General features: G+C 33.3%; 3 protein-coding genes across 6 annotated transcripts; all 3 read right to left on the bottom strand.

Annotated features, from left to right (window-relative positions):
* Positions 1-34,376: 34,376 nt before the first annotated feature.
* LOC124949278 (zwei Ig domain protein zig-8-like) lies at positions 34,377-78,648 on the bottom strand. Of its 4 annotated transcripts, XR_007101016.1 has the most exons (8): positions 67,699-67,880; positions 56,057-56,334; positions 41,019-41,203; positions 40,453-40,666; positions 37,044-37,230; positions 36,451-36,572; positions 35,957-36,218; positions 35,438-35,541 (listed from the first exon to the last, which is right to left on the bottom strand). XR_007101016.1 is itself a non-coding variant. In XM_047494086.1 (7 exons), exons 2-7 carry the CDS (start codon positions 56,211-56,213, stop codon positions 35,408-35,410), a joined length of 999 nt encoding a protein of 332 aa, XP_047350042.1. In that variant the 5' UTR covers positions 56,214-56,334; positions 78,528-78,648; the 3' UTR covers positions 34,377-35,407. The 4 variants fall into 4 exon arrangements, 3 of the variants coding, with proteins under 3 accessions (XP_047350042.1, XP_047350043.1, XP_047350041.1); XM_047494086.1 differs by lacking the exons at positions 35,957-36,218; positions 67,699-67,880 and adding an exon at positions 78,528-78,648 and having other exon boundaries at positions 34,377-35,541; XM_047494087.1 differs by lacking the exons at positions 35,957-36,218; positions 67,699-67,880 and adding an exon at positions 78,528-78,636 and having other exon boundaries at positions 34,377-35,541; positions 56,057-56,330.
* Positions 78,649-107,303: 28,655 nt separating this feature from the next.
* LOC124949476 lies at positions 107,304-112,710 on the bottom strand. The gene is made up of 8 exons (XM_047494553.1): positions 112,582-112,710; positions 111,994-112,299; positions 111,715-111,925; positions 110,981-111,218; positions 110,347-110,765; positions 108,908-109,522; positions 108,268-108,525; positions 107,304-107,953 (listed from the first exon to the last, which is right to left on the bottom strand). The coding sequence occupies exons 4-8, from the start codon at positions 111,192-111,194 to the stop codon at positions 107,549-107,551; spliced, it is 1,911 nt and encodes a 636-aa protein (XP_047350509.1). The 5' UTR covers positions 111,195-111,218; positions 111,715-111,925; positions 111,994-112,299; positions 112,582-112,710; the 3' UTR covers positions 107,304-107,548.
* LOC124949424 lies at positions 111,962-115,727 on the bottom strand. Its single transcript, XM_047494426.1, has 5 exons — positions 115,247-115,727; positions 114,336-115,105; positions 112,582-114,241; positions 112,375-112,383; positions 111,962-112,299 (listed from the first exon to the last, which is right to left on the bottom strand). Exons 1-5 carry the CDS (start codon positions 115,725-115,727, stop codon positions 111,962-111,964), a joined length of 3,258 nt encoding a protein of 1,085 aa, XP_047350382.1.
* Positions 115,728-132,500: the final 16,773 nt, after the last annotated feature.

Genomic DNA, 132,500 nt, shown 5'->3' with positions numbered 1-132,500 from the left:
GGTAAACCGTATTATTAAAAGCAATTAATCGAAAGTTTAGAAGTACAATATACACGGATATGTTAGGTATGTATAATATGATCGTGTAATATGCTAATAGAAACACGTTGCATTTTTATGCACCAAACAAGATTCCCTTCTTCACAAATCGATGCAAACGAAAATAAAAACGTCTTTATATTGATCGAAAAAGAATTTCCATTCCTTTTTTACGAATTTCTTTATACCGTGAAAGCATAAACTTGTTACTCCGATAGAAACATGTTCGGGTTGATCTATATTGTATAGAACGGAAATCTGAAAAAGAAAAAAGTTTGATAAGAGAAATTTTTTTTTCTTGAAATTCACTTCGAAACATATCTAAATAGTCGAAATAAAATTCCTTAAAGTAGAGCAGCAAATGGCAAATTAAAAAAAAAAAATATTCTCCTTACTAACGAATCAGAAATATCTTAAGGAGAGAAAAAAAGAAAAGAAGGACGCTAATTATCATCCATTAAAGCTAGCAACTTGGGCCAAACCTCGAGTCCACGTTTCATCCACTTTCGAGAGAAAACTTTACCGAGGACTTCGGACTAAATTGATGTATGGAATGTTCATGAAAACCTTCGTCATCTGTGTTCGAAGTGGGAATTAATTGGTTCATTGGATTATTCGCTTTTACTTGATGATAGACGACGAATATATGTATATTGGTACCTTGTCAATGACGGCGATAAACTGATCTTTTTCTCGAATGAATTTCTCCAACGAACAACGATGGAGGATTGGAGGATGCACTAAGATTCATGAAAGAAACTCGGTACTCGTGATTTTCCGCTTACGCGAGCGACGTTACGTTGGGATTTCTACATCGTTTCTTCAAATGAATTTCCTTTCCCGTGCGCGGATTTCAGAAAAGACGAGAGGGCAAAGTAGGAAGAGACAGAAAGAGAGAAAAAGAGAGGAAGCGAGAGAGAGAGAGAGAGAGAGAGAGAGAGAATGACTGCTTGGAGAATCTCGTTCTCGTTACAGTATACGACATGTCCCACGGCGGCTCAACTCAGAGATACCGGACAAGAAGACGGAAACATGGCGGATACTTAAGTTACGATAATACACTTCGTGCCTCGAGAAAAACGATAATGAGATACACACACATAGAACAAGTTTCGAGCCTGTAAGGAGTTCGAAGTATCATGGTTATTGGATCATTTTATTATCTTTTAAAAATTGAATTTTATGCATTCGATTAGTTCGTCTTTTTGAATTTAATAAAATCACATCAGTAAACCTACTGATTCAGAATCTTGACGACGTTGATCAAGAGTTCAATTCGAATTCGAGTAAGATGCAATGTCAGTGAAATGTCTTAAGAGTATACGATGCTACGTAGAAATTTCAAAAGATGATAAACTTTACGTTTTGCGAAAGATCTTTCTGTCTGTCTCCCTCTCTCTCTCTTTCTTTCTCTTTCTCTCTGTCTCTGTCTTCTTCTCTCTTTTCTCTTCATCCATCTCGTCTCTCGGAAGGAAGGAAGTTTTACAGGAATACAAATGAAGGCTTAAACTTGAAGATATCCGGAAATACATCTTCTCGAAAAATTCTCCCTAGGAGAAGCGCTCTCGTGCTTCGATTTTTACAGGGGATTCTTGCGAAAGTTCGCGAACACGTCTAACGCTCTATAGGAACGGGGCTATGGTTTTTCGAACTAATGCTTCTCAAACTCTTAGACACTAGTTCTTCAGTAGTTTCGTAGTATCAAGAAGCTGTAAAAACCTCATAGCTTTATCAGAAAAGGAGTAATATGTAAAGTAGACGTCAGTTTTTGAGAGTCACCAGTTTATCAGGCACAAGGAATAACAAATTTTTCTTCTGGCATATTTAACGATTTAAAATTTTTCACTGAAAGTAAAAAAGAAATACAAAATTTTTGATAAGACGCTTGATTAAAATATTTCAAAAAACGAAATATAAGATCAACGAGTTTTCTCACAGATCCTTCAGCGATCTCATCGTTGTAGTAGAAGAGGACGTTAATCGTTCGTTCGCTACAAAAGTGCCGATCGTACGGAAGAGCACGAAGACGACGATAATCTTGCTCAAAATTCGCCAACGTCGTTCGCCATTAAGTGCCGTTCGAGTTTGCGCGAGCGTCTCTTAATCCGGAATACCCAAGATAGTGTTGGTAAGGGTGAAGGCAAGGGGTTTGGTCCGTAGGGTGACAGAAGCCAAGGGGTGATTCTGGCCGTTCGCCAAACAACCCTCTCGAGAGCCGCGAAACCGAAAAACTTCTCAGAGTCGCGATCTTCGGCCTTATATTTTCCTTCTCTCTCTCTCTCTCTCTCTCTCTCTCTTTCTTCTCCCCTCTCTCCTTTCACTCCCTCTCTATTTCTTTTTCTTTCGCTCTTTCACTGCGTTCGATTTAACATGAATAAATAGTCATGTGAGAGCCTAAGTAATCCCATTACCGTTGATGGCCTTGGCACGTATGCCGAAGCGAAATGAACGAAGTCTCGAGATTCAACCTTCTTCGTCTAACTCTCCCCAAATCGTGAAACTTCATTTTCCTTTTCATTTCTCATTCATTCTTCCTCTCTTTTCCATTTTATAGCATTGACGTATGAAATTGTTCTATACATATATTAAAAATGTATAATAAAATTAATGAAACATATGTTCGACAAACTAATTTAATTTTTATTAATGACAAACGTGATAATTATTTTAGGAACGTCAGAATTATAGAACAAAGACTTTATCGCTGATTCGTTTGATGTTATAGGGAAAGAGAAAAGAAATTTGCCATTAAGTAAAATCATTTTTCAAAACTGCCAATTCGTGTGGTTCTTTTTTAAGTTTCGTTATAGCCCCACTATTTCTATCTGCACCATGCTTTTCATTCCTTTCGCTTATCGTTCAAACTAACAGGAACTTAAGTAATTATAACGACGTCAAAGCTGGTCATTAACGGCAATCTGTCTTTTTCAATCGATTTTCTTCTCTTTTTTCTCTCTCACTCTCTCTCTCTCTCTCTCTCTCTCTCTCTCTCTCTCTCTCTCTCCCTCTTTTTCTTTTCCCCTTCTGCAAAATCGTACGTTACACTCGAGTAAACTCGTCCTCACGAAAGAAATCATTTTCCAAAACGAAACATACTGCCTCCAATATAAAACGCAAGTTTTAAAAGTTTCTCTTGTCTCCAGTTTTTTTCGAGCAACGTTCGTCCTCACGTTCGAATTTCTTTCTTTCCTTCTTTCGTCCTTCTTTCTCTTTCTTTTTCTTTCTTTATCCTTTGTTCGTGCACAGTTTAATACGAATTTAAAAAAGTTACGGCATGCTTGAGAAACGCTATTATCGTTTCGTCGACCGGTACGGTACTCTATCGACTCAACGACGAAATCAACGTTTCGTAGCTTCGACTTTTTTTTCTTCTTTTATTCGAAACCTACCACTCTCCTTTTTCTATTCCTCACATTTTTTCCGTACTGTTTAATGCGAACTTAAAGGATTACAAGCCATTTAAATAACGCCGTTAACGAGACTGTTCAGCTTAAAAAATAATTTTCGTATTCTACTATTACGCTTTGTATAATATTTCTTTTTATTTTCATGTTGAATTAAATTCTCTCTCTCTCTCTCTCTCTCTCTCTTTTTTATAAATAACGTAGTATTATTTTATGAAAAATATTCATATAAACATACGTTGGATGAAATATTTCTTCAAATTTACTTGTTACGTCGAAAAGAAAAATGTTTCTCTCTGAAAATAAAAAAAAAAAAAAAAAAGAAAAAAAAACAGATTTAAGAAATCTGGGTCTTTCGCCTACTCACCTACTGGTTATATTATTTTAAAAATAAAAACATCATATGAATTATTTTCCATTTAAGATCGTCAGTACTTGGTAAAACGTTACGTGAAAATATCATGGTTGTTTACCCTGGGATGTTGACTACCCCTTGACCTCGAGCTTTTTTACGCACCATCACCATCATCATCACCTTTCTCTTCTATATTCATCTCCCTCGCAAAAGCTTCTACTTCGCACGCTAAATATTCATGATACGGGACCGCATATCTCGGCCATTGTTTTAGGTTGCAGTGTGGAAATATCCATAGGGGTAGATGATGCTTCGAGAATTCCCTTAGTACCTTCGTGTTTTCCTATCTATCTGTCAGGACCTTCTCTATCCCGTATTCAACTACTCAGTATTATACTATATATTTCTTTCCATGTGCGAATATATCTTTTGAACGCCTTCAACCTTCGTATTAGGTCTTGTGACGTATCTCATCGCATTTCGTATGTATGTATATATTCTTTGCTATTACTTGCTGTTGCTTCTTCGCAAAAGGTATACATATATCATTTGATACTTGAAATATTTAACAATTTAAACGAAAGTTTAATAATAATGACTTTTCAATAAACATTCTATTATATAATAATGGTTACAAAACAATATTTTTATTTTCATTGTTTTTCGTTCTTTTTTTTTTCTTTTTTTTTTTTTTTTTTTTTTTTTTTAATAATCGATACACAACGATACATTAATTTTCTAAAAGATAAATCCGAAAATAGTTAGTCGAATATCCTGCCATCGTGATGTAGACATAAATTTTTTAATTGAAAGTCAGCATCGATCAGATAAATTTTTCATCGATATAATACGAAATATGCCTACATATATTTAAAAACTAAATAAATGCTTGAACGTTACTTATACGTTTTTTTTTTCAAAATTCATTCTTCAACACGATACAGAATGAATTTGATCGTGATACGTTACAACGTTATTTAAAAAAAAAAAGAAAAAAAAAGAAAGAATTTATGGACAAAAAGGATAGAAAAAAAAATGTAAACATAATCTTCCTAGGCTATCGAAACGAATCGATGTTATAGTTCGAATAGGAGTGATTTACGTTGAGCGTATACCACCTCCATTCTATCGATTTTTTCATTTCGAAATCCGAATATATATATATATATATATATATATATATATATACATATATACATGTGTATATGTATAAACATATATATGTACGAATGCAACTACTGACAAAATATCCTGTCTATTTCTGCTCACGGATAAGCAGTAAAGCATTCATACGTGACCTACGAAACGAAATGTATTTGTAGAATGAAAACGAGGAATGTAATATTGTACTAATAACCATGGACAACGAATGTTTCGCGACAAATATAAACTATCTCGGTTAGTACATGAAAATCTGTTATATGTTAATATATAATTTATGATACATATATGTACATAAGTATACCTAAAAAAGAAAAAGAAACTGGATAAAATGAAGGTCATATAATATCTTAATTTTATGTTCATCGAAGTCACAGAAAACATCGAACGAAAAACGATTAACCCAATTACACATAACCCATCGCATTTGCATAGTCGATCCTCGTGAACGTATGAATCACACGTAGAAGCAGCTTACTTTGACAAATTTTCTCTTTTACCAAGGAAACGAGAGTCTCGGGAACAGTTCGAAGATAGAGAAATGATGTCGTCTATTTGTTGCAAAAAAAAAAAAAAAAAAAAAAAAAAGAAGAAAGAAAGAAAAAATAAAAAAAGAAACGTTAACGACTACGCGATTTATACTCTAAATATATAGATTCGTATGTACGTAAAAAGAAATAAAACTACGAAGAAGAACTCCTGAATGTTATAGAAGATCTTCGTTCCATTATTCTCTACCAATGTGTGTTGTGCTTACACACATCAAACCGTCACCACATTGATTTACGCCAAGTGTGCGTAGAGATGTAATGCTCACTGTTATTCCCGGTAAACATGTTTCCGTTGTTTCTCCTGAATAACATGAACACACGCCTATCCGATACCTTCGCGTTGATTATCCCACGAATATCAGTCTTTACGATCGACTGCGTAACTTCTTTTTCTCTTTAAACGAATTTTACGACGTCGAGAAACGAGCCATATATTTAAACTCGTTGTTTACTCGATCTTTTAATTCACTTATCGTATAAATAAAAAAAAAAAAAAAACTACATATTTTACATTTTATTACATATTTGTACCAAACATAAAAGTTATAACAAACGATAAGAGAACTTTCAAAGTATTAAAAAAAATATACTATATTGTGTATATGTGTGTGCGTGTGCGCGCGTGTATATGTGTTTGCGCGTGTATATATGTGTGTGTGTGTGTATGTGTATGTGTATGTATGTATGTATGTGTGTCTGTGTGTGTGTGTGCGTGCGTGCGCGCTTGAAACATTTTATTTGCATCGAAATCATATCGTTTTAAAAAAAAATACCGCAAATAGGAAAAATACAAAAAAATATTTTACCATCAGCAAACGCAAGTATATCGTTACTTATATAGATTTATAAAACATGTTCTTAAGTTTGATATAGGTATACTTATGTATTTACGCATCGATACAATCTTTCTTACTTCTACCTATTTCTCCTTCTTACAAGGATGGGAACGTAGCTCGAGCGTATTAAGCTGATCCGAGCTTTACGATCGATTACATAACCTGTTTACGTTTCGGCTCGCACGCGAACTGCTACGTTTACGAGATACTGCGAAGGTCTCGAGTTACCACTCGTTTGAAATTCTCTCTCTATATATATATACAGATAGGTACAGACCTATAGAATGCTTTTACAGTAAATGTGTGAGTATGTATGGCCCTGTGTGTGTGTAATGTAAGCTCTTGCTGAACTGACTCGTTTAAGACACCCCATCCAACGAACGTAACATGTAAAACGAATAAGTTCAACTTACTCCGGCTCTTTTTTCCTGTCCTTTCGAAAAACCTCTCCTTTTCTCTTCATATTTTTTTTCTTCAATTTTCAGTCGTAAAATGTAGTTTCTTTTTGAAACTAAGGAAAGAGAAATTAGAAAGTAATTTTAACCGTAGACTCGTTGAACGTATATACATTATGTAGGTATCACTTACGACCAAGTTTTCATTTATTTCCTCCTTCGTTTACTTTCGTACAAGTATAGATTTTTCCCTTATGAAAAAAAAAAAAAAAAAAAAATATATATATATATATATATATATATATATACATATCAAAGAAACAATGGATTATTTTATTCAATGCGTCTGATCTCTATTTACGCACTTTGGACACGTTTCTGAGGTAGGACAAAGAGAAAAAAATAAGAGAAAAAAAGTAAGAAGAAATTTCCCAAACAAATTACGCCGAGTAGAAAAAGAGAATTTCAAAAACGTCAGGTTAAAATAAATAAGAATACTATTATGAGATTATACGAGTTTGAAATATGCCACGGAACATTACATGATACGTGCTTTATACCGAGCCAGAGTCCTTCCTTTATTATCCTCTTCTCATTTATTACCACGCATTTTATATGCTTATACGAACAAAAAAAAATCCGGACACTCACTCTTTCTCATTCTCTCTTTTCTTTCTTGCTCCCTTTCTCGATCTCTCTTTCTCTCTCTCTCTCTCTCTCTCTCTCTCTCTCTCTCTCTCTCTTTCTTTCTCCCTTTCTCTCTTTCTGTGTTGGAGATTTTCGAAAAGAGATTCGCGTAACAATAATTTCATTATAAATTTGTACTTTATTTGATAAATACAAATGTTCATTCTTTTTCCTCTCTCTTTATATACGCATAACTTCGTTAATTAATAATTATAATCACATTCATGATGAAGTAAAATCAGTTGTTTTTCTCGACTCCATTGCCAGTAGATACAATATTTTAATGAAAATACGAAACATAGACGAAGTTCATCCTTCTCGTCAACACTGTAGCCGTTTGGTATGAGAATTTATTTACCTATGTATCTACGTACACGTAAAAATATATATATATATGTGTGTGTGTGTGTGTGTGTGTGTGTGTATCGCCCCGAGAAAAGAGCACGGACACGAGGATTACGGGAAAGGGCATGAATAAGGCAAGAAAATAGAGTCACGGAAAGTAGAAAACATCGAAAGAAAGTGTTACGTGTAAACTTATATATCATATATATGCATTCATGTAACCATGTATGCATACTTAGTAACATACAATCCTTGGAAAAGACAAAATATCGTGTATATATATATATATATATATATATATATATATATATATGTATATATATATATATATACACAAAGCCGACAAATCTTTTCTAAAGAAGGTAAGCTAGCGTTTTGGAAAAATCATACGATCTGTCCGTCCTGAGGCATGAGTATTATAAACGATCATTCCTTTAGTTGTTATTTATTTTTATATCTTTTTTCCTTTTTTTTTGTTTTCGTTTTTTCAATTCTTGAATCCTTTGAAACGGTTTTGAAAGGTAACTCGATATATGAAGGTCGAGTTCCGCTTTAAAATACGTTTCTACGTTGCATCCCACTTGCTTGCACTGTACCTATCTCTCTCTTTTCTTTCTTCTCTTTATTTTTTTTTTTTTTTTTATTTCACTACTTGTACTTGTTTAAGATAATATCGCGAAATTAAGTTCGATTCAAGCATATGTACTTAACGCCCTTCTGCCAGCGATAAGATCCTTTCAAGGGTCGATTCTTTCCACCCTTCTTTTTCGACAAGTAACGAGGGCTAATATCCCTTACAGAATCGAGAAAGATGTTTCTTTTTGGATTCTATCGTTCCAGTGGCTAAAGTACATCGTTAAGTGAAACCTTACACAGCCAATCCACGTTCTTTGTTCTTGGATATATTAAACACCTAGACTATCGTGGTTAACAGTGTGCTAGGGTAGATACGCAATCCTCTGCATCCACGAAATATTCTTAAGACGGGCTAAAGGTGCAAATTATTTCTTGGTGTGCACCTTACTTTTCCAAAGAGCTACTTCAAATTCGAATTAGCCAATTTCCCGGGGCGAGAATTGGCTCAATTGGCTGAACTTCCTACAGTTGAAATTGAAGTTATTCAGGAATAGAAACAGGCTCTGGTATATCATGAATTTAAGTTCGTTCGAATAGCTGGAGTTGATATTCATTGTATTCAGTTTAAACATTTTTAACCTATTCATGTTTTATAATTATATATAATAAAAGACAAAAAATGTACCCTCTCTCTCTCTCTCTCTCTCTCTCTCTCTCTCTCTCTCTCTCTCTCTCTCTCTCTTTCTCTTTGATTCTCATAAATATGTAATAAAATTTATCACAAAAAAGTTCGAAAAAACGATTCGTTTCAAATATTTTCTGTGTACAAGTTTATAGATGTTACAATATATATGTAATTGATGAATGCGAGAATCGATGTTTCATTGTCTTGCACGTTGACCAGCATTTTGTTGTAAATAAATCAAATTTTATTACATTCGAGAAAAGATCAATTTTCGTTATCAACGCTTAAAGATTCATAGTTTTTCATCTTACTGATAAATTTTGCTATAATATCCTACAGTTTTATATTCTGGGATTTGCGTTTTTTTCTGGTTTGTTTTTTTTTACTTTTTATAGAAGAATCACGCATCGATCTTGCACCTACTAACAAATTGTTTATCTTCGTTCAAATCGTTTCTGACGCGATGAAAATTTTTATTGGCAAAGACAACGTCAAGAACGAAAAGGACTCTATTACCGGCGAAATATTAAATCTTTCATCGTCCCGTTGTAATATCCGGCCGACATAAAATCGTGCGCTTTTATCCTTAACGTTCAATGTAACAAAGCAAATTTATTTCTCGGCATATCCAAGAAAAAGTAAATAAATAAATAAAAAGATAAACAAAAATAGGATAGAAAGAAATAAAACAGAAGAAAGAAGGAATTAACTGATAATACTAATTAAATCTTATCAAAGATATAATAGCTATGCATTATTACAAATAAAAACAGAAATAAAAAAAGAAAAAAAGAAAGAACGTAGAATTTTACGTTTATTTCGACATTGTAAGTTTGAACTTTTAAATATGACGTAAGAGGATTCGAGAAGGCGAAGAAGAAGGCAACATAGGTAAGTAAAAGCTGTAAGAAGAGTTTTCAAGGATCGAAAATTCACGAGGAATCCTTTCGAAGACGTAGAAAATGTTGAAACTCTTGTGGAAGAGAAGAAGATTGGGTTGCACGGTTAGAAGGTACGAGTAAATAAACCGAAGTTCACCAGGAACACATACGTAATTCCGATGTTGCTACCGCACGATATATCTCGTAATTAAGATCCGAAGGTAAGTGTGTACGATATCAAGATTTACGAGGATATAGCGAAGGAAAGGTCGTTAACGAGTTAAGGATGGACCAAAGGTAACGAAGTAAATTGGAAAACTCATTACTCGGAGTCTGCAAGGCGAAAGCCATTGTATACATCTATGCATGTGTGCGTGTATGTATAACGCGCGCGCGCGTGCTTTATGCCATGGATTTCTATGTATGTATATACGGTCAAGTCGTCCAACGTTACATGCTTCACGATGAATTAATTAACATTGCCGTGGGTTTCTATGCGGCACCAAATACGCTAATGCGCGTAGTTGGTTTACGCGTCTCTACTTAAAAGCAGCTAAATGTGGATGTTAAATGCGGACGTTAAGATTTAGTATCCGAACAATCAGCATCCTTACCATTTTACTGCGACGTTAACGTGTTCGTCGTAACGTTTATACGTAACTAAAAGGGCCTGAGTCATTCTAAAGAATGATTGTATAAGCTAACTTAAGAGTCACTTGTAGGTCATTTATGTTATGAATGTTAGTCAGGATCGAGAGTTTTTTCTTGAAAAAGAAAAAACAAATGTGTACGTATATTACAATGTTTCTCCGAATTTTTACCTCGAAAGTTAAGCACATTTATTTATTTCACTAACTACCAGAATAAATGTTGAAATAAACCAACGGAAAAGAGTAAAGTAAAAGAAAATCGATACTAATAAGTTTCTCAATTAATTTCAATTCAAATACTTCAATTAGTAAAAGTAGTTTCAGTATGATAGAAACGTGACATCTCTCTGCATTTCTTCGTGTATTTTAATCGGACTTTATCTTGTCACCAATAGGTTTCTCATTTATAATAGGCACGTTAGTTATTCGTTTTGTGAAAACATCATCACAGATTAATTTCAAATTGAACAGATTAGTTTTAATTATATGAATATTTTTACGTTCACTGTAAAAAAAAAAAAAATAAATATTTTTACAGTTTAACTCTCCATTAATCTATTTCACCGTCCGTCGTTCTACTTTTAACTTTCTTCGACGGACCATAAATTCGTAGTTCGAAAAATGTGGACACAGGACAAAGCCGTCGTAGAAATTTCACGGTAAAATAGAGAATACGGAGGCGACGGATCGTTTACCGGAGGATATCCGCGAGTAACCACGGATTGGCGTGGCCGAATTACCGGCTTGCGAGTCATGTCGAGTCCAGACGAACGGACATCGGAACGATCGATAGATTTCTCTCTCTTTCTCTTTCTCTCTTTCTCTCTCTCTCTCTCTCTCTCTCTTTCTTTCTCTTTTTCTCTCTCGAACATTTCTTCTTCGCTTAGGTTGGATAAGCTAAAACGAAACTATGGCGATTTTTCGATAGTTATGAAACTAGAAAGAACAAGCGTTACGTGTCCATACTATAACATAAAGCGTATCGTTACTGCGAATTTTCGACAAAATATTATACTTTGTCGGTAGGTATATCGACTTAAAAGTAGCACGCTCGGTCTATTCGCTTTTTAATAAAGTTCCAAAATACGACAAACTTTTCCGGTAGAAATTCTCTCGGGATAAGGTTGAAGACGGGATGAAGGAGGGAGAGGGAGTAGGATCCCGCAAACTTTAGACATTGAAGACCTTTTGTAGATCTTCGAGTCGCCGGTGACTTCAGAGAATGCGCCAAGTTCGCGTTCGATAAGTTTTACAAGCAAGTAAACACATGAAAGGGAATTTTTTAAGTGCCATTACCTTGTGCTCTTGGATTTGTGCTTTCTGCATGAATACTGAACGCCCGATTCTTTCTTTTATAAGAAAGAAAAAAAGAAAAATGAGAAAACAAGTCGACGGATAATTTAAACAACATAATTCGTTTAACTTTAATCAAATATAAATAGAATATATGCAAAAATAAATGGAAGTATTTTAATTATATCGAAAATTTCTTAAGTGCATTAATACCGTTCATATAATTAATATGAGCGAACAAGAGGCAATTGTATCGTATTTACATAATTTTCTATACGGTCGATATCAAAACCAATTATATCCCAAAGAATCCTCGTTTCCCAATGGTTCGAGTTAATGAGTACCTATCTCTATTTATTCCTTACAAAAGCGAATGTAATATACATTATGTATAATAATCGATAAGTCTATTTTCGTAATAAACTAAGCTTGGAATAATAGGAGGCGAGGTGGAAAATGATATCATAACAATACATCATTCGATTCAAATAAGGAATTATTTAAGATAACAAAGAATTAATACAATAATTAAAGAATAAAACTCTTCGGCAATATAATATTTTTTAAAGAGAAAAATAAAAGATCATTGTCAATTATTTCATTGACAATTTGTCGCAATTGACACGTCAATGGAGAATATAACGTAAAATAATTTCAAAATGTCCATTGAAATCATATGATGTTTATCGATGAAAAAGTAAACAATACTATGAACGTACACAAAACGAAGGTTATCTACGCGTATCTCTTATGATAGTTCATGTATACGTATATATATATATATAAAGATTGATCGTAACAGATCAGTCGTCATAGCTCAGCTGTATGAGAAGGACTCCATCACAGATCAATCGATCGCTAAGTTGCCTACCTTCGTATTTGATTTATATTCGAACGGTGATTCACACGATGTCTACATATAGAACTGAGTAAGTGAGAAAGATATATATATATATATATATATATATATATATATATATAGAGAGAGAGAGAGAGAGAGAAAGAGAGAATGGCTCGTTATCCGTGGTTTCAATGGCGCGAAGTGGTTTACATCGTCATGTATGGAGGATGATCAACGTTTGCGGTCGAACATCGATATCCGTTCTCAAGGGCACGAAGTGGTTGACAGGACTCGAACAATCAACGATTTCGAGGGAACGCTCTCGTATATACACTATGCCTATCGTGGAAACTATCGTAGAGAGATAGAGATTCTATTTTAGTAAAGGTAACTACATACATAACTACATACGCACGTATGTATACATATGTAAGTGTTTACGAGTAAAGCTGTAAGCTGGCGAGCAAGTGCGAGAGCGTAAAATTACACACGTGTGTAAGTACACGCATGTGTATATGTATATATAGTATTTCGCCACCTCGAGGAAACAGGTCGTACCGTAAACAGTACAACCTATAGTGCTTTAATTAAAACCTTCGAGATATAAGTCATCAAATTCATTCGAAACATCCAATTCTAAAGTATGTCTTTGTCGAATTTACATTTCTATAATTATCCGTACCAACACATTATTATTTTAATGGTATTAATTAGATCGTTTCCTGATATACATTTTATAAATTTATCTTTCGTATATCTTTCATATGTATACATATATTTTTGTTTTATTTGATTTTTCACTGAATATTCGACAATTTCTTTTTCTTCCTTTTCTTTTTTTTCGTAATTCTCTAGATTGAAAAGTGATTAAAATTTCGATCGTTACTTCGTACGTAGAACATCGGTAGCAGAAATCACATGGCTGAGAGAATCGGGCAGCGAAGGCATTTACACGCGAGGGATGATTGATCGAGGTCCCCTTCCTCGTTCTCACTTTCTCTCTCTCTCGCTTTCTCTCTCTCTCTCTCTCTCTTCCTCTCTTTCTCTTTCCCTCCTCTCTTTCATTCTCATTTTATTTCTCCGCCTGTCCAACCCACGAGACTATCCTGTCGATCGAGTCTTCTCGACATGTCTTTTTAATCTGGTTCATTCTTCATCGTAATTCAAACCTGGTTTTACAACGTGACAGATATGTTTCCCAAAAATTTTTCAAACCTACGGATCAAAAAAAAAATATATGTACATATATAAGCTCCTTTATAAAATATTTGCAAAATTGACCCAGAATTAATTTTATTGTTGAATTAAGTCTAAAAATTTTTTACAACGAAAAATGCTTCAAACATATTCAATGAAATTCGAATTGGAAAAAAAATCTTATGGTTTTCATCGATGTAATTAATATAAGCTTATTTACAGTTCATTTATATTATAGTAATCTTTGTTTCAAAGGAAATATCCCATAATGAAAATCATTGTACTTTTTCATACCCTTTGAAAATTCAATAAAAAATAGCAGATACTAAATAATTTATTATTCTTTAACCACGCTTATAATGGCGCTTTCGCTGAAAATAACTTTATTTTGATTAAGTGTAATCATTGTTGTAAAACGACGACAATACATTTTCTCTTGTCTATTAATTGAGAATACTAGGAACGAAATGATAGAAAGATAGAAAGATAGAAAGATAAGGAGAAAGGGAGAGAGAAAGAGAGAGAGAGAGAGAGAGAGAGAGAGAGAGAAAGAGAAAGAGAAAGAGAGAGACAGAGAGGAATACAAGTTTACCTATGAACGAAGCCTTTCACCCAAATTCAATTAACAATGCTACTCCTTCTATATCGCATTACGTCTAGAGTCTCTTCCTTCGTTATCTAAGAGTTTCGCGAAGACGTTATTGATCAATGCTTCCTTGATAAAGAGATTCTCTTGATGAGAATTTAATTCTTGGATAATCTATCTTAATCGTTTACCATAATTTACTTACATCATTGAACACATTAGTAAAGACGGTCGACTGGAAATTAAATCAATTAAAATTACGGACGTTTCTCTTCTCGATGATTGATTAAACAAATGTTTATTTGTAATCGAATTTCCATTCGAATATTGTCAAATATAAACATGATTACAATTATCGTAGAGCTTTATCGATTATATTTTACATTAATGTTTGACTAGCAAATCCATTGACGTTAACCCTCGTAGATAATTACCTTTATGAAAGTTTTATCGATGAACGAAGCTTTCCATAAATGTCACGTTAAAAATGTCCCTCGTGGGACGTGATCGTACAATCCATCGATTCGGCTCTTTGTTATAATCTACAGAGCATACAGGTTATCGATCGTATTCGTATAATGTTATTAAAGGGCGATTCTCCACAATAGAATAGGTACACGAGGCAATTTAATTAATCAATCATTATACATACGCAACAACGAAGTTCTCTCGTAATCGCTCGAAGAAAGCATTAGATATTATTGGATAAAGGTTAGAAATATATTCCATCGATTAAATTATTTATCGATTAAAATTTATAATTTTTTTACATTCTTAAATGAAATATTCTCTTTTATAAAACGATTGTTAATATTTTACAAGTGATTATAAATCTTCATTATACGATAAAATACATAAATAATATAGATTTATAATTAAAATGATTATTTTATATATTTGTTTAAACAAATTTCAATGAACGAACTCATAAATTCGTTGAAACGCAATTCGACAACGAGCATATTCAGAAACGTGCTTCGATTTCGATCTCATTAAAAAGCATTGAAAGTGAAATGAACATCGATAAATCGTTAAAAGTCGTAGCTCAACGTAGCGGCACGTTGTAGACGTTATCGCGGCGTCGTTTGTACGATAGATCCTATTATCGTCTGCTATAATCAATGCCGTTTATCGATTTGCCGAAGCTGTGTCAACGTCTGGGTTAAATTTCCATCGCATCAATTGCTAACGCGGATTGCATCGTATATAGATCTATAATAATAAACATTACGTGAATCAATATGACATATAATTTCAAAAACGATAATTTTCACTGTACCTTTTTAAATTTTAACAAATAATTGAAAGCTATAAACATTATTCCTAAATTCTGATAAAGTGAAATAATTCTTCTGTTGCATTTTTTAATACGATTTTATATATTGCAATATCATATTGCAAAAATGTTAAATACGCTAATCTAAAAAAGAGAAGAAAATCATTTGATTATTAGTTAAAAAAGAAAAGAAAAAGAACTATTATCGTAATATATCTCTAATTCGTTTAGCATCTCTAATTTTCTAATAATAGAGAATACAACTAGGAGAGATGCAGAATGAAATTCTGCAAAGAGAAACGTCATCTCCCTTTCCTCTACGAAATTACCATAATCGAAATGATCGTTCAACGAGAAGGGTCACATGCAAGCTTTCAGCATCAAGAGATATGGAATGTAGTGCGTATGATTAACATCGACGAAGACGAAGATAGAATACCAGAAAGAGAAAGACAGAAAGAGATAGGAGACTGAGAAATGTTGGATCCTACGAACGGACCGAAATTATCAAATTTGCATTCGGTTTACAGCATAGCGTCTGGCTTTGATCAACGAACAAGAGGATCTCTTTCTCTCTCTCTCTCTCTCTCTTCTCTCTCTCTCTCTCTTTTCTCTCTCTCTCTCTCTCTTTCTCTCTCTACTTGTATGCGTATCAAATACAATACAACGAAGAACCGACCGATTACTTGCAGTAACATAAATGGCTCCTCATCTCTCTCTCTCTCTCTCTCTCTCTCTCTCTCTCTGTCTCTATCTCTATCTCTCTTTATTTCTCATTTACTCCTTTCCAAGTACAAAACGCGTTTCACACCTCCGCTCGAAAGGGTTCATCCTCCACCTATCATCCATTTCCCGAAGCTTAGATTCGTTCTAATCCGCGAAATTCCTTTGTGGTAACCAACATATTCCAGGGTAGGCTAGCGGAAGCAACCTTTTCGCTACCCTTTTCGACATGGAACATGGCCAAACCCGCGAGAAAGCCGCAAAGCTATTCGAGGAAGTACGCGACCGCGTAATAAAGAACATCGGCCGACCGTAAAATCGTGTTCGCTAACTTTACTCTCGAACTGGCTAGTAGGTACCAGGACAAGTCGTTCTCTCTTAAAAATATCATTCGTTCAACGCTACTGCTAACACACACACACATACACACAGTTCTACAAACATACATGCACACACGTGCGCGTCTACTTAACAACTTTGGAAAATGAACTCTCGTCGTTCAGTTGATTCTCTCGTTATCGTTGTTGTTGTTGTTGTTGTTGTTGTTAGAACTACTCTCAATGGTAAACATTGTCGTTTCGTGCTCGTTTCATTGCCGATCTCTTTCAAGAGTTCTGAAACGGAAAGACAAAGGAAAGGAAGAAGGAGAGGAAGAGAAAGAGGGAGAAAGAGGGAGAAAGAGAGAGAGAGAGAAAGAGAGAGAGAGAGAATTATACCGATCTTCTCGTTATACTCGTCGATCTAGCCTGTAGTCGTTTCTAAACTATGACCGAGCCAAGCAAATTCCTCCTTGGATAGTGAGGAATGTATCGTGTCTTCATGGCCTTCCCTCAACGTGGTAACAGCTGTCGTTTACCAGGATACTGTCTGTTACCGGTAACTAAATCAAATCGTCGTGAAATCCGGTAACTAGAAACTTCTCTACTCGGCGTACAATGTTTGTCGGCGAAGATAATGGTCTCACTGGTTAAACTCGACCATTACCGAATTTGGATTAAGCCGATAGTCTCGATCAATATAATTCCTAATTTATCGGTAGGATCGAGGTTAACCGTTTAAACTAGAGAATATTTAACTAGTAATGTTATTCGTTTTCTATCTTTTCAACACTGATCACCTGTTAATAAAGAGAGCTATTGATAGAAAGAGAGAGAGAGAGAGAGAGAGAGAGAGAGAGAGAGAGGGAGAGAAAGAGGGAGAGGGAGGGAGATAGGAAATTTGTTGTAAGGGAAGTGAGTAGGGAGATGAGATAGGGTTTATGAAAGACTTATTAAGATCAACTCTCTGATATCCGCGATAAATTGTGAACGATAAGCTGAAGAGAACAAAGAAAAGTTACTGAATCCACCTTGGAGTATGATCTTACTATCGAAATACAGAGCTCTAGAGAGAAGGGTATGGTACTTAAATTAAAGGGCATATGGCACTCGTGAAGCTAAATGGAAAGTATTTAACTTAAGTGAGTGGAAAAGTTAACTAGGTTCAAGTTAAAAGTGATTTTTTATTTTATAATTAGATGAAACAATTTGATAATTTAATATATTGATAAATCATGTTAAACGTCTCAAAGAACGTAATATAATTGCAACGGATCGTAAATAAGGAAATTGTTTTGGGCAGATTAAAATTTATTCGTTTTAACGACTCTATCCATTCTTTAAACTTTTGATTCACATTTATCTTATTTTTATTACAGTACTTTATTCGGTTTTTTTTTTTTCGGTTCTTTTCTTGTTTTCTTCTTTCCTCCGTTAAGCTTTTACGTTTACGACAATCGAAGGGTAAAACATAACAACTTTAAAATAACCAATGGTACTACGTGTCCAACACTATTCCTGGCGCTATTTGTGTTTTCACGGAACATTAAAACGAAGTTACGATACCTCGAAGCTGCGGTCAACCGATGGATCGTGTTGCGTTACCGCGTTAAACGCGTAATCGTTCCGCACAGGAGAATGGAGCAACTTCGAACAAGTAATGCCTGTGATGCCGACCGCTGTACACGTACTTTGTAATTTCTCAGGGAACGTAAGATGCCATAAAAGAGTGAGATGGAGAGATAGAAAGAGAGAGAGGAAAACAGACAGACGGACAGATAAATAGATAGATAGAGAGAGAGGGAGAGAGAGAGAGAGGGAGAAAGAGAGAGAAGTAGTTGTTTAAGCTGGGAAAGGAAGGACGAAAGTAAAGGGTCGTCCCATTGCTTCACTCGTTTCAGGTCGCTCGTTAAATTCGCACCTTTCCAGTAACGTTTTTGCCACATCGTGAAACTTTTTACCAGAAAATTTTCACATTTTCTTTCATGAGAATACGATAATATATTTTTCAAGGAAAAACGTGAGTGGAGTATGTAACGATAATAATTCAAGCAAGCTTCGTTGTGACTTACCTGTTCTTATCGAAATTCCTATTAGGAAAGAACCTTTTAGGGAAGGTATGTTGTAAACTTAAGTATATTACTCTAGTTCTCTTCTGATCATATTCTTTATATTCTAAAATGAAAATTTATGGAACGTATTGATGATGGACATTTCATTGCAAACAAACGTTCACAAAGGAAACACGTTTTTCTATTTGTTCTTTTTTCTTTTTTTTTATTTTTTATTATTTTCTTTTTTTTCTTTTTTTCTTTTTTTTGCATAAACCGTATCGACGAAAAATCCATAACGTTTAATTTTTAAGCATTACGAACAGAATAAAATTTCGTAGCGTAACGTACGTACGTACATACGTATGCAGATTCACGAGATTCATGTATAACGCTCGTTACGCGATATTCTCGTTATATCTAAAACGTCATTGAAAATAACAAAGCGAAAAAACAAAAACTTAGTTGATCGTTCGTCGACGTACCAAACAATAGCAAATTCTTCGTTTTCTTTGCCCGATTATTCAGTTGTCAAATGAAAGCTTTTTATTCTAGGCAATAAAAGAAATAAGCCAAAGAGAGATAAACAGAAAGAAAGAGAGAGAGAGAGAGCGAGAGAGAGAGAGAGAAACAAGGAAAAAAATAGTAAAAGAAAAAAGTCCATCATGATTTAAAACGAGTTAAACATAAAACTCATCGCTTTATTATTTACTTTTACTAGAGCTTTAAATAGTATATTCTGAGCGTACTTTGTGAATACGCAAATAGTTTAACTCGTGTAATAGTGTAAGAACACGTTTCCGTTTATTAAAAAGCAGTACTCGAAGAATATTTCAATATTTCGTAAGGATCGTTAACGAATTAACATGCGAATTAATTTATTCGTTCCTTCCTTCGTCATTCACAATTTTATTTGTCGATGATATATATCATGCAAATTAATGTTACGCTTCATCCATAAATTTAAATGCATCTCGATAGGAAATAATTAATGAGTTACCGAAACAAAAGAATGGAAAATCGTTCGGTTTATTTTCTTTCTTTTTTATTTTTTTTTATTTTTTTTTTTTTTTTTAGCAATTTTTCCGACGATGAGCTAGATTAATTACTTTCATCTCTCATACCGGCTATTTATACGTACGTTAATATAATTATAGCATAGAAGAACGGCAATAAAAATAAATGTTGACACATAAAAAAACATTGTCTATCGTTGCAGTTATTGTAGAAAGTAAAGATGTCAATGACAAGGATAGCAGAGAGCCGTGGTATCCTTTCCTTTTTCATAGTTCACAATTCGTAGCGAGCATCGAGCGGAGAAGGGCGTAAATTAAAACGAAAGCACACATTGTAAAGCTTGGTGTTACTCTCTGAGAAACATCGAGCTAACGACGAAACGCGCGTGCACGCGCATTACACACGGTCGTTCCGTGTATAAACTAAACAAGGATCGGAGTGCTTGGAATATGAAGAGTAGACCGTAGTAGTATCGAGGTGAGTGAAAGAGAAGGAAAAAGAGAAATAGAGAGAAAAAGAGAGAGAGAGAAAATCATGGAATAAGGTCATACGCGTTTTCTGCCTTGTTGTAAGGTAACTTTTATATTCCACGATACTACGGTGTTCTGTCGACAGCCGTTGTTTTACCTTTCCGTTCATCCACCACTCCCCTCGACGAGCATCATCTATAGCTTACCTTCTTTTCCTCCTTCTCCTCCTTCAAATGTCCCATCCTTTTTCCTCGTTCCCTACTTCCGTCCGCCTCATCTTTTCGAGCCACCCCTGTTCTCCCTATTCTGCTTTCAAACACTCTCTCTCTCTCTCTCTCTCTCTCTCTCTCTCTCTCTCTCTCTTTCTCTTCTCTTTTCTCTTCCTTTTTCTATTCATCCCCAGAAACGAGAAAGGAGGAAGACGCAATCGCCAGCGGCGTCTTTTGTCTTGACTTTTATGAAGCGTCATTTTTCAGGCTTCCACTTTAATAATGCGGCTCGCATGGATCCAAAAACATCTACCCGGTAAATGTCTTTGCTGTGCCCATCCGGTTCTCCTAACTTCTCCCTCTCTCTCTCTCTCTCTCTCTCTCTCTCCATTTTTCTCTTCTTCGTCTTCTTCTTCGTCTCTATTTTCTGACTTTGACATGGATCGTCAAAGAGACACTCATTGTTATTTCGATGTAAAGAGACTCAAGCTAGCTCTTATTTTCACTTCGTAAAAAAGAATAGAAGAGAATACTGGCCCTTTCAACAAACGGAGTCTCGTTAAATAGACACATAGTTTTCAGTCGCAGTTTATAAGTTTGTACAAGATCAAATGCGAACGGTAAGGAAAGATAGAGGAAACTTGACTTTGTTTGACGTAAGAAGAATGAAGAAATGATAAATTGTATGATCTTTTCCTATTTTTTTTTCTTTTTTTTTTTTCTTTTTTTATCCTTTCATTCATTTTATTTCACTGACATTATTAATAAAAATTTGTCAATGTAAAGTATGTCTATGAAAATTAGATAGCAAGTTAACATAGTTAGTAAAATGGATGTCGACTTTTCGACAGTGACTATTCGAAAAGACTTGATAATAATTCGAAAAACTTTTTGGAATCTATATCACACTATGTTCGTTCTGTCCAGCATCTTTTTCCTCCTCATTTGCACTGATTCCACTCTTGAAATTCAAATCGCACTCTTCCATTTCTCAGTAGCGAATTCTTCGAAGATGGGAGAGAGAGAGAAAGAAAAAGAGAGAGAGAGAGAGAGAGAGAGAGAGAGAGAGAGAGAGAGAGAGAGAGAGAGAGAGAGAGAAAGAAAAAGAGAGAGAGAGACAGAGAAAAGGAAGATTATTCGAGACGGGTCGCTCACAAGTTTTAAGCCAAGAACGCTGCACCTCAGTCACGGGTCTATTGCCATCATAGGAAAGATCTTTCAAAAACTGGCTGAATTAAACTCTTAAGCTAAATTAAACTTTAGAAAATTTCGACTTGTCGGTCGACTTCGATCGAGATATTCTACTTTAAGAATAGAAGAACGTCTAAAATTCAACAATCAGAATCTTTAAATAAATGCAAATCTGTAAGATTTTATTATAAATTTTTCAATCGCCCAATCTATATCTACTTTTTAATTTTATCGACGATTATTCGCGTTTGTGTTTGATTATTTTAAAATATCTTCAAAGTCGTTGAATAATCTTTTACTTGAATCAGATTTTCTTGAAACGCTTTACGAAATATTTACCATTGAAAATTCTACGGCAATATTCGTTGAATAACATTTAGTCTTGGTTTAATTGTTTCATCGTGGATACTTTTCTTTGAGAAATAGAATAACTTTAATTAAAAATTCTTAGAACATTTGTGTTCGTTCAAAGTGTTCCATTTCGAGTCAGTAAAATAAATTTACTAGTCCGAATTGGAAATGTAGAAACAATTTTACGCGTAAAACACGCGTATTACAACAATTAAGTCAAGATATTAAATACTTAAGCTGTTGTGGTTTAAGCTGTAACGAAGAGAAATTGTAAAAGTTGATAAACTCGATATTACCTTAATTTAGGTATTACCTAAAAATATGAATAAAATTACAACTAATCATATTTATTGCTCCCTTTTGAAATCAATCCATTAAAAATTGAAGATATTTAATGCAGTTCACTTTTCGAAGGACTCGTATACAAAAAATTGACACCAGTGAGATTATTGGCGGCCAATGTAAACACACAGATATGTACATACGTTCGTATATAGAACGAGCGGACCTGTTGAATCCGATCACGGCGAGTGAACACTAAATTTAGCCGACGTCAATGGAAGGTTTCATTCACAAAGAAAAAGATATGAAGTTAGGTGCGAATCAAGTGAAGAATAAAAACTAGCTATTTGATAAGAGAAGACGCGTATTCGACAAATATTTATGAAATTCAATGAATAATGATTGGATCGGAATAGAACAATTTTGAAAAGAAAAAATAATAACTAATTGTATTTTATGATAATAATTGATTTTTCTTTTTATAGAAAACCAAAAGATATTGAAAAAAATGAAATAAAATAGAAACAATTCTAACAGATATCGTGTTTGATTAAACAAAGAGAAAATAATCTAGAAAATAATTTGATCTTGATTGAGATAAACGTATCAGTTTAATTAATAGGAAGAGTGAGGAGGGATATGGAACGATCGAAATCGCTGCTTCAGATGAGCAGATATGCGTTCACGGAAGGTCCCAAACTATGGCTCCTGTAGGGAACTAACGATAATAGATAGATTTTACGCGAGGGCATCACCGATCGCGATAATATCTCGGCTAATTGCTGGTTACCCGCACGCCACCGACGGCCTCGTCTCTCGTCGAACTCTGAACCAGATACCACTACCTACCCTCAACCCTCTCTAACCCTAGCCCTTTAAACTCCCGACTGGACTTTAAACGTGTCCTCTCGGTTTACCGGATATCTGCCATTAATCTTATCTCCATGTCGATTTCCCCAAATTTACGGGAAATTTATCTCATTCATCTGTTTAATCACATCTATTTCTTTTTCCTCCTCCAATTGTTCAATATTCTTCAATTTTTCTTAACGATCTTCTAATCTTCATTTCTTAGTTTTTTTTTTTTTTTTGACAATCTATCTAATCAAATTCATTTGTCCAATTCTTTATTTAAGGATTTAAGAAATTCACTAGTATCTCCATTATGTAACGCTTGAATAGTTCGCACGTTCGCGCGTAAGTAGCCTCACGTAACTATGCAGATTGGAAAATTTGAATATTGTAATCACCAGTACGAACCGGCCAACGTTATGACTATACATTATCTAGTATATATATATATATATATATATATATATATATATATCCACATAAAATTTAGTATATAGAATATAGACTATCTCACGTTTCCTGAAAGCTGCAATATCATAGTGTTGGTAGACATGATTATAAAATATTAACGATAAAAATCCGTTTTATTTGTTAGCCCAAGGCCATCGAACTTTTGCGTTTTACATGAGCTATTCAGAGAGAAAAAAAAAGAAATACTGCGGAATTGTATAAATATATAATTTGCAAATTATTTATTACAAATTATAAATTTTAATTGGAACTTTATGTTTTATTCACGTTCTTTCCTGTGGAAAAGAATACTTTTGAAAATAGACCGATTTCATTAAATGTAAAAGTTATTTTTCAGTTAATTCTTATAGTTATTTTCGTTGATTAAATAAATTGTTTTTTTTTTTTCCACCGAGCAGATATAATGATACGACTGAGCAGTACGTTCTAGCTAATGCGAGTTCTTAAGTAAAGATATGTGTATGCTAAAGATAACTAAAAATAAGAAGAAAATTTGAGGATTGCTCGCAAGGGAAACCGAATTAAAATATTTCAAAGATAAATTTTTCTAAGAATGTCATTAACGTTTAATCATCATCCAACAATTTACAATTTCTCTCTCTCTCTCTCTCTCTCTCTCTCTCTTTCTCTCTCTCTTTTCCACGATTTTCCGTATAAATTACGTAAACGATTTTGAATTTAAAAGCTTACTCCTGATAATTCTCTGATCGTAAATCGTAACACTACAAATTCGATGTCACAAAGCAAATCAATCTCATCGTTCACGTGCACCGTACGCGTGTAGTTTAAATCAGACTACATTAACTGCAGCTCCATTCCATGATTCCCAATTTAATGATTTCCATGTGTAATGGAGTAATACGTTATGTCTACAGAAAAGAACGAAACAAGTGTGTGATTTCCTTTTAAATTAAAAGTCATGTAAATGAATATCAAATAAACCGATTAACAGTGACAGTCTTTTTATGACGTAAATTTGCATTGTGATTTATTTTATTATCAACTTCTTTTCCTTCCGATAGAATAAACGTCCTGGAAATTTTCAGCTTATCTATTCGGTACAACCGCAGAGCTTTGTTTCCTATTTTAGTTTTACGCGTACGCCAAACTTCAACTAGTAGAAGAATCGTTCTTATTCGTTTAGAGCTCCACGTAAACGCTTCTATTTTAACAAGAATTTCAATTACAATGCCCGAACGACCACGAAATTAGCGTCGAAGAAGTTCCTGGGATGAGAACATTTCCAGAGCTTCATGGATACAAAATATAATACAGGGTGAACTAAAAGTTTCTACGTGGGCTAAAATTTCATAGGTCATTTTAAAAATCGATGTCTCTTTCTCGAGACTTTTAAGGTTCATTTTTAAGGTAAAACTACAAGCTTAATTCTTTGACAAATTAGAATAAGCCTAACTAAAAGCCTAAAAAGTCTTAAAAAATAAAGTAATTCTCTTTTACAATACGATCTAGATACTTTTAAATACGATCTGAATTAAAATTGATTTGATATTTCAGTCTTCAAAATGGATTATCCAATTGGCCGATCTAGGAACTTTTGGTCCACCTTGTAGAGTACTTTAACGTATTGAAGTTAAACGAAAATTCCGATAGTCCAACGAAAGAGAGAAAGAGAAGGAGAGAGCTTAATAGTTAGCCAATTTCTACAACAATAAGTTCTTATGAAAAAGTAAAATTCTTAGTTATTTGACACGAATTTTAGTAGAAACTACTTTAAGAACGAAAAAGAATATTTTTGATGAAGATTTCGATGGTAAAAAATAACTTTATTATAGTTTTAAATTCAACGTAAAAGAAACTTTAACAAATGGTAACCACGCCATAATCGTAATAGAAAATGGCGATGATTCGAACCTCGCTAACCCTTTTTTTAGATATAAAAGAAAATTATTTGTCCGATAAAAGGAAAGGTTACGAGAGTCCAATTCGTACTCTCTACCGATGAAATTAGCAACGAAACCAGGTTCAATTGACCGATCATGGAATATTATTTGAAAATGAGCTCATGAAGATAAGAATATATTTGTAATTACACTTCAAGTTACATTGATTTAATGTTTTAATTAATAAGTTAGAAAATGTGTATATCTATGTAATCATATGTAATTAATATCGTGTAAGTAAAAAGAATTTTTCATCGGAAAAATTGCGTCAATTATATCGACAGAAAAAAATCACGGAAGGAAGATCGAAAAGATAAAGAAAAGAAAACAATGTAATGGAATACGGTCAATGGATGAACCGGATACAAGTGTAGCAGAGATCCGTACGCGGAAAGCGCAAGCGTTCGTCTTCTTTTCCGGTTCATCGGAGAAACCACAGTTACGATTCGCAATGTCAAGGTTTAATTAATGAGAAAAATCTCGAGATATAAAATAATTCTCTTGTGGTACAAGAAAAAGGAGTTCTCTCTCGGACAATTTGTTTTCCTAAAGATACCCCGGTAAGAATTAATTTTGAGATTAGGAAAAATAATGACGGTACACCGTATTACGGTTGCTTTTTTTACAAACGATTAAGATCGTAAAAAGTTATAAAAAGCAATAGTTGATATTTGAAAGAAAGAATAGAAACTATAAAAAATAATTGAACGATAATCCATGACTGATTTAGAAAGTATATATATATATATATATATATATATATATATATATATATATATATATGCAGGTAATGGAATTTTTAATAAATTAATATCGTTCTAATTGAATTCTAAATATGTAGAATTTCTTTTATCACGTTTTCTCTCTCTCTCTCTCTCTCTCAAAGGATGCATGTACACCAATCGAGATTCTCAATGACTTGTTATTTTGTCGTTACCGATGTCGACGCTCGATCCAGCAGGATCGTTAAATGTTCCAGTACAGAAATTCCGACGAAATGCGAGGCAAACGTTCTCGTTACGAGCGGAACGTTTCCCCAGAAAGTGCTTCTTAAGTACTCGCTCTGATGAGATTCCTCAGAGCGAGAGGCCGAGCCGGACGACTGCTACGAGCAACGACAATTACGAGTGTCTCTCGTCATTGAAATTAATCCGATGTGAACTCAGTTGAGAAACAGAGATAGATAGATAGATAGATAGATACATAGATAGATAGATAGATAGATAGAAAGATAGATAGATATATAGATAGATAAAGTAAGAGAGAGAGAGAGAGAGAGAGAGAGAGAGAGAGAGAAAGAGAGAAAGAAAGATATGCTCTATCGATCTCACGAATCTCTTTACATAATTCTCATTGAAATTCGAAGATGGATTTGACACTTTTCTCAAATAATAATTTTACACTTACTTATCACGTTTTACTTCGTGACAATTTCAAATGGATGAATTTTGAAGTAACTCGATCATTTCAAAAAAGAAATTTTTCAAATCATTTTTAAATTAAGTCTAGCGAAACGATCAAACTCAGCAATCTTTTCAACGAACCTCATCCTCCTCCATTGAAAGTTCTAACAGCTCTTAAATAATTAAAAGGCGAAGGCGCTTAAACGGTGTAACATAGCGTGACTCGCAAACGATTCTAAACGAGTATCTCCGAGATATTTATACAGCAACGAGAAAGTTATAATAAGTGAGACCTTCCGAAATATGGCGTTACTTGGAAAACTCCGATATATAGATATCAACACACACATTCGAAAACTATAGATATATCTATATATTTCTTCAAAGCATCTGTTAATGAAATTTACGCTATTAATTTCAATAATTATCGTTACACATGCGCCATACCATTGTTTTCGTTTATTTCGTATATTTGTATATGTAAGGATCTTTAAATATATATATATATATATATATATATATATATACTTATACATACATACTTTCGAAGAATTAAAGCGTGAAGTTTTTTCGTTTTAAGAGAAAATCCAAGAAACGGGATTAACCATTGCCCAGGCGTAATCTTTCGAAGCTCTTTACGCGCAAGACACGAACATTGTTAAGTGTGCTAGCTTTCTAGAACCAGAAAGTACCTTTTCCTTCTCTTCCAACATCCTTACCTAAAGATAAGACGAAGATAAGGTTTCGTTCATGGATGCACTACAACAATACACGAAGTAATAATGTTTCGGCATATATATATATATATATATATATATATATATATATATATATCAACGTGTTACTCGGCTATTCGGTTATCCTAGTATAAATAATTCCTTAGGTATATATATATATATATATATATATATATATATATATATATATATATATATATATATTGTCAATTGTTATTTTATATTACGATAAATCCTAAATTTATTAGGATCAGTATTTGAAACTTCGAATTATGTTTGATCAATTTGAAGTAATTATTTATCTCCTCAAGACAATATTTAACGAAACTCTTATTATTTTCCATGAAAATAATATATTGAATTAATCAATTTATTTTGTGATTTTAACTGCTGATCTAAATTTGAAGTTATCATACAAGATATTTTCCGAAGATTAAAAATAATACGATCGACGTATAAGTCCTGAATAAATTGCACGGATTTTTCTGCAAATTCTTTTCTTCCTTCCCAATCCACGCGCGAAAAGGGAAAATTTTTTAGGTTTTTTCGTTTTCTTTCATTTCGATTCGATACCCTCTTGGAAATCCTCTGATCGACGAGTAAAACTTAATTATCGTAGATCCGAGGCGAATACAACGAAAAAGGGTAGATCGAGCGAGAGGAGTTTTATGTCAACGTATTTGTCCTAATCCTCCTAATTGCCTCTCTCTCTCACCCTTTTTCTTCTTCTTCAGCTTCGTAAAACTCGTAGCTCCTTTCGTTTCTAGCCAGCCAGCGAATCAGCCAGCCAACGAACCAGCCAGCCAGAGAACCAGCCAGCCAGTCAGCCAGCCAGCGCGATTACAGGCACGCTAACTGGGATGGCCGTCGATTCGACGAATCGATACCTTGCATCGGCGCCGACCGATTCGATGCTAATTGCGGAGAACTATCCACTCGGAGAGCACTGCTAATTTTCCGTACGCCTCCTCGTTGTTCCGAGGCTTTATGCCTCCCATACACGTTCTCAACATGGTTACGTATGCATCTATGTACGAGAGAAAGCACGCATTACGCTTAATTATATCGTCCGATAATCGATTCTCTCTCTCTCTCTCGAATTTTAATGATCGATGATAATAATCTTGATTGGAATCGTTAATTGGGTTTAGAAGTTTTATAAATTCTTTTATTGTTATATGTATACATATATATACATATGTAAGAATGTATGAAAGCGGTTTTAACTGAGTGAGGGAGAAGAATAAGGAAGAGAGAGAAAGAGAAAGAGAAAGAGAGATAGATAGATAGAGAGAGAGAGAGAGAGAGATGTGTTTTGAGACGAAACAAATAAAAGATAAGTTAGAAAACGACAGTGAACAATAAATAACGATAGAGGATAATGAACGTCAATAGAGATAACAAAAGGATAATAATCGAAAGTGAGCAAGCGGGTATGATGGTTGTACGGCTCTTAAATCTTATCTTACACATTTTAATATTAATTAAAACTTCAACAATTCTTTTTTTGATACGTAGTATTAAGTTATAGATGAAGTAATTTACTTCTTTTTCTTTTTTTTAATAAAAACATTCGACCATTTTGGTTGGCCCATCCATCGATCATGTCTTTCACCAGCATCCTCCGTAATCTATAATCCGTAAGTTCTTTAAGCCGAGCCATATTTGTAGATTCGCTGATGTTCCTTTTCGTCGAACGCTTTACATAAATTTGATATAACTTTTCAATATCATCCCCAAGGAAGAGGGATAAGCCAGGAAAAAGATGCGTCGTAGTTTTCGTAAAAATTTTCTCACGAAGTGGTGAATATATTTGGAAGTCGTCATAAAAAAGAAGGTCGAAGGTTACCACACGAAGATTCTATTTCTGCTATCTGGATATACGTTAGAAGATGTGTCTGTTCTCGTATTTGGATGATATCTGTGCCTTGACGACGTGAAATATATATGTATATATGTACGTACGTAAGTACGCAAGATAAAATAGAATGGAAGTGCGTGTAACGTGGTTTCCGATGTCTAAACGCACGACTATGTTTCAAGCGGTTAGGTACTATAGCTTTCGTAAAAGCTACTTTATACAACGCATACCACGAAATACGAACGGGATCGGAGCGAAGCATAATATCCTGTCTCCTATATCAGAAGATATTTGTGCTCTCGTGAATTTCAGAGCTGGTGTATCGGTTTATTTTGAAAAAATGCAGTAAAGAAAAGGGAAATGAAATCCACAGTTTAAATTGTACTATATATACATATATATATATATATATATATATATATATATATATATATATATATATATATAGTGAAATTCTCGATAAATTTGCTATTATGCAAGTTACCACATTATATATATATATATATACATACTATGTATATAGTGAAATTCTCGATAAATTTGCTATCACGCAAATTACCACATTATTATACGAAGTAAGTAATAATATATATATATATATAATAGTACGTATTAAAAATATAGAAAATATATCTTATAAATTCGTTTAACTATTCGAACATTGTCAACATATGTACATATAAACATTTATTATATATATGATATTTATATATTTATATTTGATAAATATTTCTATATAATATTTGATACCATAATTAGTATTTCGATTACGTAAGTTCATTGTTTCAAAATGTATTCCATGACATTGAACATTTATCGTACATAAATATGAGGGATGGATCGAACTAACTTTAAAATTCTCACCAAGCGAATAACTTTTCAAGGATTTTCGGTGAATGGTAAGAACGAAAGAACGAGACCAAGAAAGAACGTCAAGCCCGTGCTCGTGTATATCCCGAGAGGAAGAGAGAGGGAGTGAGAGAGAGAGAGAGAGAGAGAGAGAGAGAGAGAGAGAGAGATAGAGAGAAAGAGAGAAGGAAAGAGAGCTTAGATAGATAGCTCTCGTTGATACGAGTTTAAACGTTCTTCAATGGAAAAAGTATCGAATCCTTGGAAGAACGACGATAACGATAGGTAGATAAGACCTCATGGGATGTGATCGTAACGCAAAAGTAAAGAAATTTATTCGTTATATTCGTATTTTTTCTTATTTGTCAAAGAAAATTTGACAGTGATAACTTTCAATATACTTCGAGGTACATTAGAGATTTAAACAAAGAAAAAAAATGAAAAAGAAAAAGTTCAAAATAAATATTGCTATGACGATAACAGTGAAAATAATTGGAAATTAAGATCAATTCTTTATAATATATAAATGAAAAGAAATAATTGTGCCCTCAAAAAAAAAAAAAGAAAACACATATCAGCAATAATCGTTAATCAGTTTAACATCTGCAATCTTCAACGTGTTCTATGATAAAAATGAAATTGTACGATAGCGGTTGAACATCATTGCAAGAGAAAAATTGGATTATCGTTCTCATCGAGAATCTCGAGTAGTCACGTACGTCGTTTTCGCGTTCGCGGCATATAACGATCCTCGTTATAACGTTTGTGATGCAAAAGGGAGAACTTGTACTTTGTCTTCTTTTCTCTCTTTCTCTCTCTCTCTCTGTCTCTCTCTGTCTCTCTCTCTCTTTCCTTCTTGTGCGTTCGCAAGCTCTAAAGTTTGTTGAGAATAAGAAATATTTATCGAAGAAAAGTCGGCACTTGTGGAAGTGATCGATAGATCGATACTTCCTTCTTCGAATAGCAATTTGTACGTCTTCCGTGCGTAGAAGGTCTCGTCGTTGTCATAAATCTTAAAAGAAAGAACTTAGGAGGCATTCTTCGTATTCCCCAAAGATATTCCTCATCGAGCCGTCATATTTTATAAACATTCCTTTAAGTGGATCTAAAAGCACCATTAAGTGCTAAAAAGTTAAAATTATGTCCACACAGCGAATGTGGGTCAGTGTTGTTTCTTTTTCAGTCAAACGTGTTTTACGTATATATGTATGTATCTATGTGTGATACATATTTAACTTAGACAAATTTTTCTATTGCATTAAATAAAAAAAAAAAAAAAAATTGGACAAGTATAAAATTGTTATAACTTGAATAAGTCGTTCTAACATTACTTTTATAATATTCACTGTTCTATATAAACACGTAGAGTTTCTCTCTTTAATTCTTTCCAATTTTGTTTCCAAAAGATTTATTATCCAAACAATTATGAGGAATAATGATGTTATATTTCGTAATAAAACAAAATGTATGTCGTACGAAAAATATTTACTTGTACACACACGCTTATATACGTATAACATATACATAACAATCGTTATTATGGACAAGTTATCAGGATGTTAATTGGTCCAAAACGTAATTACGTTGATTGAAAATATATATCAATGAATGGGCCTGTTGAATGTTGTTTCGTTTATTACTCACTTCGTATAATAATGTGGTAACTTGCGTGATAGCAAATTTATCGAGAATTTCGCTTCGATTATACGTATGTATATATATATATATATATATATATATATATATATGTATATATATATATGTATGTATATGTATATATATATAGACACGTATAGTTGATTTTCCAGTCTGTCAGTTAATAGTGTTCTAGGAGAGGGCTAGTAATACTCTCTTCTGTTCGTTCGACGTGTGTTCTCGCTAACACGACGGTGATAACGATGAAACGCTAAAGAACTACGATGATTACGCCTCAAGATCGTTGCTTCGTTATGCATTTTCACATTTGCTATTAGTCTCTCTTTCTCTCTCTCTCTCTCTCTTTCTCTCTCACTCTCTTTGTCAATATGTAAATGAATTATCAACAATAACAAATAATGGTCTTTATATAAATAATAATGTAATAACGAACAGTGTATTCTAATTTGAAAATTATCATAATTGATTTGTCAAGCTTACAGAGCTTCATTAGCAATTTATGTTATTCTTTATTTTAAAGAATTTTTTCTTTTAATTATGAATTTACTTTAAACATGTTTATTTTTCTTTTTCCTTGAAAATATAAATATTCAAATTGGTAATAAACTAAACGTGTCGTTTTCATTAGATATTTTTTATTATATGTATATTTTGATCGTAAACATAGCTCAATAAGTAATTTTCTCAAAAACAATCACTAAAACTTGATCCTTCTATAAATTATATCAAAATTAAACGGAGATTACGAAAATCAAATGTTTTAGTCTATGCAAAGTTCTAATACATGTAGGATACCCACGTGTCTGCTCTAATAATACCTCATTACATAGCAACATCATAGGAAACTCTATTTACGTAAGTAATTATTAATCTCGGTTTAATTAAACTTTAGATTGATATTAGATTATTTAAAATACTAACGGTAGAACTACTATTGTTCCGTTCGAAAGTTTTCTACTTTTCGTTTAATCCGCAAATAACTCTAATAATCGTACTAATTAGATGGAAGCTTGAACTTTTTAGAAACATTACTGATTATTGGATAGCTTTTTGCTGATGTAAAATAGATTATATATAGTAATCTTTTAAATTAAAACTATCTAGATAGGATGATTTTATTGTATCATTTATCTGTTAAGATCGCATATGTAAGTAGAAAAGAGAGGCAACTATATTGACCAAGTATTCGCATTGTTAAGAGTGATGCACCATAAATTCTTGATAAGTTTGACATAATACCGCACGAAAACCTTGTGCAAGCTTTCACGCAAGACGGCTATACACGCGATGTCGAACTTCCGTGGAACTTCTCTAACTTAGTTTCATGAAAAGGATTTAACCTATGTTGAGGTACTATCTGAATTTACGGTCATTAGTATTTAGCAAAATGAAAGTTAGAGAATGTCTACTATACATGCCGGACGTTCGAATAATGTGAAATTTCTTTCGTAAAGATATCTTCAATTGTAATACGATTTAGAATTTGATAATTTTAGTATAAGATAAGATAATTTTTGTTAAATATCCAAGCGTGACTACAAAATGACTTATATTTTAAATGTAAAATTTAATGCTATTCGATGTCATCGAAAGTGATTTCAAAATATAAAAGATCATTCATGTTATGTTAAGTATAATTGATTTTCATATGAATCAATTTCTTCTTTGAATTCATTCGAATTCATTTCTCAATCGACAAAGAATCTTATTCCTGTAGATAAAATACTTTTATAGATGATAGTTAAATTACATTGTTACCTATGTATCGTATCTCTTTCTTTATTTTTCCCTATCTGTAGATATTATCCGAAACGTAAGATAAGTAATAATTAAAATATTTTTAAGTTCGCGATATTTTAAAAACATTATCTTCTGTTGGTAAAAAGGTATAAAGTTCTACGATTTATCATGAGATACATGGGATACATGTTACCGACACAAATCCAGTAGATTTCAACATAGAAATATCTAATTTTACCAACGTTATCGACAATAGGTACATTATTAACAATCGATAACTTATTAACAATCGATAATATTATTAACAATCGCTAACATCATTTACTGTTTTCAATATTTTAGAAACATCTTTTCATTTTAACAATACCTAAACAATTTAGATTAAAATTATTACTATTTTACTATACGTATAATTTTGTTAGCTTTGTTTTTTCTGATTTTAACAAGCTTTGGGATTATAAAAACAAAATATAAAAATGAAACTAGATGATGTCATTATTATTCGTAGCTCTTTATTTTATGAGATCGCGAGTGGATTTAAAAACAGTTTATTCATCCATTTAATATTTTCAAGATATCGGTAACTCCTTAAGAACGAAACTTATTGCGAAATATTTTTTTTATAACTTTCATATTTTTACATTTACATTTCATATCGTTTCGTACATACATACATATAACTTGAAAACGTTCGTTCGATCGCAATTATGAACGTTTTCTTACGGTACAATGAACATTTTATCTTATATACAAGTTCCTTACATATACATTTATACATACATATATATATATATATATATATATATACATATGTATATATTTATAATATCAATTAAACCATCTTCACGGAAATTTCAAATAATACTGTCATTTTTCACTCGAAGTACGTATCGATTTGTTAAGATCGTTTTTCCTTTTCAACGAATCTAACAATATAGTGAAAGTAGTTGTGTCCAAGTATTTATTCAACATTCATGTACACTCATTTATATTTAATTTTTCATATATCGAAATAATAATCTTAAAGTATGGTTATCATCGTCGTAAGAGAAAAATAATTTCATCGATTCAAATTATTCAAGATAGTCGAGATTTTCAATCAAGCCAGTGGAAGTGAAAGATGATGCAAATAAGTTTACTTTCTTTGAATGAATAATTATTGTTGATAGGAATATTTGATATGAGATTGTAGATACATTCAAATGATTTTCTTATATATTATATGAACAATTTTTTTTCAATGATCACTGATTTACTCTCTATATAAAGAAAAAAAAAAAAAAAGAAAAAAAAATATATATATATAATAAAGATTAACTTTTTCAATTTTCACACTTATAATAACGTTCTTTTATTCACTTGCTTGATCGAGAAAAATCTTCGTAGCTCGCATGTATGACCACAGTACGGTACTTCGTTTTCTAATATCATGAAGTACTTAGAAATGTTAAAGGAAAGAAAATTGCGCGAAAATGAACTGTAGAGTTTTAAGCCGTAGCTCTTTTATGTGAATGAATGCAAGTACATGCTTTCATATATGTAACGTCGTATAAACGAAGAAACACGATTTACAAGGAATTCATTGTCAAAGTACATAGTATTAGAAGGACAGTTATTAAGACGAAAAGTTCGCCATTTCCTTCGGAATAATCGGTGCATGCTGCGTTCCATTGATCGTGATGAACGGCCGCTTGTTTCTCACCTGAAATTAGATTAGATTGTATCAATATATTTTTTATTAAAATATATTTTTTTTATAAGACTAACACAATTGTAAGGATTAATCTTAAAGAGTCTATCAAGAAAGATATGGACCTGAGATTTCGCAGAATGATGTTTTAGACAAAGAGCATTGTTTAGCAAACATTAATAACAAAAATGAACATGAGAGCCATTTGTCCATGCTTATCATTTCTATCTTTTTCTCTCTATTATCAAAAAAAAAAAAGAAAAAAATCAAAAATGAAAATAAATCTAATCTTAATATCATCTATTGTTAAAAAATTATTTAATCAAAGATGATTATAAAAATAATAAAAAAGAAGTAACATTTTTGTTATTTACTTTTTTGACATAAGTTCTTGAACAAAGAAATATAATATATAGATTAGACATACGAGTTCCCGTGTAATTCTCGAAGTATACTCTCTCCTTACTCTCTTATTCGATTCTTTTACAAGGTCCATTAGAACACGGCTCCCGACTAAATAGGTTGCAGTCGCTTCGATTCGACTTCGTCTCTAACGTGAAATCTTTACTGTGGTATTAGTTCGCAAGAATATCTCTTAGTATGTTTAACGACTTCTACGAACTATAAAGTTTTGCGATGCAAATATCCGTATGCCACGCTTCTTCTGAAGTAATCTCTCCTCTATTTCTCTGCACGTTGAGAACGTCGTATGAATAAAAATTAATTAACGTAAAAACTAATTAAAATATTGGATTAATATTCGTTATTAGATAAAAAGTTAATAAAAAGGAGAAAAAGGAAAGGAAAGAAAAACTCTAGTAAAAAAAAAAAAAAAAAAAAAAAAAAAAAAAAAAAAAAAAAAAAAGGAAAAAGAAAAACGAAAAAGAAATAGAAAATTTAATCAAATTTAATCAAATTTACCATTAAGAACGTGAATGTGAACAACTGTCGTGCTGAATTGTCCAACGGAACAGGCATACTCTCCACTGTCAGTCTTTTTCGCTCGTTCGATATGAAGCTTCGTTATCACTTCCTCGTTCGATCTGGAAAATCCATTGCACCGAATATTTCTCTTGCATAAAGATGTAGCTATATATCGTCACGAACGCAAACGGTATTCCCTTGTCGAAGTAATCGAGATGATTGTATGACTATTCTCGATCACTTTAAACGATAATACTATGAATTTGTGTATGTATGTCCGTGTCAGAGAAAATCTACAAGGTTGATTAATTCATATGTAATACAAGATAGACTTAATATTTCAGGTTAATTTTGAATATCTCCTGTTGAAACTTTTGTTATTTCAATTTACAGATGAATTCAATTTGACGTGCAATTATCGATAGGAATAATGCCATAAGCATTCGTACTCGCATGTCGGAAAACTTGATGATGTGAAAATTATTAATATTAAAATAAAAATATATGATATGATATTATGAAAATAATATATTTTTAACGTAATCGATAGAGTATAATGTTTTCTGATTTGTACGATTAATTATACTCACCCGTTAATATGATAAACGTCAACACGATCTGATAAACTCTCTCCACTTTTCCTCCATACCGGATGCGGTACTTTCGAGTCTGGACAAGACGGTCTTACGACACACAAAAGTTCAATTCCACTTCCAGTTTTATAATAACGATCACGTAACTCGTGTCTGGCCTCATCGACAATTTTTATATCCGGGGCTGAAAAATATTGATAGTATATTTTGAGTTATTCTTGATACGTATCTATGTAACATTTCTCAAACTATTTGACAGAGGTATATATCTACATTGAATTTACAGTTTTATATGGCACAAAAATAAAATTTTAAGGGTACCATCCAATGATCGAGAACAATTTAATAGTTTCCATTAAAAATAGAACGATTTTGTTCGAACATATCTTATTTGATATGGGTAATAGTATTCTAGTCATACAGTGGAATAAAACAGGTTATCGATAAAAAAAAAAGGAAAAAGGAAAAATAAAAGAAAAAAAAATAAAAAAGAATGAAAAAAATTATTATTGATATTTTGTTGATAATAAAAAGATTTATTCTTTCCAGATTACAATTTATAATAAATGAAACGTCGAGTTGATGTATTGATTTATAAAGTAGAAAAAAAAACTTTTTAGGTAATATATAGGATATGTACATACACGTTTTCTAGGATCAATTTATTCTGATTTTTCAAATATTTAGTTTGGTATCGATCGAACGAAAGTAATACGATCAAAAGATCGGTATTATTGTATCTTAATTGAACTCAGAGTTTCGCCGATGTCGAGCCGAAGAAAGAATGATTGATATTGTGTATGCGAGAGGCTAAAGGGATTTCCTTCGACGTATCTTCAAGGTCTTTTCGCGACAAACGATCTCATGGCTCCTCTTTTCCTCCAGCTTCTTTCGCTTACGACTCCAAATCGATGAAAAATGAGTGATCGATCGACTTCATGTACCTTTATATATGTATGCATGTACACGAGTATATTCGATGGTATCCTCTTTTCTTCCTTCAACGTCTTTCTTCAAAATTTCCTTCCTATTTTATCAGAAACGTTCTATAAAGCTTTATAAATCCTCCACCTTTCTTTTCTTTTTTTCGCAACGTATTAAAAAGTCGTTCGTAGAAAATTCTATACAACTACGATGAGAGAGCCAATACAAAAGAGATTTATTTAACATCGCTTTTTTTTTTTTTCTTTTTTTTTTTTTTTTTTTTTTTTTTTTTTTTAACATCGTATCAATTTATCGGTTCTGTTGCCTCTTAAGTACGATTAAAAGGATCGTTTTTATAATTTAAAGAAAGTCCTGATTCGTCTGATTATGTAAGTAATCAGCTATTTCTCTCTGTCTATACACTTTGAACGACGATCGAAAGGAAGGAAACGGGAGAAAGAATGCTATAAAATACTAAACAGGGATTCGAGTGAATTTAAAGTTCTTTTTCGTTTTAAAAAAGTAGTAGAAAAAGTTTCTCGTCACTTAAACGGATTAAACGCAGGTAAGTTTCTCGCATTCTACTTGACGATGCAAAAAAAGTGAAAAGAAGAACGATGGCGGGGGGGGGGGATTGAATGTAATGTCTAGGAAAGTGTTCAGGCCGATGACCAACGAACGAGAAAACTTTTTGGAGATAAATCAAAGGAAAAGTTATCGTTTCCGCCCGACCTTTTTTCCCCATTGGAATGTCTAAACTCGTATTTACGAACTTGTAGTACGGAATGCGACGTGTTCCAAGTATCTTCGATGATTCTCAGATCGGATCGAAGAGTCGAGATATCCGGCTTGTAATATGGTTGAATGGAGGTTTTTCAAAAGAAGCTTTTATTTGAGTATCGTTCCTTCGAAAAATAAAGAAAAGGAAAAAGAGATAGAGAATACGCTTTACCTATTTCTCCTATGTACATGTGTGTATATATATATATATATGTATATATACACACATATCGTAGTATAGATAATAAAACAGTAATGCCAACACGTGGTTTGAAAAAGATTGACGAGGACAAGAAGATATTCGCTACAAAAGGATCCGATATAACGACGTTCATGGTCCCATCCTCTCGCGATATTGTTTTTCGTTATTAAAAAAGAGATTGAACACGAGAATTTCGATTAAAACGTAGAACAATTTTTAATGATCATTTATGTACGAAAAAAAGAGAGAAAAAAGATGAAAAGAAAAAAAAAGAAAAGAAAAGAAAAGAAATATTTACAAAGTGTCGGTGAACTAAAGTGCGACGTTGACGAGAAAAGGTTTAAAAAGGCGTTGTTCGATATATATATATATATATATATATATATATATATATTTTCAATGTTAAACATTCCATCTGAAGAAAGTACGACAGGTACATGTATATGCCATCAACTTAACCGACTCCGAAGTGATTTCAAATCCGAGTACCGATTGGTTTGAATAAATAAATCAAGGTTTTGCAAGGAACGATCCTAGGGAAAATCTATTCCCGTTTCATTGGTAAGAGGAGAATAATACCTTTCTCTCGTCGTTACGCTTCTTCTTTTGTCTTTTAAGAATCTATTCCCTTTTCCTAATTGCATCATTAAGATTTATCACCATCGGAAGTGGGTATAATGAATATGAAATTAAATGATTCTTCTGTTTCAAATATTCTTCTGTTTCAAATTCGACGATAGAATGAAAGAACGAAGGAACGAAGGAACATACAAACGAAGGAACGAACAAAGTTTCAAGAAAAAGGTTTCCTTATATCGACTGTATTATCTACGTAAGTACTTACGTTCCTTTTGGATTTGAAAATCGATTTGTTAAAACGTCTCGAGAGCTCGATATCGTAAAAGCAAGAGAATAATAGCAAAAGCGTATCTCATGTACTCCGAGCAAGAATCGGAAGTGAATGGCAAATTCTTGAATAAATACGGCCGATTGTAAAGTCAACTCCGAACAGTGTTCACGGTCGAAAAGCGATATGTGTTCGTCCTCGATCACATTCATCGATCTCTATTCTAAGAAAGTCGAGTCGGGGGAACGTAAAAGCAAAGACATTATTCGTGTCTAAGATGGTATTTATTACGTTGGAAAACGTAACGACTTATAGTTTTAATTTATATCAAAGAAATGGACCTCTCATCGGAGGTTGTCACATTTTCTCAACGTATCTTTCTGGAAAATTTTATCTCATTAATATTTTTTTTTAAAGATAACTTATGGAATTTACATCTGAACGAGTTAACTCGAACCTTAAACAATTTTTTGTGAAAACTTTTAAACAAATTTCGACCTACTTATATATATATATATATATATATATATATATATATATATATATATATATATATGTCATTGTTCGTGTTTCTTTGACATCGAGTTTTCTCGTAATTAAATACAGACAGATAAGTCAAAGTATCGTTAGTATAATCAAAGTTACAGTATTACCAAGAACGGTGACGTTCGTGACCAGCATTCTAGGTGGATGTGTATTCACTTGACAGATGTACAAGCCACGGTCTTCTCTTCGTACACCAGCAATCGCTAGTCTCCAGTTATTTGGATACTGGAAACTGACGCTGTACCTTGTGTCGGAAATGTGAGTCATGTTGCCCAGAGTTAGAAGGGAGCCCCAGTCGTCGTTTCGACGTACCCACATGACCTGCGATCGAAATATAATATCGTTTTACATACGGACCTGAGTTAGACATGGAATATCCGACAGAACTTTCCATAAAACTTTACTCCTCGATTAAACTGATCGATAACATTCTACAAATTTAATATTTCACTGATTCAATTATAGGTCTCTACAATTTTCTTTTCTTCTCATTAAAATAACAATAACGATAAGTTTTAAATCAATAATGATTTCTTTTTAATTGATTTTAATTAAAAAATAAATAAAATGTAATTAAAAATGTACTGAACATATTTCTTTTCTTCTTTTTTTTTTCTTTTTACCTTCAATTGCTTATCTATTAATTATAAGAAAGTAACTTTTAAATACTCACTTTTCTTCCGGCAAGCATAGCAACGCGACAATCTAATAAAGCTGTAGCTCCCAAATGCAATGCCACATTTTGTGATCCATTGATTCCTTGTCCTTCCGCATTTTCGAAATAAGGATCCCAATCAGTTACACGGTGATGCCTCAATCGAGGTATCCTTAGTGGTGGCAATATAGCAGAGATTTCTTCTGAAATGATATATAATTATTTCAACTGTTTTCTGAAATATGAAATAAAATAAGAAATTATTTAATTCGAACCGTGTAATATTGAGATGAACTATTTCAGTATTAATATCACATTTTTATTGATTGATTTATTTACAAAATTCAGAATTTATTTATAAAATTCCGAAGGAAAAAAAGAATTTTCAATCACAGCCAATGTCCTTTGAATGGAACCGTTAGGTATTTCTCGTAAGATTACGATGTACTATAGTTCTCTCTTATTCGTTCGCTTACCCTTTCTCTCTCTCTCTCTCTCTCTCTCTCTCTCTCTCTCTCTCTCTTTCTCTTCCACTTGTAATGTTCCGAACAATAAGGGATAACGGGACCATCTACTGTCTCAGTACACGAGTAAAGCCTCGATCTAATTTCTCGGAGAGCACAATTTCAGTAAGATTTTCACGTAAGCCATAGACATATGTCTTGCGTATACGAAATGCTATACGCGTAGGCTTTCTTCTTCAGAAAAATACTCTGTACACATACATGCATTCGCATGTATTATACACGTATATATATATATATATATATATATATATATATATATATATATATATATATATATACAAATCTTTACGAATAGAAATTCGAATTTCGTTTCGTTAAATATCAATTTCAAGTTCTTAATTCTATAAGCCAAACAGATAGAATATTTCCACTTGATATATATATATATATATATATGTACATATATATGTACATATATACCTATATACACATACGAATAAAAGTCGGTTTATTTTTAAATATAACTAACCAAAGAAGCAAAATATATTACATTTAGATGAAAATACGAAAGGAGCTTAAAAGTGACTATCATGATCATTTAGATTCAATCGATAGAGATTAACGTAAGTCATTAACGTGAGAAAGAGAAAGAGAGAGAGAGAGAGAGAAAGAAAGAAAGAAAGAGAGAGAGAGAGAACACACAAAGAGGGTATATTCCTTCTATGAGAGCAGGTGCAGCCTCTTCCGAGTCAACGCGGAGCAATATCCGTCTGAGAGCGGTACGGGGGTTGAAAAAAGTCGAACTCTTGGAACGCTCGAGATTGTTCGTGAAGAGCCGAGAGAGATACTCGACTTGGTAGGTGGGAGTAAAAGAGGCAGGTTGCGAATTGAAAAGGACATAGAAAACGTGAGTGTAAAAGGTTGAAACGAAAAACGATAGAGAGAGAGAGAGAGAGAGAGAAAGAAAGACAAAGTTCTTTTCGATTAACTACCAAATTGAGCTTATATACATATATATCTATTAATTATTAAATGTCTATGTAATATTCGAAGTTAGAAAAGGATTTATTTCATTCGTTTTTGGCAAATGCGGGATGAGTTCAAAGAGTGGAAAAAGTTAAGTGGACTTCTCAAATACGGGAACCAGCTCGAGTGAAGAAAAACAAGCGTGGAAAAGCGGTTCTGTCTGTCTCTCTCTCTCTCTCTCTCTCTCTCTCTTTTCTCCTCTCTTTTTCTTTCTTTCATTCATTCTACTCTCAACTTGTTCGCGAAAAGTCTTTTTAAGAAGACCTAACATTGCAAGGTCGCTATTAAAAAATTATACAATTTCTTAAGAAAGAAAAGGGAAATTTAGTTTTTATTCTAGTATTAAAATATCACGCTTGTTAGGTGTTCATCTTTTAGACGACTTTTTTCATTGTTCATTTTCTTTTTTTTTTCTCCTTTTTTTTCTTTTTTACTTTCGAACGTTTACGAAGCTACAAAGTGTCATTTCATGGTGTGTCGATTGATTTATAAAGGTTTAACCTGCCTCACGAGAGATCGATCACTTTTCGGAAATTAGTTTTTGATTTCGTCCATGGTTTGCTATATTTCTATTATAAATGAGTCATCCGAAAATACCAGTCTTCAGAATGAATGATCAATGAAAATTGTCAGATACGATTCATTGGCAGCTGCATCATAAATGTTTATTCATAATGCGAAGCCCGCGTAACGATGAAAATTGAAGGTAACAATTTGTATGTCAATCGATGTTATCACAAAACGAACGGTTATCATTTTAATAATTTTTGATATTTATTGAACTCAATTGAATTAATGTTATTATAAACTAAATATATACATATATACATATAATATAATGAAATTATATATAATTTAATGTTGAATGAAATAAAAAAATATAATACTGAAAAGTAACGAAGTGATTTCTCATAGAATGATTCCTCATAGAAACCTGAATAAGCAATAATCATTGACCCGATTTTAAGAATACACAATCGGTAGAGGAAGTACAATATATATGAAGGGAACGTAGGTAAGTCGATAGCACGTAACATGGCTAGAGTTTCAGGTGCCAAGAGTTTCTCTTCAATTTCTTACGTACGTCAAAAAGTCACCGATATGAGAATCTTCCGGATCCGTGAACGAAGTAACATGGCAAACAAGTAAAGGCCTCCTTACGTTCTCGGTACCATCGAGGTCAATCCTTCGTTTTCTTCCTCCTCTATGGCATCTCAAGATACCTAATATCTTTGAAATATATAGAAGGTATTGCGATACATGCTCGCTAAGTCAAATGGAATACAGTAATATCCCGAGATAAAATAAAACTACGTAATATGCCGTAGAAATTGAAGAGAGGATTTTACAAAATTTTTAACGGTACTCTTCGTTTTGCAGGGTATTGCGAACGGAACGGACGACTAAAGTAAAATGTAACGATTATTGAAACGTCATTCGCGATGCGTACATGAAAAATTGTATGAAAAAGTATTCGATATTATAAGTGCTCGACATGGAACAAGAATATTAATTAATTGGTTTCTGTGATCTTATCGCTTTCATTTTTCTTTTTTTTTTTTTTTGTATTTTTTTTTTTCTTTTCTTTTTTTCTTTTCGTTCATTCCCCCTTTCTTTTTGAAAAAACTACGTTTCTTTTTTTTTTAACGATTACATCATATTTGCATTTCCCTCCAAATGAAGTTCACTGAAAACGAGCGGGTTACGAAGAGATATTTCAATTTAGAGACGGAGATAAAACTCGCGGCTTTTCTGTGGAGATATGAATATTAACGAGAACGTATAAGAATATTTTTCCGGTTAATATATAGAAAAGTGTGTCTTAAACGCTTCATTAAGTTACATTGCTTCTTTCATCCATTGAACTTTGAATCGATCGTTACTGAGAAGATTTTCGCTCGAACGATCGATTTCTCTTCGTCGACGAGACGAAGAAAATGACTTATCCTTCGGTGATTCGATTTTATTGCAGTACACTTGGTTCACTGGATAAGAAACTAAACGTCTTTGACGAAGTATATGTCTTGCCTCCGGCCGAGTTTACCCTATCACCTTGGAATCCTCTCGACCTACGGAAGAGAATACAGTAACTAGACGCTTTCTAGTTTAACCAACCACCAAATTCAATAGATGTGGACGTAGAGATCGTTTGAGTTGTGTCTATCGAACTGTTGACAACATCTGAGTTAACAATAATTAGGCCATTTAATTTTTAACGATATATAAGACGCTTTATGTGATCGATCGATCATGAAATGAAGGATAAGTATTAAGGTCAAAAGATTTTCAATCTCATATATCTCATATATATTATATATGATATATATAGCCTCATTTAGACATTTTCTTCTCTCCTTTTCTCTTTCTTTCTCTCTCTCTCTCTCTCTCTCTCTCTCTCTCTCTCTCTATATATATATATATATATATATATATATATATATATATATATATATATATATATATATATATATCAAAGCCTATTTCATAATACATTAGGAACTCTCACTCATTTTAATTACTCCTCACGAGACGCGTGCCACCTTTATTCGAGCAATTTCCAAAGACGAGTAGAATCCTAGAAGCGTTCGTGTATAATTTTAGTGACACTAAAACGCCACGCGTTACATTATAATCCTGGTCGTAAATCCGAATTGGCACCTGGCACTTTCTCGTGTCGCCATTCGATTTTAGAAACAACGGCTAGCTCTCATGTTCGATTTTCACAGCATCACGAGTTTCCTGATTGCTTTTCAATCGTGCTTCCGTAACTATTAGGAATATCTAAAATCATGACAAGGACATGACAATTCTCGACAGATTTTTAACGAGTTCACGATCAAACTTTACCTTTCAACTTTACTAATCTAATTATAACTCCATTAATGCAAACATCATTATATTTATGTGTAATAATTTATACAATAAAAAATGTGTAGTTTCAGAGGAATAATATAGTATAGTTAAAAAAGAAAGGAGAAGTGAAATGAAAAGAATAGCAAGTTACATTTGAGGGAAAATACGTTAGAATCTTGCGTAATTGCAATGATGTTCTTTGTATGTCCGGTTTTTTCTTTGGAGAGCGTTGCTAGGGCTGTGACTATACTTGTTTTAACTTTTGCAAGAGAAAAAAGCAAAAAAAAAGAGATAGTATGAACGACATTGGTCAAAGCCAAGAGGTAAATCTACAAATGACCAACATAATAATAAGCAAAATAGTGTAGAGGACGGAAAAAACTGTCAAGTTGTATACATTTTTTTTACGTATATGTGTTCACGCGAAAGGGCGTTAATTAAGCTCCACGCGTCCATTAGACATTCGACAACTTCTATATGGTGATGAGAGTGGGAGAGAAAAAGGTCAGTTATTGCACGTGCCTTTCATTAGTACTAATGGGGAGGGGAGAGGTTAGAACTTTCCTTTGAAAATCTCCCGCCATTTTCTTTCTCTCTTTCTCTCTCTCTCACATACACACACATATATATATATATATATATATATATATATATATATATATACATCGTATGTACAGTCATCTTTTTACCCTTTTCCTCCCCTCCCACTTTCTCTTTCTTTCTCTCTCTCTCTCTCTCTCTCTCTCTCTCTCTTTTTTTTTTTTGCTCGTCGCTCCCAGTTCGAGATTAAAGTACTTGACCCAAAGTGCTCTATTATCGACGTCCGTTCTCTGCTAGCGATTCTTTCAACGATGGACCTTCGAGCCTCGATCCGCATCGTCGACCATATAACTCAAATAATTAACGCTTAGCTGCATTGTCGAGGGTGGGATTATATATTGCCGAAAATTCGCGAAGGTAATAGTTGAGAGAGAGAGAGAGAGAGAGAGAGAGAGAAGCGGGAGAAATCGTACATAATAAACGTTTGGAATAAATGGGCGGGAAATGGTAAAGTCGTTTCTCGATTGTGATTCGTTACGATCGATGTTTTCCCAAATTTAAAATCCCTTTGCTTTAGTGGCGAACTTTTTATCCGTGAAATTGACCAATCACTGTTGTATCGTTAAAGTACATCGAATCAAACGAGATCTTCTCTATGGAAAACATTTTCTACGTCCATGCGATGTTTTTTATTTTTATATTTTTTTTAAATACGTAACAAAAGAAAAACTAAAAGTCACAAACTTGTTTCGATACAAAACCCTATAGTACAAAGTTTATTTCAATTAATTATTATTAGAATTAATAATTATTAGTTTGATTATGTTTGAAAATTGTATTCTGAAGTTAAATAATAATGCGTTCTTTATTAATTAATCCAATGATTTAATTGAATTATTTAATTGTATTAATCCGTCTATGTAGAATTTTTTTTTTATATTTATATTAGAAAATATTCATGTATATGTTATAATGATAGTGCTATGTAATCGCGCAAGTCATCAATTTCATTTTGTAACACATTCGTTTTATTTACATTGGAGAAACTGTCACGAGAAGGACATTCGTAAAGATCTTCCACGAGATCTCATTTTCCTTTTGATTCCTTTTATTTCTATTCTTCCCTCAAACTTGAAAGAAGACGATCAAAAGGGGCTCGAGCTGATGGGAGTAGACGATTCTAATAAATATACATCCAACGAAAACCATTTGTTTCGACGCATCACCTTATGGCAAAAGCGCGAGAACGTCGGATCATTCGTCTTGTCGGTCGTTTTTCATCGGTGGAACGTGCCGCTAACCCTCCCCCCCCCATCTCTCCACCACTCTCGTATATTTTAAACCGACGTTTAGCGAATTTTCTCACATGTTATGTCCGAGAGAGGCTAAACACTCGAATGGTCAACTATCGATTCGTAAGTTGCACAAAAATTCAATTGTTTCTTAGCAGAATAGAATTTTTCTTCTTTTCTTTTTTTTTTTTTTTTGTTTTGTTTTCAAGAGGCACTCAATACAAATTTCTTTTTCCTCAGCATTTGATTTTGTTAATTTTATTAAAAAAAATTGTGATTAAAAAATCACAATTTAATTTATAAGAGAAAAATTTAGCAAATTATTTTAAAGATAATATTATTTTTAAAGAAGTTGTACTCTTAGACAGAATGATTATAAAATCTATTAGGAGTATAAAGTATGGATATTATAGGTGACGTAATGTTTTTCTAGTACGTTTTTTCTATTACTATTTTAGTTTGTTGTTGAAAATTCTAGCCTGAAGGTCTCTTAAAACTTCTATGTCAATATCGAATTTAGTTCGTATATAGACATCGTACGATATAATGTGTTTAACTCAGTTTTAGTATATCAGACATAACTATAAGTACATATATATACTCTCTTTTAATTATTAATCATATTTCCTTTATACAGAGTGATTTTCTTAATTCTTAATTAAGAATTATAATTTACATTATGCGAATATCGTTTCATGTACAATTTGTTTTACGATCGATTTATTTATAAAGTAAGCAAGTTTTTACTTTGTTTTACATATATACGTATATTTTATTAATAAAAGAAGATTCACTTAATAATATATACAATGGTAGATATTATCTAATTTCTCATTATTTGAAAATCACTGTCTTAGTATATTCTATAATTTTCGTACTACTTTCTCATGACTTCTCGATAGGAACTTACTTAATCAAGGAAGTACGTCATCCTCGAGTATCTTCCACGGTTTCACTGTGCAACAGAATGATAACAAGTTCAGAGCGACGTGTACAGCGAGTTGATATTTCAAGGAATGTGTTTGCACGTTGTAATTATAATCTGCTTGATAGAATTCAAAGAGATAAGTTAAAGAACTTTACAATTTATATATTTATTTATTTATTTATTTACTTATTTATTTTTTTACTAGCCATTTCATCGGAGAAAAGAAAGTAAATGGTTGTAATAATTTTAGTAAAAATAATTGGCGTGTAACACTTTATCGATTATGTGTGTATGTATATGTGAACATATATATATATATATATGTATTATTTGAATATTTTAAAAGTGTTCGTACATATGCGTGAATATATAAGAATTGTCTATACCGGATATAAAATAAAAGAGAGATATAATATTACAGTAGCAACTTTCGAGATATTCCGTAGATAGAACAAATGCTAACGTTAAAACGTGTTCGTTCGTCATGTTGATAAGCCATGAAAAAAGAAAATATAAAATAAATTTGTCCGTCGGGCAAAGGTGAGTAGGAGATGAATAGGAAGAAAAACTGTAGGAACATTTCAACATTGCATATATACGTTCGCTGATCCCGACGTTTCCGTTTCTCATGCTGTAAAACGAGCAAAAAGTATTTTAAGTATATTACGTGTATGTGGTATTCGACTGTCAGGAGTTAACGAGATGAACTCGTACGGATGAACCTTCTATATGATTGGGATTAACATGGGAAAACGAGACGTTAACGATTCAAAGGCAAATCGACGAGAAAAAAGGGTCGTTAGGAAAAAAAAAAAAAAAGAATTTGCGGCGAGAAGCAATTAGGCAGACTTCCCAGAGGTTTCAAATTATCACATGGAAATATTACTTCCGTTTTTTGACGCATCATTAAGGGGAGAAGTAGGTATAGATTATGTATATAGTACATCTATACATATATATTGTGTGAGTATGTGTATATATATATATTTCTTTTTTTTATTTTTTCGTATTTCTCTCATATAACAAATTTTCTTACTACGTGAAAATACGATTTGTTTTTTATACTATTTATGTAATAATTATTGGACTCGTGTACAGCATATTTCTAAAAAAAAAAAAAAAAAAAAGGAAAAAAGAAAAAAAAAAAAGAAAAAACAAAAAATAGTAAAAATAAAAGAAAATACACGAGGTATAGAATACATCTTTCATTACGAAAAATTATATCATCTTTCGCTACGAGAAATACTTGTTGCTCGAATAAATACTAAAAGAATCTCCGCACATGGTTACAATGTATTCGTTATTTTTGAATTGCTACTACTGAAAATTACGTTATACTGTCCAACGAATATGGATTGTCATGCCACGAAGTTAAATGGAACAAGATTTAAAAGCTGCACAGTCCGAAATTGCTTCTACATTTTTCAAGCCGGAAAACTCGTCCCGATTCATCCGCCTATAACCTTTCCATCAGCATTTTTCCAAATTGATTTTCAGATCGATTTATTGTGCGTGTAAGTTCATTGAAACTTATTTTATATACACGAACGTACTTATTTTATATACACACACTTATTTACTTTGGTAATAACAACAAACATATTATATACTTTGGTAATAACAGTAGATATATTTGTTCTTTTTTTTTTCGTATTTACGGGAAATCCATTTCTTGCTAGACTTTATAATAAGTAGGACGTTAAAGCAATCATTTTGAATTCCAGATGGTATATTGTTTATTTCAATTTTGGCTTTAACAATAAAATAGTTCTAATACTGAGGTAGCGTAGTAATTCCAAGAAGACTATCCCAATAACGTAGTAACTCCGAATCTAATCCGTTTGTAAATTCCCTTCGACTATACTGTTATATTGTGTTTCCTAAGATTTTATGTATGTACGTCATACATACATATCTGAATAGCTTTATACTATATTGTACGAATAATTTAATTTATTCATTTCGTTAGCATTTCCCTTATTTATAATTTTATGTTTTTTTAATCATTTCATTTTCTACAAACTTTATGTACATTATGTGTGTACGTTCAATACATGCTCTGTTATTTGAATTTGAAATATATATATAATATAATATATAATATATAAATATATATATATATATATAAATATATAAATATATAAATATATATATATATATAAAGATTATAGAAGGAATCAAGAGCATAGAACGAATGTAATAATGTAATGGTGGTACTTGTAAATGATCGACGTCATTTTGTAAAACTTAATTAATTTTTCATATACCTTATGTATTATAATTAAATGATTCTACGCAATATAGAAAATTGTTAATAAATGTCGTATTAACAAACTTCCGTGCATAGAAGTTTGAAAATAGTACTGAAAATCTAGGTTGGTCGCAAAATAATATTTTAGTCATGACCTAGTTTAAACGAAATGTTAAGAAAAGGAACCTAGCGTAATGTTTTCGCGATTGTTTGCGTTATGAAATTATTAAATACACTCAATAAAAACGAGAATTGAAATCGAAACGACGACGGACGATAGAAACTATTTTCTTCGTTTGATCTTAGTTTTTTTTTTTTTTTTTTTTTTTTTTTTTGTAAACAGATGTCCATCGATTGACCGATCAATATCTATTTTTCTTTTTTTACTCCAATAATCCGTATGATTCAGAATCACAATCCGTATGAGTACACGCTGGCTTTTCATAATGTCCCGATCACTTCCACGTCAATGACGAAGCTTATGCATCGTTTAATAATGCAATTCATTACTTCATTACGGAGTTGGAAAACTGTAATCCGTGTTTCGATAGACAATTCGATTGAACAGAATCATCAACGAAGCGAGAAAATCATTCGAAATTTGGACATTTTCGTTAACAGCGTTGACAAGATTTTTAAATCTGTAGATCATACATATTTAAGCTATTTTGATCCATTCATACATTGATAACGTTACAATTGAAAATTTTCACCGTTTGCCATTTTCAATGATAATCCAAGGACATTTATTAAATGCGTATCTATTTTTAAATCAAATCATCTCGTCAAAATTTCATGAGGATTTGGAGAAACTACTACCAGGTCTGATAATATAACTGAAGGACCGTACATTTACGGTATAATGTAGCAATAGCTTTAAACGAGATTCGCGCGATAACAGGTAAGTGCACTTAGAATATTTTCTCACGTATTACGTGTCCAAGCGTTTTGACTTGTCGATAAAGAAAAAGATAGGGAAAGAAAGTAAGAGAGAAAAAGAATATTCTAAGATATCGGTCCAAAGTTTTTCCACTTTCAATATTATAATGTCGTTAAAAAGGAAAAAGAAGAAAGATAAAAAAAAAGAAAAAAAAAAAAAAAATAAGAAAAAAGTAAACATTTACGAGGCGACATGAGACGCAAAGTTTTTACAAACGAATGATCCCTTTAAAGTTTCTCCTTTCTTCTTATTTCAACCGTATATAAATTTCATAATGGAAAATGAACGATGCAACTTTAGTTATATATAAAGTATGTCTAAGTGATATCTACGGATATTACTTTTGCCTCAAATACTCATGATTCAAGTTTGATAGGAAAGTCTCTATCTGTTGGAAATTCGACAGTCTGCAGGACTACATGGAAGGTATGCTATGCAATTTACGCTTTCGATGCAATTAACGGCTAGTAATATGGGACACGTTGCCTCAAGGGAGCAACAACAACAACAACAACAACAACGACGACGACGACGACAACAAGAACGAGCGAAATCGTTCTATCGATAGAGTGTCCAGGACAAGGCAGGAAAACATAAGAGTTTTTTCACACTTTTTTTCGTACGAAAAGGAAGTAAATGCACTTTGAAATCACGCGACGATCTTTATCGTCATGGTGGTCACGACGACGTCGAGAATTTATGTCGCTAAGAGTTATACTTACACAAATATGATCCGCTCGTATGAAATAGGTATGCTGTATTCGATGTACAATTACATACGTAAGTATATACATAGATACATACGAAGTTATATCAATGAGTTGACCACCGCCAATATCAATAACCAAACGATCGCTAATATTCGTAACTGTGTGAATAGTATATAGAGTGTTCCAAAAATATCGGCTAAAAATCATAACAACATAATCAGTTTTATTTGGAATATCGAATGTTTGAAAATTTATTTTTTTTTTTTTTTGAACTATTATTTAGTTGTCGATAAAATCAATAATAAATCGATTGTTCATAAAGTTTAGCTCCAACAATTTAAGGAACACCCTATACCATAGTGAACATAAATGCGACGCTCGAATAAATCATACGGACAGGTAAACGTAAATCACCATTTCGCATATATCCCTATAATAGGTTCGTCCCGATTCGTTGAAAATTACAGCATACTCGATGACATCCATCCTTTAAGCGTGAAATGAATCCGCATTATCGGAATGAATTATTTGCGAGATGTTTTTCAAAAAGAAGAATTCAAGATCATTCGTAATCGGTTGTACTATTATTCGGAACGATTATTATGGAAAATTTTTACGTACGAGATACGTCAGGATTTACTTGTCTTGTCGAATATAAGTAAATATATGTAATCGTAAAAAAGCAACTTGTTATTTTTAATTCCTAATCTAAACTAATGGAACGATGGTTGATAAAATTCTTTTCATTTGCGTGTTCTCAAATTGAGAATTAATTGAGAATGAAACTGATCGAGAGCTTTGCGCTTTGTTACAGTCGATATAACGAGTAACGATTGGGTTTCTGTCGAAGAGAAAGAAAGAAAGAGAGTGAGAGAGAGAGAGAGAGAGAGAGAAAGAGAGAGAGGAGAGGGAGAGGAAGAGAGATAAAAAGAGTTCTATAATTGCAAACGGTCTCATCGTATTCTCTCAATCCGACCTCATCTTTACGTTCGTTTATCTCAAACTCTGGGTTTCTTGCACTTGTAAACCTTAATATTAATGATACTAAGAAATTCTTCTTTCGTTATATTTTCTCTCTCTCTCTCTCTCTCTCTCTCTCTCTCTTTTTCTCTCTCTCTTTTTCTTTTTCTTCGGGTTAACAATCTCGTCGAATGTACAACGAATAAAACGAAAAAGATGAAGAAAGATGATGAAAAATCATGGCTATTGAATATCCATGAAAAAAAGTGCTTTCTAAGTCTCTTGTACCTTCGAAATAAAACTTTCCTTTTACTTTTATCCAAACTCTTCGGTTATTTTACGCGATAATTAAACCGTATCAAAAAGTTCCGTTGGTAATTCAAAGAATGAAAAGAAGGTAGAAAAAAGGAATGGTAATATCATCAATTCTTTAGTTAAAGCTATTTATCACACTTGATTTTATAATGGTTTTTCATAATGGTTAACAATGAATACATCGGAAAATTCTTGAAAAATTTTTATGAACAAGGATACATTTTAAAAATGAGGACACACTTTTATCGAACTTTTGAAAAAGTTTCATTTTCTTTGAAAAGAAAAATGGTATCAAAAAAAGGTGCTTTTATCGACGATAATTTTTTAAAAATAATTTCTCAAATAAATGTATCGAATAATTTTAATTTCTTTATTTTTATTATTTATTCTTATTTATTTTCATTTATTTTTACTTTTTTTTTTACTTACATTTTTCAAGCTAAATGTCATATTTTTTATTCTACTTAATGTTCATTATCAAATTGACATATTTTAAAATTCAAAATATCAGTGATTTTCTTTCTTTAGCTATTTGTATAATTAACAAACATTTTTTAATTAATTTATCTTTAGAGAAGTATAATCTGACATATGGCTTTTTCTTGCATTTATTAGATGCATTACTATTTGTACTGCATATAAAAATGTCTCTTACACACTAATTTATATTTTGTTCGTACCTTTCGTGTACGGTGCTAGCGAAATGTGGTGAACAATCTTAAAGAGCAATCTTTAACGCGTTAACTTTTAACATTAATGATCGAAAATCATTGGTAACTAGTACTCGATTTTATTGACTTTACTATAAAAATTCTTCTAACAATTGTTTATTAAGCTTTATGAAAATGTAACCATGGCGATTCGTATAATCCGATTTAATCTCGTACATATTTAAAACTAAGATAAACGTAGTATTGTGAAACTGTTTAAAATCTCTCATGTAAAATAAAATGAAGATTTTAAAAGTTTGCTAAAAGCATAAATTCTTTATAAATAATATAATATGAAAACTTTAGCAATGAAGTTTTTTTTTTTTCATATTTTTATTTAAATGAAAATAAGGAAAGACGAAGTATCAAACTGAACATAAAACTGAAGTATCGATTGATGTTAGAGAAAATACGATAGTGAGGTGGAAACGAGTTAAAGTAAATTGGCTTATCTTTTTTATTTCTTTTTCTTTTTTTCTTTTTTTTTTCAACTCCTGTCGCATAGATCGAACGTTTGAGCTGGGATTCTTCGTTGAATAATAAATAAAAGGAAAAGAGATCGAGGAACATCGAGAGAACATATAACATCTGTACGGTGTTAGAGAAGGACGGTCGCTTTGGGCTCGCTCGTAAAATTCGGCCTAGAGACGAAAGTTTTCCTGGCTCACTCGAGCTAGTGCGCAGGAAGTATAGATCGTGAGGTAAGCTCGAAGGGGATGCTGGTAGTTCATCGGTGAGGTTGGTATGAGAGAGAGGAGAAAGTTCCGTGCAACTTTTGCGCCAGACGAATCACCGGCAGGTTTGGGTCGGTAGCTCGGATTAGCCACGTATAGTGATCAACTCCGGAGCGGGTAATTAAAGCGGTGCGCGCCTCCTTGCACTTCGACTTCGCGCGCCGTTTATTATATTAGAATGGAAAGGTGGTCTCGGTCCCACGCGTTTTCCTTCTCCCACTGGAAAGTAGATATCGAGGCGAATTTTGATTAAATTTTCTAACCCTTGAATCAATTCGAAAATTAATCCAAAAATTCGGATAACATCAAAGAAAATATGTTACAAAAATTAAACGACGTTAAAGTACGTATCTAGATAAATGAATGATTCATTTCAATTAATGTAAGTTACATATTCATGATAAGAAATTACATTGAATAGAAAAAAGAATAAAAAGAAAAAAAAAAAAAAAAAAGAAAATATAAAAAAAAATAAAACAAAAAAGAAAAATAAAAAATAGAAGAGAGACATAAAAAAGAAATAGTAGACATAGGATATCACGTAAAAGATATAAGAGAGAGAGAGAGAGAGAGAGAGAGAGAGAAGAATTCGAGCAAGTGAGCAAATATTGAAAATTCTCATTCATGCATTATCACTCGCCATCTGTTCCCTCAGTTTTCTTTTTTCTTTTTTTCAACAATATTTTTTTCCTCGTACAAACAACTGACTCGAAAACGGTCGGAAACTAGCATGGGCTTTGTCCGATAGCCTTTCGCTTGATAAATATAGGCTCGCTATACGGATCGCATTCGATTCTCACCCTTTCCCTGAGAGATTTTTTGCGACAAGGATTTTCGAATGTCACAGTAGATTTTCATTGGTAGGAATTTTTTGCTAAGCAATTACAGAGACTTTCACGGATACCTGTCCCGTTAGATGCGAGAAATTCTCTTAGTTTCGAATAACCTAAATAGCGTCTGTACGTACGTGAATACGCGTTCGTCGATTTCATTTGAACTAGGACACACATATATGTAGTTTTTGTATCTATGCAAAAGTAACATGTCGTTTAGATACGTTAGAGGAATTAATTAAATATCTCTTTATGACCTTATTTTGTCGCTATTTCTTTTTTCTTCAATTAGGACGTTTCAATTAGGTGTTTTTTGAAAAAAATTTTTTTTTTATATTGTAATGATAATATCATTAATCGTAATCGTTGACGATCGATTTAATTAAATTTTATTAAATATTACAATTTTCAATCCACACCTCTTAAAGGAATAGATTAAAAATTTTATAAGACCAAATAATTACTTTTCTATCTTCGTTATTGATTCGCAAACTCACCTTGCAAACCAGTGATATTTCTCATCGTTCGGTAGCCGTTAACAAGCTTCTCGCGTAGATGGGTCCTCTCGCAGTGGCACTGATAATTGGTGATTACGATCGTGGTTGTCGCGAACGCGAGGAACAACCTTGACCCCCAGGTTGGTCCTGTCGACATCGTCCACCGGTTTTCGCATCCCCCGAAGCTTTCGATGTTCAATGCGGAATCTTGATTTTCGCTGACGTGACACCTCTGGGGATCGTTTTCAGAACGATCGCAAATTATCGTACTTGTCTGTCTGAAACACGAATTAAATTGTTCACGAATTGCAAATAAAAAATGAAAAATTTATGATAACATTTTACTTTTAAAACTTTTTAAAGTAATCGATTTTTATTACAGTCAACGAACGTTGTCGAAACAAAATTTAGTTACATTCGGTGTACATACATTATATGTATGTACGTTTATATGATTAACAAGAAACGAACAGACATCGAGAAATTCATGGATTTGCATAACAAATGGTGACAAAGATAAAAAGTTGATTATAAATATCAACAAATTATATTTTCGAAATTATTGTATTGCAATATTTTTAAATTAAAAAGAAAATCCATTTATATAACTTTTTAAAGAAACATTGCAATGTTCGTGTTTTCAAATTCATAAGGATCGAATTTAATGATGAAAATAAAACTACGAAGATAAAGAAAAGTAATCACTGTGGTTTAATCTTTTGATGATGATCGAGATAACGATAGGGGAACATCCACGTAGGATCGGTCTCAAATGTGGCTACAGGTGCGAGTGACGTACAATAGGGACTATCGTTGCACTCGGATAATAACAGTTGCACTCGTAGCGCTTGGGCACTCATAGCTCGTCTCTCGACATTTAAATTATCGAAGGGAAGTGCACAGGCGTTCGATATTTTAACGTCAGTTTCACGCAGAGGGTTTAATAGTCTACTTCAACGATTACGCGTTGCCTGTGACGGGAGTCACCAGATAAACGGTTCAAAAGTCAATCAACTTAACGTAAAAGTTTACACGATTGTAGAGATGTAATGAAGGAAAATAGTAATATTTAAAATCTCAGAACAATTATCTTTTCTTTCTATATATTTATTTATTGATGCGTTTAATAATCGAATAAATATTACGAATTCTTTTAAGTTCAAACACGAATCACAAATTAACGAGAAAGAATGTTTTTTTCAAATAAATATTATTCGATTAAAACGAACGGATTGATTTAATAAACTTGAAACGTTCACGATAAAAAAAAAAAAATTGTATCGATTGTATTATAAAAATTACAAATATTACAAATATTTACAGAGGAATAATGTTTGTGCAGAGACGTAGTAAAAAAAAAGAAATTTTTTTTTATCCGATCAAATTTATTTTTCGACTTTTAACATTTTTGAGGATTATACACATCTCTCAGTCAGTTGAATTTGTTATAGGGAAATATTGCGAAGGTTCGTTTTCTTGCCCTAGTGAGAAATTCGTTTTCGGTTTTTAGCAGACGGTGTGCGAATAAATAGAGATGGATGAGTGTCGAAAAAGAAGTGGAAGAGAAAGCAAGAGAAAGAAAGAGAACGGCTTGACGGTTATCTGGCCGAGATACAAGTGCACATTCATTGGAGTATACGCTAGTATACAAGTATCTATCGATATAACCTACAAAAATTCCACCTTCCACCTTCCACCCCTTTCTCTTTCGACGAGGCTGTGATCCATTCAAGCATTTCGAGCTATCGGCCTATCTCCTCTCCGTTTTTCACCAGCAACCAACCCCAAAAGAGTTTGGAATTTTATTCAACTTTCCTATCGACAGACGATACGAAAGTTTCTATGCAAACGGTCGCTCGTTTTACTCCCGCCCTCTCCCTCTCCTCCCTCATTTCTTCTTCATGTTTAAAAAGACCTCCCGATTTCTCTTTGAACATCGACGAACCTGTACGTACTCTACTCGTATCGCCTTAGAGAAAAACGAAATGTAAATCAAATTTACGTCTCCTCATAATACCTACATCTGTCTACACATTTCTTTTCGTCCTTTTTTTTTTTTTTTGTTTTTGTTATTTTCAACTCAATATAATGCTCTAATCCGTTTCCAACGTTACGACGATCTAGCGTCGATTAACTTTAATACGATATTAAATCGTTTTATATAATGAATGAATGAATGAATGAAAAATATTTACAATAAATAATGAATTGTAAAAAGGATAAAAAGAAAAAAGGAATGATATAAAATGTCTTACTTACAGGCAGAAAAAAATGTTAAAAATGTTTAAAACAAAAAGAAAAAGATAAGAAAAGGAAAAGGGAGAATAAAATTTGATACATTTTAGAAAGAGAAAGATAAAACTTTATGTTATAAATAACAATTAAATATTATCACTATCTTTTATATTTTCGAAGATGGCACATGGCAAATATTATAGTTTAACGTCTGCGAATGACGTTATCCTAGTCGGCAATTTTTTTTCTTCCACTAAGAAGTCCTTGCGAAAGTATAAATGTTTCTCGAGCCATTGCTTTCGTCCATGTTTCATTCGCCGTACATATCTATCTATCTTTCTCTTTCTCTCTCTCTCTCTCTCTCTCTCTCTCTCTCTCTCTCTTTCTTTCTCTCTCTCTCTTTTCACCCACTCTCTAATTTCTCTTTTTCTCCTTCACGTTCCAGTTCATCCATTATACCAAACAAGTAGTTGCACATCGGAACATCGTAACATAACGTATTCCACTGACTCGCACAAATGTACACCGTAATATGTTCATTCATTTTCGGTGACTTTTAGTAATGCGAAAAACCTTCTTTTTCCATTCTTTCGAGTCAAACGGGTAGTAAATATTTCCATAATAATCTCGAGGTCTCGAATAGAGACTAAATCACGTTTGATCTGAACGTTTCAACAAACGATTCTATACGAGAGACGAAAGTACGATTAAATATTTTGTTAGGCACATCGAGAACCGTTTGATCGCTTTTGATCTTATTTGATTATCGTTTCGAGATACGTTTCGAGACTTTGTCTTCTCTCGTGACGTGACAAAATTAACGAAATGGCTTTGATGAAACTCATCCGATAAGAAGGAACAATTTCACGGCATTGTGATAACAAACAAACGTTCGTCGTCGGATTAAATATACGGTAGAACTGAGTACTCCTTTGTTTGACTTTGTTTCAACTGAAAGTCAGTTAGATTGCGATTCGAGAAGGACACGAGAACTAATTTTGGAGTAACGGGATTAGGACTTGTCATTTGCGAATTGCATTCTCCGTTAACGATGATACGTATCTATAGAAACAAAGAATCATGGAAATGGTCGAAATTATAATCGAGTTAATATGTAATTATAATCTATAATAAAAATGTAAAAAGATAAAATAGGAAAAAATGCAAAATTACATGTTAGGATTAAATTTGGATTATAAAAGTTATAAGAAACTTTTACAAAAATTCGTAATCACTCGCGAATATTAATTTAAGAGTTTCTGATTCTCTAGGTGTTCTAGTTCTAAAGAAATAAAGAGAAAGAACGCGAAAAGGAAACACGCGAAAAGAGAACTTCTAATCAATGAAAAGGCAACGCCAAGGCACGATTCAGCTTTAGAGTTTTGGGGTCTAAGAGATGTCACGGAATCACGAGTGTACTCATACGATGTACATATAAATATATATACACATATATATAAACACTATCCTTTGAATATTTACCTTAAAAAAATGTACTCAACTTTCGGTTACATCAATGTACATATTTCATGTTAAATATGTGTACATTGATGTATACATATAAATGCGTATAGTTATGTAGTACACGAATTGCACGGAAAAAAAAACAACGTTAATTTAAAAGATAGATATAAGATGATAGACGCAGTTTCATTTTTCATCATAGCATTGCTTCGTGTTATCTATTAAATCGAAACGAAGTTGTAGTTGTATAGATAAAAAGATATCCAAGTTCGTTTTTTAAAGTTTATTACATATATCTATATTAAACATTGATCTTCCGGAAGACTCGAGATCTCATTCAGTGAGTAAGAAGCAAGAAAGCACAAGTAAAGTAACAGTAAAGCGATGGCAAACTTTTCCAGTTTCCTTTCCAAGTTTGCGCACGTTAAAACCTGCGTGCAATCGTAAAGCGAAAAGCTCGAGATTTCCTGACTTCGTTCAGAACAATATATACATCCATCGACACACTTATATACACACACACACACATACACACACACGTGTAGAACATGGCTCGCCCTTTCTATTTCGAAATAAACGCACCACCGGTTGCCGCATAGTCTTGGACACAGTCTACCCATTGTATTCGAATAACGAAGTAAACCCATTTGCAATGCAAACATTACGATCTTCGAATAAAATTTGCGTACAGCAACCGGTCAACTTTTCCGTCGCGTTTGCAGTCGTTTATCGAGATGTTCGTACTATCTTTTAAGTCTCGTTAACGCAATAACAATTTTATAATTCACTTCAACGGACATAATAAATGCCATTTTTCTCTTTCTTCTTCTTTGTTTTAATTCTTTTCGTTTCTTCCATTTCATTTTCAAGCTTGATATACCGTTCAATATTCGAATGAGAATAATTATAGGAAATCCATAAGTAAACAGTGACTGATTAATAATTATCTTAAATAAAACAATAAACCTGTTGATTATATTGTTGTATCGAACATTTGCGTAGCTCTCCAATGATGATTCTGTTTCAGGGAAAAAGAAATCAATCGTGCAAATATCTCGACTAAACATCGAATATTCAATTCACGGTAATAAAATTCACGCTTGCACCGAAACATCCCTTTTGGAATTGATTGACAGTCAATTATATTATTATTCATTTGGTACGTTGTTTTTTCATTGGTTAAATGTCAACATCTGCATTCTACGACAGGCGATCATTTCTATTTTATTTCTACCAAAATCTTGGTATCTTTATTTTTAGTTCCAAGCGTTTCATTTTCTACGATTTATCGTAAATAAAATATATCTTAAATGAAATTCTATGAAATTCTTTTAAAATTTATTAACTGTATTTAAAAAAGAAATATATATATATATATATATATATATATATATATATCTTTATTTCTTTTTGGGAAAGGAAAGAAACATAATAAAATTGATTTGAAGATTTCGTTGACGTTTCGAATATCGTTTTCTTTGGAGAACGATAGAAAAAAGGGAAAAAGAAAAAAAGAAAAAATAGGAAACAAGAAAGAAATTTCATTCGAACGATACGTGACATAGGAGAAATGGAAACGAAAGGAAAGGAGGAGGTATGTACATAGTAAATAGCGAATGTAGACTGCAAACTACGAACTGTACGATGCAACGACAAAGTTCGTAAGACTTTGAAAGATTTCAGACAGGGTAACGATACTGCTTTTCGGCTTGAAACTACTACTACTACTACCAGTGAATAGTATTCGCTTTTTCCTTTCGAATTTCTAGATGGCATAGCGTCGATATTTATACTATAGCAAATCTCGTAAGTACGAACGCGGCGGAGGGTGAAACGTGATCAGACAACATTACGTGAGAGACGTCTTCAAATCAAAAATGCTGTGAAGAGAAATAGAGCGAAATAAAATTAAATGAAATATTTTTTTAATTCTTAAAAACGAAAAGATCCTCTCATTCTATCACCTTTTATTCTTTTGCGTAATATATTCGTTTTATGAATAGATTCTATCAAATAATATAATAATAGGAGTCTCATTAATACCTGATGTATGAAACACCAAGTATAGCCGGCATTAAAATGCAAGATACAATGGAAGAACAATATGAGTGGGATTTAATTAGCAAGATGGTTATGCCAAAATACATTTCGGTACGAATTTTTTCTCTCTTTTTTTTTTTTTTTTGTTTATTTTCTTCTTCTTCTTTTTTGTTAGCGATGCGGAGTACAGACCTGCAGCATTTCCTAACCGCTAAAGTGAAATATTTTATTTATGTGTTTAAGGCAATTCCATTTCTCGCGATATTCTGACGTAGCACGTTTGTAACAGTATTGAATCGTGAACGAATTTCTTTGGATTTCTATTACTATTTCTTTTTATTCTATTTTCTTCGAGAATAATGAAAAAGCAGTATTTGGTATTCAGACGAAATAATCGAAAACGTATGTGTGTTGAACGATACCTAGAGAGTATGTTTTTAATATCATTTTTTAATAAATATCTCTTTCTCTCTTTCTCTCTCTCTCTCTCTCTCTCTCTCTCTCTCTCTCTCTCGATTCAGACGTTGAAATAGTTGCTTGTTTCGTAAAATCATGTTAACAGCATGGAAATCTTTAAACGCATGGCGTATTTGAAAAAATTTTCAAATTTTCTTTTAAATGCATAGAGTGAAGATAGGATATATCCATCTTTTGTTATCTCCAACGCTATTTTTAGCGTGCCTTTGAGAAGTAAAACACGCGACGCACATACACAGAGAATAGCGATATCTCTTGGCCGGTACCACATTGCGGTATCTCTCTTCCTTTATGGTGACGCTCATATTGAATATCAAGCGAGGGTGTCCCTCGCAAAAAGAGCGTAAGTCTCTTCCAATGCTCGCTTTGAGATCCGAAAAAGTTTACCATCTTCATTAGCATTCATGACGAGCTCGGGTATATATGTAGTACCGTATACATATACTTATAAATGTCTCTGTATACGTAGGTTTCATGTTTATTCACGACGTCTTTAATAATAACCTGAATTAATTAATATGTGTATTGGACGTTCAGTAAACATAGCTTTAATTAGAAACGAAACTAGGCCTTTGTTGAACACATCGATTAGTAAATACGAATTGTAATACATTATTATCGCAAATAAAAAAGAACAAAAAAAAAAAGATAAGGAAAAGATATAGATTTTAATGGAAATAATGAATTTTCTACTAATTACATTACTCATTGAACGAGAAAGAACAGATGAGACGTCTGACAAACATTAACGAGATGAAGAGAGCAGATGCTTTAACCGGTGACCTTGAAACGATGATAACGAAGCAGTTCGTTCGTAGACGTTAGTATGCTCATTAAAGTACTCGCTAAGGAGACGTTTTAAAGAGACATTTACACAAGTAGGACGACGCCTCTATGACGCACGAGTACCGTGTGACTTAATTACCGATAAAGAGTAGTCGAGAGTGAGATGGGCCAGAGGAATGTGAGGAAGTATATGGGAGTGAGTTATAAAAAAGTCGAGTGGCAGAGAATCGAAAAGAGAGAAGGTCAGTTAGATTCTTTCTTTCGTCTCAAGGAAAATCTTGATGAGTGTCCTTTGTCGAAGAAAAGGATAGAGAAGACCAAGCGACGTCATTTGGGGATTCGACTCGAGGGAATCCTTCTGATCGATTCTCTCCTGCTACTGTGTTCTCCAGTACTCTTCTTTTCTCCTCCTCCTCCTCCACCTCCATCTCTTCTTCTTTTTCTTCTTCTTCTTCTTCTTCTTCTTCTTCAACTTCTATTACTTCTTTTTCTTCTTTAGGTAGCCAAACTAAGCGGCTACACGTTGTCACTTTTCGCGATAACGTTGGCAAGGTCTACGTTCTACCAAAAAGCTTTCTTTCACAGAGGATTGCAGTACCTGAAGAATAAATCCCAGCTTGCGATAATGCTCGAATCGTAATCGACATATCGTTTCCAACAAAGTTGCTGTGGTTTTTCATTGGAAACGTTAGATTCAGGTTATCGGTACCTCGATCGATCTCTCTCTCTCTCTCCCTCTCTCTTTCTCTCTCTCTCTCTCTCTCTGTCTCTGATGCCAATATCGAAATTCACGTATAGGATGCCTTGAAAAGAATGTCGATCTTTTTCTTCTTTATTTAAACTAACATTTAAGAAAAATTCTTAGAAATCTGAGGATTCGTTAAATTCTTCGATTAAACTACAAAAAAAGAAATTCAATGATTGAGTGATTCGAAAACACTCAGAATTTTCGATACTCAATGATCAAGTAGATACTGACTTATTTTATCGGGGATCATTGGAATTTCTGAAATCGATTTAGTATTCGGGACCTTGCTGAAAGCATCGACCGTCGTTCGATATTCAGAATATCAAACTCACTTAAAGGGATTTCGAAGCGACCATCGAAAAGTTTCGACGACGGACTCGACGTCGGACGTTGGATTTCATGGAATGGAAAATATAGAAGTTAATAAGAGAAGAGAGGACTTTGGTCATCGTCAAGAAGAATGGAATTAGGATTATTAGATTGTAGGCTATTTTAAACTTGAGATTGACAAGTTATTACTATCTATCTCTAACTATTAGATTACAATGAACGAAAGGAACATCGAGTTCGACGTTTCGCGTGTTCACTCAGAAAATGTATTCTGCGTGCGAGCATCAAATGAAGGAATCGTTAGTCAAACGTGTCCATTCGTATAATGGAGCTCTATAGTAAAATTTACGCGAACTAAATCGATGGAAGAATCAAGACACACGCTATTATTACACTTTGTTACCGGAACTAGGTAATTTGAGCATGGAAGAGTTACGGTAGAACGTTTAACGAATATAAATGAGAAAAAAAATATAGATTTAAGATTTATCAGAATTTTATTACAATTATCACTATGTCCAATTTTTTAAAGAAAATATCTTCGAAGTGTTCTATGAAAGAATAAAAAAAACAAAAAAAACAAAAAAAACAAAAATAAAACTGAAATATTGGTATCGTGATTGTTTGTTTATTTATTTACTACGTTTTACTTTGACATACTTTGATTATTTGTAAATAAAATGAGCACTCGTTGGATATTTACGTTATATGCGATACAATCTTCGGTAGGATCAAGATTTGTAAACATGAAAAATTGTTTATGAGTCAGTTTTGTTCGGAACGTTGAGAGTGTCGTATCTCGAAGGCTTCCATCATATCCACTTTAAGAATATACGCAGTCTTTTCAAAACATTAAAAAATTTTTCAAACATTTAAATGTTTTCTTTTTTGTCCAAATGTATATTTTTTACTATCATCATACATGATAGAAGTAATAAGGATAATAGCATCTGTGAAAATTTCATGTAACGTAAAATTATATCTATATTTTTATAATATTTATTTATTTATATTATAGATAGCATAAGTATATTGTAATTGCGACAAACATCGCTTCGATTGATATCAATATGTACAAATAGCACTTAACGCATAAATTCGTATTAATCAAACATCGTACTCATGAAAATTCAAACTTGTAAATACATGCTTGCTCCTCTACAGAATAATACGTAGGCCGCATTGATTGGCATACGTTTCCTCTCTCGTCGTAGTATCATACGTTTTATTTCGACGTTTGCCGCTATCTTTGTGCTACGAGCGAAACATTTTTATTTGACGTTCGCGAATGGAAACGTAAAATATCCGATATATCCGCTCGACTTGCTACAGACACGCGTGCTTACGTGCTCGGTCGACTACGAACACAGAGAGGAGGACACAGAGAAAAAGACAGAAATATGGAGATTCATCGATGTGGAAGATTGACGTTTTGCGGATTCCGGTTTTATGATAATTCTACATCAATGCCAAACAGAAAAACGAAGTCGTTTTCCGTTTCTCAACGAGTGGACACGAATTTGTATATGCGAACTCTATAAAAATTTCTCCTTTTTTTCGAGAGAGAAAGAGAGAAAGAGAGAGAGAGAGAGAGAGAGAGAGAGAGAAAGAGAGAGGGAAGGAGAGAGGAAACGAACGTAATTTTTTTTCTCTTCCTTTTTTGTTTGTTATATAACTATGAAGCAGTAACGGTCAGGAAGATAAAGTACTTCATGGAGACTTTCAAGTACCCTGAAAGATTCAAGTGGATGTTTTAGTACGAAAAAAAAAAAAAAAAAGAAAATATATGGAAAAATAGTTTCGTTTGCATCTCCTTAAAGCTTGTCGTCAACGAAGAGTAAAAATTTTTATAATTTCATATCGAAACTCAACAAATTTGACAGAGTTATAACTACTTGAAGCAGTAAAAATGTTCTTTAGAAAATTAAGTTACAGCTAGTTTCTAAGTAAAGGTCGATAAAAAAGACTTGTGTCGTTATCAAAAATAACTGGCCAATAATCAAATAACTATTTTATAAGAAATAATAAAATTATTACATTTTCTCGATTTTCTAAGTCAAAATATCAAATAGAATATATTTAATTAACTTAATACTTGTTTTTTATTTTCGAGCATGAGGATTAAATTGCAACTTTTTCTCCTTTTTTTTCTTTTTTCTTCCTTTTCTTTTTCTTTTTCTTTTTCTTTTTTTTTTTTTTTTGAAAATAAGGAAACCTATAAATTTACAAATAGAATGATCAGTTACGAAAAGGTTTAGATATATCAAAAATTGCAATAAAGAGACAGAGAGGAAAAAGGAAGAAATAGGTGAACAGGTTCAATGATCGTAACGTGCATTTTGTTGAACGTGCCTGGAGCACTGATTCTTTTAGGAAGGTAGTCGGAGAGCAATTTTGAGGAGGGAAGGGAGGGGCGACAAACGTCTCCTCTCACGATCCTAGTTCGATCTTATGGAGGCATGTAATATTAATGGTCTATTTGTAAATCGATTCCGACAGAAAATAATATCTTTTTCCTTATTCATGACAATCACTTTTATTGGAACTCAGTCAAACATACGTAAGTATATATATATACACGAGCATATATTTTCTTTTTCATTTTTTCTCGTATTCACGTATAATAAATAGACATATTTTTTTTATTTTCAAAATATTGTTCGATGTAATATTTCTAAGGTGAAACATAACTAATCTTTTCGTGTTCAATCTTAAACGTGTCTCTTTTATCATATGATATCTTTGAAATTAAGTATCGAAAAAATGTCAAATATTGATGATCATTATTTTTGAGCTTATCGACAAGGAAAAAGAAGAAGGAGAAAAAAACAGTCATTAAGTCGCCGTTCTATATTCAAAAGATTGTGCAGAAGAGTACTCGGCCATGAAAGGTACCTTGTTAAAAGTAACCACCTTATTAGAGGCTCTTCGAAGTCACCTTTGGGAGGCTTTAAAAATTTTTAATCATTACTACCACCACATCGTTTTATAAGTATATCAAAACTAACGTGGATGAAGGTACGATCGTGACTACACCCACGACCTCGGTATATCCCGGTCGAATGAAAAAGTACGGATCACTGCTGATAAAGTTGGATTAATCGTCGTAATGGTTAAGCTCGCCGTTACTATCCATAGCTACTCGTTTCTGAGAGATTGGAATAATTAAAACTGCATCTTAAGAGTAGAAGTTCGTCGAAGATCGAGGCGATCGCGTTGCGAAGGGTTGCCATGAATTTCAAAGGATTGAAATCTTTGAAATTAAAAAGAAAAAGAAAGATAGAACATCCATCGTCTGCTTTATTATAGAGCTAAAAAAAAAAAAGAAGAAAGAAAAGGAAAAAACATAAAGAACGTCGCTCTTATCTTAGCGACTCAGATATCGTAAATAAAAGTTCGAATTAATATTCTATTAGAATCTTCTCGAGCATACCGCGAAATTTGAAATATTACAAAGGAGAGATAGAAAACTTATCTACGCCTGAGAAGTTGATAAATTAACGTCGGATGTAACATGGCATCGTAAAAGGTATTTCAATCGAAAACGAAATAAAATATTCACCGTTGCCTCTGTGCTCGGTGAAATGAAGAAGAATCCGATCTGTTGGCACCATCTGCTGTTATTTTCTTTGATTCTGTCTTCACTTTAATGATGGTGCAAACATCGATGTCGAACGAGTTTTACTAACTACTATTACAATTATTATTACGAATGTCATTAGAGACTTCGATATTAGAAATAGTTAGTATTTCATCGTAACAAGATTGGATCATCGAATATCGAAATAAAAAAAAAAAGAAAAATCGTGAATATTCTAATTGTTCGAAGATTGATACGATTTTTCGAACAAATTGATAATCTTTCAAATTCTCCATAGGGACGTCTGATCAATCGTTAGAGCACTCTTGTCAATGACGAAAGACATTAAAAAAAAAAAAAAAACAAATCTTATTCGATTGGATGGCAATTAAACTTCGTTACTTTATTTTTATTTTTTTTTATTTTTTTTTATTTTTAATTTATTACTTCTATTTTATTTCATTATTATTGACAAGTATTATATTAATCAAGGGTAAAAGTTTTTAATTTTCGCATTCGCGTTTCTCTTTCTTAGATAAACTAAGGGCACGTTTTCCAATTAAATTAAACATCATTTAAAAAACATTAGAATTCGTATTTCACCGATGAATCAGGAAAAGAGAAGAAAGTAATGTGGAATACGTGAGATTCTTTAAGCTAGGGAGTTAAAAGAAGGAAAGGAAAAGTGAGATTAGAAGTGAAATCGTAGAGGAAATGCGAGAATTTCCTTGGACCCTTACGATCAAATCTTTCTGCTTTCGTACCTGTTGGAAAAAGAGTCTTTTGTTCCCTTTTAGTTTATACAGCTGAAAGTGGTTTTAATTTATACTGGTGTGGTCAGTTCGAGAAAGAGAAAGAGAGAAAAAGAGAAGAAAAAAAGATAAGAGAAAATGAGAATGAAAAAAGAAAAAGAAAAAGGAAAAGAAAAAAAAACAAGAAAAAGAAAGAGTTGAAAAGAGAGGAAAAAAAACAGAGAGATGTTGTACGTGGGTCCTGGGATATTAAAAAGAATCAGCCTGAGGTTAGCTAGAAACGTAGCAGCATTCACTAAAGGCGAGTGAGGTTTGTAAGAGGAAGGGATAGTTCGAGTTGGTACCACTTCGTAACCCACCGAATTTATCGTCGAGATCAACGGGTACACATCGACCGCAACGTGTGAGCCATTTTTACTCGACGTTCTTCTTCGAACGAACTCTCGAGGTACTGGAAAAGAATGTCGGTATTAGCGAACGAACTGGAACTATACTTTGAGACTCGATCTTATGTCATTTTTCTTTGTACTATAACCAATGGCGTTGGTTCGAAACGTTCGATTGATCTATTTAGACGGCATACGTATATTTTTCATTTAATATTTTTTTTCTCATTTTTTTTTTCTTTTTTCTTATAGAAACACATAAATATATAATTCAAAAATATGTTTCTTCAAACATATGTGTTGGCGTTTTTATTGAAATATTTTATACTTTAAACGAATGTATGTGCTTTAACTTTATTCAATTTCTGCATCCCATGTAAGGCAACTTCTCGATTATCTTTCTTTCCCTCTTTCATCGCTTAGTCTCTCATTATTTGAGATCGAAATCCTTTCAAAAGTATCCTCTTAAATTTATCGTTCGGAAATGCAACGCGAAATAACATGATGGGGTGATAAAAGCGGTCTCCTCGATAGAATTTCTTCGCCTTATTCTTTTTTACTTCACCGTTATCTTTTCTCTCTATCTCTCTCCCTCTCTCTCTCTCTCTCTCTCCCTCTCTCTTTCTCTTTCTTCCTCTCCCTCTTTGTCTCTGTTCTTACTTTGGTGTTCTCACGGTTTTTACCTCCAGAAAAGGTCATTTTGTTATCCGAAGAATAGATTACTATTTTTATCGTGAAATGTAATAGATTTTTAATATGTGCGTTCTATGTAATATGAATGATAAATGATTGATAAATATTGATTTTTAAATAATACAAAAGTTCAATCAGTTTCTCTCTCTAGAAACATTTCGTTCCAGATTTGAAGTAGAAATCCATTACATATTTATGGTGATTTGTAAATTCTTTAGCCTCATGGGATAGAACGAGAGACTTGGGAATTCAGCTGAAAGGAATAAGAAAGATATCATATTGCTTAGAATACAATGTATACATATGTATATGTAAGAAAATATTTTTAAATTTTTACATTGTTGAAGGGAAAGGAAAGAGAAAAAGTTAGAACGAAAAAAGTACACTGGCAATGCATTTCACGCTGGAGGACAGTAGCGATTAAGAGATAGCGAGATTTCTCGATATATCTGCATAATCCAGGAGGCAAGTTAGCCACCGATATTTTTGCGTAGGACATTTTGTTCAACGACGGAATATTTTTACGTGACAGTAGCGACTACGTGCTCGTGCATAGCTTCGTTATTCAGGAAAATAAAAGCTATGAAATATGAAGAGAAAGAGAAAGAGAAAGAGAGAGGGAGAGAGAGAGAGAGAGAGAGAGAGAGAGAGAAAGAGAGAAAGAGAAAGGGAAAGAGAGAGGAACATTTTATTCGCTAAAAAGTTCGCATCCATTTCATTCTTTCTCTCTCACAATAAAAAAAAAAAAGAAAAAAAAAAAAAAGAAAGAAAAAAAATACAAAAAGAAATATTTATGGTCGGCCATTGGATTTGTTTATTTTTATACAATATATTTATACTTGTAAACTTTCGACAAGATATATCGTTCGTAAAGAAAATTCAAGAATCTCCTCTTGACAGTTTTTTTCGAAGAAAGTATCATTTGAACCATTGTTTTTTTTCTGGGAAAATGTTAAATCGAAAGGTTACTTCCAAATCGTTAACTCTCGACATTCCATGAAATTTTCTCATTTGGAAGATCTTCTCTTTTTCTTTCTTTTTTGTTAGTCGTATTTTTCGAACGATCGAAGTTTGATTTGATGTATAACATCTAAATGCATACGTAGACCCAAGGCCATTTACTTTTTTCATACATGAAGGTAAAAGAAAGAAAGGATAAAAATAGATGAGAGAGCCAACTCGTGTCGGTAACTCGAATAGAGAGAGAGAGAGAGAGAGAGAGAGAGAGAGAGAGAGGGAGATAAGTTCGTGTCAACGGAAGCTCAAGAAGTTCTTGCTCCTAAGCGCATTAATGTAAATTAGTTGGAAGATTGCGATGTTCTTCTAATCAGTCGAAAATCTATTGGACACTATGTAATCCACAGGTAGAATCATCTGGAAGAGGGTCTATGAGAAATACGAAAATGCCCCGTACTTGATGCTAATTCGTATCATTTTAGCAGAATACCTAGTTAATTCGTTTTATCATTCCTCTATAGTCCAACGTTGATTTCGTTAACGTTTCGATCGCATCTTTGGGCTCCATCAAGTATCTACCTACCACGAAACGCAATAATTGTAGATTCAGCTTACCTATAGAAACGCCTAGCTCGAACGTATGCGAGCTAACCGCAAATGCTCGATTCGCATCTACGAAATTACGGAACCTGTTCTCTGTCTTTCAGTGCAAATATAGGCGAATCCGATTCCTGGTTGGATATACACGACCTCGAAAATTCGTCGGTAACGGACCACGACGAGGTTGCTCGTCGCGAACATGAGAAATTATATATCCTATTAAAAATTAGATCGAGTATTTAGAACGTAAATGTTAGCGTTGAATTTATTTATCTCTTCCTTCATTAAGATTTTCATCGAATGGAACTTGTGTTATTCGTTCAAAGATTGATATTTGCGAACGAATATAATATTAAAATAATTTTCTAATTTTAACAATCTTTTATTTCAATGTACAAAAAGTAATTTTAATATTTACATTCAATGAGTATTCTTTTAATACTTCCTTCACTTCAATGACTCATCTACGTTTATTAAATCAGCGTTTAATTTTATTCAAAGTCAATGTGATTATAATATTTTCTCTTTCTTTTTTTTTTTTTTTTTTTTTTTGATATATTTACGTACTTACATATTCTTTACTTTTTACTACTTTTATAACACTAATATTCATCCATCGATTTTCATCATATTTAAATTAACCTTTTGATCAGTTTTTCAATGTCCAACGTTTAATTGTGGTTGGAACTGAGAAATACATCGTAGAAGAACATATTGACGAACATGACGAGTACAAAATTAGCTTTCAAGTTAGTACCCGGTTTTCGAGCGTCGATCCTTTGTAAACGAGTCGAGTTTCTAATCGTGATCAACGACTATTTCACTTCCATCACTATCACGCTTTCTCGAGATTAACGAGACGTTGAGCGAGAAGAAAAACGGCTTTATCCTCCGTAGCGTGTGAATGAGCGTACGCTTAAGAAACTTATCTACAATGATTCGAAACTTTTTAGATAACGTGTAATTAAAGTCACGTTAAGTAAAAGATACCTAACGTTATATTTTCACGCTGCTGAGTGCCATTTGAACGTTTATCGTTTGCTTGAAATTTTAAACAAGAATCTTTCGTAAAACTTGCACCATCTAAATAAGAATGTTTGCTCGTTATTAAACTGCCTAAATAATGAAATACTTAATAATAAGGGAATAAATTAATAACATTTTTTTCAAATTCTCTTGCAAATAATTCGCTTGCAGATCCGAGCGTAAGTTAACGCTCTAATGCGTCCGAAATTAATGACTAATTATGAAATTAACGTGGCCATTAGTCATGTTATATCATGGAAGTTAGTAACTGGTTCTATCGTTTATAACTGTTACATAACAAAGTTGAGTAGTAGTAAGCGTATATATCATGCGAATAAGTAGAATGTTATTATATAACTATCGACCGATCGAAAACGTTTTCTTTTCGTTATAGAATCGTCGAAAAAATGAATTTTATTATTTTTTTGAAAATTGCTGAATGGTATTCAGTGAAAGATTTTAAAAGGTTTAAACAAATTACAATGAGTAAACGAGCTGGGGAACCAATTGCTATTAAACCAAATGGAGATTACGCGAATCCGTTAATGTAATAGGAACGAGCGAAATAATAAAGCCGCGGTAGAAGGAATTTGCTGGAATATGCAAATCACATCAAATGGATCATGCGTACATAACGTGGAAGATACCTATGCAAGGACTATGTACTATTACCATTGGCTTAAAGAAACGAAACGAACTTTTTCCATATCGTAATCGTATGATGATTATATCCATAATATTTCATTAATTCATCTTTTTTTTTTTTTTAATTTTCTTTGTATTTTTTTATTCCCATAATCTTTTTGACTTTTGTTAATTAATGAACCGTACTCTTGTTAATTAATAATATATTAATATATATATATATATGATAAAATATCAATACTCGAATTTCTTATTAAAAAATTGATTTTTCTTTAAAATCGCAATCAAATTTTTTCATATGATTTTTAATGCTGTACTTTCTTTCCATTAAAAAATATCTTTCTTATAAAGATTTTTTTTGAACGATAGAAAAATTTGATCTTGCTTTGAAAGATTTTATTCCATTCTTTTTTTCTTTTTTTGAATAATGTAATTTTACGACAGAAGTATTATCAGACAACCTTTATTTCTTATCGAAAATGCACGAAGCATCACAGAATGAAATCGTATCAATCGTTTTACCGCTCTGTTTCTCCAACACTCGGTTGCACACAAAGTTCTCTTTTTTCCTCTCTCTCCCTCTCTCTCTCTCTCTCTCTCTCCTCTTTTTTTCTTTCCCTCTCTCGCTCTTTCTGCTTCTCTTTCTCTCTTTATATCTCTTTCCCTCTCTCCCTTTTTCTCTCTCTTTCTCTCTCTTTCTCTTACAAACGCATGCGTACGAGCAAACGATGAAAAAATGCATCGCAAGTTGCTTTTGCTTCTTTTTTGCATTTTTTTTTTCCCTGACCAGACGGCTGACCTGCACGGAAATCTCACATTCGATTTTCCTGGCATTTTCTCGCGATTTTTAACGAAATACGAAAGAATAAAGGAATTAGAAAGAAGGATTGTAAAATAAATAACAGGACCATTATGTTCATTCTCGCGTATACTGAATGTTAGTGAAAAGATACGTACATACATTCTTTTATTGAAATATGTAAAAGAAAATATTATTTTATTTACAGTACTATGTAATAATGGCCGCGACAATATTCACGATAATTACGTTAGTTCTTTCAGTTGAATTATCGAAATTTTCCGGATGGTAGATATTTAGAGACAAGGCATTTGTAAAATTGAATGAATGAATCGATTGAATGAATCGAGTGTAATGATTTGTTATTGCGATCGATTTTATGTCAAATCTTTATTTTTTTTTTTTTTATTATTTAATTATTTAGTTATTTTTTTTTTGTTTTTTTTTTTATCAAATTCACAAACGTACACCGTAATTAGTAGAAACAAAAATTTTAATTTAACGAGTTAACTTTAATTATGCTCACCTGTGACCGACATTTTGACATTTTATTTTTATTCAAAAACAAAAGAAGATATCTTGGATAGTTCATCAGTTTGTTAACAAAATTTTATCATGATCAATGGTTGTATTAATTTAATCGAATAATTTTGTCGTAAAGATTTAAAGATCAAAAAGGATATATCGAAGAAGAGATATGGATAACTGTTGGTATTCGATATGGTTTACATTAATGGCGAGGATTGATTACGAGGTGCGAAAGATGGCGGAGATGAGATGAATTCCGTATCCCTTTCATAACGATACATCATATCCACATTCTGGATGGTCTGAGTGGATATAATCAATCCGCATTACCGCACAGATTCGCTTTAATAATGTCTCACGGTCGATTCGATGAGACCTTTCCGTATATATCCTTTGTTCAAAGCATTCGATCATCTATGTATTATCGAGACATCTAATTATTCGATAATTTCAAAATACGAATGAAATTTCAATCTAATATTTAAAGTATTAAAAAATTAATTAAAGTTTCAATAAGTCATAATTGTTATACCGATTTATTACAATCATTAATTATTAATTATTAACTATAATAAAGTTTCTTATTTCGTGCTCATGTCATTTTGTTTGATATTAAATGTCATATTTTTAACTAAAATCAAATCATTTCGGTTATACAAATAATGACCTATCCTAACGATAAACACGCGAATCGAATAAGCTGTGTTTGTCGTTGATATCAAGTAGTACGAGTCGATGATACTGCCGGGCAATGCTATTGACGGTCATCTACAGGGAACTAACATCGCGTCGATCGTTCCTAATCGTGTATGCCTGCGATGGATGAATCGAATGGACGTGGCTTACGGCATCCGTTCCAGGGGTATCGTCTACAAGCGAGCACAGGATAAGACGGATTGTGTAAAGCATTATTCGACAGGGCACGTAGAATCAATTATCGCTACGATCGTTCGTTATTCAAGACGTACGAGCATGCCGTTGATTTTCACAGTGTGTTGGTATCGTACGTGCACTAAGGTAAATGGTAATCGTATCGATCTTTGATTTATCTTTGAGGAAAGACAAACGTGCAAGAAACATATCATTAATTTGTTAACGATATGTTTCTCGCTGAAATTTTCGATCGATGAATGTGAACAAATTTTGTTTTGATTTAAAATAAAATAATGCGAATTGAGATAGGAAACATTGAATAAAATCATTCAATCGTAAAATGAAAAATCGTAAAGACAAGTGTGTGTCTGTATATGTGTATATATATATATATATTTATTTATTTATTTATATATACAGACATATATATATATGTGTAGTAAAATTATATATGCTTTATACGGTTAGTAAGCAAGCGATAAGTTTTATATTCTCTTAAAACATGTCGACAACTAAAGTGTCTCGATACGTCGCGTTATATGAAAAGAAGTACACATTATAAATTATTAAACGTTCAAAGCTTAGCGTAACGTACAAGTTGAAGCATTAACTAACTGTACCTACTTAACAATGAGTACTACATTTCAATCTTCATACTTGATGAGTCAGGAGAAATCTTTCTCTCTTGTTAACGTCATCTCACATTTTGTGGATTTATTAGATACGATTGCTGCTTTGAAATCATATCATAGATCGAAAATTGCATTTATGACATTTAAAAAAAAAATTTCATTTGTATTGTTCGATGAGTAGATATATATACTTATTGTTACATGATTTAGATTCTTGATGTTTCTCGACATACCCATGCATGAAATTTATTAGAAGCCTTTGAAAAAATATTTTTAAAGAATTTGATCAAAAAAAAAAAAAGTAGAGAAAAAGAGAAAGAGAGAGAAGTAGAGTAAGAAAAAAAGCGAAGGGAGAGAAAAGAAAAGAAAAAGATACATTCTCAGGTCGGCAACCTCGAGTTGGCGTAGTTTTGCGAGGGGCGTTGGAGCTTTGTTAAAGGGACAATTAGCATTATGCATACTGCAAGCAGGTGCGGCAGAAGCTTAGCACGATAGTACTGCTACCGTCGACGTTAGGAAAATGTCGAAAAGTCTCTCGTCACTCGGTTACTCCTCCATAGAATGTGGTTACAATTTATATTCCTTCGTGTCCGTTTAAGCCATCCGATTCTCCATTCTCATTTTAAGTTCTTCTCAGAATTCGTTCGATGGTAGACCGAATCGAAGGAAAACCGAATCGTGAGCGAGGATAATTCGATTGATTGTAATGGACGTAATTTTCTGATTCGTTTTTTTTTTGTGTCAACCAAAGTCAGTCTGATTATTCTCTCATTCTTCTTTATCATCCTATCTTTATAATTTCATTAATTCATCAATCGATTTTATATTATATTTTATAAGTGATCCATTTCATAATAATTTGAAAACGATTAATTATGGGAAAATTCAAACTAATTTAATTCTCAAAGACTGTATTTCATCGTATCTTTAAATATATATAGTTTATTGTTAATACAATGAAATACCATTTCCCCCTTTTCTCAATTTTTCTTTATCTCTCTTTCTCTCTCTTATTCCCTCTAATTGTGAATTTTTGAGTGGACCCTCAAAAAGCTTCTATCTTCAAAGTTTTCACCAGCTAGCTTTGTGATAATAACGATGTTGTTACGAGCGACGAGCGACACGATTTCAGTTGAGCACCATGTACAAATTGACACCGAATCATTGGTCCGAATTTAACGCCCACCCGTCGTCATATCCGTCCGATTCGCGTTTATAATTCTGATAATTCGTACTTTAATAGTAACTATGAGTATGGAACACTCTGCGATATCAGCCTGTTCTCGTTTCATTTCGATATTCGTTTTCACGCTTGACGAAATAAAGCACATCGGAGATGGGTGTTTCCAAAAGGTACAATGCGGTTATAGCTCGTTGAAAGTTGACCGACGCATAATGGAAGATCACGATTTTGTATTTCCTGAATTACAATGAGTTATGCAATTAATTGATTCAGTTTTTCATAAGTGCTTACATTATCTACGTATATATTTGTATCACCGTCGATTAAATTTTCATTTATACGTATTCATATATAATGTACATTTATGTACTACTATGTACGTATATATTTATATATATATATGTATATATTATTTTAAAGCAATAACTACGTATATGGGAAATATTTTTAACGAAACTCAGTAACGAGATTAGAAATCTTTTGGTGTATTAACATCGTTAATTATAATTATTACTTTTTTTTTTATTTTGCTTCTCCTTTTAATATTCCCCCTATCTCTTTTATTTAGGTGTCTAGATAATTTGTTAACTATGACAGGTCGTCTATCCACAATTTTATTTATTCAAATTTTCATACTTTCCTTCCGATATACTATAACCGATGTCGACTAGCAATAGTAAAAGTCGACGTATCACACTTACAAATTAAGCGCGTTCTCATTAGTCGCGTCGTAGCAGCCACGAGCAATGTATATCACGGCCGACGATGAAAAGGTGAATAATTTTACAAACGCTTTCAAAAACACTCGTCAAGTGTAAATCCGAAAGATTCGAGAGTGTTGAGGGGGAGAGGGGGAAACGGTACCATTCATTTAAATCCAAACGGGAGAACTACGAGAGGAACGACAACGAGGAAAACAAGGACAACAACTACGAATAAAGAGACGAGTTACAACATGAAGTACTTGCTTTTGTTTCGGCGGTCACCCTAATCGTCAACATTATGTAACATTTTGCAAAAGTATGTACTACCGCTCACGCGCACTATATAAAATAGTAGGAATAAAAGAAAATAAAAGAGAAATAAAGTGAAATACGAAAAAGCGCTTAACTTTTATTCATACCAGCAGGATTACGTTTATTTCGGGACCGACGTTAATGCATTCGTGTTAACGTTTTAAATCCTACCCTTTCTTTTTTTCGCACGAAACACGATATTGCACATGAAAAATATACTTGAAAACGTTCGCAATACTTCTAAGTCATAATTATCGCGTGTTTAAGGTATCTGCCGAATATGCGCGCGTGAATTCACATTTTTTCACTGACGTTCAGGAAACTAATTAGCTACCGCATAACGACGCGTAAAAACGGAACAAAAAGAAAGTCTTGTAATTAGGCAACCTTCCTCGGCCCCGTTAAGCCTCTCTCTCTCTTTCTCTCTCTCTCTCTCTCTCTCTCTTTCTCTTTCTATCGATCCTCAAAAATATATACACGTCTTACGAGTTTCAATAAAATGAATAGACATTCGTCCTTCGGATAAGAATTTCGATCAGATTTTTCTTTTTGTTATTCTTTTTTGAAAGATTCGCTTTTAAAGTACGATTTTTAAAATAGATGTACGAATTTTTAAAAATGTCGGAAGAATTTCCCGTTTTCTTTATATACAAATCAATGTTTACGCTCAGTGTAAGAAAGGAAAAAAAAAAAAAGAAAGTTATTTCCTAGTCGAACTTACCCTGAAAAGTCCAACGATCTTCCCAAATCGAAGGGTTACGAAAATCGTTCAGTCGATTTTGAATTTAATCACGAACTCCGGAAGTCGCGTTTCGCGGAGCACAGACAGCCGCGGACTGGCTGGATCGCTGAGTTTGAAAGCTCGCGACCTAAGGGGCGACATCTAGCTTTACCACGTGTTCGAGGTGCTCGTGCTATCTTAAGCGCCCCTGCGCGGTCCACCCTTAAAATCTAACGCAATCCTTCTCTCTCTCTCTCTCTCTCTCTCTCTCTCTCTCTCTCTCTCTTTCTCTTTGATGGCAGCTAGCAACGATTTTACGTGTAACTCGACAGTATTACGATGCACCTCGAAAGGCTTGACGAAAGTTCTCGAATACTTTTAATCTCTCGATTCTCATCCTCCCATTTTTTGTTCTAATCAGTTTTTAATACTTTTAAAAAGTTTATTCGATTCGTTCGTTCGAGCGAATCCAAAGAATATCTTTAAAATGTAAGTCATTACACTTGTTCTTTTGATTGCGAATTATATTTGAACGAAGAAGTAGAACAGAGAGAGAGAGAGAGAGAGAGATCGAAAGAGAGAAGTTGATTACTACCAGAACTGCAATCTTGTAAGAGGAAATTTAAGAAGAAACATTTAACAATAGCTATGCACCTATATAAAATCTAAAGAAAACATATAAGATTAAATATTACAAATAATTAAAGAGAAACGGTGATAATTACAGAGGGTATCTTAAATTAATTAAAATAAATCTTACTTAATGGAAAAAAAAGAAAGGAAAAATAAATAAATAAAGATAGAAATCAAAAGACAATGATAACGATTTGAGAAATAACAAGAAGTGAAGTAGAAAATTAACATCTAACGAAATAATAACTTCTTTAAGCATTCATTGCCTTGGTGTTTAATTTACAAAGGGAATAGAAAATAAGAAGAAATATAAAAGATGGAGACGTAATTTGAGAAATCTTTCTCTAAGGTTAATGTATACTGTTCATTAATCGAGGAATAAGAATTACCTTTTGAAATTGAGGTGCAAGATATCTTCTATTCTATCCCTTAGCATTCCTTTTACCAACAGTCACTGTTTGCGTTCGACTCGCGAGAAACGAGCTTTTATTATCCAACGAACGACGCTTTTCTCTGTGAAAAACGAAAACGAAATGACTCCGGAACCGGCACGAGATCGTAAATTTCCGGATCGCGACACGTGCGCGACCTTCCAATTACGAGCGATGGATTAATCTTAGGATCGGAATCGTCGTTTGACGTTTTAAAGGGTATCTACCCTAAACGGGAGGAGAGAGAGAAAAAAAGAGAGAGAGTTAGAGAGAAAGGATCGAGTTGCAGCATCACTCTTCCAATTGCGATCACCATGGTTTTGTTCTTTTTCTCTCTTTCTCTCTTTCTCTATATTTTTCTGTTTCTCATTCTCTTTCATCTCCGTTCTATCGGCCAACCTCATGGACGAATAATGGTATCCCGGATGTGTCGGTTTTATTCTTTCTGCGATGTGTTATACCACCGCCTTCGAAAACTTGCCATCCGCTGACGCTTTTAACGGACGGACGAGCAACGATAAATATCGCTCGAAACAAGAGATAACGAATTTCTGCTCTTGGGGTAAAAACGTTTTTTATCAACTGCATGTTGAAAAGCGTCGTAAATGTATATGAAAGGGGTGAACGAAGATACGTATACATATAATTTATATGTTTTTAAATCGTCGGTATTTATTTCTTTTTTTTTTTTTATTTGTTGTATTTTTTTAATTTTTGTTGTTATCCGATAAAATCCTTAATATAATGGAAAAATTTTTTTGTATGTATTTCATAGATAATTCCACCTAATAAAGATTCGAACTATTCGTTTTTTACTTCATGTTAATGTGGTTATTTATTTAAATATTATACAAAATTATATCACGCATCCAAAAAAGATCTCGTTAGCAATTCGTAACTCTTTTGGTTTTTAATATGATACAATGTAAAAAATTTAATTAACATGCCTGTTAACTTTCTCCTCTCTTGTAACGGTTTTTATTATTATCATTTGGATAAATATATGTATATATGGTTGCATGTTAAAATCTCATGGCATTGGATTAATCAGATGCGTATAAAGCTGAAACTACGAAGTTACGAAGGATTGTGTTTTTCTAAAAGCAAAATTAACGTAACAAGATGAAAAAAAGAAGTAACATTGTTCAATGTAACGTTATGAAAAGTTAGGTTTTTTTTTTTTTGTATACAACCAATTTTAAAAGCAACATTCTAATTAAGCGAATATGGTCAAACGAAAATGAAGGGGTTACGAGTTTCGTTTATGGGAGTAACCGAGCGATAGCTACGTTCTTTTCTTCATGGTTCATAAATTTATTTCGACTAAAAAAAAAAGAAAGAGAGAGAGAGAGAGAGAGAGAGAGCGAGAGCGAGAGAGGAAAACCTTTCCAGAGAGTGGTTTTCATAACAGAAAAATGCAATTATTAGACATCGAACGTGCTGCTTTCAACGATCGTGAAAAGTCGACTGGTGAAGTAAAGTTGTGAAAATACCGTCAATAATGCTTCGGATTAAAAAAAAAAAAATAAAAATAAAATAAAATAAAATAAAATAAAAAAAAAAGGACAAGAAAAAAGAAGAAAAAGAAAAATAGTTCCTTCTTTCATCGACAACGTTTATAAGACGAATCGGGTTTTCGTAGAAAATTTTCTATCATAGAATGCGGACGATATAAACGTACCTTTGGTACGTACAATTTTTCAGTCAAAAACTTGATTGAAACTTCACTTGAACGTAAGGACGGGCAAAACTTCGCCAAAGATTTCTCTCTTCCTTCTTGACTTTCACGTTTTCAAGCTTCTCTATCACGTACTATAATCATTGCCAATAGGAGCATCCTTTTTTAAAAGGATTCCTTCATTCAAGGAAACCAACAACGAAAGATAGAAGTTGAACCTGACTTTAGCGAAAAAAAAGAAGTTAAGGAAATATAATGAGAGAGAGAGAGAGTGAGTGAGAGAGAGAGAGAGAGAAAGGGAGAGAGAGAAATAGAAAGAGACAAACAGATCGAATACAAAATATAGTCATGCAATGTGGATAGCGTTAAAAGGTAATGTAATGTCACTCAAGACTTACACGTCATTACGTTTATTTTCAAAGAACATTGTCTCATACTATTCCCTTCTGATATGGTTCCGTGAGATAAAGTTTCGATGTTCGCAAATTGGACTAAAGGAAAGTTTTCGATAGGGATCTACCTAATTCGTTTATCTCGAGTATCGATCTTTCGCCTTCTACCATCGTCTTCGTATAATGTAGATAGGCATTATATATTTTACATACTTTATATCGTGGATCGCTAAAGTTCTTTAAATTTGTTTCTTTATCGGATATATAAAGTATCGAATATCCACGTGCCGCCTAGAAAGAAAGCATGAATATCAAAATGTACGATGAGTTTTGCGATTAAATCAATTAAAAGAATTTTTAAGCCGTTTATTACGAAAGTGGCGAACTGCTCGATTTTATTTGATAAAAAAACAAAAATGAAAGGAAAACAGTTAGTTAAAAATTAATTTGTCTATAATCTAATGTGAACTTTTTATTAATAAAGAATGTACATCCCAGATTTTTAAATATCCATATGCGTTGACCAATACAGATTTCGTTTAAATTAAGTTACATTGCAAAATCATTTGTTATGAAAGTATTGAGTCTATTTATGGACCGTAGAAACACTTATTTCTTTCTTTTTTTTTTTTTTTTTGTTTTTAAGTAATTCTCATAAATATCATTTATAATGAATTTACATTGATTCCCATTCCTATGAACATCGAAAAAAATGTATTAACATTAATCAGTATTTTTGGATCGACTAAAATGCAAGCCATTAAATATCTTGTTAATAAGGCAAATGGATTTAAACCATTTTCGTAATAAACAGTTCATTTATCCCATATAGAGGCTTGAATTTTATCTGTTTTAATTTATTTATTTTTCATCTTTACATTTTTAAAACGAGTAATAATAAGTTGATATAAAAAAAAAAAAAAAACGAAGAGTACATTGTTTTAATTTTTTATTTTTATTTATTTATTTTTTTGTTTCTTTTATGCAATTAAGTTTTTACAATGCATAAGATCGTGATGATGTATGGGATCTTACACATTATTTTACTTTTACAAGAACAAAGATAAGCGTTGATACGAGACGATTATCTAAAAGTTTTCATCGTTCCTGCAGAAAAGCGTCTTAAAAGAGGTACGGACAAGTCCAAGAGAATGGCACAAAGTCAAGCAAGATTAATGGTCTCGCTCTTCTCTTGCGAAAAGACGAAGAGTCGACGTGCCCAGCGTTAAGTTTCTTCTTCGACGATGATCGCGGCTTTCGCGGGCACCATCAGCCATCTCTATCACCGACACCTCCATTGACGATCGTTCTGTCTCAAACTTACGAGCTACTCTTTCTCCATGTCCTTTAACCTCCTAGTCACCATTTTATTCTCTGTTTCTTCCTCCCTCTCTCCCTCTCTCCCTCTCTTTCTCTCTTTCTCTCTCTCTCTCTCTCTCTCTCTTTGTCTTTCTTTCTTTAGTTGAGGGTCTCTCGATCGAAGAATACGAAAGAAGAAGCAATGCCATTTTTCAAAAGTCTCTGAGCTTGTGTCCCTTGCGTTTTTCACATAAATGGCAACGTTCAGAAACCATGTATTCCCATATACAAGATCTTCCATCTTTTCGAACGATAGTCTTTTAACGTAAAAAAAAATCGGCTAAAGAGTTGGTACACTTGATATTTTTACGGAAGCGTATAACTTCTTATTTCTATTCTATTCGAAAATAAATCGAGTTGTTCGTTATGACTTTTAAGAGTTTAACCAACATCGGAGGAAAAAAATTAAAATATAGGATGATCAAAATGAAGGTAGAATTCTTTGAACGAATAATGTCTAAATATAATGTCAAGTACTTCTTTGCTTTACCTTCATCTTTTTCTTTTATAGGTTGGTTAGTAAAAATATCGAATAAGTCGCGTTAACATTTTTATATAGAAATGAATCAAATTCAGGTTTAATATAGGTTCGCTAAAAATTTAACGTATAATGAGAGAGAAACGAAAAAATCGTGTGCCTCGTTAAAATCCGTAATAAATGACATACATACCTACCTATTCACGCTAAAAATAGTAAAAATACAACAAAAAAAGATGATTCGTTCGTACTATTTCCTTCGAAGCTTAACGTCTGATTTTCTGAATGGAAAATTATACGAATCTAGAGGACAACGTGAAGAGCCATGAAGCTGATTTCCTCGAGAAACACGAACGTGCTCGAACTTTAAAACTAAACGATGCGAGACAATAAGATGCAACGACAAGGAAGGACCGACGATGGTTTCCTGGATTTTAGGCACGATTTCAAACGGCTCGTTTGTTTAAATGAGATCATGATTAAACGAGAAAGAGAGAAAGAGAGAAAGAGAGAGAGAGAGAGAGAGAGAGAGAGAGAGAGAGAGAGAGAGAGAGAGAGTGAGAAGAAGAGAAATGCTCGAAACATCGAAGATTCGTATCGCTTTTCTTCGTTTTGAGACTCTCCAAGAGACTCGACTGATTCAACAGAATTTAAGATATTAATATTTGTCGAACATTTTTCTGTAAAATCGATCCTGCATTCAAACGTGAGAATCTCGAGAATTAATATCTTATTCGTCGATAATCTTAATTTAATAATTATTTTTTTCACTTTAATTTAAAAAATTAATAGGTTGCGATCTACATTTTTCATGATCTATGTAATGCATTTTTTTATATTAATGTATTTACACGTTACTTTTCATATATAATCTTAAATTACTATTAAAAGAACATTAAACATATTATAATAAAAAAAATATATTACAATTCAATTACTTTATAATTTCAATAGAAATTATTTAAAAAAATTAAAGACGATTGGTCCAAATTATTTTCTCTTACATATCACAAACTGACTATAAAGTGATCACTTATTCTTGATCGATCTTACTATTGACATATCTTACAGTTCAGCGCTTATCCAAAAGAGAATCGAGACACCTGCTGAAACAGTTTTTTCTTGTTCTTTTAGTCTAGAAAGACGACGATAAATGCATGGTCTTTGGTTTCTCTCCGCTGTTTTCTAACACGAATCACCAACAGTTCTTTCGTGCTTTAACAACGATTTATATGGGTCAGCATTCGTTCGTCTATCCAATTCATTCAACGTAGAAAACCCGACACCGAATATCTTGTATTTCAACGAATCCATACGATCTCCCTTTTGTAATCGAAACATAATGTTTTCTTTTTTATGGGGAAAAAAAAAGAAAACATAAATACAAAGTACAGATGCAAACGGATGAAGGGTATTAAAAAAATGTAATGCTCCAAATAAAGAAAAAAAAAAAAAAAAATCAAATAGATACTTTTTTACATTTTATCGTGAAAGTTAATTAATATGGAGAGAAAAAAATGTAAGAAATCTTTTAAAGGATCTCCTTCGTAGTTATTAGTAGAATTAATTGAATAAAATTAAAAATGGAAGATAAAAAGAGCGGCTAAAGATTATGAGAGAGAGAGAGAGAGAGAGAGAGAGAGAGAGAGAGAGAGAGAGAGAGAGAGAGAGAGAGAGAGGGAGAGAGAGAGAGAGTGAAAGAGAGAGAGAGAGAGAAGGACAGACATACAACAGCGAAATAAGAATAAAATGGATGACAATGGATGCAAGAAGAAAACTAAGGATAGAAAAAGGAAAGAAGCGAGAGGGACATTGAGGAACAAGGAGAGTTTCGATTTGACAGGAGATCCCACGGGACGATCTAGTTTTGCCGGTCTCGCGAGTCTCGCTCTCGCGCATTATTCGCGGTCGATAGTTTCTCGTGGTGCTTGTCGCATATACCAAGGCATGGCTGTTGACAGTTTTTGCTTGATTAATTGTAATCCACGACGACAGCTCATAGGAATAGCTTCCCACATGGCTGTTCTCGCTACATAGCTTAACCGGAGTAATCATTGCGGTGTGCGTATCGCGTGAGTGCAGTATTATTGCACGAATCATTCTACTCTCTGCCAACAATGATTCCGATTCGTTTTTTCTCTCTTGTTTTTTTTCTCCTTTTCATTTTTTGTTTTATTCTTCTCTTTTTTTCTTTTTGTCTTCTTTTTTTCTTATTTCGTGACTCACGATAATTACATTTTTTTCATTAGATATTTCTCGTTTAGTTTCATTAAATTATACACATTTTTCTTAGTTACTTTTCTTTCTTTTTTCTTTTCTTTTTTTTTTCTTTTTTTTTTATGCCATACACGATGATGATTCTTTCTCGAAAACATTTTTCCTGAGCTTTTTTATTTTCTTTCTATTTATGGATATTTTGTTTGAATTAACAAATTAAAGTTAGTAAAAAATAAACTGTAGTCGACACGGATTACAAAAGCAATTGTATTTTTATTTTTTATCCATTATTAAAACAACATTAAATTCTATGGTTTCCATAAAATTATCGTTTGATGGTGGAGGATGTCTCGAGTAAATTGTTAAAGTTATCGGTGCAGGGAGTACATACGTTTCTACTTGTCTTCTTTGAGATAATAAAAAAGGTCCGTTGTCAAGATGAAATTACTTCGCCGAGAGAAAGGTAAAGGACGAACCTGATACCGGTGCCATAGTGTTTGCGCGAAAATTAAATGGACTCGAACTTTTTCCGTGGAAAAGGAACGGAAAATTAAATGGAAGAGCGAAGATACGCTCGGAACGTAAGAACGAAATAAGAAAGGCATGCGTTGTTTCTTCGTCTTTTGGCTCGTTTTTCCTTTTTTTCTTTCGTTCTTCAAAAAGAAAATCGCCAGATAATTCGCACTTCTTGTCTTTAAGACGTAAGAGGATAGACAAATCTTGAAAGAGAATAGAGTCAATTAAAAAAAAAAGAAACAAAAACATAAGAAAGTGATATACTCGGAAATTGTGCTGAAAGGAAGAACTTCAGAGTCGTTTGTTTATATGTGTTGTGGTTTATTCGAAGAACGATGAAAATTGAGACGAACATTCGAAAAAGAAGAATAGAAATAAACGATGACACAAAAAGTCTCAGCGTGATCAAAAAATCTGTTTCGGTGAGCTTTTCGTATCACTGTTGTCCATTGAATTTCCGTCATGCATTGGCCGTCGGTACGACATTAACGTGACAGAAAATCAAATCCAACGTAGACAGGAAACGAGTTAGATACTTCTTTTTTCTTATTCTTTTTTTACCGATATAAAAAAATATTACGATAGGTATATCCATTTATTTTTATATATATTAATTAATTTCATTTATCAGAAATGCGTATTTAAATGATTTATTATACGATATCATTGGCGAACACATTTTGAATGTAATTTCAAAATTCTCAACGAGATAAATTTTGTGTGAATCGTAAAATGTAAATATAACAAACATTCGAACATTTGATTGACGATTTCATTCTGAATTACGTCGTGATTGTTGAATCTCGCGTGAATGCGTCAGTTTCAAGAAGATTTAATTGATAATACATATTTGCAAGTTTACAAATTTATACGTCCATTCGTGCGACAGAGATTTTTGATATCAGCTATTTCTTCGTGGACATACGAGATACTCTTCGAAATTCCGACGATTCTCGTTCGACATTTCGAGCGAAATATTCCAGCGGATAAGCGGAAGTACAATCACAGAATGGTAAACGAAACCGAACGGCCGACGAGCCGTGTGCGGTAAACTAGCAGACTGCTAGTGGATACGCACGTGTCGTGAACACGCAAGCTCATGACGAACCACCAACGAAATAGTTGCGAAATTTCGTTTAGTAATATCCTCGAGAATCATTGGCAAACTAACGAATACATCGCTCTTTTCCTCATCCTTTAGGCTCTCCGCAAACGCAATGACTATGTTGATTGTAAACTGAGTTCCCGACCGAGATTACCGGATTTCATTGAAATGAGGTCGACATGTCAGAAAGCAACTCTTATTCAAAAGTTAAATTTTCTAAAGTACAAACGCATTCATAAAATATAATTTTACGTAAATCAAACTAAAAAGTTATATTAGGAATGTTAATATCGATTAGATGGATCTTTCCGACCATGATAAAAATCGACAAGTAAGATAATAACGTATGCACGAGTGTAAAAAAAAAAAAAAAATAAAATAAAAATAAAAAATAATAAAATGTGATTTTAATCGAAAGAAATTAAGTGGAAATGGAAAAGAAAGAAACGATCGAAGAAGGTGAGTAGCTGTGGATGCATTTGGGGGTAGCGTAAAGGTGGTAAAGAAGGGGATAGGAAGTAGTAGGGCAATAGTCCAGCGTAGATCCATACGCGGCACTATAACTTAAAGCAAAAGGCAGTAGTTAGCAGAGGCAGTATTTCCCTGTCACTCGCAGTGCTTCCATATGGAATGTATGTGACTTCTGTGTTCGTATTTGTGTATCTACGTAAGTGTGTTAGTGAGACAGATCCCGCCATAAGCACAGAATGCTCTGCCAACGACGACCATGTGCTCGCACACGCGTCTTATTCGTCTTTAAACTCTTTGCAAAATTTTAAGAGAAGACATAAAAGGAAGAGAAAAAAAGAGAGAAGATTCAAATTGAATTCCACATTTTATAATCGATCATTTGCTCCCTTCCATTTATTGGACGCCCTATTTCACCCGATTTTCCATTTACGAAAATTGCTTTCATCTCTATTTTTTTTATCTCTTTTTCGTATATACATAGATATCTATCTATCTTTTTTTTTCCTCTTTGGTGAACGGCGAAAACGATCGATTATCACATTTCCATCCTCATGAAACAACACACGTGTATGAAAACGATCTGCCCCGAGAAAACGAGTTTTCGATGGTTAGAATTTACGTCTATTCTTTTTATTTCCACAAAATATTTTCTAGAAAATAAATGTTGCTAAAGGAAATATAAAGGATACTTTGTACATTATGAAGTAATTATAATTATCATATTTTTATTGGTATTCGTCGAATTTCTGTTTCCGTTGCCGAGATCGATAGATTACAAAAATGGACGTAATTTTTGACAGACATAGCGTTAAATTAATTTATTTGTTGACATTGATAAGTTTTACATAGCTTGGTTGAAAAATCGATTCAAAATTTCCGGTTAATCTTTTAAATGGATCAACACATTGTTGATTAATAATTTAAGAGGTGTGAAAGGAAAGATGATAGAAACATCGAAATATATAGAAAATGAAGATAACAATGACACATCCATATGTTCGTTTGTTATTTTAATGAGATCGAAGGAAATAGCTGTATAAAATTGATGATATGAGATGAGCCAATAAACTAGACGATAAGATAAATCCATGGAAATGAAAGAAAGATAAAAACAATGATTACTAATTACTAGATATACATGTGTTAGTTAATTTGTTTTTCAAACAAATCAAAATATCAAGCAGAAGAAAGATGACAGCGAGTTGAATTTCATTGAGGATTTGCAATATATCGACGATTTTACTTATTCCGAGGAAAAACTAGTTAATGAATTAGATAGGAATCAGGTGATGATTTTCATTCGAAATCCTTTTGAGATCAACTCGGACTTCACGAGTTCGTCATGTAATGGGTAACCCAGGAAGAGAGAAATCCGCATGGAGAATCGATGCAATTGAATTTCACGTATTTGCGCGTGTGGTGTCTACTCTCTGTGCGTTGTAATTAGATGCGAGGATTTCGTTAAAAACATCATTTGCCTTTATAATTTGAGGCGTGCCCTGGATTCGTGCGTAACAAACACGCTGAGCGTATTTAATCGTGGTCTCGTCTAATTTCATTCTCTTTCTTTTTTTCTTTTTCTTTCTTTTTCTCTTCTCACGAGATCGTTGAACGAAAATGAACTGCAAACGTTTAACGAAACAATTACTTATTGATCGACGAGAAGAACTAAATACGTTTAGGGATTGGAAGATAATGAAAGAAGAAAAAAGTTTTTAAAAGAAGCTTCTGCTCTCTTGACACTGCTTTGAATTCGACGATGAACTAGCAAGGAGTGTTTCTTCCATCTGATACAAAGAAAGGTCTCTTCTCTATTATCTTGCTTTTATCTTCGCTTTCTATATTTTACAGCACTTTCTGCGAGTTCGCGGTTGCCGTTTTCTTAAGCTTGCTCAATATAGTTTTCTCTCTTTCTTCCTCCTTCTAACAGAACAGGAAGATGTGCATAACGGTAAAGTACGAAACATGTTTTACTTTTGTTTAAAGTACACGAGTGACTTTGTTGAGATTTATATTTCAAATTTTGTTAGTAATAGTAATAGTTAGATAATAATGAATCAGCACAATGTGACAAGTGCACGAGTATTATACTTCTGTTCCATAACCAAGAAAACTTTTCCAAACGTAAATTACAATCGATATCTTAAATATAAGATATTATAAGAACAATTTTTTAGGAACAGTTTCATGGATTATTTCAATGTTTGTATAAATAGCAATATCATTATTTTATCATAATTTGATCATACGAGCAAATTATGATTTTCGGTAACAATTATGGTTTTTTATATTCATAATTCAAAAGTTCGATTAAAGAATTCTTTTTTCGACTAATCAGCAATAATATATTAATATTAAAACAAAAAACTACTTTATCATCAGTCGATATCGAAAAAATATTGTTTAACTTTTAGTTAATATAGGAATAATTATTGCCGACTGATAGCAAAGAGAAATTTACGACAACCGATATAGTAGTTTTCTTTGCTATCGACTGATGGCAAAACAGAAACCTGATTGGATTAGAACAGTATCATCGTTAGCTTATAAATCTCCAGATGCAGCAATTTTCACATAAGCCCTATTTCGATATTACTTTTAATCTATCGAATCGTAAATCTATATTATATAAGGCAAGTATTACCGAACGAATGACTGCATATTTCGATGTGTTTCAAATATCTTCTATCTATTATTTTAACTAGACAATAAAATATTTACATTTTACATTGCTATGAATATTTCAATAGATGAATAGATTAAATGTAACTGAATTCTTAGAAATTAATTTCTTCGAAAAAGATTCTGAAAATATGAATTCTAACTCACGACTTTATCTTATTTTTAAAAATTCCTACTTTTTACAATCAAATGGCAACGTGGATTCCGGTCTTATAATAGGCTGGTAAATTAGGTACCTGTTTTATCATAATCTATTATTTCAATATATAGCAATAATATCAATCGATAAAGTGGATCTTATCATCAGCATTATCATTTTTGTATCAGTCAACTCTCTCGGTAATAGTAAATCCCCGTATACGGATTGGTTAACTCATTCGATATTAGTTCATTAAATATATAGCTTCTAAATCGATAACTCAAATACCTAACTCTTTGCACTATGGTTAAAGTCGCGACAGCGCTTGGCACAGTCGGTGACATAATTGCTCACGTAAAAATTGAGCCACGAATTTCATTCGTGTTTCTAATCCTTGACGACTAGCTTGAAGACTCTTATTTGTTACATTTGATCCAATATAAGTATCACGAACTGACTCGTGTTTTTTGACCCGCAAAAGTACAATTTCCAGAATATTATAGGATAAGGAATTAAATTTAACTGTTTAAATGATCAACAATCAAGTGACCTAAAAATGTGCTCTTTAATCACCATGGTCAGAAAATTCGTGATCTCGCATTTTTCCGCAAGTATTTAATGTCCTTATTCATGACATCGTTTAATTCTCTAAACTGATAAAGAATAAAAAATCGACATCGTTGGCGGACAGAACTATGTACGGTGACTTTGACAATCGATTTGCAGGCTCGTTAATCTCCCAAGCCCGATAATGTCATTAGACTTTCAACGTGGCGTGTCAACGCGGACTGCGTTCTCTCTCACGCGAATCAGATTCATCCTTTTCCATATACCCCTCAACTACTACTCTTCTACTCGCTAAAGGGTGATGAATTTATCATCGAGAATCGTTCGCTTAATATTCGCTGAGGTATGTCTAGACAAAGGCAAATTAAACTAAAGGACGAGATAGTAAGGATAGAAAGATAGAGAAAAAAAGGAACAAAAGGAAAGATACAAAGAGAAATGCAGTTCTGGATAGAATGAAGAATAATAAAAAAATGTGAATGGTCGAGCGAAATGTTCTCTCCATTTATTTATATATTTCGAGATATATTAATAATTGAAAGAGAGAGAGAAAGAGAGAGAATGGATTTATTGTATCTAAGTCTGCATAATAATAGCTAAAGATCTTAGCTAAAGAATTCGTGAATCAATGTGAAAATACGATTTAATAATAAATAAAATATTTAAAGACTAATAAAAGAGTAATAAAAAGTATGATAGAACTTAAGTGAATGATACAATGAAATATAATGTATAATTTGAACAAATACTTTGAAAATGCTCAACTTGAGTCTAATGGTGTTCAGGGATTAATTGGAAATTTTCAATTTTGAAGACCATTCGATATCTATTTGTATATCTCTTTTTTTTCTCTCTGTCTCTCTTTCTCCCATTTTCATTCATAGACATGATCGAATCCATCGTATATTTGAGTTACATGCACGATACGTTAAATAATTTCTCGTTCGTATAACCGTGAAACTGGATTTTCATGCTGCTTCGTAATCCCTGGTCGATATAACATAGTACAAACGTGACGCAGAATATTGGCTTTTAACGAGGCCGGCTATGCTTTGCGTAGTGCATACGCAGCTGATAATGAGTGGGCGGGAAATTCGAAGTGGACGTTAGCGGACGTTATAAAGGTTTCACCACTTGTGCATTTTACATGAAATTACATTCGACTTTTTCTCAATTTTAACGAAGAGAGAAAAAACGAAGTAACTTCGATGGATCGTTATGAGTAAAAGAACAATAAAAAAAAAAATATTAATATATATATATATATATATATATATATAAATCGTATAGGTTTTGATTCGGATCGATTCCTATTGATTTTTCTTCAATGCAAAAGCTTTCTCAAATCATTCAAGAATCAACAACTAAGAATCAACAACTCAAAATATCTTATTCAAATAGTTTCTCTTCTTTTCTCTTCTCTTTTCTTTTCCTTCCTCTTTCTTCTTTCAGTATTTCTTCTTCTCTATGTCCCGACGATCTCCGGTTCTTTTATTTCCCCATTCTCCTTGATTCTACCTCGAAAAGTGCATCCTGTTTTCCACGAAGAGCCGCAGAGTCAACTATTTGGAAGCGAAAGTCAAACAAACGAGAAAGCCGACGACGATGAGCTTTCCCATTGGTGCAAAAAAAAAAAAATATATATATATATATAATATTATGAGGGAAGGCACTGAATGTATACAATTCTGAATAGGTGAAATGGGATTTTGAAACAAAAGAAAGACCACTCTTTGCCTTTTTATCCGAAACACTTCGCTCTGTAGGATTATAATAATAGGACACCAGGTTATTACAGTTTTTGAATAAGTGAAAGCGTGATACCAGATTTTCTCTGCTTCTGAAATTGCTCGTTCATACGAAATGACTGTATAATTTCTGCTGTATGTGATATATTTTTTTATCTCCTTCTTTTTTCCTTTAATACACTCGCCATTTGCCCGTATGCATTCGTGTAAAACCCACAAAATTCGTCCTACCCTCGAAAGAAAAAAAAAAAAGAAGAAAAAAGAAAAGAAAACAGAACTAACAGAGAAAATGAACATTTTTATCTAATTCAACCTGACATCAATTTTCACCTTTTAATTCGCATTAAATTTTCTACGTCTCTTGAATACGATTCGATAAGTGCACCGACCCAGTTGTACGTCGTCCAGGCGACGGTGAACAATTTGTGGTGTTTTTAACAAAATCAATGCGCCCGAGTCTTCGAACTCTGGACAACGGCCAAATCCTGATTTCGGCTTCCGAAGAGCGTCCGCGAACAGCTCCGATTTCATCATCGGACTTTTTCGACCCTTTTACACGTTTGCCAATAAAATAAAAAAAAAAAAAATACAGAAAAAAAAGAAAAGAAAAGAAATATACAATCCTGGTTTGGAAAGATTAATGGTACGAAGGGAGAAAAGATCGTACATCGGTAAATAAAGTCTGCCGTAAATATGCCTTCATGTTATTATATGCCTCTCTCTTTCTCTCTCTCTCTCTCTCTCTCTCATTCTATTTATCTTTCACTCTTTTATTACTCAGTGAAATCTTAAAAAGTTCCTTTAAGAAACATCTTCGTACAAAATAACTTTAAAAAACTCTCTCTTGATTTTTATTATCGTCGATCATCTGTTATACTGTTCCTTACTATTACATTAACCTTTATTATTGTTATTATTATTATTATTATTATTATTATTATTATTATTATTATAGATAAAAAGATCTTCCCAGAAGAGCGTAGATTCACATTGAAAAGAATACAGAATGCCCGAGAAAAGAAGAGCGCACCTTTGGGGTACTTGAAAATAGTCTCGATATAACAAGAAACTCGAGACTGAATAATGTCCAGTTATATTTCTTGGGTCTTCTCGGCGGCCGAAACTCATTCTTGGACCTTCTCGACCTCTTTCATCTCATTTCTTTCGACGACCTTTCTTCTCTTACTTTAAGAAAGAGGTCGTGCTTTGCAAGCCCATACCACCAGTACGAGTCTAGCATGGCGGCGCTCTCTAATACATTTTAAAATCCTACGAGGAAAAGAGATTTTCATACGGTAGATCAAGCACGTAGCCACGGCTTGTACATACTTACATCATTTGATGACTCCAAGACTCTTTTCTCTCTCTTTCTCTCTCTCTCTCTCTCTCTCTCTCTCTTTCTCTATCTCTATCTCTCTTTTTTCTTCTCTCATACTTTTTTCCCTTTTTATTCTTATTCTTCTTATTCCTTCTTTTTTTTCCTCTTATTTTCTTTCATAATGATATAATAGATCAAGCCGGGGAAAATGGTATTAAATTCAAGAACAGTAGCTCCCTCGCATCTCTCAGAAAACGATTCACTTATTATTAATTATGACATTTTAATTAATGTAGAAGAGATTATTAATTACATTTCTGTTTAAACGTTAAAGCTTCTAGTTACCTACTTGAATGATCTTTAATCATTTTGTTTCATATCATTGTTACATACACAAATCGTTGTCCGAAGCAGACTACCCTTTGTCTTCTGTTGTGACAGATAATATCGCGTGAGTCGGACGTAAGTACCTTAGAGCGTCGCGTCGTAAGCCAACGTAAGTCATCCAAACTTGGGTCAACGTCCTATCTAGTATGTCAATAACGTTCTGTGGCTTCCAGGCTAATCACCATTTATAGACGATAATAGGATAATGAACAATAGGTAATCATGAGATATGACCGAGTAATCACGATAATATCTTCTGACAATAAACGATATGTTTGTACTTGTTGCAAAAGGAATTTTTCAATTTGCTCATATTTATTTACTCCAATAAATATTTCAATAAGGTAAAAAAGAATGTTTCAATCTATTTCAAGTTTCACGAAATTGATTATAAAAGTTGCTTCAATTAGCATTCATTTAAAATGAATAAATAAATAAATAAAAGAAAAAAAAACAAAAAAAAACAAAAGAAGAGAAAAATTATCCATCCACGTTTTCAGAGAAAATGAAAAATTAATGCGAATTCAATCACAATGTGAAATGAGACAACCTCGTTTAAATCTTTTTTTTTTTCCTTTTTTCTTTTTTAAATCGAGCAATTCCTTTTCTTTATGTCGATCGATATTTCAGAAACAAAGGAGAAAATGGCGCATATCTTATTTCAAGAAAAACTACAATTATCTCTCCTTCTCTCTCTCTCATAAAAAAAGAATGAAGATTACGTTACGAGGCTGTAATATCGAGAACGAGAAATCGTCGTAGTGGCGGCGGTGGCACGCAGACCCTTTCCTTCTTCTTAGTTTCGAAACGATACGGTGGATACTCAGACACGAATCTTGAGGGACTTTGCCGGAGCTAATGGGTATGTCATTTTGCGAATCTACGATCGCATAAAACGAAGAACTCTTTTACTCGTGTCCCAATTCTCGTGGCGCCTTCGTATTCTTCACCTTCTTCATCTCCTTCTCCTCCTCCTCCTCCTCCTTTTTCTTCTTCTTCTTCTACGCCTTCTTCTTCTTCTTCTTCTTCTTCTTCTTTTTCTTTCTCTACTTCCTTCACTTCCTTACAAGTTCCCCTATTTTCCTCCTCTCGACTTGCACGCGTCCTCGAAACGCGTTCCGCGATTTTCGCTAGGCTGCTCAACCGCGTAACCTCATTACTGTGTCTCCTTGTGAAACTCTCGAAGAGTAAGTCCCTCTTAAATTCCCTAGATTCTTAGTGATTTAACGAGGAAAAGGAGAAAGAGGGAAAAGCAAAATTTTCAATTAATATTCTCTTCATTTGGCCAATATCGTATATATATATATATATATATATATATATATATATATATATATATATATACGTATATATATATATATACGTATATATATATATAAATATATAAATATATAAATAATTATTATTTAAAGAGATGAAAAGGATCGTATAATCGGTAATACCATTTAACAATATTAAGAAAGAAAACGAAGATAAATTGTAAAGATAAGGAAAAGAAAATGTGTATACAAGAAAGAAAAAGGAGGGAAGGATGGATAGAGGGAAGGAGGGAGGGAGAGAAAGAGAGAGAGAGAGAGAGAGAGAATCGATATCGTTGGGACAACGAAATTTGAGAGAGTCGATTGATCTCGATGCGAAACACCCGATCACGTAGAGCAAGCAGAACAGTACTTCGTAACAGTACCTCGAAATTAATCGAACCGAATAGGATTTACACGGGTATATCGAATTTATCGGATGTTCGACGGTGATCACGATAAGAGCATAATCGTTCGTTAGTTCGTTCGTTCATTGTTATATGTCCACTTTCGAACGATAAATCACGGACAGAATATCAAATCTGTCGGCATGAAAATCGAGAAAGATATACGAAAGGATATACAGATGGGTATTTCGTCAGTTCGTCAACAATTATTGATTTGATCTATGACAAATGATTTTTCTGCAGATCTTTCTGAATCATGTTAAGAAACAAAGAGAAAGATAGATAGATAAAGAGAGAGAGAGAGAGAGAGAGAGAGAGAGAGAGAAGAAGGAGAGTAAGTCGTCATTAATTTCGTACCGAATTCGACCGTCTTAATTAGAAACTCTCAGAGGCTCTCCTAATCGCAAGACGAGAGCACAAAAGCGGAGTTCAGGTTTTTGAGGTTAACAGACGCGTTTCTCTCGATTCCTCTTTCATCCTTTTACTTTGGTTCACCAATTCGGTACTCCAACTCTTTCTTTCTCTCTCTCTCTCTCCCTTCTCTCTCTCTCTCTCTCTCTGTCTCTATCTCTCTTTCTTTCTCTCTTTCCCTCTCATTTCAGTCTCCTCAACGATTTTCTTTCTCCGACACTCAATGCTCGTAACGCCGAAACACTCTTCGCATTTTCGAGGCTTCCAACGTAGACCACGGAAGGATAGAAGGTAGAGCGGTAATTCAACCAAAGTTCCCTAATTAATCAGGCTCCCAATTAGTTGAAGTAACGAAGGTCCGAACGTTATACCGCAGGACTAGAGAGAGGACTAGTTGGGGAAGGGTTGGCGGCGAAGGAGAGGGAGGTGAAAGAGAGACGAAGATGAAGAGCGAGACGAAGTAGTGGCTGAAGTGAAAGACGTAAGGGGCAGGAGGGAAAGTGAGAGAAAGAGAGAAGGAACTGTACAGTCAGTCACGTCGAAGTCGATCGACAAACGAGTTGCCCGATTTCCCTCGAAATTACGTTTCGTGTTCCAATAGCCCTCTTCGACAGTGAAAGAGAAAGAGAAGAGAGAAAGAGAGAGAGAGAGAGAGAGAGAGAAAGAGAGAGAGAGAAAAGCTGATGCAGAGGAATTAGCCGTCTCTTTGGGTCGTCACACGTTCTTCGAAGCACAATTCTCAGCTAAGCGTCGATATCCGAGAGTACTTTTATCGACCATTAAATTCGATCCTCATCGTCGCGTCTGATTATCGAATTCGTAGGTGGAGCGGAAGAGAAAAAGGATTTGACAAAAAACAAATTTCTCTCTCTCTCTTTCTCTCTCTCTCTCTCTCTCTCTCTCTCTACCTAGCTATCTATCTCTCTATCTCTTTGTCTTTATCTCTATCTCTATGTCTATGTCTATCTACGCCAATTTCCGCCTAATTTCGCACCAACCGAGACGTTCTATGAAATCGGATAATTATTTGCTTCCTTTCTCTCTCTCTCTCTCTCCCTCTCTCTCTATCTCCTTCTCCTTTTTCTATCTCTTCTTTTTTTTTTTTATCTATCCTAGCCGAGAATGCTTCCGTATTACGTAGTCCGGTAAAACTGCCTTTGACATTTAAATGACGCTAACCTGCCTATGTGATTCGATCGACGTTAAATTACGAGCCTCGGGGGTGACATTTTCAGAAATTGTTCGTACGATTTCCTTGATGCTGAAGAACATCCTATCCTTGATAATAGTCGACCAAGATCTTCTCTATCTCCCTCTCTTTTTCTCTCTTTTTCGATCTTAAAGAATATTGTGAAGTAGATAGAAAATAATAAAAATGTTGACTTCAGTATCGCGTAAATTTATTTCCTGAGATATGTACGTAGTTCGTTTAAAGGATCAAACAATAATTTCTTTATGAAATGATATATCATCGTTAATATAACGATTTTAAAACGCCAGCTAGTATGTTGATTTAAACGAGTTCTCTTTAAATATAGCTCCTTATCAATAAATAATTCTATAAAGGATTTTATTGCAAATTCTATGTTTCTCATATAATTTGATTCAGATCACGGATAGGCAGACACATATATTACTATGAATCGCCTATCTCTGAATTTTCTCGGAATAGAACGTTCATAGAATTTGCCTAGTTATCTTGTTATCGTGTTTACGAAATATTATTCACATAGGTAAGCTTTGTTAATGGTTGAATCCAATAGTAAATATTTTAGAAATGAGGTAAATACACACATATAAACGTTTATATATAACTAATTACGTACATTAACATATATATATATATATATATATATATATATATATATATATATAAACATTGTAATTTGATAGATAAGAATATTCATGGGAGAAAATGGATAATGTAAGTTAACGATGTGCACAATACGTGGATATGTACGATTTTTGCTAATGACTGAAAGACAAAAAGAGATTGGAAGGTGCCGGTGACCACACGATACGCGTTTATCGTCCAACAGCAAATTTTCTCCGTACAAATCTCATAATTCCTATAAAGAACATTAATTGCAGCCACGAGGCCGTTTGTTCGTGGCTCGCGTTAATTTTCCAGGATAGACCGACAATTAGACCGTCTAATTATGTATTATAATCCGATTTTCTACGGCCCGATTAAGGTATGAACGTATGGAGAGGTACGACCTTTAGCGTGCCGTTGGCGAATAAATTATTCCGCGCGATCTACAACCTGTTCATATGTATATAGGTGTTACCAACACCTTGGACTGTGTGCGCTTAAACTTTCTGCGAGTAAAGAGCAACGGGAAGGCAAGCTACTTCTGATGAAAAATTACGTTTGGAAGTAAAAGTTTTTTAATGATTTTAAATAAAATATATTGAAAGTCTCCGTCAACATTATTTATTGATCATACTTAAAGATAACAATAATTGAATAAAAAGGATAAAAAATAATCATTGAAATAGAATAAATAAATAGAAGAATAAATAAACGATAAGCGTAAAATGTGTATATGCGAATACGTATGAGCTTTTAAAGCTAATGAAATCATACATAGATAAAAGGAGGATTTATTTCACAGAAAAAAAATGGCCTTTGTTTCCTATCTCTGTGACTTTTCATTACAAAATTATATTCATTTGAAAATTCTCATTCATAATCTCAATAGACATGTGATATGAGTAAAAACATACGTACGCAAAAGAAAAGCGTTTACGTCTATCAGCTGAGTATTATTTAGGAGAATTTATTTAGGTCATTATATCCTTGAACTTGTCTTTTGTATGAATGAGTATATCTCTGGAGCTAAGAGTCATAGAAATGTCGAAAGAATATCATTTTATAGGATAAATTTTTCTCTATCGTTTGCATTAACATTAATAATTTTATTTAACGATTTATTATAAACAATTTATTATATTTCTGGAGATTAATAGGAGAGTTAAAAACAATTCTATTTGTCATACAAACAATTTGTATAAATAATTTTTTATACAAAATTTATTATATCTTCGGTATTATATTGAATAATTGTTATAATAATTCTTTATAATTTATTTCTTATAATTTAATAATGTATAAACAATTTGCAAATTGTATAAACAATACATTATAAGTTATTATAACGCATAATTTATGTATGTATTTAAATATATGTAATATATATTATATTCAAGATAACAGACGAATGCGTATGCGTGAGATAAAAAAGGGTCATATTGAAAGCTTTTTTCTCTCTTTCTTACTGATTTCACCCGATATAACAGAGGTGTTTCGACCAGAATACTAATAATTTTCGAAAACAACCGCAACCCTCGAAATATGAAAGATGAAAAATTTACAAAGATTTACACCCATTCTCTTTTTTTTTTTTTATAGATGTAATGTAGATATAATGAAAACTGGCGTGTGTTCGTATTTGCATACAAACGATCGGTCAAAGTTGCTTTTACCGATGTTTATCGTGATTACTTTTATCGCATTTCGCTTATCTATTCTCCTGAGACGTCCATAAAATTATTTTGAATATGAAAACGTATCTAGACATGCCCCTGTATATGCATACCGGGTGTTTCAAAAAGTGTTTAATTAATTTATTCTTTGAAACGATTATTCCAAATAATATACTGTTTGGAGTAATAATAGATCAAAGTATTAATAAATAAAGTAATTAAGTAGCAAAAAGTAAGCTTAATGTAAAATCAATTAAATTAACAAAACTTTTACATTTACGTTACATTTATAAAGAAATATTTCACATATATATATATATATATATATCTGTGTGTGCATCGAATGAGTCTGAACATACATATGGAGCTCGTTTTTTACGTTATAATTTTTTCGTCAAAAAAAGAAAGAAAAAAATATAAATGAACGTTTTAACGAATATTTCCGTCCACTAGGAATCCAGACAGACGATCATTAATAAAGACTCCTGAGATTTGCAATATGCTTGTAAGTTGATAATCATGAGAGAGCGTGCTCGTAGAAGTAGAAGGATCCGGGAGTCCTTCCTCGTGATGAAATTTTTTCAATCTTGCAGGAATTCCATTGGGAGTGGAGCGTAGAACGTTAGTTAGCTATCCAGTAAAAATCCTTACTTACTTCATTAGCCGTTGAACTGTAGCGAATAGGGAAATAATTATTCGTTATTGTTACGAAGTATTCGAGAACAATTAAAAAACGGATCAAATAATTTTAATATTATTTTATATAATTTGTTTGTTTTTTTTTCTTTTTTTTATATAATATCGTTAAATATTTCATAATTTGAATTATTTATTAATAATATCGATTATTATAAAATCTTTGTCAACTTTCTTCTTTTGATATTCGATATTACTAAAAAAAAAAAAAAAATTCTCAAAAATTTCTCTATATCAATCTATCCATACATTTTCATTAATTTTTGAAAGAATTCATTACCATAGAAACCTCACAAATTTTTTCTTTCAAATTAAAACTTGTTGACATTTTTCCATTGAATATGCTAAAGTTCGAGAAGCACTTGTACGTACCAATCTAATGTTATTATTATCCAACCTATTCAAGAATCATTTTTTAAACCTATTCTATTTCCTGAACCGAGTCTTCTTTGAACGAGCATTTCTATATTTTCATTAGCTGAACGTTCTAAGACAACATTCGCAATCAAAACTTTTTGTTGGAAGTCTGAGTACTAGACTTGCTATTCAATGCTCCCAACTTCTCGATTTTACAAAGCTTCATGTTTAAGTCTTTTCTTTCTTCCTATTTTTTTCTTCTTCAATGATCGTTAAAAATTATAGTAAAAAACTTTTTCACACCCTCTTTCTTTTTATCTCTCTGTCTGTCTGTCTCTCTCTCTCTCTCTCTCTCTCTCTCTTTTTGTATATGACGCATAAATAATGCATCCAACAATCTTTTTCTAAATGAAAAATCATTTAATTTTATATGTCGTAACTTTTTATTACAATTTATTTGATTTCCTAATAATTTTCAATGGATTTTTTCGAAAATCGTTCGAGGACATCTTCAGGAACGACTTAAAATCGTTTCACTCTTATCGTTAGAATTCGAGCGAATAATGTGCGAATTAAAAATCCACGATCGTAGCTACGTAGAAATTTATAGAACTGCGAGTTCCTTCGCGATCGGTTATCCGTTCGGCGTTCCAACTGAGAATCACGAACCGTTCTCTCATACCTTATTCACCTGCTATCGCAAACTAGCTTTTCGAAGACTGCGAGTCATGTACGAGACCGTACATACATACATACGTATATATAGTTGCATTGAGAAATCTAAGTTCCGTGTTTGGATATCTGTGTGTCTGTATATCTGTGTGTGTATATATCTCTCTTCTTAGTAGGACCGGACTCTGATTACGTGCATTGCTGGTAGATGAGTCGACATCTTCCTTCTGTCTGGATCATCATAGAAACGGAAATTCTTAGATGAAATTCAGTCGAAATTATCCATTAATGTTGATACGTGCATCGTTATCCTTATTTTTCTGACCTTACGTAAATCCTTGAAATGTTTGAAAGAAGACTCTTAAGGTTAAAATGAAACATTTTAATAATTGCATTTTTATACGGATTTTATTTGTGAAATGAATAGAAGATTGCATAGAGAAGGTTGAATATATGTATATATGATATCACCCAAACGTGTTTGTTGTTCGATCGTCCGTGCGATATAAAGGAACAAAAATTGGGAAACAGTTTCTTCGCTCACGAGGAAAATGTAGAACAATGTCGTGGAGAAACGGAATCGTTCAGAATCGGATCACGTAGCATTTGCGAAGGGAAGGCCGAATGTGTTTGTGTCCTCACAAACTCGCTATCTTCACGATTTCTCTCACTCCTGGAGTCTCCTTTGTAAAAACAATCGCCTTAACCGACCGTGCTTCTCATAATTCAGCGGGTTACGAGTTCGCGCTCTGTTATTAATTACTACGTTCTTATTTGCATTAGAAAGAATATACTGAAAAGGGAAAGAAAAGGAAAGGAGAAAAAAGAGAGGAAAAAGTTACAACAATCAAAAATTACGACAATGTCAATATTATATATCTTCTTAATTAAAATAAATGTTGATTGCGCGACTGTATACATTTAATACAAAAAGAACATTTTTTCATCACAAATTGAAACTAATTAATAATAATAATAATAATAATAATATTAATAATAATAACAATAATAATAATAATAATAATAATAATAAAACTCTAATGGCATCGAGCTTTTTTTATATAAATCAATTTACCTTACTGATCTGAATAATAATTATTCTCATTTTTGATTCGAATTAATTATTCCCTGTCTTTGAAATCACCGTGGCGAAAGAATTGAAAAAAAGCTGTCCTCTGCTTCAATGATAATAGTGAGAAAGAAAAAAAAAAAAAAAAAAAAGAAAAAAGGAACGGGAGGACACGTTTGCAGGGAAGAAGATTATTAAAACCTCTCATTATTCCATTGAAATTGAGCCAAGAGCGTGGGCACGATTGAAGTACCACGAGCGAGGTCGTAGTACGCGGGAATTCTCGATTAGAAATTCTGCAGCGACCGCTAACTTCTCGTTCGGTAGTACGTTATCGAAGTCGGTAATCGAGGATCGAAAGAGCTCGATGCAGCTCGCTCGAAGCCCCTTAATTGCTCGTCGTACTACTCGGATAATGGCGGAACGTGGTAAAGCGAAATTTTCGCGCATACCGTTTTAATTATGCTCTCTCATCGTTTCAAAGTAGTGTATTTTGATCTAACATAATCGGACAGATCATCTTAAAGTTTGATATAATATATTTTTCTCCTCTTTAAAGAAAAAATTTAAATGTCAATAATAAATGGAAAATACGATCGACAAATGATCAATAATAAAAAGAATTCATTAAAATTTGTTCGATGAGAGTAGCATATAAAAAGTGAATTGTTTTACGAAGGCTGATCGTGACGCACAGCAATTCTCTTCTCTCTCTCTCTCTCGCTCTCTCTCTCTCTCTCTCTCTCTCTCTCTCTCTGTGTCTCTCTCTCTTCTTTCACAAGCAATCTCGCTCGAATAATGGAGATACGTGCGAACAAAAAGCTTATCGATCGAATGCAAACGACATACTTACATACTTATGTATCAATCCTGCGTAATATGCTAGCCTCGTTGAAACGTGGCTCGCGAGGATGGTTCTCATTTCCATCATCCGCTGACGTAGAATCTGCTGCACAGCGTACAAGATAAAAAGAATCTATATACATAGTGCAATGCATTAGAGACATCGTTATTCGCGACAGAAGTACCGATCGGATAGATTCATCCTTTTTGGTACTGCTGCGTTCACAGACCGTATAAGACTTCATATATTTTGTCCGTACGTATTGAAGGAGGAACGTGGAACAATATCCAGCTGCAGTCTGAGAAAAATGGCCCGTCTCGTACTTTCTCTCATTCTTTTCTCTTTCTCTATCTCATTCCTTTTTACCGAAAAATTCAAGCTCGACGATATATCAGATTGCGTCGCGTCTAAAATCGATGGTACAACTTTTGTCCAATAACGCGATACGTAAACGCTCTCTCGTATACGCCTGGCTAACGCAGCAACTCGATTATATATATATATATATATATATATATATATATATATATATATATATATATATATATATATATATGTGTATATATACATATATAACTATATTTCACAACCAGTCTGGCAACCCAACTCCTTCTGCGACATCACATTCTACGAAACGTTAAATTAAGTTTTAACCTTTTCTCTCCTCTTTTCTGCTAGTTGTTCCGTTAAACTCTCTTTACTCCCCTCTATATCTATTTTATTTCGTACAATTACCTCCTATGTGTTATTTTTCAATATATTTATACATTAAATTATTTAATTAAAAAAATATTGAACACGAACGAATCGTAATTCATTTTCTATTTTTATGTAATCAGATCGACACGATTAGAAATATTCTATAGTTCTCTTTTTTTCTTATTTGCTTCTTATGTGTTCCAACATAAATACTTAAGTCAAATAGAATTAATATTGATCACGTCATTTTGTTTTAACATTCCTTTCAAAGTATATATTCGTTTAAAAAAAGTCTGTAGAATCATAAAAATCAGTGTCATGAAATTGATCGAAAAAAGAACTGCTTTTTTTTTCCTTTACTTTTTAGGTAAGCCGAGAATGAATCACGAAGCACTATGTTATAGTAGAACGACCTCTTCTACATGTCGTTAATACAACGATATTGTCCCAGGAGATTATCTTCGAACATATGGACTCGCCAGAGGGTATAACCGGTCCTATGGGATCAACCTGGTATGAAGGAATACTTATAATGCTAGGTCGGGCTATCTTTTTTTATTTTTTTTTTTCATCGTATTTTTTGTTCAGCCAGTCTTTTCTATCTCTTTCTTTTTCTTGAGTTACGTCATAGAAGAGAGAAGGGTAAATGATATAGGTTTAAAATACGTGAGCGCAATCTTTTACACGTTTGCCGAGAACCAGACGGAAAAAGCGATCCAACCCAATTTCTTCTCACCCTCTCTGTTTCCTGTTTCCAATCGAAAAGTCTGATTCAGTTCGAGAGAATCATAAGAAGTAAAAGCAATTTTAATGGAGAAGTTCGATCATTTACAAACGTTTCTCCCGTTGTCATAGAATTTTCATTTCTACGTTTTTTTAATGTTGAATTATTAACTTGAAAAATATAAGATAAAAACCCGGCTGTTTTTACTGTAAATATATTTTTCATTTTCTTTTATTTAAAAAAAAAAAAGACGCGGAAGGACTGAGCGTTAATTATACGTCGAAAGCATAGCGGGTAAGAGAATCGAGGCAGAAAATTTTCCAGAAGTGAGTGGACTTTTTAAAAAGAGAATAAGACATTCTAGTTTTTGCCAAATTATAGGACACACTCTTTCATTTTCTTTTTCTCTTTTTCGTGAAGATGCAAAAAGAAAACATAGTTCTTTTGGTTTTAAGAAAACTCGAGTTATTTTTACGTAACTCATGTAGATAATTTAATTAATTAAATTAAGTGGGACAACTTGTTTACCGAAAGAACCAAGTCTTGTCGGATACCAACGATCCGCTGTGTTGAAGTTCGTTAACTCTTTATTAGCTTCTTGACCTTGTCTCTCGAGTACACACGAATATAATCTTCTAAATAAGGAGGAGAGACATACACACATATACAGAGAGAGAGAGACAGAGAGACAGAGAGAGAGAGAGGGGGGGGTGGAAATAGGAAAGAGTGAAGTAGCCTTTTCTCTACGAGAACCTTATGGTAAAATGATACTACACTTTTACGAGTCCTCATAACGTACGCTACCTTGGTCCTTTTCCAAGATGTTTACACCTATTTCAAGAAACATATTTACTTTTCTTCCACATTATAAAGGGAAACGAAAGATAAGGAACTAGGGTGGTTCGTCGAGCGTATAAAACTAGGCAAAGTACAGTAGGCGAATAAATGAAATTCCATAAAAATAACTACTGGAAAACAATTTTATTCTCTTTAATGTACACGATAAAGTCCTAAAGAATAAAAATAAAGAGAGATGGAAAGAAGAAGCCGAACTGAGATTGTTCGTTCTTTCTCAAAGAGATAGAGAGAGAGAGAGAGAGAGAGAGAGAGAGAGAGAGAGAGAAGATAAGAGATAAAATGAGAAGAAAGGAGAAATGGTGATGTGTCGTCATAGCGATGGTACGTCAAGTAAGGAAAGCGTGGCAACGGAATAAAAACATGTGCCGTACTTTTACGAGTTTTCGTAATGTGCCAGGCATATGGTACTACTGTGGCGGCTGGCACACGCGTCGTCTCGCAAGCAGCACCTTTACGGCTCCCTCATATATACCCCTTCCCCTCTTTTCCTAAACCATACCCTCTTCCAACAACCCACGACTTCGCCCTTTTCTAGACTTCCTCGTTTCCGTATTCCTGCCACGCGCGCTAAAATCACCAGGTGGTAAAAACGTGCATGAGTACGAAGGACGAGCTTCTCGTCGTCCTTGTCTCGACGATACTCACCCTTTCTTTCTTTCTCTCTCTGTCTCTGTCTCTCTCTCTCTCTCTCTCTCTCTCTCTCCCCTTACTCTTTCATTCTTTTTACCTTTTTCTCTCTTTTTCCCGCCTTCTTTGTCTTTTCTCTGGAAGGACAATTTACTCGTTTGCAAAAACGAGCGAACTCGAGGAAGATAATTCTTCCCTTCTTTTATATCCTTTTTTATTTCCAGTTCTTCTCTCACGGTTCGTACGTGACGGCAACGCGAAATCTCCTTTTAACTGCGATTCCTCATTTTTCTCGCGAATTAATGGACGGATGTCGGCCGTCCTCCAACGATTTGCGAATTGTATAGCATCGAGAGCGAACGATCCTCAACTTTCCTTCGATCTAATTTCTCTCGTATTATACTACATTCTAACGTTTTATATAGTATAATATGTATATAATATATATATATATATATATATATATATATATATATATAATATGTATATATTCATAGGATTTGATTTAGAATTACATAACTTTTTATGAAGGAAATTTAACTTCGTGAAATAATGATTATTAAAATTCATATTTTGTTGGATGTGCGGCTGACGTATGTATAAAAAAGAATATGAATCCCAAACTTGAAATATTTTTTTATAAAAATTCAAATCGTTCATTCAAACTCGTTTGAACTCGTTAAAATCATATATTTGATTAAGCTGATTAATACTTTATTAAAGATAATTATTAACGATCATAATAATTGTTATTGTTCTTCTTCTTCTTTTTCTTTTTCTTCTATTATTGAAATTGTTCGGTCTAAACAATCAATTATCAATAAGAAACACATACCAACGACATTCTTGAAATATGGTAGGATAATTTGTTCCCTCCAGCAACGTTTATACCATTCGAGCTGGATCTCGTTTGTTCTTTTCGATTCCTTCAAATCCTTCAACCTACTAGACGTGTGTTCAGCTTTCGTCGGACTTTCTTTTATTTGACATCGTTGCAAACTATCAACATAAGTCGCAACGTCAATATTCGTTCGTATACCGAGAGCGAACTCTCTGATATTATCTTTCCAAGTTTTGTAATCGTCTTCGAGTTCGGAAAGAACACACTCTTCACCGGGGGTATACCTTCGACATTCATCGACATTGTCTAACAACTGCAAGTGAACATGTAAAATTGTTTTTCGAGATTAAAACCGAAATTGCATTCGTTTCAAGAATAAATATAACGATGATAATAATTTTCAATGTTACAAGTTAACTTTATCGAAATTTGTTCATATTTTAAAATTAATCGTAAAACTTTGACGGTATCGATAACGTGTCTAGGTTCGTTTAATTAAAGAAGAACAAGATCTATCATAAAAAAGTACTCAGCATATAACGTTTGTAAATTTCTCAAAATTTTTTATAAAATTCCAAAACAAAATGAATGATAGGATTAAAGTGAAAATGTTGAAGTAATACTAACGTATCGCCAATAGCATGCCATAGCTTTTTGTAAATCGATTATGGCATTTCTATCGGGTTCTTTGAAACCATGCAATATACGAAGCCGCAGAGTTCTCGGTGGGCGTCTCTCAATAGTTTTGGCCAACGGCATGTCGTATGTATCGCTGCAAATTCCATGGCCGTTTCTGCCAAATGGAAAGAGCCAATCGTATGGAATCGAATACGTACTACGTAGCAAATCTCTTCTGTCGCTGTTCGTCGGTTTGACTTTCGGAATCTGTTCGATAGCGAGCAAGAGTTGTTAGAAAATTTATTTCCTTGATAGAGTTGTCTCTCTCTCTCTCTCTCTCTCTCTCTCTTTCTCTCTCTCTCTCTCTCTATCTCTATCTCTCTTTCTCTTTCTCGATACGTCTTAACGATCTTTGCTTTCCGAAATGCATTTCTCTTTGCATAGACTATTTCACAAAGACTATTCATTTGGTCACATCAAAGCCAAACAGATAAATGGCTTAGTAAGTAGACAGACCGATAGACAGATAAAGAGACAAGGGGAGAGAGAGAGATAGATAGATAGATAGATAGAGATCAAGAGATTGTGTGAGAGAGAGAGAGAGAGAGGAAAGGAAGAACATGCTAATATATCGAATCGATGGTCTAACCTGATACGATTGTAACAATGCCTTTGATCGAAGTTCAGTTTCCAGAGGCGTAAATGTAATCAGACGATAGAGGTTCGATCGATGAACGCAAACCGGATGGGCGATGGCGCTTGCCTTCTTGTTAAGAACAACGACCATCTTTTCTCGATGTCTGACCGATCGATGAAGATACTCATAACCCGTTAAATCGCGATTCATTGAAAATATTCTGTATCGTGGATTGGCTTGCTTTAAGTATATTTCGTATTCTTGGCAATATTTTTCATGATCGCTCATATGGTTGTAATGTTTCCTTGGGCCCACTGACTTTTCTACATTCTCCTCCTCTTCTTCCTTCTCTTTTTCGTATTCTTCGTACTCTCCTTCCGACGTTTCTACGTCATCTAGATCATTCTCGTTGAAATCGAATTTCCGTGACGGTCGTTCGCGACTTTTACCACGGTAACTCGTCGTCCCGTCACTTTTAACCTCGAAAACGTTTCCGAAAAGATCGCTGCTCGTAAAGATCGTCGAAGCGATTGGCTCGAATCGCCTGTAAAAGTTATAGACGGAGGTGGACCTTCCGGCACAGGTGGCACACATCTCGCTACTGAAGATCAATTTATCCGATTCGATCTGAGAAAACGAAGAATAAAGATAGAAAGGGAGAGAGAGAGAGAGAGAAAGAGTGTGAGAGAGAGAAAGAAACCAATTCCTTTATAATCTCTTCGTTAATAAATATAATAATAAAATAAGAAATGTGATTATATTTAAAAAAAAAAAATATTGACATTACGTCAGTATTATATTAAATATTTCCCATCTATACATGCATGCGTTTAAAGTACTATTTGTAACTGGGATTATCCTCCCATCGTCTCGTTTTATTTCAATCCGAGTGAATCCTCTTTCACCGAGAAATATCGATGCCCGAGCAGTCGTACTTTCGAGAGCAACCGGATTATTAATACCGGCTGGGCACTTTACTCTTTCACGTTTTCTCTATATGTATATCTGTACCTCCTACATCTGTGAGCGTGTATAAACGTCGACGTGAAAACGTTATTGTATTAGCGTTCGTTATTAAATTTTCGGTAAATACCGAGATGTATCCTATCTCTCTATTTCTCTCTCTCTCTCTCTCTCTCTCTCCCTCTCTCTCTCTCTCTCTCTTTCTCTTACTCCCCTCTCTTTCTCTTCAATTCTCTTTGGACAAAGAAAAAAAAATCAAGATAGAATATTGAAATATTGTAAAAGAATGATTTCCATATTAAGACGCTCAACTACGATCGATGGAGATTTTCCGATATTGGAAAAGTAGTCAATCTCTACTTCTCTTATTCCCCCTACTTCTGTCTATTTTCCCCCTTTACTACCCTCCTTCCATACACTGTCGTCTCGTCGTCGTCGTCGTCGTCGTCGTCGTCGTCGTCGTCGTACAGTAGTTGCCCTTTGATTACCTTGAGATTAACTTCGCCAGGCGCCCAAACTTCGTAATGACCTCTTCGCGATATGCTGACTCGAAGATCGGCTGGCATCGATAGAGTGCAACTAACTGCTGACTGATCGTAGGATACACTAGCATAGTTCTTGTGCTCGAACAGGCAAGTCAATAGAACCGAGACAAAGCCGTCTGCGATCAATATCCTCGTCATTTCATTTTCGTATCGACCATTCTCGTTTAAAGGTTCTTCCTGCCAAAGTTCGTTGCTGTTGTCCTTGTTATTGCTGTTGTTGCTACGAGAGTTTACTTCGAAAAGTTCATCACCGTGTTCGTATAATTTGATCGATCCAAAGTAACGTTGAAACTCGTCCGCTGTCCAATCACAGATCAAAGGTTCTTCTTCGATTTTATAGCCAGTCGTAATGCGTGTACCATCTGTTCATTTCATGAATTAACATTATTTGTAACAAATTACATTTTATTTCATTTCTTCGTTAATCGTCTAATCATTATCTAAAGTGATTCTCGTAACTTTGATTAATAATAGTAATTAATGTTTTATTTGTAGTAGTTTGTAGAAAAAGAAAAAAAAAAAAAAGAAAACAAAAATCTAATAAATTCAAAGTAAGTATTCTAAGAGGAAAACGAACCAATAAAATGGACGATCAATTCGCCATTCGAACGGAACAGCATGTCGGTCCCGTCGGATCGTCGCGTGAAATTTTCGTCGACCTCGTAGTCCGAATTCGCTCTCACCAGTAATCGATCGTATTCGCGCACAATCAGATCGCGTAGCACCTCGTACCGTTTACCATCGTGATCCAGAACATTGTATCCTGTCACTTTGATCCTTGGATACTGCATTCCCGAACGAATGTCCAACTGATTCTGATTTCCAAAAATTCCAATAGCGATCAATCGCACGAAAATATTGAAAAATATGATTTTCATTTGGATCACATTCATCCCGATCTATTTCTTCCATTTTCGAAAAATGCTATTAAAGAGCCAATTCTATTGCAATTAGAGCGAACAAAAAAAAAAAAAAAGAAAAAATTGGAAGGAAATAAGTAACATCAGTCGTTTTTCATGGATATTCCATTGGTTGCCGTTAGATTGTAACCAAGGAAGATAAAATATAATAAGAGAATCAATCGAAAGGGTGATTAAGTACCCTTATAGATTTTATCAAAATTATATGGCCTTTTTATCAAAGATCATAAATCTATACCATAATTCTATCTACGTAGAATTTCGACAAATTCTGTTTTATATAGTTATTATATCGACAAAAAAAAAAAAAGTTAAAAGACGTTTTACAAAAAAAAAAGGAAAAAAAAAGAAAGACAATGGTCAGACTTCGATATTAATTTATATTGAAAACCTTCGTTGTCAAATCGTTCTAATCGTTGTTGTGCTCCATCTGGAACGAAACTTAACCATCAGTTCGTCCGTCATTTTTGAAGATTTTCTTTCAACATCCTCCTTCTCCTCAGCGACCAATGGAAGAATTTTGGTATTAATCGATGATCTTTTCTTTTCTAGTTTTTTTTTAGATGTTATATCATTTGACTTCCTTTGCTTTATTTCATGATCTTTCGAATAGAAAAATTTTATTATTATCTCGATCACTACGAATAATTCTTAACAAGAAATCTTTTACCTTCCTCGAGATTATTTTCGTCCATTGTTATATCCTCGAATGATGTGCATTCAATGACTACACCATTCGGACGCAATACAATGACGGTATTGTCATCGAGAAATTTCAAAACCGTACCATTCCTTAAAAATTTTCGATAAGCTTCTCGGGTAGCGTCTTCAGGTGCTTTAGAAATATATGACTGGCTAATGTAAAAAGGATTTTCAGGACCATCCCCGGTAACTGGTGAAATCGTCAAACCTGATGGCCAAGAGGCATGAAAATCAAATTCCAATTCCTTCCAATAGAACTCGTTCGGAGTTGTATCTAAAAATTGATATTTTATTTTTATCAATTGTTGAGATTTGAAAATGTAAATGGAAAAATTGAAAAATAATTTACTAAAAGGTTCTATATGAATATTTGTAAAATTTTATAAATTTTAAATATATTACCTTGGTTATTTGTAAAATAATAAAAAAAAAAAAAAAAAAAAAGAAAAAAAAAATACTTATAAGTTACATTTACATCTATTTACCTACTATGGCTATATAAACATAGCGCCAAAGTATTATAACGAAAATTAGAAAAATGATTCATTCGTATTACCGATATTTTTGGAAAAAGCAAGAACGATCCCTTTGTTTGTGGTAACATGAAAAACGTTCGACATTTTACGATCGTTGAGTTTTTCGAACAAACGTAGGGTACAACCAACAAGGGTAATGGCAATACGTAAATCCACCTTCTCGTAAAGCCAAGTCTCGAGATTCACTCGTACGAACGTACCATCCTTCGAATTGAAGATCTTACTCTTCTCGACTATCTGAACTCGCAAGTTCCCGAGGTCATACCCTATGAACTCGTGAGGTTCATCCTCTTTGGCAGACTCGAAAGATAGGATCTTCCTTCGAGGTAAAAAGGAAGTGTCGATTTCATTTGTTTCTCTGTTCGTTTTCTGTTTCTTGTCCTTCAACGAGATTTTTTCGCTCAACGTTTTACCACCTTTCTTTTTTTCACTATCCTTGAGAATATTTTTCTCACCCTTTACTTCCGTCCTAGGTGTATCGAGTCTTGAAAAATCTTTTCGTTTCGAGTCGGCCTGTAATTTTTTTTTTAAATCCTGAGCCTTCAATGAATTCGGAAGAATAAAATGTTCATCACCGAAATAAAGACGAAGTTCGTCTTCCATAGAATTAATTCGACCGAACGACGATTTACTCGTTTTCTTCATCAATTCTAATCGATATTTTTCTTCTTCTTGATTTATCCAATCGATCTCTTCTTTATATACGTACTTAACGAAATCTCGTAGACAAACTGGTGTACGTAAGATAGATACGGTCGTACGTTCGGATACATCACCTATTACATAATCATTACTGAAATACAATAATATAGAATCCGTCGGTTCAAAATATCTTTTCTCGAAACGTTCGAAATTTTGGAAGCATTCGTAAAGGGTTTGTAGAAGAATCTTTTTTGGAAGTAATTCGACGTCATCGTATTCTTCAAGTGGTTCTCCTATTCTTTGCATTCTTTTATTTCTTTCCTCGAAGACATTCTTCTCCAAATAACTCGGTAACAAAACTTCCCTTATATCGGTGAGTCCAAAGAGACTTGGACAACTCAAGAATGCAGCCACGGCCTTTCCATAATCTATCTCAGTGTCGCTTTTCGAAAAGAATTTTGACTCCTTTTTTTTATCTTTTGGCAAAAACAACGAAGGATACGTTGAATATCTACGCGGAGATTCTGAAGGAGAAATAATTGATAGCGTTTCAATTTTTTCATCCTTTTCTTTGAATAGATTGCCATAGATCATCTTGTCGAAGATCAAAAAATGCAAATAATGGAATATGTTCTCTCGACAGATTTGAACACTTGAATCAAAGTATTTGATTATATTATTGATATAGCAATCGTACTCCTTCATTTTGGTTTCTGTTAATTCTTCATGATGTAACCAACAATCGACTATTCTAGGATCTTGATAAACTTGCAAAATTGAATCAGCCAAGGTCTTATCATCGGATAGATTCAACATCATTTTGATATTATTATCCAAATTAATGTGACGAGTATTCAGAGTCAATTTGTCTCCATGAAGAATTAATTCGATTGGTAATTCGTTGAAATTCTCTTCTACTATATTTTTATACGTTTTAACTTTGTACTTTTCGTTTAAATTTTTGACTCTTTTTCTAACCCACGAATCTTCATTGTCATCGATACTCTCAACTGGCACTTCCTCTTCCTCGTTCTTTTCCTTCAAAGATTCGGAACGTTATCGAGGAAATCGCGTTAAACGGAGTCTATGTACCGTGTAAAAGTCGCGATAGATCGGTAAGAATCGAGCTAACCTTTTCGACGACATTTTCCTTTGCTGGAACATTTTCCTCTTGGAACGATCGATCTACTAGGATGTCTAAGTTGGCTTCGACCTGCAGTAAAAGAGCATTAAGTAATGTTGGCACGGTGACGCATTCCGTTGGTAGAGCATCGAGAATTGCACGGTAGATGTTAGCCTCAGCTTCTTCCTTCTCATCGATGTCGTAACGCTGGATTAACATGCTTCTAAGGTAATTGGAATGCTTTCGAAGAAGATCGTAAAGATCGTACACGATAAAGGATATTTTATCGAAAATATCCTTTTTGAGAATTTTGTATTCAAAGTCATCAAATGTCTCTGCCAAAAATGGTGGCTTGTAAGTAAGAAACGCTACGTTTGAAAATATTTGAATGGCTTGTGGATCTTTTAAAGTGTTTTTCAATGATGTCCAGAATTTATAAAGATCGACTTTATCGACGGTGTAAGTTTCAGGAAAGGGTAACCACATTCTATTGACATTTTGATTTTTTTCTTCGTTGTAATATAACGAAACATGTTCTAATGTTTCACCAGGTCTTTTTATCTTGAGTATACAAGTCATAGGTACACCAATGTTCATTAGTTCTACGAATAGATCAGGATCGTGAAAACCCGTTAAAACGACGTATAGATTAGGTCCGTCGAGTGGAGCATCATCGACGTAAACTATGTCTCTCCATTCTTCTTCTCGAATTCTAAGCCGAGTGTTGGCTTTACCTCTCAAGGACTGATCGTACTTTTTTTTAACACTTCTCGACGTAGCTACAAGGATTATTAAAAATGTATTAATTTTTTTATCAATAGAATTTATTAATCAAGTAAAATCTGTTCTAACGAAATAAACGAATAGATAATAATTAACAATCTTAGCTCTTAATTGATTTTATTAGAAAATTGAATTACTTGGATCAATAACAGTCTGCATAATACGATATTCATCATCGATAGCTCGTTTTAATTCCTGTTCCTTCTTGATCTTAATCACCGATTCTATTTTAGCACGATAGACCATATATTTGATAACGCGTGCTAACAACCATGTAGATTCAATATTAGCTTCAAGTAGCTTGTTGGCATGATGGCAAACTCGTTGTAGAACTGGACATTTATCTGGATCCTGTCTAGACAGTGACCTAACGTTAGCTAACATTTTCTGATGGCTGAGAGTATAAATCGCTTTTCGTTTCCCCTCTTCTGCAGCTTCGTTAAACATCGACACACATCGTGCATGATCACTCTTAGTCTCTATCATCATTGTCACGATACACCACCAATGATCGTCATTAATTGATAATGATTCCAAAAGCTCTTGCCATGCATTTTCGTTGTATTGTTTTTTACTTTTCACAGAGGTCACCGTTTTCTCAGATTTTTTCTTCGACATTTTTCATCGATCGTAACGTTTAACCTCCTATTGATCTTTTCCAATTTAAAATAAACAACTGAACAAATAAATATGAGGAATGAAATTAACAGAAAATTGAGAATGCTTGTCACTTTTTTGTTTGTTTGTTTTTTCTTTTTTTTGTTCGTTTAATATTATAATCGAGAGAATGTCAAATTCTCTCAATTAAAAGAATGTTTGAAGAATTTTATATTTTTATCTCTGGCCGACTTTTTATCGATCAGATACCTCACAGTTCGATGCATCCATTACGTAGCAATTACTTGCATATCGATCGCGGTATATATATATATTTTTCAGAAACAAAACCTGCCGATTACGCATATATACACGTCATGTGGTCAGCACTAAAACGATTAAACTATACATTTTTAATGCTATTCCTGAGTACACAAAGTATTTAGGTAAAACAGCATGGGATGCATTTTTGTTTGATCATTGATAAAAATGAATATAATTTATTAATTCATACTAACGGCTAATACATCCACTTCTTTTTCATAAGAATTATTATAATTTACTTGTTTTCTTTTCGTTCAAATATATGTCAATCTATTTGAAAAGGGAAGGATATTTTATTTGTATATTTTTTCTTCTTCTTCTTCTTCTTATATCAAAAATCATTTTAACTTCGAGTCTGTGAGATTTAAAAAAGCAAAAGAAGAAAATCGAATAGCTGAATAATCGAGTCATCGAGACGATGACAATTCGTCAAACTATCTCTCGCCAAATTACAAATCGTACGAGCCAACGTAACATAAAATAGAATCGCCCTAGGACTAAATGCAAATTGATCGCGAAACGCAATAGCGTAACATAAATTGCCACTGCGGCGGTGCGTCGTCGCGCGGTAAACACGGCGAAGAGCAAACACGGCGGTTTAGATTGAATTAAACTTGCCGCGTTTGGATTCTCCCACGTGCACCGCGGTGTCCGGAGAAGTTTCAGCGTGAGAGAGAGTGAGAGAGAGTGAGAGAAAGAGAGAGAGAGAGAGAGTAAGCGAGAGAGAGAGAGAGAGAGAGAGAGAGAGAGAGAGAAAAGGGCAAATTGGATGGAGCCCGTCGTAGTTGTTGGGTGGTCGTGGCGTTTAATTGAGATCAACGAGGTAAGCTCATTAATTTGAAAAAATGAACTTTTAATAATATCGACGTCTAAAGACATTGAAAAAGTAAAAGGACCTTACGTTAGAGCACAGTTTCTTTTTCCCTTTTTTTTCTTTTTTTTTTTTTTTTGTTAAGCTCGAGAGAAAAAATCGTCTTTTAAATTATCTTTCAGACGAAACGTATCGAAGTAATGAAACGCAAGGCGGATTAACGTTGAAGCATGTTGAACGATGGCTGGGTCGTTGGCTGAGATTAAAAGCATATTACGAGGAAGCTTTCTAGTGGCACGGAACGAGGAAGAAAAAGACGAACAAGGAAAAGAGTAGAAAAAGGTAGAAATAGTTGTATAGTAGAGGGAACAGAGAGTAGGATGCAATGGATGCATGCCACCATATTATTTAGGAAACTAATGTCACGCTGAGACTTGACGTATTACGGCAATTTAAATTACGCGATATACGCGTGGACTCTATTGCGAAGGGAAGTGAAAACACCTTAAAGCGAGATACACGGCTTGTCAAAGGAAAAGCTCGTTCGCGGAAATTGCTGTACTACTTTGACAGAAGACCACGTCCTTTTCATACGGTCACTTACGTGAATAAGAGTAGACAGGTATCCTGGGTAAGCGCGTATATGCGTTCGATCTTGATTTTCAAGTTACGACGTTGGAAGGTATCCTGTCTTCGATCTATCCATCTCTCTTTCTCTCGTTATCTCACTTTCCTTCTTTCTTCATCCCTTTCGTTTCGTTCATTTTCTTAGTTTATTTTTCGCATCATTCGTAACTTGCCAAGATGAAATTGGAGCTCCGAGAAAGGAACTATCTAAAGCTTGATTCATTTTATTTTCCTTCTTAATAGAACATTTATTGGATACCATTCTCTAACGATATTATGTGTGATCGTCAAAAATTATTGTCGTTAATAATAAACTGTCAACGGGGATAACTGCGCGAAACGAGAAGAATAATGGGATATCAATGATTCAGAACGCAAAATAGAATTTCTAGAAAGACAAGGGTAGACATTTTTTTGTCGACAATATTTTCGCGGAGACGAGGGAAAATAACCGAGTCGTATGAATTATATTTCATTTGTATCGATTGGAACGAACACGATACGGTATTTCTACCGATGTGATTAATTGCACTTATTTTTCATATTTTCATTTTATATTAAATAAAATAATATTTTGCGCGGGCATGTCGAACTCTCATATTCAGTTTGATATTTATAACTTACAGATATTTGCCTGATTCTGATTGGAAAATCGAAAAATTTTTAACTGCCGTCATTTCGAGTGAAATATCCTAAAGATCGAATATTCAAAATCAATCGGAATGATATATAAAAATGGATTTATCAATTAAACAGAATAATAAATATACTTGCTGTCACTTTGAAATTTTGTGTCATTTTGAAAGTTCGTGTTGGTAATTAAATGTATTTCGTTATTTTTACATAATACTTAAAAATATATTGCAATGCTCATTATACTTAACAAGATATGGAATTCTACCCGCATGAAAGTCGAATCGTATTTTTGTAAAAATTTTCAAAAAAAGAAAAAAAAAAAGATATAAAAAAAAAGAGACATACGTTCTTTATTACAAATCTCATTTAAAAGATCATAATTAATGTCTTTGACAAACTTCTATGTGACTCTATCGATGTAAATTTTTCATACTCTATCAAAAAACTTTAAAATTATAGTCCTTCAGTCGACTCCTATCAAATATACCTATTACTATTTGGAGTTTACTGATGAAACGAAAGAAGAAACATGTTTTACGTTGTAATAAATAATAAATTATAATGGAACGATAATTTTTGTAACACCCTTCAAGATCCAGTCGGACTATAATTAGATTATAATTATTATGTTTTAACATTTCTTTTTTCTATTTTTTTTTTCCTAATATCACTCTTAACACATTATCGTTAGAGGGACTATTCATTTAAACTCTAAATCAGCAGAGGAAACGAGTCTTTCACTCGTGCACAGCCGTGCCCGACCAATTTGGCTACACGTCGCTGGTCGAATTTAATTAATTTTGATAATTGTGAAGTTTATTACGCGACGATGGTGGCTTACAGGAAGGGGAAGAAACGATTCGCTAATTTGTCGAGCAGTTTTATACTAGCGAATATACGGCCCGTCACCCAACAAAAGAGTTGACTTTGCTCTTGTGCGTTTCGTTCGAGCGTACTGGTACACGCGAGACGAGTTTCCGCTTTAATTAAATAATAATGTCTCTTTGAGTATGCAGAGAAAGAACGTACTGTCTCTGGCCGGTGTTTTAAACGAAAATATGATTTTTATGGAAATGAAATAATTCATTGAAATGAATGCGATTTCCTTTTCTTTTCTTTTTTTCTTTCCTACGTTTTTCTTATATACCTAACGAATAGATATGGAACTTAATATAGGACGTTTGTAAAAGAATATTTGATGTAACAAGATTTTTACCAGTATAAGGGTGGACTAAACGCTACTCATATTTCTTTTAAATTACATAATTCATCTTCGAGAGAGATTTTCTTAAGAGAGCAAAAGAGAGCTCCTTCGTATTTTTATTATAATTAATACGATTAATTTATTGCCAACTATTATATTCGGAAATAATGCTAAATGGGAAATGAAGAAGAATTGTTGGAATTTAACAAGTCGTTGGAAGATGAATTCTCATGGGACATCTTCGTTTCGTAAAGACGAAAAGACAGATAAAGTAATAATAATGACATGCGCATAAATCTCGTTTCCACTACAGGACACAATTTTGACGGACATGAAATTAACAATGTGGCAACCACTCGTAATTCAAAGTTTCGACAGGCCGGAATTTAATTCCGTCGATTAAGGCATCTCTTCTGTCGACTTTCATGTGCACTTTTTCAATGCGCCGTCCAATGAAACGAACGTGTCGACGTGCCCGATGCAAACGATTAACGACGGACAAAATCATTTCGCAGCTGTGCTCGTTCGGAATAATTGGCATACGGCAGTACCATTAATCCGTTTATCGTTGAAACGAAATTCTTCATTTGAAGTTCGTGAAATAATCGTTATAAGCGAAGGGCTATTTTTTTTTTTAAAGGAATTATACTTTCCCGAGAAGATGGACGACTCGCTAAGTGACTTTACCTTGAGCAAGCATCGTCAGCAGAGTCTCTATTCGGTCTCTTAGAAAAATCTTATGGAAGATCCTTTTTCTTGTAGTTGTAACATCTGCGATTCCGATCGCCTAGAACACTTTCATCTCTTTCTCTCGCTTACTTTTGGTTCTCTCAGCATTCGAGCACAATATGTAAGAGAGTGAGCTGGGAAATCTCATTTTCGATTCGTGCTTTCCTCGCAGATATCATGGGTCATTGACAATGAAATTCGAATAATTTGTCGATCGACGACGAGTGGTACGAGCAACCACTATATCATCGTTTGAATAATCTCCTATACTCTGTTTACCAAATGCCAAAGAGAATGAAAAAGGAGGAAGAGAGAAATAGAAAGAGAAAGAGAAAGAGAGAGAGAGAGTAGAGATTCGTTGGTGGTAAAGAGTTGAATAGCATACTCCCGTCACTAATTCGATTTCATAGTTGTCCAATAGCAACAGTAGAACCTGTAGTGAGTGTCTGCCCGATGCCCATTCTCCCTCTCTCTCCCTCTCTTTCTCTTTCTCTCCCCAAGGATTACTCGCCACAACGGCCACAACATCTGCCCTGACTCCTGCTGTTGTTCCTATCCATGATTCCTATTTTGCGGTGGTGCACACGGTCTGTCGGTGGTTTCAACCGACGTTCCTGTATCGTCCTAAGATTTTCAAAAAGACATCGCGTCATTATGGGCAATAATAAAACGCGATTACAGGAAAAAGAGGACTTTTTAAAGAGAAAGAGACTAATGACTATTAGTAATTGTAAATTATTTCTTTGTACGTTGTTAAAAAGTATTTTTCAATGATATAATGTAATCTTCTTAAAGGTGATCTAATTTTATAAATTTTGTTTATTCTAGAATAATATAAAATATGTTTATAAATATTTCATAAATTTATGTCTTAAAAAAAAAGAAAAAATTTTTGCTTGATATACGTATTGAAATTCTTAGATAAAAATAATAGGTCTTGTCAAAATGTGTTTATTCTTGTCAGAAAATAATCCTGACAAGAATAAACACGTTTCATAAAATTGATCACGTACTTAGTATTCACGAAGTTTAAGCTCGTTGTGAAGTCGTAAAGTCTGTGCACATGGCTCGTTACAGCCGGAGATCATGTCCACTATCTGAAAGCGAAAGGAACTCGGGTGATAATTCTTGGCACGCTCGTTCAAACTTTCTTTTTATTCCTTTCTCGAATCGTTTCGAACACAGTGTTTCGTGGAGCACGCTAAGACACGATTAAAGAAAGATTTAAATCGAATCCTTGGCACCGCAGGCAAGTTAAGACGTTCTTGAGTCGTTCCAAGAACATAAGGAATGAGAAGTGATATACGATCGTGTTTTGCCTCATGCCTCATTCTCTCTCTCTCTCTCTTTTTCGTTACATCCATTAATCCTCCAGATTTAAAACACATTTCTAATTTCTCATTCTATTTCCTTGGCTTTTCTGTCCCCATCGAAATTCTCTGTCATAAAAATCATTGAAAATCTATTCTTTTCCCTTAAGAAATTCGAAAGATTGTTTAATGTAATATTCATTCGGAATGATGATCAAAATGAACTTAGATAGAGACGTAGAGGAATACTAGTTTGTGTCCTGTGATAAGGACAATGCGCGAGATTCGATTTAAACGCTCGTTTATGGCCGACGAGAGAGTGCATCCTGCAGTAGGTAATTGCAGAACGGTCCAGATTAGACGGACGGTCGGACGGAGGCGAGGCAGTTTTCGAGCGATATCAGGAACGCCGTGGGTATCGTAGGTAGAAGCGATGATGGGTAAGCCGGGGTAATGTGTCGCTCCATTTAGAGCAGGAAATGTAATAACAAGGAAGGAGAACATCTAATGGTGTGTGTGTGTGTGAGAAGGAGAGAGAGACAGAGAGACTAAGAGAGAGAGAGAGAGAGAGGGGGAGAGAGAGAGATAGTGAGAGAGTGATGCAGTACCTCGACGAAGGGAAACGAAGGTTGGTTTATTGTGCGAACATCGGCCAACTTCGAGAATCGTACCTATCAATGGATATATCCGATACACGTTCAACTTAATTTATGAGCGCGTAAATACTCGGAAAACGGGAACTCGTCGAATTTCGATTTAAATACCGAATGAGCTCGATCAGCCGCTCGATCAAATGGACCGATTGAAACTGAAACGATCTGATTGGAATACGATTAATGTGGTAATTAGTATGTAATGAGACACGCAATCAAGTTTATGGCTATAACAGATAGAAAGGAAAATTTTTTTTTTTTATATCAATTTTTCTCGCAATTTGATTTGCTTATTTTATTAATAACGTAATGCAGTCATGACATACTAAGTGAAAAGTTAGTCGAGTATAATTCACATATTTCATATCGTACGTGTTCGATGGTTTGTGTGTTTGTGTATGTATGTGTGTGTGTTTTGGGTGGAAATTGAAGTCGACGAGTTTCACGTAGTATACTAGGGAAGTTTATTTATCGATCCAAAACTTCGCAAAGATACTCGAACGCGGTACGTTAACGTTAAATATACACGAGTATTTCTACGGAGATATTCTACGTACAATGATATTCACGATTAGATGAATGTTCTTATAATTTATCTCTCTAGATTATGAGCGGATTATAAAGTTGGATTTTCGTAGTCGCTGAACTTACATCTTGAGATCCATACAGGCTGAGTCAAGATATCAAGAAATACGAAATATCACGGAAAATTATACATTTACTACGGTTATGTCAAGATATTTAATTACTTTAAGTACAATAATTCATGATATTAATTAGTCGCGCAAACAATATCACTTATTAGATACAAAAAGTCTCTTCTGTAATAATTCTTTCACAAACATTATCATTGTCTTTTTATTATAATACACTTTACTTATGTTACATATACTTGCATATAAAAGTAGTTGAAGAGAGAGATACATAAAGAGAAAGAGAAATAGAGAGAGAGAGAGAGAGAGAGAGAGAGAGAGAGAGAAAGTGGAAATTCTGTAATACGAGCGATTTAGTAGGACGATAGTTTGAGTTCGACCGAAGCACCGGTGCTCTTAGCGATGACCCTGCCGTGCAATTCTCTGCCACTCAAACACGCGAACTCAACAAGGAGCACTTATCTCCTCCCGCGAGAAGGTACCCTCTCACAGCCCGAAATTCCCTAGCGTGTGGCCAAGTAGTGTCCTTTCTGAACCGTGCTGAGAGTCTGAGGAAAGCGAGAAAGCGAGGAAGAGGCAGTGTGTCGAGTACTAAGCTCCGTATCCTAGCACACTGAAACGGATTTTGCTTCCTCTATCTCTCTCTCTTGTCTCTCTCTCTCTCTCTCTCTCTCTCTCTCTCTCTCTCTTCCCATTCTCCATAAGAGTATTTCCTTCACCTTCTTGCTAAGAAGTCACGATCAAACGTTCGGATGCAACCGACAAACGGACTCCTTGAGTAGCAATCTGCTTTAGAACTTGAGACGTATCGCCAGTTAATGTGACGATAGAACTAACGAGCTTGTCTGTTTAAGCTAGCTCCTGTAATTGGATAGGGAAATTGTGCAAAGTGAGTAAACGTAAGTAAAACATACTTTTTATGTTTTGTTGAATCGTATAGGATCAAGCAAACGAAATAATGTCTGTTTGAGAAAGGATTTATAGAAAATTTCATTTCTCTTAAGCATTGTATTACATCTAATATATTCTTTCAAGAAATATCTCAAATAAAAAGGATCTTAGAGATTGGAATTATTTTATCTACTGTTTCAAGTAAATGAGGTGTATCTTAAATGTTTAATCAGGCAACGACGTCCATAAAATCCAACTAAGTTTTGACTTAAAGGATTATCCTAATCTAACGTATATAATGTAAACAATTCCTTAGCGCTTAAGCAGGAAAACTTTTTTATGTTTTACGCTTACCCTTCTTAAAATTCAAACTATTCCCAAAATAGTAGTTTGTGTCGCATAGAGAATTTCACGTTACATCCTTAGGTACGTTGTAATAGTCAAACGTGACCGCCATTGAAGCGGAATTCGAGATAGCTCAGCCATTTGGAAAAAGATTTCTTTTTAGGGATAAGAGTAGGCTGACAAAAAAAAAAAGAAAAGAAATAAGGGAAAAAGCTTTCATACCAGAATCTTTTCCATGCATAAGGACGCTTTCATCTAAGAACCTACGAACGTAACGGCAACGTGATTAAAATTTAACACGAGCTTCATATCGAAACTACTAACGTGCGTTCAACGCAACACTTTCCCGCGGCAAATTATTCATAGGGCATTATTATTCATACAGTTCGCGGAGTTCTACGACTAATGACTTGAATTAATTCGATCGAAGTCAGAACAGGAAAAAGTTTTGCAAATCCAGTAAGGACTATAATAATGAGTTTGACCGATTTACACTACTCGACCATTCGCCAAAAGAGAAAAAGGGAGAAAAAAAATATGTATATATTTGTGTGTATGAGAAATAGAGAGAGAGAGGGAGAGAGAGAGAGAGAGAGAGACAATTCGTAAAATCTACTTGTCTTTAGAAATTTCGTTCTCGTATAATTTCGTTCTATACCCTGCAGAGATTCAACGCCATTCTATATGCAATGCGTTTTAATTCGCTACTTCTCACAATGCGCATTATTCAAACAATTTCACCTCAAATATCGTACGTTCGCCACGAAAAAAAAAATCCAATTCGTCGAATTAATTCGCAGCAACGTTCAAAGTAAAAAATTCTTGTATAAAAGGTACAAAGGGAATCATGGATTATAAAAGGTATGAATGTAGGTTAAAGATTAAAAAAAAAAAAAGAACAGTAGATGATTTTCTATTGAATGAATATCAAAATTAATATTATCGAATAATAAAATTAATTGAAAAATTGTATGAATTCTATATAACGGGAATGGACAAAGAAATCTTTATTTTGTTTTCGACAGAAGAATAAGTCGACACGTTAAATGAAAGGTCAATACCATCAATTTAGATTTAATACATAATTATTTTTACGATGTGATTTATACTTAATTGATCGACGTCTTTTTCCTTTCTATTTCTTTCTTTCTTTTTTTTTTGTTAAATCTTTCTTATGAATCTTCGCAAGTTCTCAATAAGTAATATCGCGAAAAGAGAGTCCGAATACACTTTCTTTTTATTGAACAATTAATTATGATCAAAGATCAGAGGAAACTGTTAGATTTATAAGAACGACGTCAAAGTTGTCGACTTTGATTCTTGTCTATTCTCTTAGAAGTTCCAACTGATATTATACTTTACGTTTGCTCTCGACTGCATCGCGAAATGTGATTCGATTACATTGGAAGCTGACCGTCCGACCGATTTTTTTCTCGATATTTTTTACTCTTTTCCCAATATTTCTCTCTTCTCCTCTTTTTTTTCTTTGTTCTTTTCCTTTTTTCTTTTTCTTTTTCCTTTTTCCTTGTTTCTTCTTCTTCTTTTTTCTTTTTGTTTCTATTTATATATGTATGCATATATATATATATATATTTTTTTTTTTTAATAGCATGAACACAAACGTCGTAGAAATGATACTTGGAAAATATTCTAGCAGACCACGTAACCCCTTATGCGAGCTCTTCTACATTATTCGAACGGAATATTCATAACTATGCAAACGGTAGATGGATATATCGTAACTTGCAGAGTCCCATTGTTTGATATCACGCTTCAACGAATGAGTTCCATAAGCCTACACAGGTGTATTTCATATTTCTATATCGATATAGTCATCATAGTAAACATATATGTTCATATGTATCAATGTATGTATGTATATATGAATATATATACATATATATATATATATATATATATATATATATATGTATATATGTATATATGTGCAGTAAACACCGAATAACCGCGTTTTAATTAAATCCTTATCGATTGAATTTCACCATTCTGTTTATACCTTGATGAATTTTAATTGCTCCGTTAGATTCCTCAACAATTTCATAGAATGAAAATCTTCTTCCTTGTTCTTAAATACCTTCCTCCTTGATCTCATGGAAACCGGTATGATCACCAAGTGACAATAATGAGAATTATTCTGTGTATTTCTTTAGTAGAAAATTACTAACAAACAATCTCTAAAGAAAAATTCTTTCCTTTCTTTCTCTTTCTTTCTTTCTCTCTCTCTCTCTCTCTCTCTCTCTCTCTCTCTCTCTCTCTCTCTCTCTCTCTTCCTATCTCTCTCTCTCGCTCTCGCTCTATCTCTCTCACTGACAGTTTCTCATTTTATTACACATAATTATAAAGAAAGTAATATTACTGCTGGAATACTGAATATTTTATAATGAAACACAATTTATTACATCGTATTCATGGTACTGTTAAAAAGAGCACGGCAAAGAAATATTAAAATGAAAATTTCTGAGATAGATAATATTATCAATTAAATGAAAATTAATATTAATTGAAATTGTCTAATAATTAATTATGTATGCATTTTATATCTAGGAAAGGACGTTTGGAAACAACAACAAATTCAATAGAGAAAGAGAGAGAGAGAGAGAGAGAGAGATAAAGACATTTTCAATGCTTTGAAGAAACAAAGACATAATGATGCGTCAGCTGCATGTCTTGTGCACCGAATTTTAGCGCGAGAATACGCGTACGCGAAAGCATAGAACTCAACGAATCACGGTCCAGTGAATACCCAGTTCTAACCCTGCCAGATACAGTCAATGGGTTCGCGCTTCAAGGGATTAGTACGTAGGTATGTGCGCTGGGACATCGGCATATTGCATTGTGTACTTCAGAGAGTATCTCGTTGCTTGATTCACCATAGGCTTAGCCTACATCTCCTGATTCATGATTAGACCTGTAGGTCAATTTCAAAACGTCGAGCCTTTCTAATGTATTCATTTCTTATAATATATAAATTCTATAACATTTATTTATTTCTTTTTATTCTACATAAATAGTATTTTGTTTCTTTTAATTTGATAAAGTTTATTTTATTTCGTATCTACGTATATGAAACGCATCGAATAAATTTTCATATATCTGTCGGACTATCAATAACATAGTTCTTTGATTATTTTTAGATATAGAAGTGTATTATAAAACTATGTATGTAATTTTAACTTGACATTTTTTTCTTATTTTCTATTCATAAATATACGTAAAATGGTCGCAGGTGCAGCTTTCTTCTTTAAAATGGAACAATGTATGTATGTACGTACGTGTTAATGAGTCTGTCACGTTCACGTGTCTATATGCAAATTAGCACATCTACCGGCATCATACGTATTATAATCAATTTAATACCCAGGTGCACAAAGGAGAGAGAGAGAGAGAGAGAGAGCGAGAGAGCGAGAGAGAGAGAGAGAGAGAGTGGGGGAGAAAGAGGGAGAAAAGGAATTGCATGTAAACGCGATGTTTCCCTGAGGGGATCGCTCAATTAACAGGCATCGCGAACAAGTAATCAATCTGCGGAGCTTTTAAGCTAGAACAAGGTCGGTAGAAGCACTAGTAGCTTCTTCGGAGTCTGCGGACGAACATTGAAAGCAAACGATCGACCAATGAAAGGAAGAGAAATGGAAAATGGCTTTTGTCTTATTTCTTTTGTTCATCAACGATAGATCCTGTATATAGGTATACATAAATACTTTGTAGTTTCTTACCTTCAGCTATAAGAAATTAACACTTGCTATATTTAATAATAGTGCTACGACAAAATGTATATAGCCTAGTAATATACTTCGAAGGCTCTTAATAGAAAATGACTTTAATTATGAGAGACAATAGGAAAGAAAAGAAAAGAAAGGAAAGAAAAGAAAAAAATGAAAAAGAAAAAATAGAAGATAAAAAAAGAAACTTTCACGTTGTATGCTCCTATAATAAATTTACGAATTTGTTACGGAACAGCTCGGAAACGAAAAGGGTATTCATAAATCAAGGAAAGCCCAGCGTACGTAGGGAACATTTGTTAAGTAAACACCAGTAACGCTAGGTTTTAACGCGTTCAACACGAGCGACCATGAGGAGAGGTCGAGTTTGTAGAAATCATAATCGTCTGTAGCTTCGTACGTGTCGCTTTGGTCTATCGCGAGAGAATAAAGTTTGCTATCTAAGTATATGTATATATATATATATATATGTGTGTGTGTGTACATGTATGTATGTATCACATGTACACGCAAATGGACTAACTACTATAAAAGTGTTGAAGTTTTTAAGAATCTTAAATGCTAGATTCGTTCAATTTAACTTAAGGAGTATTAACGCAAAATATTTGTTTATCTTTTCCATATGAATAAATTTATTTCTATTAGATGTTCATTCGTCAAAGTGTGGAAAATACTAATAAGAAATTAATTAACCACGTTAACATTTTTGTTTTCGTAAAATTTAATAATACTTCGTCTTTGTAATTCGTCTTTAGCTTGCATCATTAAATATAAATAATTGTATGAATTCCTATTGTAATAATGTGAACATTTCAATAATTTTGTATTTCCTTGATGATTCAACATTAATTATTAAATATTGTAGAAAATTAAATTAATTCGGTATAGAAAACGTGCAAGAATCGTTCATGGAATTATGTGTTTCATACAATTATTATCTAAATATGAAACAATGCGCGCAGCCACGTAATGTTAAATTGATAATACGATATGATAAAGAGTACGTTATCAACTTACAATGGTTAAATAAACTCGTTTAACAAATTGAATAGAAATTGTATATGTCAAAAACATATATTTCTCGTTGATTCGACATCGCTCATATGCACGTATGTACGAATTTAAAAAAAAATAATAAAAAAAAAAAAAAAGAAATAATAAAAAAAAGGTAAAAACAATAAACAAAACAAAAGTATGAATGAATCGTTAATTGCTGCACAAACTTGTCGATAACAAGAACGAATATAAGGACTCGAGAAAAACATGATCACACGCCTATGCTTATAATTTATTTTATACTTATATTGCCTGCTTATGTATTTACATTTAGTTTTATTTATTTATTTATTTATTTATTTATTTATTTATTTATTTATTTATTTATTTCTTTTTCACAGAAAATTGCAAGAACGCGTGTAAACGATAAGACGTTATCTAAAGAGATATTTTCTCTTTCAAGAAAAGACGGAAAGAAGAAAGGAAGGAAGGAAGGAAGGAAGGAAGGAAGGAAAAAAGAAAGAAAAGAAAAAGAAGAATAAGAAATAACGAGTGAGTGAACGAGAAAGAAAGAAATAGAAAGAACTAAGAAAAGAAAGGATAGAAAACACGCGTGCAGGCACGAAAGGTAAGATGGCAGATTGCCCCGCTGGGATAAAGGTCGGAGTAACAGGGCCTGGTGATTCAATAAAGCAGATAGCATAGAGAGAACAAGGTGGTGGGAAGCATTGCGCTCAGCTGACTGTTGGAATGCTTCCAAACCATCCAAAAGATCTCTTAGAAAACGAGCATTTTTCCTGCGTGCAATCGTATGTACGTACATACGCGTATGAATGCGCGTGACGTAAGCATATACATGCATATGTACATCCACGTTAGTCGTCGATTTATTCTTCGAAAATGGATCTTTTATTAAAATCGGGAAAATTCAATTTTATTTTCGTTTTCCTTTTTTCTCTTTTTTTCTTTTTTTTTTTTTTTTTCTTTTTCCTTTTTCTTTTTATCTCTACAGTTCGCGTATACGTGTATATACGATGAGCCAAAGTCATAGCTTTAATATTCGTACTTATGAACTTTTAACTGTTCTTTTTTATAATGCGTACAAATCCAAATAGAGAATATAAATTCTATGAAAATATGAAATGATGAAAACATTCAAATGTATATATATATATATATATATATATATATATATATATATCCCTCCTTTATATGTAATATCTAATCTGTAAAAGAAAGTACGAGAAAATACGAAAATTTTTCGATATTTTTGTTGTATAATAGGATTACATCGAACAAACTCCATGAATTTCTTTCTTTCTATTTTGTTTTCTCCTTCTTTTATTTATTTTTTCTTTTTTGTTTTTTTTTTTTTTTTTTTTTTTTTTTTTTTCCTTTCTCGTGGTTTGTGAAAGTAAAGGGAATAAACTAATATGCAATCTTTGGAAGATTTTAACCAAAAAATCCCGAAAGGTAGACGGTTTAACGTTATTTTTTCGAAATAAGAATTTTTCTTCATTTTTCATTTAAACCTCTTCCCACACGTCGCTATATTCTGAGCTTATACATATACATATATACATATACATGATACGTAAGTATGAGTATCCTGAAGCGGATATTCAACCCCTGGGACAAATAGCGGTAAACTGTTCGCAGCCCCGGAGTTGCTCGCTTTAAGATTCAAGCGTTATGAGAAGAGCGCCTTCTCGGATTCACACGAACGGACAGAGTAGCAAGGTTAACGAAATTCGAGATGAACGCAGGTGAATTTTGAATAATTCCATCTTAGCCAGTTTCGTAAAACGAAGAAATTCGAGTTCTTCGACATTTATCTTGTTTTATTATAATAATAATAATAATAATAATAATAATAATAATAATAATAATAGTAATTATTATTGTTATTATTATTATTATCATTATTATTTTGTTTTTCTTCTTCTTCATTTATTCTATCCGTCTTTTTTCGATGAATACTAATTCGTTATATCTTCATCGCAATTTCCATTGAATTAATCTTTCTCTTGTTAATTGAAAAATTTATTATTTACTTACGTACACATTTAGATATATGAGGATGATATTCCACAGGCACTCTCAGAGAGTATATCGTGAGTTTCATGGCCAGAGAGTCTACTATATGGACACTCGATGAAATATGTTTGATCCGTTGACGTACGCGGCTAATCGAACAACGTGCAGTCGATATACACAAGGGATAGGGGAAATCGATCGGCCCTCCTACGACTAACGGATGTCACATACCATCTCTCTCTCTCGCTCTCTCTATCTATCTATCTATCTATCTATCTATCTATCTATCTATCTCTAGCTCTCTCAATCTCCTTTAATGAAGTATTATCCGTTAACGAGAATATATCATAGTAATGCAATAAAAATCACGTCAAATGGGAAAGATCGTCCAATAATCATATTTTCAGATTTCCTCTCATTTTATTTCAATGAATTTCGAAGATTTTTTCGTCTAACTTTAGTTGTATGAAAAACATGCCCATCCGTAAAAGAGGAACGTAAAACCTCGAAATAGATTGTTCCAGAGCGGTGTAGTGTCGTATAACGTTTTCCCTGGTACAAGGATTTCGCTAAGTAATTAGAATCCGGTTGCTTTATCCCTTGGGAAATGCCAACCATACGGCGAACTCGTTATCCGAGGGACGCCGCATTTCGTTTATTAATATTTCTCATCTTGCTTCATCTGTATCGATCATTTGAAAAGATACGACGATTTCCAACGACACTTCTTCTCGGGGGTAGAATTTTTCTTTTTTCTTTTTTCCTTTATTCCTCGTTCTCTTTTTTCTAAATATTCTTTTCGATTTTCTTTCTTTTTTTTTCCTCTTTTTTCCCTTGTCTCTGTCAAAAACGTTGAATTTCTCCCGAACATAATCAGAAGGAATGTAGTAAATATTATATACATAGGTACATCTTAACTATTAGATTAATATCTTTGTAAAGTTATAATGAAATTAACAAAAAAATCTGTAGAAGTACGATTAGCTTATCCATCTGAAAGTTTGTAGAAACGCGGGTGGGATACTCTAGTTTAGCCCTTATCGGATTACTTTAGTTATAATATTTATGATACTCGCCGCGTTCAGCTCCGTAGCAACAGCTGCCGCGTACATTTATCACTGGTGCATGCGCGCGAGTCCATGCGTATCTATACGATGCGCTACCGAAATTTCCGCTGTTTCACATACGTAACCAATATATGTATGTATACGTCTATCTTTATATGTATGCGTCTCGAGTAATCGAGAACGATAAGCCACGCAAATCGTTCCCACAAAAGCGTATAGAACCGTATAAATCTAATGACGCGCTTCCCGCTTGTCGCTACTTGCGTTTTAAGCGTTTTCATTCCCGATTGATTTCTCGCCCGTTTCAACGAGCATACGTGTGTATACGTGCGCGAGAACAAATATATATATATATATATATATATATATATATATATATATGCCAAAGAATCATTTTAATAATTCGAATCGAGTACGAGTATCGAAGTTTATCTACCGTTCAAACATTTTGTGATATTTGCACCATAAAATATTGCTCCTTTAATTTTACGCGTTGAATTTTGAGAATTATTGATATCGTTTGTTTCAACGTTAATTTATTTTATTGCCGTTTTAAAATACAATTCAATGTTTTTTCTTGTTTTATTTTTTTAATTTTTTTTTTTTTTTGATCTATCCTTCTCAACACTGTAGGGGGAGAGAGAAGATCAACAGTTCATTCGGAATTTTGACGGTACGATACAGTATAACTATTTGATATTCATCTATCATATAGATAAAATAAAATGAACATTTTTCTAATACGATTTTTTCATTCGTTCATACAATTTA

The sequence above is a fragment of the Vespa velutina genome, chromosome 5, assembly GCF_912470025.1.
Source record: "Vespa velutina chromosome 5, iVesVel2.1, whole genome shotgun sequence".
NCBI lineage: Eukaryota > Metazoa > Arthropoda > Insecta > Hymenoptera > Vespidae > Vespa > Vespa velutina.
Note: the sequence above shows the minus strand (reverse complement) of the source record. Positions and strands in the feature narration are given on the sequence as shown.

Bases quoted from the DNA above. Each gene is read 5' to 3' on its own strand.
- LOC124949278 (XM_047494086.1), bottom strand. From the start codon at position 56,213: ATGTCGACAGGACCAACCTGGGGGTCAAGGTTGTTCCTCGCGTTCGCG. The intron at 37,231-40,452 runs GTAATACTGTAA...AATATTTTTCAG, and splicing joins CACGAACGTCACCGTTCTTG to CCCCGGATATAAAAATTGTC. The intron at 35,542-36,450 runs GTAAATTTGATT...ATCTAATTTCAG, and splicing joins TCACATTCACGTTCTTAATG to GTGAGAAACAAGCGGCCGTT.
- LOC124949476 (XM_047494553.1), bottom strand. From the start codon at position 111,194: ATGCAGTATCCAAGGATCAAAGTGACAGGATACAATGTTCTGGATCAC. The intron at 108,526-108,907 runs GTTAGACCATCG...GCTATCGAACAG, and splicing joins CATTGTTACAATCGTATCAG to ATTCCGAAAGTCAAACCGAC. The intron at 107,954-108,267 runs GTTAGTATTACT...GTTCACTTGCAG, and splicing joins TGGCATGCTATTGGCGATAC to TTGTTAGACAATGTCGATGA.
- LOC124949424 (XM_047494426.1), bottom strand. From the start codon at position 115,727: ATGTCGAAGAAAAAATCTGAGAAAACGGTGACCTCTGTGAAAAGTAAA. The intron at 115,106-115,246 runs GTAATTCAATTT...TAATCCTTGTAG, and splicing joins GCAGACTGTTATTGATCCAA to CTACGTCGAGAAGTGTTAAA. The intron at 114,242-114,335 runs GTTAGCTCGATT...GAATCTTTGAAG, and splicing joins AGGAAAATGTCGTCGAAAAG to GAAAAGAACGAGGAAGAGGA.